The sequence below is a fragment of the Ammodytes marinus genome (genome assembly GCF_949987685.1).
Source record: "Ammodytes marinus genome assembly, chromosome: 14".
In the NCBI taxonomy this organism is placed as follows: Eukaryota; Metazoa; Chordata; class Actinopteri; order Uranoscopiformes; family Ammodytidae; genus Ammodytes; species Ammodytes marinus.
This window is the reverse complement of record NC_137218.1, coordinates 13,057,888-13,199,243: the sequence shown is the minus strand read 5'-3', so window position 1 is coordinate 13,199,243 and position 141,356 is coordinate 13,057,888. Positions and strand designations below refer to the sequence as shown.

The 141,356-nt window shown below is 40.1% G+C and overlaps 18 protein-coding genes across 20 annotated transcripts; 5 read left to right on the top strand and 13 right to left on the bottom strand.

Moving 5' to 3' along the window:
* Positions 1-21,496: 21,496 nt before the first annotated feature.
* nf2b (NF2, moesin-ezrin-radixin like (MERLIN) tumor suppressor b) lies at positions 21,497-30,143 on the bottom strand. The gene is made up of 17 exons (XM_080041406.1): positions 29,827-30,143; positions 29,414-29,529; positions 28,914-29,039; positions 28,247-28,369; positions 27,980-28,063; positions 27,653-27,721; positions 27,396-27,478; positions 27,142-27,217; positions 26,883-27,020; positions 26,624-26,698; positions 26,423-26,536; positions 26,216-26,338; positions 25,513-25,730; positions 24,731-24,833; positions 23,853-23,992; positions 23,604-23,772; positions 21,497-22,882 (listed from the first exon to the last, which is right to left on the bottom strand). The coding sequence occupies exons 2-17, from the start codon at positions 29,501-29,503 to the stop codon at positions 22,835-22,837; spliced, it is 1,779 nt and encodes a 592-aa protein (XP_079897532.1). The 5' UTR covers positions 29,504-29,529; positions 29,827-30,143; the 3' UTR covers positions 21,497-22,834.
* Positions 30,144-30,528: 385 nt separating this feature from the next.
* Positions 30,529-32,828, top strand: mettl27 (methyltransferase like 27). The gene is made up of 6 exons (XM_080040571.1): positions 30,529-30,572; positions 31,111-31,241; positions 31,383-31,511; positions 31,688-31,823; positions 32,155-32,247; positions 32,380-32,828. The coding sequence occupies exons 2-6, from the start codon at positions 31,122-31,124 to the stop codon at positions 32,586-32,588; spliced, it is 687 nt and encodes a 228-aa protein (XP_079896697.1). The 5' UTR covers positions 30,529-30,572; positions 31,111-31,121; the 3' UTR covers positions 32,589-32,828.
* Positions 32,829-36,143: 3,315 nt separating this feature from the next.
* LOC307260893 (claudin-4-like) lies at positions 36,144-38,317 on the bottom strand. Its single transcript, XM_080041258.1, has one exon. It carries the CDS (start codon positions 37,813-37,815, stop codon positions 36,838-36,840), a length of 978 nt encoding a protein of 325 aa, XP_079897384.1. The 5' UTR covers positions 37,816-38,317; the 3' UTR covers positions 36,144-36,837.
* Positions 38,318-40,862: 2,545 nt separating this feature from the next.
* On the bottom strand, positions 40,863-44,431 carry LOC307260649 (claudin-4-like; the record flags this gene model as incomplete). The annotated part of the gene is made up of 3 exons (XM_080040926.1): positions 40,863-41,327; positions 43,690-43,926; positions 44,297-44,431. 3 exons carry the CDS (start codon positions 44,429-44,431, stop codon positions 40,863-40,865), a joined length of 837 nt encoding a protein of 278 aa, XP_079897052.1.
* Positions 44,432-45,056: 625 nt separating this feature from the next.
* Positions 45,057-46,345, bottom strand: LOC307260900 (claudin-4-like). Its single transcript, XM_080041265.1, has one exon. It carries the CDS (start codon positions 46,214-46,216, stop codon positions 45,659-45,661), a length of 558 nt encoding a protein of 185 aa, XP_079897391.1. The 5' UTR covers positions 46,217-46,345; the 3' UTR covers positions 45,057-45,658.
* A 3,122-nt stretch (positions 46,346-49,467) lies between these two features.
* On the bottom strand, positions 49,468-50,103 carry LOC307260901 (claudin-like protein ZF-A89; the record flags this gene model as incomplete). Its single annotated transcript, XM_080041266.1, has 1 exon — positions 49,468-50,103. The coding sequence occupies exon 1, from the start codon at positions 50,098-50,100 to the stop codon at positions 49,468-49,470; it is 633 nt and encodes a 210-aa protein (XP_079897392.1). The 5' UTR covers positions 50,101-50,103.
* Positions 50,104-51,397: 1,294 nt separating this feature from the next.
* Positions 51,398-52,033, top strand: LOC307260898 (claudin-4-like; the record flags this gene model as incomplete). The annotated part of the gene is made up of 1 exon (XM_080041263.1): positions 51,398-52,033. The coding sequence occupies one exon, from the start codon at positions 51,398-51,400 to the stop codon at positions 52,031-52,033; it is 636 nt and encodes a 211-aa protein (XP_079897389.1).
* Positions 52,034-54,826: 2,793 nt separating this feature from the next.
* LOC307260899 (claudin-4-like) lies at positions 54,827-55,462 on the bottom strand (the record flags this gene model as incomplete). The annotated part of the gene is made up of 1 exon (XM_080041264.1): positions 54,827-55,462. One exon carries the CDS (start codon positions 55,460-55,462, stop codon positions 54,827-54,829), a length of 636 nt encoding a protein of 211 aa, XP_079897390.1.
* Positions 55,463-56,489: 1,027 nt separating this feature from the next.
* Positions 56,490-57,690, bottom strand: LOC307260897 (claudin-4-like). Its single transcript, XM_080041262.1, has one exon. It carries the CDS (start codon positions 57,524-57,526, stop codon positions 56,882-56,884), a length of 645 nt encoding a protein of 214 aa, XP_079897388.1. The 5' UTR covers positions 57,527-57,690; the 3' UTR covers positions 56,490-56,881.
* Positions 57,691-64,525: 6,835 nt separating this feature from the next.
* LOC307260894 (claudin-4-like) lies at positions 64,526-65,197 on the top strand (the record flags this gene model as incomplete). Its single annotated transcript, XM_080041259.1, has 1 exon — positions 64,526-65,197. One exon carries the CDS (start codon positions 64,526-64,528, stop codon positions 65,195-65,197), a length of 672 nt encoding a protein of 223 aa, XP_079897385.1.
* A 5,493-nt stretch (positions 65,198-70,690) lies between these two features.
* cldn3c (claudin 3c) lies at positions 70,691-72,690 on the top strand. The gene has a single exon (XM_080041261.1). It carries the CDS (start codon positions 70,819-70,821, stop codon positions 71,467-71,469), a length of 651 nt encoding a protein of 216 aa, XP_079897387.1. The 5' UTR covers positions 70,691-70,818; the 3' UTR covers positions 71,470-72,690.
* A 16,984-nt stretch (positions 72,691-89,674) lies between these two features.
* abhd11 (abhydrolase domain containing 11) lies at positions 89,675-96,027 on the top strand. 2 transcript variants are annotated; one of them, XM_080041040.1, is made up of 6 exons: positions 89,675-89,827; positions 91,131-91,266; positions 91,550-91,723; positions 91,912-92,082; positions 92,742-92,923; positions 94,307-96,027. In XM_080041040.1, the coding sequence occupies exons 1-6, from the start codon at positions 89,805-89,807 to the stop codon at positions 94,440-94,442; spliced, it is 822 nt and encodes a 273-aa protein (XP_079897166.1). In that variant the 5' UTR covers positions 89,675-89,804; the 3' UTR covers positions 94,443-96,027. The 2 variants fall into 2 exon arrangements, with proteins under 2 accessions (XP_079897166.1, XP_079897165.1); XM_080041039.1 differs by having other exon boundaries at positions 89,675-89,850.
* Positions 96,028-96,204: 177 nt separating this feature from the next.
* On the bottom strand, positions 96,205-101,163 carry bicdl2l (bicaudal-D-related protein 2-like). The gene is made up of 6 exons (XM_080041038.1): positions 100,526-101,163; positions 99,733-99,852; positions 99,489-99,641; positions 98,792-98,871; positions 98,560-98,680; positions 96,205-97,404 (listed from the first exon to the last, which is right to left on the bottom strand). Exons 1-6 carry the CDS (start codon positions 101,057-101,059, stop codon positions 97,063-97,065), a joined length of 1,350 nt encoding a protein of 449 aa, XP_079897164.1. The 5' UTR covers positions 101,060-101,163; the 3' UTR covers positions 96,205-97,062.
* Positions 101,164-102,917: 1,754 nt separating this feature from the next.
* On the bottom strand, positions 102,918-105,983 carry sumf2 (sulfatase modifying factor 2). 2 transcript variants are annotated; one of them, XM_080040432.1, is made up of 9 exons: positions 105,792-105,983; positions 105,552-105,699; positions 105,348-105,462; positions 104,686-104,730; positions 104,432-104,582; positions 104,208-104,263; positions 103,642-103,726; positions 103,349-103,490; positions 102,918-103,250 (listed from the first exon to the last, which is right to left on the bottom strand). In XM_080040432.1, exons 1-9 carry the CDS (start codon positions 105,841-105,843, stop codon positions 103,148-103,150), a joined length of 897 nt encoding a protein of 298 aa, XP_079896558.1. In that variant the 5' UTR covers positions 105,844-105,983; the 3' UTR covers positions 102,918-103,147. The 2 variants fall into 2 exon arrangements, with proteins under 2 accessions (XP_079896558.1, XP_079896559.1); XM_080040433.1 differs by lacking the exon at positions 104,686-104,730.
* A 1,044-nt stretch (positions 105,984-107,027) lies between these two features.
* Positions 107,028-114,708, bottom strand: cct6a (chaperonin containing TCP1, subunit 6A (zeta 1)). The gene is made up of 13 exons (XM_080040482.1): positions 114,479-114,708; positions 113,527-113,590; positions 112,526-112,660; positions 112,176-112,349; positions 111,664-111,767; positions 111,277-111,547; positions 110,698-110,780; positions 109,765-109,861; positions 109,477-109,624; positions 108,839-108,972; positions 108,577-108,679; positions 107,498-107,570; positions 107,028-107,398 (listed from the first exon to the last, which is right to left on the bottom strand). Exons 1-13 carry the CDS (start codon positions 114,613-114,615, stop codon positions 107,326-107,328), a joined length of 1,596 nt encoding a protein of 531 aa, XP_079896608.1. The 5' UTR covers positions 114,616-114,708; the 3' UTR covers positions 107,028-107,325.
* Positions 114,709-115,877: 1,169 nt separating this feature from the next.
* Positions 115,878-129,765, bottom strand: LOC307260670 (protein NipSnap homolog 2-like). Its single transcript, XM_080040947.1, has 10 exons — positions 129,671-129,765; positions 128,359-128,486; positions 128,184-128,229; positions 127,975-128,069; positions 126,719-126,789; positions 125,899-126,039; positions 125,754-125,785; positions 125,072-125,166; positions 124,795-124,878; positions 115,878-116,923 (listed from the first exon to the last, which is right to left on the bottom strand). Exons 1-10 carry the CDS (start codon positions 129,760-129,762, stop codon positions 116,859-116,861), a joined length of 849 nt encoding a protein of 282 aa, XP_079897073.1. The 5' UTR covers positions 129,763-129,765; the 3' UTR covers positions 115,878-116,858.
* Positions 120,545-122,918, bottom strand: LOC307260669 (uncharacterized protein; the record flags this gene model as incomplete). The annotated part of the gene is made up of 2 exons (XM_080040946.1): positions 122,160-122,918; positions 120,545-121,614 (listed from the first exon to the last, which is right to left on the bottom strand). Exons 1-2 carry the CDS (start codon positions 122,491-122,493, stop codon positions 120,545-120,547), a joined length of 1,404 nt encoding a protein of 467 aa, XP_079897072.1. The 5' UTR covers positions 122,494-122,918.
* A 612-nt stretch (positions 129,766-130,377) lies between the features above and the next one.
* mrps17 (mitochondrial ribosomal protein S17) lies at positions 130,378-132,515 on the bottom strand. The gene is made up of 3 exons (XM_080040631.1): positions 132,426-132,515; positions 131,925-132,069; positions 130,378-130,855 (listed from the first exon to the last, which is right to left on the bottom strand). The coding sequence occupies exons 2-3, from the start codon at positions 132,045-132,047 to the stop codon at positions 130,529-130,531; spliced, it is 450 nt and encodes a 149-aa protein (XP_079896757.1). The 5' UTR covers positions 132,048-132,069; positions 132,426-132,515; the 3' UTR covers positions 130,378-130,528.
* Positions 132,516-141,356: the final 8,841 nt, after the last annotated feature.

Below are 141,356 nucleotides of genomic sequence, written 5' to 3'. Positions count from 1 at the left end.
ACCCTGTTCAGTCATTTGTCCACATAGCATACACTCTTTATAGCTGTTTGAGATACTTTGGTAGAACTATCCCATCAACATTCACCTTTTCCATTTTTTTTTCAGCTGGAAGTGGATCCTCAATTTCTCTTGATTAAATTAAGGGGAAATATAGTCCACCACTACCACCAACACCACACTTAAAAATGAAACAATTTAAAATTCTATGGTCGCATTAGTGAGAATATTTGAGCAGAGCATTGTTCCCTGTAGGAATGCGCTGCATTTGCATAATGAAAACCATGTCTGAGTTAGGAGACAGACATGCAACTGGGACACAGAGAGTGCCTTTTGAGAAAGTCAGTGAAGCTTTACCTGCTCACTGGTTGTAGGATGTCAACCAAATAACCAAAGTAAAGTATATTTGACAGCCCTTAATGACATTAGCCACGGTTACTTCAGCAGAGTTTGTTGCCCCTGCTGCCCACAGACCATAACATTAGGAATGACTGCCAATTCTGGGATAGTGACAGTCTAAGTGAGAAGCTGGTGAAACAGCTAATGAGTTAGATGTGCCCTGCCACTACATCGATGCCCTGCACGCACCTGCTGCAGACATGATGGATGTAGTCTCAAAATGTACAGTAACACCGCAATTTGGAGATTACCGGGTGACTAATCATTTTACTTAAATAGATAGACACAGGAATATACATGCACTTAAAGCGAAAAACACATCAACCTAATGCTCCAACATGTCATCTTGCTACTTGTCAGTCAATGTTGCAAATTGTGGACTAGACTGATCCACAACAAAAAGGTCCTTTATGTTCCTGGCAGATTTCATCTCCTCGTTTAATTATCTAGTAATGATTTAGTAAATGTGTTTGATCTGGCATTCAAAAGCAGCTGCCAGACCCTGAAACAATTACACTATTAATGGGTTTCAGGGGAGGTTTTCAATTTCAAGGGGTGGTCTGCAATGCAATTTTAATTGCCTTTTCCATCTGAGAAAAAGAAGAAGAAGAAAGTATGTCATTTTTGGTATGAAAACGCTCAAATGTACAAGATATCAACTATACAACTTTCATTGCAAAGATATCACTATCGGCCTTCAAGAATCGTATATCAGCTGAAGGCTAGCACGCACGCGCACTCGCACTCACACACACACACACACACTCACACACACACACACACACACACACACACACACACACACACACACACACACACACACACACACACACACACACACACACACACACACACACACAGCATGAATAAATCTTACACATTGGTAGATTTAAGCTGTTCTAGTCTGTTTTGCCTTCTAGAGCTGCCAGTCCATCATCCCCCCCAGACGCTTCTCTTCTTTTTCTTTTGTTTGCTATGTATCCTGTCTGGTTCCAAATGGTTTGAGTCCCAATCAGCCTGAATTTATATCCTGAGGGCACACACGCAGTACGTGGATGAACAACTTTTCAAAAACATTTCATTGGACATATTTTGTGTGTTTATTTTCTGTGTAAAGCGACATTAAAAGGCACACATCCGAGCCTGATTTCATTTAGGCGGCAGAGAGTTGAATGCAAACCCACAGCAAGAGAGGAACAGCAAAAAGAAAAAGAAAAAAATAAACTGAATCAATGAAATGAGATACAATTGAGAATGCAGCAGAGTGGCCCGTCTTCTCTACCTGAGCAGCATTTTGAGCAGGCGTGGAAGAGGGGTTCTTTTAAAAACAGACTCACTCAGACCTTAAAGCAAAAGCACAAACGCACAATAAAATCCCATCAACCACCTACACACATTAACAAGACGGCAAATGCATTATCAACACATGCTGGTGAAAGACTTGAATAAAGTTGAAATAGAACACAACCACATGATATGGTAATGTTGCTGGCATCCCAGCTGCACTCTGGGAGAGTCTGAAGGGTAGATTTAACAAGATTAGAAGCTTTTTCTGAGCCTCCAAACTTCAGGAATTATATGGTAAACAAACTGATATGAGAACAAGTGGTTCCATTCTGAACAAAACACTGCCCATCAGAATTTTAAAAAGCATCCACCCCCCCCAAAAAAAAAAAAGAAAATTAAATAATCATACAATTATAAAGTAAAATCCCATGTTCCTATAATATTGGTTACAAAAATGCCTTTTATATCAAGCATTTTAGCAACTCAACAATGCTGCACAAATGCTTTGCACTCAATTGTTCAGGAAAATATTAGGACTTAATTAAGCATAAGAATGGACATAGTAAACAAATGTCCAAAGATACAAAGTGCTGCCATGGTACGCCCTATATTATCTGTGTTTTTCATCTCACTGTGTAAAGTACAAACACAACTGTCCAAATATCTGGAAACACCTCTTAAACTTAAGCTTTTCATCTTTCAATAATGGGTATTTTAAAAAGGATAAAAATGCATTATCAACAATGAAAGACCCTAAAAGAAGAACAATGAAGAAAAAATAATACATCCATTTAGTCGATGTCCCCACATACAGGGGAGAATATTGCTGTAACCATTGTTCTCCCAAAGCCATTCCGTGTTTATATTGAACAGATTTAGGTCAGTCCATTTTTCAGCTGTTTTTCAATGATCAATTTCCGATGGTTCTAACCCCATAGTAACCTTCTATTGAGAGTGATTCCAAACTTTTAAACAGTACTGCATACAGCTATGTGATATATACAACTGTATGGTTTTTTACTTTTTGATATCTTTCGACAGCAATATTCTAATATGACAGGAGCTATTCTGAAAAAGCTTTGTACCCAAGGCATCTGACTTCAGCAGAAACACATCCCTGATAACACTGCGGAGACAAATTATCTCAGACTTTCGGATCTGTCCTCTGTAGCTCCCAACAGGTCCTTTGGGGTTGAATTTAAATAGGCAATATACTTTTGTCTTCATTTCCATCGTCTATTGTTATTGCAAGCTCAAGACCATTCCCTGCAGATTATAATTCCTTTGTCAATAATGCATGAAGTCATATGAATCACACAATATGTCTGTTTATCTGGCCTCTCCAAGGTCATCTCTCTACCTTTTCCTCCATTCTCTCATCTATGTCTCACTCTGCAGCCCTCTTCTCTCCCTCCATGGCTATCTGAACAATGCACCTCATCATCCTTTCAGTCTGGCTCTTCTAACTCATACTGAGCCGTGTAAATAAATGCTGACCGTCTCGGCATGATTGTAAGTTAGTTTGTGTTGTCAGAGACAATACAAACCCAGGCTGCAAAAAACAAACAATTCTGCTCCTCCGAAGGGCACATCTGTGCATGCGTGCACACATCAGACTCTTGAGCGTGATCGTACACACAAAACACATTGGGCAGCGCAGCTACACCCATCTGAATCCCTGCTGAGCCATCACAAGTCACGGCTCTCCAAATTAAATAAGATCCAATTAGATTAAAGCAAATGAAACATCGCTGAGTGGAGCACAGGGACGAGAGGATGGAAGGGGTGTGCAGGGACATCTAGAAGTGTGAGGAGAGCGGGCAGAGGTAGCAGTGAAGAGTGTATGGAGATTAAAGGTGAAAGAGAGGTTGTGGAGGGCTAGAGGTGAGGTAGAAGACAGGCAAGAGTACAACCAGAGAGAGGTTACAGGAAACAAACACTTGATGAGGAACGAGAAGGAGTGAGTGAGTGAGTGAGTGAGTGAGTGAGTGAGTGAGTGAGTGAGTGAGTGAGTGAGTGAGTGAGTGAGTGAGTGAGTGAGTGAGTGAGTGAGTGAGTGAGTGAGTGAGTGAGTGAGTGAGTGAGTGAGTGAGTGAGTGAGTGAGTGAGTGAGTGAGTGTTGTTTCATGTGTGGCCAGCTCGTCAGACTCAAGCGACAGGAATATTCAACTGAGCTGCCATGGGAATTGCCATAGCAACATATTAGCTTTCTGAGTCATACTGTACGTTCACTGGAGCAAACTCGAAGCTGAGGCCGACGCTTATTTCCATGACAACATTATCAGACGTTTTACAGTGAATGTACCAGTCAGACGACCGTATAGTATAGTGAGTAAGAACAAAAGGGCTGTTTTGTTCCATTCAAGTTCTGGATGAAGGGCCACAACAGTGCTGTGGAGTGTCACTAGTGCAAAGTGGAGAATATTTGGCAAATATATGGCACCATATGGGTTTATTTTTTGAGTAATGCTGTACCGCTGTGGAAATGAAGTGCACTATAAAGTCCCTGCGGTGGCATGTGAATAGAAGTGTGGTGTTTCCTCAGGTATTAATATGGCCCCCGGGGAAGTATAGCACCAAACCAGAGATGGAGGCAGCCGACAGAAATGGAGAGAAGATCTTCATTCGGTGTTGGGCATTAAATCTGCCAAAGGCATGTAAGGAGGCAGAAACCAGAGAGAGTGATGGAGCTCCATCTGCCCACCAAAGCGCACACAATCACCTAAAGCCAACTCCTATCCGCTTTTACCTGTTCCTTTCACCCAGAAAGGTTGACCTTTCCCCCCACTCAATTTACCCCCTTTTCCTTTCACTCCTCCCCTGTCTTTTCTCTTTAACACAGTCTCCACACTCGTCATCCTCATCTTCGTTACAGTGGCCATTTACCTTAGATTTCTTTCAGCTTCACCTTTCCTTCCACTGACCCAATTTTCTCAGTTAATCGTCAACAGTTGCTTTTTCCCGTCATCTACGTCTCCTGCGACTCCTCTCTTCTCACCTACCGCTGGCACGTTCCCCAGAGGAATGGAAAAGGAGGTCAGCTTTGTCACAATGTGCGTTCACATTTCATTGCCACAGCGTGTGAGGCTGCCAGGAAGCAGGATTGATGGTTTGGGGTTTTTTCTGCTGGCAAGGAGAGTAGGTGAGCAGAGCAGAGCTGACATCATGTACCGAGAAATGTGTTCACAAAGAAAGCCAAAGATAGGCAGGTAAAAACTTAAAGAAGGAGAAACCTACTGGCTCCATTTTTTGTTTTGTTTTAAAGGTAAATACCGAATTCTGGTAGTACTTAGGTCTCTGGGGATTTCTCACTCAAAATGCAGTTTATAAAATGAATTAAGTCCTTAGTTAATCTATAATAAGTGTCTTTCGATTTATACAATCTTGAAATAGAATTTAAAGATTTTTTTTTGCCAATTTGAGGCCAGCTGAAAAAGCTGTAAACACATTAGCATTAATTCGAGACTGAGAAAACTGCAATTAGGTGATCATTCTCTGTCACTGTGAGCAACACCTTTTATATTGCACATATTCACACTATCCATTTTTGTTTTGTATTAGTGCAGCTTTAAGATATAAAAAGTTTTATTTTTTATTTGCCCACTCCACCTAACAGCCTACTAATTCAAAAACTGACTTAATGTAACCAAGTCCTTTTTTGGTTGAACCTATAGGCTGTTTTCCCCTGTTTTTTTTTGTTGTTGCAGTACTTACTTGTTATTCGGTATACAGTATGTTAAGTGTTGATGTGTTTCCCGCTGCCTGTTTTGTTTCATGTTCACCGACTAATAATGTCTCTTTTTACTCAGCTGAATGGAAAGACAGAGATAATGAAAATGATGTAGAAAGGGTGCAATTCATTAATACTAATGAGTGAAGCATGGAGCAGCAGCATCAAACAGGTGTGAGTTCACACTCACAAACGCACACGTTCACACGCACACTTGCACACAATCAGAGGGGAAAAACAGGGCAAAGGCCAGGGACTAAAGAACCCACTGTAGAATGATGATTTTGCCCCTGTTTGAACTAGAGCAGTGGCCAAAGGTCTCCATCTGTTGCCAGTTTACCACCCAATAATAAACTCGCCACTCTTATCAGTCAATAATGACTCCATAACAACACTTTCATTGGTGTCCTACTACACAAGACACTGCTCAACTCCACGCAAGTGTCTGCCCCTTAGCTATAACAATGTCTGAGCAGCATGTCTGAATGCAATAAATGTTTGTTCTCATTGTAAAATCAAGTAAACATGTAAATTAATTTAAAAAATAAAGTAAATAATCTTCTGAGCATGTATGGCTTGATATTGAACTGGGCCACATACTGCACGTCACCATCTGTCAACAGCTTGCGAGGAATAAACAACCATACTTGCACCATCCTGTCTGCACATACCAGATGCTCATAAACACACAGACTCCTTCCTACTTCTTTTGCATGTAATCAAATACAGACGAAGCATAAAATATTAACCCCTTTCTTAGTTCACCCATTTGGAAAACCATTTTGTGTCCCTCATTGGCAATAGACAATATAAAAATCAAAAAGGAATCTATTATACATAGTTGGCCAGTCTACATGATCTTGTTAGCCGGGTGACATATCCAGCAGCGCATGCCAGTTAACAGGCGACATGAACAGGGTGGGATAAGGCGGTCGGGGACACACTCACCTTGATGTGGGGCAGCCAATCAGGGACCAGGGTGTCTGTCCAGCTCATGTGCATGAAACAGGTCCATAAAAGGACTTCCTCAAACTGACCTAGAGGAAGAACAGCAAGCTAAGAGTGATAGGAGAGATACCACCTCTGTGTCAAACCATCAATGTACTACACACACACACACACACACACAAAGGCGTGCACAAATGCTGACGTCCATCTGTTAAGGGCCTTGAATAAATTACCTGCAACTCAAAGAGTACATTGTTTTAACTTATATTGAGTCTTTAAAAAAAAAGTCAAATATGGTAAGATTGAATGTCCCTATGTCCTGCAAATATCAGCATGTTTGTGTATGTGTGTGTGCCCTTGTTTGTGACTGAGGATGTGCCCACGAGCATGTAAATACGCATCCAGGTGTGTCCTCGCGCAATATTGATTTTACAACGAGAGGCTCAAAGACACACAGGAAGAAGGATTTGTAGTGATCAATCAAAGCCAAGTTAGTGTCACTCAGTATGTTTACGTGGTGAATCCCCCCTCTTGTTGAATGTCACATATTTTACAGAATATTAACCAGCTCCTTTTTATGTGAGGCAGGTAGTAAGAAGAACATGAATGACTGCTTGGAAGAATGGAATGAGGAAGTGGAAGTGGAAGAGAGAGAGAGAGACATCAATCACTTGTCCTTTTCAGAGGGTTTTAACAGAACATGTGAGAAAGAAGCAATGTTTTTTTCTGCAATTACAATGTCACTGGTGCTGTGAATGGAAATAATGAGGGTTGTGTCTATACTATTCTTTTTAATTTCCTGTGTCTTTGTATCCATATTAGCTCCGCCATAAAAGGGAGAGTGTGTGTCAGCGACACAATGGGGTAAGCATTGGAAAAATTATGAAAAAGTGGATACTCTTAAGTTTGAGTGAATGAGGTCTTTGGACTTTGGAAAATAGAAAACAAGGATAGGTAAGTGTGTCTCTGTGAGTGTGTGTGTTTTGTGTATGTTTGAGTATATTTAATGCGATTCAGAACCGCATCAGTAGTAGGACAGTGGGCGATCAAGGGCGTGCTTAGCATGGAGAGGTGCTCCCCATTAATATGACAGCTACCTGCAGAGTAACAACAACAAGAGGAACCTCTCCCATTAAATCTCACAATGCTGTGAGAGTAGCACTCTAGTGAGCAAACTTTATTTGTTTAAATAATGAACTGGTTTTAACCAGAAAGACTCCCAGCTGGGATTATTTACATCCTTCTGTTCCTTCAAACAGCTGCCAGTGCAACCCCGGTGCTGCTGTTTACTGTTAAAGCTGAGGTCAAAGGCATTCTATAATGTAGCTATAGATGAGGAGACATCTGTCACTTTTCCTGAAGATTTGAAAAAATCGGCTCGAAAACAGGATATCGGAGGAGGCACTTAAATTTCAACAGAGACACAGAAACTATTTGCAGGAGAGTTGTTTGTTTACACCGTGTTTATAATTCTCTCATCACATTAATACTGCCCCAAGTGTATAATTATTTCCTTAAATTAAGAGACGGCACAGCTCAAATTCGCCATAGTTTCTCTCATTAGCTATTGTTTGCTACTTGTTGCAATGCATTTGATGTTTACCCAGTGGTGAACTGGTGAGCACTGGGGCCACAGTACATCTCAGTATGATATGACTTCTTTGAGTGATGGCAACAACTGTTTTCTTAACAACTCCATGGAATGCAACAGCTCGAGTGCAGAGGCAACATATGTACAGGATTTATGTTTAGGTAAGTAATAAGTGAACAGTAACAAGAGATATACTGATTCTTTATGTCTAGCTTGTAGATGTGCTGCATTGTTATGAAGAACATTACTTCAGTACTTGTATACTATATAACTACATGTCCCAGTAATGTTTGTGGTTGCACAGGTATTTTTTAAATACAATCAATCATGCAACATGTCTAAGTGGTGAGCTAGTTTTTCTAATAAAAAATAATTCTGCTATCAAATTTGACATCTTTACTTTACATTTCATTTTTCCCTTGAAGAGAAAAAATATATGGTTATTGAGCTGCATGCTGCAATCTCTTCTCCACCAGATTCTTCATCCTGCACCTTCCCGTGGTCTGATTCAGAGAGGAGAGGATTAGGCAGCGGGATGATTTGATGGCATGTAGCAGAGAGAGAGTAGGATGGCAGCTGCTGTTGGGCCTGTCTCCAGGGAGAGCTGGTGAGCAGGACGGAGAAGCTGGTCTGGAGCCAGTCTCCTTCAAACACACCTCCTATGGCAGGTGAAGCCCTTCTATTAATCTAATGATACTGACGTTTGAAAGTCACCATGTGTAAATGTAAGAGAGGAAATCAATACAAGCAGGATCCACAACTGGACGGCACATTGAAAAATGCATTAAAATGACAAGGGTTGTCCTGTATCCAAAGTGGTGTCGCCCTTTGTCAATGAGGTATATATGCAGAATGAGGTGGTTTGGAAAAAAACAGTTATGGAAAATTCAGGTCATGGGGATGCTCAAGGTTACACGTTCCCGCGTGGTACATCCCGTCAGATATCTGTAGTTGACAGATGACTTGGAAGGCCTTTTGAAGGGGGAATGTTCCATTTCCCACTGAGGAGACTGAAGGCCAAAGGGGGTCATTCTGTGATTCAAAAGTCACCCCTTTCGATTCGGGCACGCAGTCGCTAATTTCCTTCGAAGTCAAGAGGCCTGCCAAAGTGCACTTTAAGCAAGAATGAAATTGGATGAGATGGCAAAATGCCATAAAAGCAAAGGACAGAGGTGCATCTATATTGGGGACGTGAAGTATGTAACAAGCAAATAAGAAACAGCTGGAGTTTTGGACTGAAAGCGGATAACAGCTCTACTTGAAATAGTCAAACAGAAATATGAAAGCACAGTATCCTCTCACACACACACCAGAGGTGGTGTTCACTAATTACTGACATACGGATTCTCAAGGGGGCGAAGAAAACAGGTGCCCCTCGGCATCATGGGACCTGTAGTGCCCTGTGGCATCCGTGGATCTGCGGTTCTCCCATTTAATCACCATCGCTTTTCACATGATGAGGGAGGAAGTAGGCCATAACGTAGGAGCAGAGGAGACTGGTACTGCATGAGAGAGTTTTGCGTATGTGTTTCTGTATGAGTGTTTTTTGTGTGTGTGCGTAGGTGTGTGCATAATAGACAGAGAGACAGAGATGAAAACACAAGCACACACACACACACACACACATTTAAATATCTAAATATACTTACACAAACAGAGAAGCTGCCAAATCACGGATGATAAGATGAACAGCCTGAAGATTTAGGAGGCTGTGCCAAAAGGCATGCGCACACACACACACACACACACACACACATGCTAACTCTTGCTATCGCTCTCTACTTGAATCCATTGAAATCTGAGATAAGATAAAAACTACAACATAGAATTTATGTATTCTATATTTTTGATTTGATTTGCATTTGTTTTTAAAGATGGGGTAAGTAGATAAGCATATTCAAAACTTTAGTTTTTAGTTTTCCTCTGCTGAGTCATCTCCTTCTTTGTTGTCTTTGTTTATGCCAAATCATGTTTGCAAATTTAAGCAAAGTCTGACACTCGGGTGGCAGGGTTCAAGCTAATGGCTCAGATTTGATCCTCCAGACGATACCCTTAATGTAGCTGCTAAATGCTCCGCACTGTATTCACCAACTACTTATTCAGTCTGTCTGTTGTTTGGCGCTGAACAGGAGGTGTGCAGTGGAGTTTTTGGAGATTTTTAACGGAAAACAAATGTCTGCTGCGTCTGTTATCGATGGTATGAGAGCAGTGAGAATAAAGCAAAAACAGTAAAGTTGCAGCCTAACAGTGAAATGAAACTCACTATAAAGATCCAGAAACGTCAATGGGATTTGCAGATACGGTGATAATTCCCTGCATATTCCTTCCATATTTTCATCTAGTTTTGCTATTGTAAAAATAACTTATTATAGTTGCTTTACAACCAAGAGGATCAAATTGATCAAGCACAATCTATTGAGTTGAATAAATGAGTATTGCTCATAGATAGTAAATAATATTTATTGTATTATTATTGGTATTGCTGTGAAAGCTCAGTAAATAATTATGTCTGAATGGATGTGAACATTATGTTGCAGACATTGCACAAGAGACCAAAGAAAGCAGAAACATCTGGAATTGTCAGTTGAGAAAAAAAAATCTTAAAAATTGGACAAAGAGTAATACATTGTAAAGTGATGATGAAGCACTATACTATGATTAAATGAAAGGTTATTTAGTGATAGGAAAATGAAAAGTGTCCTCAATCTACCAGAGCAATTGAGAAGAAAAAACCTTTATCGAAAAGGAATTCAATCCTCTCAAGCTGCTAATTAAAATAAACTGAACTTTTGAAAGCAAATTGCAGTAAGAATTGTTTGGCACTAAAACAAGGATACCTCACCCTCGTACAAAATCACAGTGTAGGCCTATAGAGAAAACAAAATGCATTTGAAATGGTACCAGTTGAGTATGCACATGATGCTGTGAGTGTTAGAGATGCCTCATTATCTCCTGGGTTGACAGTATGCCGTCCTATTGACCCATCTCCATATCAACAGTGTCACATCATGTTGGCAAGTTGCACAACACAACACAACACAACACAACACAACACAACACAACACAGGAGGAGTCAACCTTAAGGGTCGGCCTACACAAATGAGAATCGATCCACTGATATTTGTTGAATGCATGACACACACACAAGAAAGGAGAAGACACCAAGTATTCAGCAACCCGCCAGCTAATTGCAAATGAGGAGAAGCACCAGGAATTTGCTATAAAAGAATGACCTGCAGTTAACAGATGCTATAAGGTGTTAGATAAATCAATATAGGGAAACTGGAAAAACAAGAGTATGGCCACTAATAAAGTCACACACACACACTTCAGATCGATATTTAATCTGACACCGCCATCACCTTCGCCATCTGCAAAGCAAAGCACATAGTGACCTCTGATTCCAATCACTGAGCAGTAACAGGGACCATATGGCTCCAAGACCAACACTCTGCCCATCCATAGCTTGGGGACTGTAGAATTACTTATTGTGAGAGAAGGGAAGAGTACTAGAAAATTGTACTCAAGTAATTAACTAAAAGCTACAAAATAAATTTCATGTAATGTTAATCCAACAATAGATCCCTTGTGTCCACACAAATTAAATTTCAGCACTTTGCAATAGGGCCTGACCGATTTATCAGCCGGACGATTTGATCGGACGATTATAGCATCTCAGAATAATCGTCATCTGCAAAATTTCGACAATTTTTTTAGCTATTATTATTTATTTTTAATTCAAGCATTCATGTTGAGTGAAATGTATTGCTGTCCTTGAGGGAGCTTTAATGAATAGCATTAAGGCTATAGCCTATTTGCAGCAGGTGTGTTGGAATACATTGGATTAATTTACACTTGACAGTTCCCACTGCAACCAATAGCAGAGGCATTTGTCATCGCCTGACTGTTAATCATAATAATAATTGATAGAATTTGTATAGCGCTTTTTTTGGAGGTCACTCAAAGACACATCATACATAAAGAAAATCATAGGGGAGAACGGGGGCATCTGAGACATCGGGTAATGTGAGCCACCCCCTGTATCTCGGCAACGGAAAACATTTGTGGTCATGTGAGATATGTTTTCAAGCCCCTCTCATTTCCCAATGGCTCTGAAAGAGAGGACCTCATGGTGCTGTGGTAAGCATGTTTTTTTCACCAAAATAGGTATTTTGCATGTAAAAGTAAATTTTCTTGCTGTCAACTTAATCAACTGTTGTGCCAAAGCAAATGTATTCACGTAGAAAAACTTTTATAATATGTATTGATGAACTACCAACAAATATGCATTACGCCGGGGGCAACATTTTGCCTGTTGCCCCCGGCTTTGCTTCATTGGCCGAGCACATCCGGACCAGCGGGTCGGTCGGGCCGCTGTGGCCGCTGTGTTTCGCTTAATGTTCTTTTGTTTACTCATTGGTTTTGTCTGTCCTCTTCCAGCTTTCTCTGGTTGAGGCGAGACGGCGAGGATCTGGTCCCCCCTCAGCATCGGAAGTCCTCATGCATCCACACTATTTTTATTATATATTATGTTATACTGTTTGACTGTGTTCTATTGTATGCAATGTGAAACCCACTGAGGCAAATGCAAATTTGTGATTCTGGGCTATACAAATAAAATGTATTTGATTTGATTTGAAATAAAAACCATGTGATGATATTAGCTAAAGATTAGCCTGAAATGCTAAGAGAGGTAGTTTTTTCTCAAATTGTGGTGGTGGGGGAAAGTGAGCCAAATGCTGTGCACCATGAGGCACAAGTTAAGTTTAGTCTTAAACATATTTTAACGTAATATTACATAACATATGTTTTATTTTAATGTCATGCACATTATAGAAAAGCTATCATGCAAAGGAAATACACCAGGAAGACGACTTGGGGGGCAACCACACGGAAAGAGCACCTTCTCATCTTTCCCTGTAACCTTCAGGGCTGGAATGTAGAGTAGGCCTAGTTGTAGAGTATGACAGGCTGATGTTATAATCCAGTTGGGTCTTCTCCTGTGTTCTGAGTCCCAGGCTGTTCTCGCTGGTTCTGATTTTCGTATGCTTTGACCCCCAGACACAAACTGGCTCTAAGGGTCCTGTGTTCTGACCCCCAGACTGTGTTCTAATCTAACTGGTTCTATCTTTCATTTGAATCTTATTAAAACCTTTTGAATTATAATATGTTGTATTTGATTTTGTTCAGAGTTACTTTCAAGTGTTTAGAAAATTTGCTTTGCTTAATTGACCAAACCCCATCATTCTTTTACTAGTCCGACATTAGTTCTGGAATGTGTGGCTAGCTTTCAGGATTCTAACTGTTACAATATGTGTTGTTATGGTAGTTTCAGAGTGGAAAAAGTAAGTGGATCAGTTTACCCTCAGCTGGTTCACTTTACCCCCTTGATTTTTCTGGTCTGTCTCAGTTTACCCCAAAAAACTGAGATAAAGTGAGCCACATGACAACTTTTTTTTAAAACAATCATATTTTCGCTGCCATTTGTCTTGAAAAAATTCTGCTAATGCCCATTTCTAGGAAACATCCTGAATTAATGGGAAATGTGTACATTTGAGTGATAAATCATTTTAGCTCGCTTAGAGGGGAACAAATGTAAAAAGTGGCTCAGATTACCCCTGTTCTCCCCTACATATAGAAAAAGAAAACAAAATACAGAAACATTTAAAATAAGGTTTGGAGTGGAGTCAGGTGTCATTATGTTTTCTTAAAGAGGTGAGTTTTGAGTTAACTTTTGAATGGGTTTATTGAGTCTGAGATGCTGATTTTGGGGGGGGGGGGGGGGGGAGTTTCAGAGTACTTAATTTCATTTGACTACTGAAGGGAAAATGAAATTTGGGCGTAAGTAGGTAGGCGGGCGGAGCCAGGCTAGTTTCAGAGGGTTGGGTGCGATAAAATGCTTATTGCTGAGTTAAGACATATTTGTAACACTTTATCATTTTTAGACGATGCATATTTCTATAAAGAAAAAGTTCCTGTACAAATTTTTGACAGTAAAAGTATATATATATATATATATATATATATATATATATATATATATATATATATACCTTTACTGTATATGTATATATTTAAGGATTCAAAAAAGTAAAACATTTTCATATATATTTTGAGGGAAAACATTTAATTTGATCTGTCAATTTAATCGTTATCGTAATTTTTCTCTGAAAATAATCACATCGGCACTCAAAAATCCATATCAGTCGGGCCTTACTTTGCAGCCTTTGTGTAGAAGTGATAATAAGCGTCATAAATATACAGCCTAGTATAGCCTTACAAAACATCAACCAGACGGGGCAAGAACTCAGACAATTAAATAGAAATGACCAACAATAAATAAAAAAGAGCTAGGGTTCAACAAGCATCATTAAGCTTTACAGTACATAAACAAGTGAAATTCTACAGGCGGCTGCAGCAACAAACACATATTATAGCAAAAAGAGAGAGTGCACCGTTTTCACACACAGCACAGACACCACTTGGAAGGCAACCCAGTGGTTGCGTGGACCGCAAAGTTCCCAAGAATCAGCTTGTTCTTTCTCAGTAAATACACATGACCAGTTGACACAACCTCTCTCTGCCACATCACGTTACATTGTTTTTATGTCAATGAACTGAACTCGGAATTTGATACAGTGAGTGAGGTTGAGTGATACAGACAGGAACAGGACTTTTGTTGCTGTGTTAGTTGATTTTAGTGCTGCATTGGATCTAATAGGCCATGAGATGGTCATTATGAAACTTGCTGGTTTTGAATTCAATACTTCAACCCTTAACTGGATAACGAGAGAACACAAATGGTTTACCTTAAAGGCCTACTTCACCGGTTTGAATATGAAGGTGTATTGAATTCTGAGATCCTATGTAGTATAAATGTGCAAAAAAAAAAAAAAATCGGTTCATCCTAGCCTGAGAAAAGGCAGAAAGAGTGTTTTTTTTAACCCTATATTTCTCTTTCTCGTGACATCACAGAAAGAGAAATATAGGGTTAAAAAAAAACGTACTTTGTAAATATTACTGTGATGTCACAGTAAAAGACATCACAGTAATATTTACAAAGTAAGTTTTTTTTTAACCCTATATTTCACTTTCTGTGATGTCACGAGAAAGAGAAATATAGGGTTAAAAAAAACACTCTTTCTGCCTTTTCTCAGGCTAGGATGAACCGATTTTAATTTTTTTTGCACATTTATACTACATAGGATCTCAGAATTCAATACACCTTCATATTCAAACCGGTGAAGTAGGCCTTTAATGGCAGTCTTTGTAGCATGAGGACAGTGATGTGTGTTTATTTTACCTATGATATTCACTTGTTTTGAGTAAAGCCAATTTAGCTTTGTTTGCTGATTGTTACAGTTAAAGAGGACCTATTATACTACTTTTCTGGTCTTAATTTCTTGTTTTACACTGCTATAGAGCAACCTGACACGAATCACATCACAAAAAACTATGTAGATTTTCGGGAAGCTCTTTCTCTTATTTTGGCGATCCAGCACGTCCTGTCAACACTTGAGTGTGTGTGCTTCGGCAATCTCCGCTCCCTCCGCCTGTGCATCGGCCATCTCCGCTACCCTCCCCCCCCCTCCTGCAAACCCCACTCCGTTGTGATTGGTTACCTTCCTTCCGGAACACTTTCAGTGGCGGGAAGCGCGAGCATGGACCTATAAGGGCGCGAGGCAGACGCGAGGCAGACGCGAACAGGGAAGTGACAGCATTACCATACATGGAAACATCCGCGTGGTGACTTCACAAAGTTACATGCGACGTCACAAAGTTACAAAGGGTAGACCGCTTTGAAGACGTGACTTCTCGACTGGCTAGAATAGTGTTTAGTGCTCTGCACAGACACCCCAGACGGTCAGCAGGGAATACGTCGAAATGCATGTAAGTCATTATTTGATAATTTAGTATGGTTAAGCATGACTATGAATCATCATAACAACGTTTATAGGTCATAAAAGTCAAAAAGCATCATAGGTCCTCTTTAAAGCTAAATATCATCAACCAGTGTGGAATAGCTTTAGCCTGGCTCCGCCCGCCCGCCTACTTCCGGCCAAATTTTATTTTCCCTTCAGTAGTCAGTCTGGGTGTACAGCCCATTTCCCAGTTTTGCCGGAGATTCGACAGCCGGTCCAATCAGCGAACAGAGCGAGTGGCTGAGAACGATGACGTCGAAGTCGCGCTCCAGTTTCAGTTGCCAGAAGCCGGCTCATGACACACGTGACGACCAAACGTTATGCGATTGGTTGGCTAATCCAGAGTGGCACTGGGCAGATCCAATAGTTTTAAACTTTAACAGACACCCGCCTCCATGAGTGAACGTTTGCCAATTACAGCACTGCCAGACCTTCTGTACAAATGAAATTAAGTACGATGGTCTGGTAGCACCAGGCTAGAATAGCTTAGTATATCATTTAAACATTTAAATTAAATTATTTTTGGCCTGAATAACAACAACAAAAAATCTAGTTCTAAATGTATCAAAGACTGAGGTGAGAGAATCTGTCAAGAATCTTTATCAACAGCAGCTGTATTGAGCAAGGCACTGAGGCTACACTTCTAGGGGTCATCCTTGATGTGCAGTTAGCGTGGCAGAATCACATAAACAAAGTATTAGGAAAATGGGGAAAGGAATTTCTATTATATAAGAAGATGTTCCACTTTCACTACACCAAGTACAACCTATACAAGCCTTTGTATTAATTCATCTTGACTGCTGCCATCAATCTGGCTCTTTCTTTTAGGTGTTTTAACCTTTTTATTGACCACATGTGTTAAATGTCACTATGGTGGCCTAATCTGACACAGGGACCAATTCATAAAAGGATTATGTGGTCTGATTTTGCTAAAAGTAGCCGAGGAAGGTTTTCACACTCGCTGATATTTATTTTTTTATTTATATTATGTATTGTACTTCTATCATTTTAGAAATGCAATAAAAATCATTTATGGAGAAAATAAAAACTTCTATGATTATGACTCACTAAAATGTTCCTCTTCAGTTTAACATATTCCCAAATAACCTTCACTTTTGAATAGTCAACACACCATATTATTTAAGAAATTCAGGTGAAATGGATGCATCACATTTTAGAAAAACAATTATTCTGTTATTGTATAAAGCCCCAGATTGAATACCTGTATTGTAGAATGATTGGATTTTGTGAGGATGATTGGCTTGATTTGATTTGTGCAAAGGATAGCCCAGAAGGCTCTCTGTGCTGCAGCTGACACTGTGTGTGGATTAGGCTGATCAAGAACAAAGCTATTTTTCTTTGCGTGCGTGCGTGCGTGCGTGAGTGTGTATGTGTGTCTGTGTGTGTGTGTGCTGCATAGATTTGCATGTCATTTGACAAACTTGAACAGCTAAGGAAGCCCCTCTCGCTGTGAGTCAGCAACAGCAAGCCTCTGTACCGGCCCGTTTCAACAATAATAAAAGCAAACCTTTTTTCCCGTCATTCTCACTGTGTCAAGTCAAATGGAAAGGAAAAATAAAAAAGATGAAGTTCAGATTCTGCTGCCTGGCTAGTCCCCTCTGACGCTGCATAGAGGTTGTTAAAACAAAATAAATACCCATATATGGGGTTGTCCCCATAAAGACAGAAGAATACGGATATAAGATACACATACATCACAGTGAAACAAGCCTTGTAATATCAAACAGTCAGTCTGCATCAGTTTTTTCTCCGTTGCAGTCAACTGCCAGGTTTGACAGATTAGAGAAATCCCATCTGCCTAGATGACTGATGTGAGACATCGACCTTGCCAGGTACACCCCACTGGTGCACACATAAACACACCCCCAGCCCCCTCCTCTTTATGAAGTATGGAAACTTGTCCCTGACAATATGCTGCCAAATGCCTACAAAAGCTCAAAGAAAGCTAAGTATTTCCCTCAACTAACCAAATGTAAACAAAGGCCCTCTCTTCTTCTTATGTGTAACTGAAAGCAGGGGAAAATGGCCAGCCTAGCACTGACCAAAGTTTAAACAAATACACGACCTAGACCTCACTTGACACAACATGTTTGACTTCACCTTTTCCATCTGTACACAAACAGTATAGTATGTATTGGATAAGAGCAGCCGGGCGCAGTCACTTACTAGAGCCTTGTTGTCACCTTATGGGTTGCTGGGCAACCAATGCTCTACCCAGACACTGCACAGAATTGGTGGGCGGATATTTTCAAGTTTTGATATTGTGCAGTGACTTGTGCATTTATGATCTGTGTGCGGCTCTCAAGGATGGTCTTGCTATGTATCCAGCTGTCTGGCAACATTGCTGCTCAATTGTCATATTGAAGATCTTGATATATAGGTGCAGTATACATTTATTATATTTCCTAACTTCACACCCTGATCCTATGTGTTTTTCAGTACATAGGCCTACTGAAGTGGTGCAACATCTATCTATCTTTCTATCTATAGATAGATACCTATCATATACACTCACCGGCCACTTTATTAGGTACACCTGTTCAATGGCTTATAAAAACAAAAAGCTAATCAGCCAATCACATGGCAGCAATTTAATGCATTTAGGCATTTAGACGTGGTCAAGACAATGTACTGAAGTCAAACCGAGCATCAGAATGGGGAAGAAAGGGGGATTAGGTGACTTTGAACATGGCATGGTTGATGGTGCACGGCAGGATGGATCCATACTTTCATGTTGTTTACGCCAAATTCTGAACCTGCCATCTCAATGTCGCAACTGAAATCGAGACTCATCAGACCAGGCATGATTTTTCAATCTTCTATTGTCCAATATTGGGGATCCTGTGAGAATTGTAGCCTCATTTTCCTGTTTTTAGCTGACAGGAGTGGCACCCGGTGGGGTCTTCTGTTGCTGTAGCCCATCTGCTTCAAGGTTGGTCGTGTTTTGCGTTCAGAGATGGTATTCTGCATACCCTGGTTGTAACGAGTGGTTATTTGAGTTACTGGTGCCCTTCTATAATCTCGAACCAGTATGCCCATCCTCCACTGACCTCTGACTTCAACAAGGCATTTTACGTCCACACAAATGCCGCTCACTGGATATTTTTTCTTTTTCAGACCATTCTCTGTAAACCCTAGAGATGGTTTGGAGTGAAAATCCCAGTAAATCAGCAGTTTCTGAAATATTCATTCCAGCCCTCCTGGCACCCTCAACGTTGCCATGTTCAAAGTCACTTAAAACCCCTTTCTTACCCATTCTGATGCTCGGTTTCATCCTCTGTAAGTTGTCCGGTCCAGGTCTACATGCCTAAATGCATTGAGTTGCTGACATGTGATTGGCTGATTATTTATATGTGTTAACAAGAAAATTAACCGCTGTACCTAATAAAGTGGCCGGTGAGTGTATATATATAAGCTATAAATAGATTAACTGTGACACGTTTGAATGAAATATTGGTGAAATAACCTTTACTCAGCTATAGTGAATTACCATAAACTGAATGAGGACGCATGAGGATAAGCCTGCCCAGTCCTTGTTCTATTGTTATTTAATCCATAGCCTCCCAGGAGTAGGAGTAAGAGTAGGGATTACATTCTACTGCTCTGACTCCATTTCTTCCTCAGAAAATTCATTCATTCCTCAAAAATAGATTCATCAAGATGAAACCAAGCAGGGAAGCAGCACCACTACATCTTTCATCTGTAGTGGTTCAGAGTAACCATGAGAGGATCAATATCTCAGAAGAAAGCAATACGTTGTGTAGACGCCCTGGTACCTGTGTGTAACAGGACGTCTACCCAAGATGCAATACCACAGAAAAGAATGCCCTAACGTTGTTACTTTAAATGTTAGGTGTTACGCGAAAGACAATATATTAACCCCCTCCGTTGTGAATTTACTAGAAGACAAACCCTGTCACCCGACTTTACCTCCTCCACATGCCTTATCCTCATGGAAAGAAAGAATAGGGTTTGCATTCTTGCTTCTGCTGAGACGAGGCCTCCAGCATCCAATTATTTCACTCCTTTATATGCCTTCACAGCAAAATCCCTTCAAAGGCGTATTCTTTGTGTAGGACGTGAATTCACTCCTTTATTTCTTTGCAGTGTGCCTCTCCAGTCATTGCTGTCTAGAATCAATTCACAGTCTCCAAATGTAGTCCTGCCCCTTCTGTACCATTACTCTAAACTGTGTGCCAAATGCCATGGGACAGACCGCAGTAGAAACGCATGGAATAAGCACTATCAGGCCTTCTGTAGTTGAAGAGTTAGACCCAATCTCCAGGCAAAACCAACTGTGTAAATTATCCTCATTCTCCGCTCATGCTGTGATCAGTCCCTGTGAGGGAAACTCCTCCCCTCCACTTATCGACACTTTTCCACTTTTCTTAAGTTGTCAGAAAGTCCTTTTTTGTACGTTATCATAATCTCAACCAAACGGATCCATCAGCGTCATTGAGGCAGTTTATGCAGCAAAAAGTCCTTAACGGTTGGCATGGTTAGGGTATGGCAGATGAAAAGCCAAACTACCCGGACCGAACCGCTCTACTCGGTGGAAATGAGGCATTGGAGTCTTGTTCCCAAAATAAGTTATTTGGGCTTGGCTGAAAAAGAGAAGAAGTTTGATTTTTGTTTATGAATGGTTAAAATGTAATGTCTAAAACAGTTTGAATACCACAATGAGCTCTGTTCATAAGTGAAGCTAAATTATCCTATCCATACCTTTTTTTTCATCACAGAAACTTAGACAAAATTATCAAAATAATAGTGAATCCACAGTAAAAGTAACCAATCTGTACCTGAACTCTCTCTGCAGCAGCTCCATATGATGCTTGGTGAACATCAGCTCACTTTTCAGTTCATTCGCCTGGCTCTCACTCTCCTTCACTCTGGCCTCCATGTTCCTCAGCTCCACCTTGAGCTCCACCACCATGTCTCTCAGGTCCCTCACCTGCCCACATACGTCACATTGGGTTTGCTTTGTGGTCTGCTCGGTCCATTCCTCAACGGAGTCTCCCAGAGATGTCTTCTGAAACTCACCCATCTCACCCAACCCAAGCCCCCAACCCACATGCACCGAGCAGCAGCAACAGCAAACCAAGAACAGCCCTCATTGTCCGACATTTTTTTGATAGTTGTGTCTTCTAGACCTTATATTATGATTTTTTTTTAAATATCTTATAAGTAATTTGCTAAATCGAGAAAGATAATATGTTCTTTAGAGCCATCTGGTGGTTACCAGAATACTTAAACTCAGCCCGGACAGTACACAGGTCCTTAAGACTGCTGAACTATATCAGGGGTAAGAAAACGTAGTATTTGAGTGATGCTCATGTTATATGTTCCACAAGTCCGGTCTGAGCTGGGAAAGACATACCGGTAATTTAGCTTTAGTGCCCCTTACTCCAGCAACAAATTAAACTTAATACCTTCACACCCTTTAACACATTTAGAAATGTTATCTTAAATCCACCTGCAACTGTTTTAAATTTGCATTGTACAATGTGTTTGTGTTTTTTCAGTTTTTGTTTGTTTTGTTTGACCCGACGTCAATGGAAATGAGATCACTCAATGATCTCTTGAGTAGAAATAAAGGTTTAATGAATGAATGCATGAAAAGCAAAATATTGTTTTTAAAGTTACAAATGTAATCATATCATATATATTAGGATTGTCTGGCCTTGGTAGCAGTGTTTGCTCTTTAGTTAAGATGACTTGCCGACACACTCTTTTAATGTTGACACAAACGTCAGGCGAAACAGGAAAATGATAATCACAGTTGTAATGAAATGGAACACACAACATAACTTGAGGTCACAAATAGTTGACAAAACCTTACTGTGCACACAAATGTGTCACCAAAATATATCATCATTATAGAAAACATTAAAAAAAAACATTAAGTTACAATAAAAAAACCCACAGTGATAAGAGTTGAAGAAAATGTTTATGGCCATGTTATTGAAGGACTTAGAGCACAAATAAATTATGATGGAGAAAACTGAATGTTGTTGATGAAAGAAAATAATAACATTTTCATCTCTACTTGCCTCTCCTCTTTTAAGCAATAAGGAAGGCGTGTAGTAGAATAAAAGTTCACTCAGGTTACCCACCTCTATAATAGTGAAATGCAGGGCTCCCACTGCTGGAAAAATAAAATCTTCACCATTTGAGTTACTGATGGACTTAAATAAAAATAGCAAATTCAAACATATAAACATTGAATGGATACCATATGGTGTAAATCTCAGGGAGAAAAAAACAAAATGCGATTCTACCTGTAGTAATTGTCACCAACACTAACCCTGAGAAGTACATGAGCGGAGGGAAACAAAATAGGAAAAGCATGAGCCTGCTAGACAGACTCATGGCTTTCACAGTGATACCAAAAACAAAACCTTAGTAACTTAAATCATTATAGTAAAACATAAAGTTCAAGGCACATCAACAGTCTATAGTACAAAATATAAAAACTTGAAATGGCAGAGCACAAAGCTTGTTAATTTATACTGCATCACTATTTACTATTATGATATGATGAGGGACTTGTCATTAAGGCATGATTTTATATAGGACCGACTATGTTACAGCTAAGTATCCCTTTAAAAAAAGAAAACTTCATTAAAACTCATTCAGACATCCATCTTCAGCACCAGATCCTGAATCAGGGCTACACACGTTAATGTGTTCATTACATATAACAACACGTGCTGAAGGTGCTGTAGTATAGCAGGTGGTACTGCGTGTGCAGGAAGCCAAGCTAGTGGCTGGTTGTTGTCGAGGACTGAAGTATTTTCCAAAAGCACACAGTCGTGACATGATGTATGTATGTGCCTGTCTGTGAGTGTCGGCCAGGTACAAAATTTACCCAAAATGTTTCGTTAAAAGCACTGAGTCACAACATCTAGTGCCCTCTTTCCTCATCTTGCAGGAACACGATCACACTTCTTCAAAGTAGGCCATTTGAGACATGTACGCAGAGTTTCGCTGCAAAACAACAATGAGCAGTTTCAGAGAGAAGCACAGGTGGCTGAACATTTTTTAATCTTCCATAAGTGCTGAGTTTCATATGCTCCATATCTTGAGATATTTATTCTACCAGAAGAATATTTAAAACCAGAAGCCTTTAAACTGTTTTGTTAAAAAAAATTCTTTACTTAAAAAGGTGGAGTCAGCGATTCTCGAGAACGAACGCTTGTTGACAAAAGTCACTGTCCAAATCTGTGAATATTTCCTCACAATGCGCTACTTGTCCGTACTATGTGTGTGTCGAGATATTGAGGAGAGATTCACTGATTTTGACAAAAAGTGTTTTGACAACTAACACTCTCCAGAATCGCACCTTCAAAAGGCCTTTCACAACTTTTGTTAGCTAGGTGGATCTTGCAGGCTGAACATTGTTTTTTTCATGTTAAGTTGGGCTACGCAGAAAAATTTGAGTCGTTCTTTACAATGTCCTAGGAGTTACGATTGCAATTGAACATTGCTTAGGTTTGAAAGACTGTGTTTTAGGTTTTAGAACACTACACAAATATCCGTTTATCAAAATATAGGGGAGAATATTTGTGCTCCAGGTATTCAAGAACCATTCTAGATGTAGGATATTCAACATCTTAATAACGTCAAAAATATACTGGAAGCGTAAAATGAGAATAAACAAAACATTTTTTTTTTTCAGGTGTGAATAAAATGAAGTGATCATACGTACGTTGCTGTGAGGTATGTAGCCAGGCTCTTGAACGTATCCCCTGGCCTCACTACGCAGGTTGTAGAGGCCGGCCTGTTGCTGCTGCTCCTCCAGCTTCAGAGACTCGATCTCTGTCTTGAGCTCCTTCAGCTGGTCCTGCAGGTGTTTACTCTTCTCCATGTACTCCAGCCTGTATACATAAAGGACCAGATATCACAAAAAAAAAGCAGGGCCCAAACTGTCAAAACAAACTATTAATGTTTAGCCCACCTCTCTCTCTCGATCTCCATAGACAGTCTTTTCATGTCAGAGTCCTTGAAGTCGAGGCGTGTAGATGTCGATTCATAGGCAAAGTCGGCTGCTTCGGGAGGAGCAAGGGGAGCGGGGGGTGTAGAGTAGGCTGCTATGAGCTGGAAGACACACAAATGGAGGTTAACCCATGAAGGTACACACAATGCTAATGCTGGCAGCAACATGAACCTTAACTTAATGCACAGTTTGTATTTAAAACGCAATAACACAAAATGCAAGCAAACCATTTCTATCCCATCTATTCCACTCTAAAACACAGCAAATTAAAGTTACGGTTTTCTGTGGGAACTTGGTTGCTACAAAAAGTTTGTCTATAACAAAAAAGTGATGTTATTTATTTTAACAAATATATACCATTCCAGACCACTCAAAACTATTAGTGTCTCTGCTTTTAATTTTTTAAGGTATGTCTTCGTTTTATTTTGTATACACTACTGACGATATTTCTACAATAATTCCAAATAAAAATATTGTCCTTATGAACATTTTTGTTCATTAATATAGAGATGCCAATTAAAGAAAAAATTGGAGTGGTCTCTTTTTCCAGAGCAGAACAACAAAAAGCCTCCTGAAATTCACTGATCTTCACAGATTGATTTGCACCGTAGAAGTATGTAATATAAATTACTTTTGAAGCACAGAAGGTAATCAATTGCCTTAGTTAATGAAATGACAGCACTTTAATAACTTTATGATTTATTTTCATAGATTTTTAAATAACAGCCTTCCAAGCAAAATAGAAGAAGAAGCTTATATTATCGACAACAAAAACTAACAAAGGCATCCAAAGGAACAAAGAAGCAGCAGTATCTTAATCATCATGGTCACCACCGTACAGGGTAGGTTGTTTTGGTGATCTCCAGCAGCTTCTGTTTAGCTCTCCGCTCGGCGTCCTTTGCCTCGGTCAGGTCTTGCTTCAGGTGATCGGCCTCCTTCAACCTGGAACAAGAGCTTTGGTTAGTTCAAGGCTGATGGCCAACAGTAATACTCTCCTTGATATTCGGATAACACTGTGGCAGTTATAACATAATTGTAACTCATGCTGCATTTTTTACTGAACTGCTTGGCTTGTATTTAACACTACAGCCATTCTAGGAAGATTATGAGGTGGAGCTGAAACAGAGTGTCCCACAGGTGTTCGTGGACCAATAAAGCAGAGGAGGGATGTTGCACTCTGAAACATTTTAATCAAATGAACACTGAGTAATGTCAACGAAGCTTTGTGTGACTAACGGCGCACACTTGGCACAGTTGATCCGTGACGTGCTTAAAACGTGATTGTCCCCACTCTCTTCTCCCCTGCTAGCCAGGCCCGGCATGTACTCACACTGCTTCTTAAGATCTGAGCCTATGCACAATAGTTTTTTGCAGTACGTCACCTCATCTTAATACGCGTTTATTTGTATCCGATTGTTTGAATATTTTCATCCGGACAAATTAGCAGCAAACATTCCCCTTCCATATAAGACCAACCAGTCCTTTCAGCAAACTTTTTTTTTTTATATGTGTTTTAGCGCGCATAGACATATTGGGTCGTGGGGAACAGTCTCATATGAATTGGTCCATTAAGCTGCAAGTCATTTAAACAAATGCGACACTAGTCAGGATGGTTATAGACCTTCTCTCAGACTGCTCCACCAGTTTGACAGCGAGCTGCTCTGCCTCCCTCATCTTCTGCTCCATCAGCCTTTTCTCCTCCTTGGTCTTCATGGCGTTGACCTCAAACCTCTGCCTGTCTTGCTCAGCTTCTGCAGCCTTGTGGGCCAACAGCTTGGCCTCCTCCTCAGCAATCTGGGCCTTCTCTGCCAGCAGGTCTGCTGTCTCCTCTGATCGCAGCTGGAGAAAACACATTTTGACATATAAAATCTTTGTTCCCCCTCCCAAACTAGAATAAGACACATTGTGGATGAGTTTAAGGGCTAAGTATGCAGGGAGGAATACAGCGTTATTATGTCATGCAATTAACAATGGGAATGTTAATATATATAAATAATAATAATATAGAAAATAATAAACTTCACACACACACACACACACACACACACACACACACACACACACACACACACACACACACACACACACACACACACACACACACACACACACACACACACACACACACACACACACACACACACACACACACACACACACGGATAGCAAACTGCAAGTGTTTAGTCCAAAAGTCCTAACTGTTAGAGGGCTTGTGCATTTATTGCAAATGATTCTGTATGAGAGACTCAGTATGAGAGTTCAGCAGTTTAACAGAGCCTGGTACAGTTGATAGCTTCGAGCAGTTTCAAGGATGGAACTCTCACCAATGCCTCGTTGGACAGTCTTGCCTCGTCCTGCAGCTGGAAAAGTCTTCGTTCCATCTCTTCTTTTGCCCTTTCCGCTTCCTCCCTCATCTGCTTTTCTCGTGCCAGGATTTGCCGCTCCATCTGGATGGAGGCCCAAAGACCCAAATTAAGACAATCAACCAATGATAGTGATTGTAGTTTTCAGTCTAATCTAAGAGCTCTGACCTTCTTGCGGGCCTTCTCCTCTTTAGCCTGAGCCTTCATCTGCTGCACTTCAATGGAGTCCACCTTCCTCCTCCTCATGAACAGATCATGGTTACCGATGCACAACTGTAAGATCTAAAGACATGGGCGATAATTTACTTCAAATAACTTGGCATCATTTTTGGAAGTTAAAGATTTACCTGGACTAAGAAGTAAACCCACCAGTTTGTTGACACGCAGTTGTGATGAGTAGAACTTGAAGACATCTTTCTTTTTGTCCAGGGGTTTGATTGTGAACTGCAAACATGGATTAAGTAAAAAAAAGTTAATTGTAAAAACTATTTTTGAGCATTTTCTCAACCGCACCCATTTGGGGCCTTAAATTAGTAATGCTAATTGTAGTGAAAATTCTACTTCACAATAAAACTATAATGGACTGGGAATTTTGAGCCAGCTAAACAAGCATGCCGTTTGCATATACCTCCTTTTCGCTGTAAGAGATGTTGCGGATGCCGCTCCAAGGAAAAGACTTGTTAGGGTTGAGTTTGCTGTTGGGGCTGTAGATGTGAAGACCCTGAGCATCCACTCCAAGTAACAGGTCTGTGTCCCTCTTATTTTGCTGTCCATGTGATGAATAAAACAGAAATGTAAAACCAACACGATAGTAATGTTTAAGGTATTTGCATCATTTATAATACCACGCAGGATTGACTTAAACAGGCACCAGAATTTACACTCACAGTAATGGCAAAGTAGCTGACACCGTACATCTCGAGGTCCTGAGCAATTTTTAGGTATTCCATCTCAGCCTCATCCCTGTATCGACAGCATCGAAAGGAGAAGGCATATCAAAGCATGATACATTTATAATACTCTATAATATAATACTTCGGACAACAGAATGTAGAAATACATATTTTGTAATTGTGTATACGTATAAATGTCTCTCTTCACATTCTGGATTTCAGAAGCCCCCCTAGATCATCAGTCCTACCTGGCGATGCCTCTGTGCTCCGCATACCAAGCTGTGATCTTTTCCTCCCACATGTCAGCTGTCATTTGGTATTGCTTCAAAACCTGGAATACAGACACAGGATAATAGGAGAAAACATTAGACACACACACGGGCACACAAGCATTGTGTAACTGCTGTAACGATAAAGGTCCCCAAAACTACAAGAAAAAAAATGTCCTGCTTTTTTCTATTAGTGCACATACAGTATAGGAAAAGAAGTTTAATTGTTTACTTACTCTTTTGGGCAAAAGCTCATCTTGTGCCAAGAAACCCGGCTTGTGAAAGTTTGGGTCATAGTCCCCATACTGTAATTGGGATTGAAGGGGTGACATGGGAAAAGGGGATAAAGAATGAAAGTGTGTTTTTTGCACCAACATATACACGTTCTCTGTAAATAAATTGACCTGGAGCTTTCTTTTGAGAGCAAGAATTCACCCAAAAAAGACTTTTAATTTTTTATTTGTTTGTCAATGGACAAAATGTTTTGAGATACAGGTAGGACAAGCGCACTGCAGGTGCAGCAAACAACAGAGACGTCGATTAACCTTGCAATGCTTTCTTACCTTGGCTTGGACAGCATATGATGCCAGCAGAACAGACGCTTCAGGGGAACAGAATATCTCTTCATCTAATATCTGTTTTTTCACCTATAAAGGAGATACAAGATAAGGACTGCATAATGTAAAATGCATTGAACCAAGTCAAAGTCTTCTATCAGTTTTTCTTAATCATGGAGATAAAAATCAAAAACCCAGCAGCAAAATCTCCAAAAGTATTTGTCCACAAAACGATCAGTTCAAAAAGTTATTCCACAAGAAATAATAAATTACCTGTAAAAAGAAGAGGTGCTGAGTTATTTCTTGGACTAGCTCTTCTTCTACTTTTTCTGGGAAGAATTTAGCCAGGAAATGAAATGTTATGGGAGAATCCTTGGGAACCTCCTGGTCTAACACCTTAGTGAACGAATAAACAGTAAAAATAATAATTAAACCACACTCAAATTACCTGAAACGTCATCACATGATTAGTGTCTGTGGAATAAGTTACTAGCAACACAATAAATCATTAGGCAATGGAATGCTTAATTGGTTTCATCAACAATTTAGATAATCAATTAATTATTGAAGTAATTTATCAAGTTAAAAAAAAGACAAACAAAAGCTAAATCAGGCAGCTCAGATGTGAGGAGTTACTTTTTTATATCATTATAAACCTAATAGATTTGGGTTTTAGACTGTTAGATAAAAAAGCAATCTGAAAGTATCACCTAAGCCTTTTGGCATGCTATAGACTAAGTGATGGATATTTAGTTTAGTTAAAAAATAATAAAGAAATTAACTTATTGTGAAAAAGTTAGCGTTACTTGCATCCCTATAATTCAGATTTGCCTTTCTTTTCAAATTTTGGGTAACTCATTCAATTCATCTGCAATGTGCAAGTCACGTGTTGTTTTTGAATCCCCATTAGCAAGTTTGATCTTAACAGGTATGCACTCACCTTTTTCTCTTGTTTCAGCCAGGCATAGGTGTCCTTTACCGTGTACCTGAGTCCGAAGAACCAGGTTTCCCTCAAACCAACGGTGCGGCACACCAAGTCAAACAAGTCTTTACCTTTCCACTTGACCTGAGTTGAACAGTAAGAGATAAAGAGAGCAGTGAGTCCAGATGTTGACAGCAAATTAACTTCCCTACCCATTTCCAGTAAATGTTGAAAGCAACACAAATTTGAATTATTTACCAATGCTTTCTTTTGAAACAAAATAAATTACTTTAAATGTTATGGTAAAATCTTGATGTGACTGGTTTACTGAAAGGTTTCTTTTACAGTAGGTGGGCGGCCTCCTCACCTGAAGTAATGACCACCATCATAGAATATTTATAAACTTTTATGATATTCATTGATATTAATTATACCTTAGACATGGAAGTGAAACATTAATCCATAGAGATAGATAAAGCATCATTTCAGATTCAGAGGTGGCCTACATGAATCCATACCTCACAGCTAAACTCCATTTCAGCATCCATGGTGATAACTTTGACTTTGAAAGTCTTAGGCTGTTTCTTCTTTAGTCCTAGGATTGACATTATGAGGGTGTTGCTGTCAGAGAAACCTGTGGAACACAAGGTGAGTATTTCAGGATAAATCACAGGGATGCACCATGGACATATAAAGAAATGCACCCGACTAAAATGCCACATATTAATGCAATTTATAGTTTTAAACTTTTGGAGAAAATAAAGCCACCGTCCATGCAGAGAAGTCAAGATGTATTGTAGGTGGGAATTAGCTACCATGCGTTTCAAATGTAGCATTTAGAATTCCACGTTTTGAGCGGTTTAACAGGAACATATCCCGTAACTTATTTGTTTAATAAAACATGCAGCTTAAATGTAAAGGATGCGCATACCAGCGAGAAAGGTTACAAACTTCTGCCGTCCAACAAGGCTCGGAAAAGAGGCTGGGTTTGTGTTGTTGTTGGGGAGACCAATGCTAAGCTAACTTATATTACCAGACAGCATTAGCTTTCCAGCTTTGCCACGAAAACGGACCAAAACAAGTTGTAGAAAGAGTGGAACTTCTGAGAGACCTCCATAATTGAAATGTATCGACCGAAAACTTATTTGCTGTCAAAGTTATGTCAGATATAACGTGGAAGCAACTTTGCTAAAGTTGTCGGTAGCTGCGTGCTTTAGCTGGCTAGCTTGCTGTTAAATATCAGGAGGACTTTCCAGAAGATTTTTTTTGTTTTGACTCCCACACTCTACAGGTGGGAACACGAATAGCAGCCAGCCATCATACCACTGCGCATGTGCTCGAATGTGGAAGCACGGAATGCCTCCTTCATGGGCTGTCGGAACTTTTTGCGTTTTCAGATCTTGAACGAATTAGCAAGGACTTCGAGTCGGCCCTCTGTGGTATAAAGATCTGCAGACGGGCTCTAAAAAAAACACAGAAAGCTTATACAAAGTTCAGGTAAGAGGGCAAAGGCTGTTTCTTTTTTGTGTGTCAGAAAGCAGAACTGTGCCACGGATTCGGATGGTCACTTTTTTCCTGACAGCCTTTACTGAGGGAAACATTGGATCGTGAATCCACACTATTTGCACTTTCTTCCTGCCTGGTGTATTTTGCTGCTCGTTCTGCATTGTGTCTACAGTAAGTATTCAATCTTGGTTTGGGAAACAGCTGGGGAATCTGTTATCCGATTGTGAACTTGTAAAGAAGAAAATGCTTGAAAAATATATCCACTTTTGGTAGCTCTGTTGCTACTACATCATGATCTCCTCCTCCTGTTATACCATAGTTGTTGCAGCATTCTGTTTATTGCATAGGAGAAGTCGTACAAACCTAGGCTCCCAAACAGTGCAATCCAATGTTAGAAATAAATTAGCATATAATATAGCCTACTAGAGATATTTGCCAATAGTACAAGTAGGCTACTTTGTTTCCAGTAGTTCATGGGTTATCAATACTTTGGAAATTACTTCTGACTTCCCAGAAGTGATTCGGAGATGTTCAGTTTGGTATGGCTACAAAGCGACATCAAAAAACAAATCAATTGACAAATCAACCCTATAAATTATGTTATCACCCTGTCAGAGGATTAAAGGAACTGAGCTGTAAGTTTTTAATTCAAACTTTAAACATAGTCTACAACTTGAACTGATATTTTTCATTATTGTCTCTGGTTCAGATTTGTCTAAAATGTCCGCTGTCCCCAACACGTTTGAAAACGTGAAAGCGTTTATCTCATCAGCTCATAAAAGCTCTACAGCAAGGGAAAAGGTCAACTTCTACAACTCCTGGGCAGAAAACTATGATGAGGTGAGATTACTGAAATAACCGACAGTACAATGATATCAGATACATATGTTGTGTAATGCATCAATATGTTCAGATACCTCTTCATTTATGCCCTCTCTGTTCTAAATGGCAACTGTTCTTCCTTGAAACTCATTTGAATAGCATATGGTTGCTGTGGACTTCCGTGCACCAAGCCTGGCAGCAAACAGCATCTCCTCCCATTTCAGCGGCAATCGTGAAGCAGTCGTTGTGTTGGATTTGGCCTGTGGTACAGGAATGATGGCCAAACAGGTGAACTCACAAGATAAAGAAAAAACTCCTGCGCTGATGTGATTCTTGCCAAAGGAAACCATGTCTTATTTGGATCAAAACTTTTAATTTAAGACCTTTCTTTTCTTGAGCCTTTTAAAAACAGTACGGGCCATCAGTATGACGGATTAACAACCAATTGTGTCTCTGTTGGACAGATGAAGAGGCATGGTTTTGGACATTTTGTTGGTATTGATGGAAGCGAGGCTATGTTGGAATTAGCCAGACAGAGCGGGTTGTACCAGGACCTGAAGCAGTCCATGCTGGGAGAGGGGCCACTACCTGTCCAGTACGGTAACTGAATGGTCCATTATTCCACAAGGGTCATTGATCACTGATTAAATAGGGGACCCTCAAACACTATTGTGCATCAAGTATTTGTGTTCAGATTGATGATTATTTTATCATCTGTTTACTCTATCACTTCTTGATGCTGTTGCTCAATTATTTATTATATGTTAGGGTTGAATTTACATTTCGATGTTGAAGAAAAAACTCCAGAAATTATAGCAATTAGTGTATTAATATAAAGTATCATTATCAGTAGGTGTTGGCATAGCATTTGAAACTGTGTAAGTCTTCGGCTATCTTAAGTTTCTTATCCTTTCTTCACTTCTTCTTGCAGGTTTGTTTGATGTGGTCTTGATCGTTGGAGCCCTGAGTGTCGGACAGGTCTCAGACGATGTGGTCAGAGAGATGTGCAAGTCCGCAAAACCAGGTGAGCATGTTTGTCTTTTTTCGTTTTGGTGCCAGTCTCAGCTGCAGTTCTGATCTTTGGTTGTAAATCGTTATCCGTATCACTGTAGGTGAGTTTTAATAACACCATTGCTCCGCCGCCTGTTTCCACTAGGTGGCTACATTTGCATGACAACCAGGGGAAACCGTGACAATGTGGAATACAAAGCCGCCTTAGAACTTGAGCTGAAGCAGATGGAGGAAGAAGGGCTCTGGAGTTGTGTAGATGTCACTGAGGTGGAAGACTGGGAGAGAGCGGTTTCAGAGCATGAAGACGGCTACATATCTGGGGCTGTGTACCTCTATAAGAAACTACAACAATAGCACAGTGCACAAATCAGCCTCAGAGGAAGATGTGAAGCTGCATTCAGGGATGTAAATGAAAGGGCTCGTTAAATGTTCATCTATGAATGTTTCAGGTACATGTTAAACAATATCCATGCTACATGCATGGACTGGAAAATGCTTTTTGTGAGACTCATAAATTAGTTCTGATTTCTGCAGATGAACAGATATGGATATGCAGTGAAGTCTTCTTTATAGAAATTGATTGCATAAACATGGGAAGCCTCTAATAAATGAAACTGTGACTCATGTGTCTGTTTATAATGTGTCTCCTGTGCATTAATCAAACAAACAGGCTAGTTATAGTAGTTAATGAGTATTAATTAGAAACATGTACTTTGTAACTCCCTACAAAGTTTCGGAAAACTGGTGGTAGCAACTATTAAAACAATGTTAATATAATAATTTATTTAAGTTTGTAGTGTTATATAATATGTAAAACACTAAATATTACAACATGACATTTATAAATTGAATTGAATACAATATAAATACAAAAAGGTTCATTTAGTCTAACTTGATAGATTAACTTAAATGTTCATGTAAACAGACTAGTATGCATTTGTTTGCACCTTGACATGTTTCGACTGCTTCCTGCAGTCTTCTGGCTATATGAATAAAGCTTGATTTGTTTTGTTTTGATACATTGTTGAACACAAGCTCAGGTTGATGGGAACTGGGCTTGTAGGTATTTGGTCATAAACGCCAAAGTTTTGGCTAAAATGTTGTCTTGATGTTGGTGTAAGATGGAAGTGAAGAGATCACCAATGCAATTATAATTCATCCTAAAGGGACGTGAATATGCACATAGGCACCTGAGATAAAAAATAGATCATGCAGTAGGATTCATCCACTGGAAATCAGGTTTTTGGAATATTATAGCCAGGAACAAAGTGGTGGACCTAACAGCAAAGCAACATCCTTCCTTAGCGGCGCTAGCATGGCAAAAAAAATTGCACGTGAATTGCAACCAGTAGCCCGACACATGGAGTAGGGAAAGCAGACTTGATGTGGCTACGAGGAACTTTCAGTCTGTGTTAATTCTAGCGCCCCCTTTGAACAAAAGCGGTAGTGTTTTTACAACGCCAGCTGTTGTTCCTGGGTGAGTGTTTTGGAAACTCTGTTTCCAGACAAAGGCATTAAGAAAAAACTATATAAAATGCGTTGTTTGCTGTTACATGTAATTAATGATCATCAGAGGAAGAATAAGACTGTTCTATCCTATCTAATCTATCTATTGGTACACAATTTGTTTGCTCATTGGATGGCTGCTTTGTTCTGTAATTTCTCTGCATTCAATCCAGACTTGCAGACCAGACTGAGTAGCAGTGAGAGAGAACTTCTCAATAGCAAGTCCAGGATTGACCAGCTGGAGAGACTAAATAAAGGTGATGATTGCAGCATTAAGAACCGCAAACACATTTCAGTTACCTAAACCTAAAAAAATACTAACAGGTGCCATGCCAGATAAGATAGTACATTTCTGAATGGTTTTTGACATTTGTATTGGTTGTATTGTCACTGTTTTGTGTTGTGCATATTTCCCGAAATTGCATTAACTTCAGACTGACAGACCAGACAGAGTAGCACACACATACACTACTTATTAAGTCCAGGTTGAGTTTAATGACATAAATCCACTTCTTATGTGTTACCAGACACTAACCAAAGGTGGCCTTTTACACAGCTCTGAATGACGGATATGTTGGACCATTTGACATTGAGATCACACTGAAATACACCAAGGTCTTCACCAACATTGGCAATGATTACAATCCAGATACAGATAACTTGTTGCAGGTCAAATCAGTATGCTTGAGTAGTCATGTAAATCCACATTTATCAGTTACAGTTACCGTTTTTCCTTTTTCTTTTCTTAATCTGTAGGTTTCTTCACAGCACCAGTCAGTCATAAGATGAGACAGTAATAATAACAGATGGAAACATGTACTTACACTCTTCATAATATAGGAACAGTGTGAGTAAAACATTTTTTAGCACAATCGCCAGAGAAGAGTCTTGCTGTGCCAAGAAAGTGAGAACATAAATTGACCCATGATTTATAATATGTGTGGAAGCAATTGAGAAAAACTGGATTATATTGTTCAATATTTTTTTGCCAATGACCACAGGATGGCAGTGTTTTAACAAGACTATGAAATGAACATGAACATAAATAATTTGCTCACAATAGTCTACCTGGGTCAGAAATGCTGTTCAATCCCAAATCTCCATACCAACAATACCAAACTCTGCAGAATTTTGGGAGAACGTATATGCATGATTCACAGGACATCAAGACTTTTTTTCAGTTGATGGAATTGTGAAGCCAAAATTGTACTCAACACACAAAGCCTATGGTTGTGGAATAAGATTTTTTTAACATTGATGTTAGTTGAGGCAGCATCCTTTCAATAAGGTTTTTCTGAAAACAAATTACATCAGCATGAAGTGTAGTAATGAAGTCTAACAAACTACAGAAAAGATACACTTTTTAAAATGTTTATAGTTTTGTCTGACTTCATCGCTGTTTCTTCCTCACTTATCTATACATATAATTGAAGCACGCTAATTTATTTTTACAGGTTTAAGTTTTTTATTTATTCTATTTGTATTTATCTAACTTCATTTAACCAGGCAGGTCATTAAGAACACATTCTAATTTACAATGATGTCAAAAGTAAGGCCACTTGAGGTCAGGGGGCTGAAGGAAGATCAAATTAAATGTTAAGAGGACAAAGAGGGCCTACCCAGGGCCTATCATCCTAACACAGTCAGACACAGGGGCACATGCCCGAAAACAGTTGAAAGACAGCAGCACACAACATTTCTAACACCCATCTACTTGTGAACAGTCACAGCATCAATCAAAAATTAAAAGGACACAGTGTTACACACAGTGTTACAAACATACCAATCAGAGGTAGAGAGACAGCAACACACAGTGATCACATTTCCTTCACACCTTCTACTTTCATCCACTCACAACGGCAGGCACAACATTTAGAACAAGAACAGAGAAACAAGAGCAGTATACACAATGCAATAAAAATAACATTCAAACAGCAAGATGGCAACAGGAAGAGGGCAACGTGTTTGGAACAAACAGTAGTGTACTGTATCTGTCAATCAAATAAAGTCTTCTCTAAAATGTGTGCATTTGCATTTTGTAAAAGTGGCTGTATTAGGCTGATTTCGACTGAGATCATGGTGCAGCTTCACATTTGAATAATAAGGAAATCCGAAAGGGCACATGACCCACAAACATCATTCACTGAAACTAAATTTGAATCCTCAGTCTATTCAAACACATTGTGCCTCCCTCCTCCAACACTGCACACCTTTGCTGTGACCACACTCTCTGTCAAACCGGTTTGTCCTGTGGATTTTAGCAGCTAGGCTGAAAGACCGAGTGAAAGACCAGGGGGATGCTTTAAACTCTATTTTCAGCTCATGTCTGTCATGTTAGCATGTTACATACATTTAGATTTGTGAAAAAAGCTATGACTCGCTTGATCAATTTATAGTCTTTATTGCAAAAGTGACGTACAAGTATCATCAATAATATCTGTCAAATAGAAATAGAAATACAATCACATTTCAGTTGTGACATAAAAACGATTTTTCTACAGAAACCCCTATACATTGCAAACATCTAGCAGCCTAAAGTGTGCAGCTGAAAAAAGAATTCACAGAGCAGCAGGTATCATGTTACTTACAACGTTGTAATGTTATCAAATTAAAATAACTTTAGTAAAAAGAAGAAAAAAAATTGCTGGTTCATTACTCAGGTTGCATTCAAGTTGCTGTATGTCCATCTGAAATACACATGGTAAGAAAAAAGTCTGAGATAAAACTAAAAGCTTACAGATGTATCCTCCTTCAATGCATTCAAAGAGGGAGAAAAAATTTACAGGCTACCAGTGTCACATTAACATGTCATAAATAATGCAAACAATTGATTTATTTTTTTAAGAAAATAGCAATAGCATTCTTCACTTGTACCTGGGTAAAGTTGGTTTATGTTTGGTTCAGTTTTAGTGCACACAACATATAAAAGTACATAAAAAACACAACTATACTTGAATATAATGCCGACCTTGTGAGCTATACTTTTAAAATGTAAACAATCAAGAAGTACGCATATATGTGTTGACCTGTGTGTGTGTGTGTGTGTGTGTGTGTGTGTGTGTGTGTGTGTGTGTGTGTGTGTGTGTGTTTGCTCATATTATAGGTAAGTCTTTGCTGGATTTGAGGTAGCATCCTCATTTTCGCTCTTGACTGATGTATTATCTTCCGTTTCTGCTCGTTTCAACTGAGACTTTGTAGACAGAGCCTCACTGTGTTCAGATGTGGTCGATTCCAGCCTTTTCATCTGAGACTTTGTGGACGGTGCCCATGATCTCTCTGACTCCTGCAATGAGGCCGGCTCAGGCCTGTCCTCCCAGGGAGGCCTTGTGTACAGCTGGGACTTTGTTGATGTTCCCTCAGAGCTTTGAGACCTGGGAAACACCGCTCCGACCGGCTGAGACCTCGCTGCTGGTACTCTGCTGCGTTGAGAACCTGTCTGGTTGGAGCCGTTAGAGGAGCGGACCACCAGGTAGCGGACAGAGGGGCTCTTGTCTGTTTCGATGGCTTTGAGTGGGCACGTTGAGCTAATGAACAAACCTCCTCCCAGAATAAGCAGGATGGATGCTCCCCAGCCGATGTAGAGACTGGCTCCGATCTCCCTCCGCTGAGCGTCTATGGAGGCGCTGTAGAACTTCCGTACGATGGCCCCGGCCACCCACGACGAGGGGATCAAACACAGCAGCCCAGTGAGAATCAACACCGCCCCTGCCGCTACAGCCACTTTGCTCTTAACCCTGCCTCCTTCTTCATCCAAAAAGCGAGTGCACTTGCCTCCGATGAAGGCCAGAATGAGGCCTGCGCTGCCCGTAGTGATGGCGAGTACGGTGAGAGCCCTGGCGGCCTGCAGGTCTGAGCTGAGAGCGAGGAGGGAGTCGTAGGGTTTACATGACATCTGTCCGGTGCTCTGGACCACACAGGTCATCCAGATGCCCTCCCAGATGGTCTGGGAGGTGACGATGGTGCTGCCCACGAAGGCCGTGACCCGCCACATGGGCAGTATGCAGCTGAAGATGACCCCTGCCCAACCCAGGAGGCACAGGGCGCTGGCCAGCATCTGCATCCCCAAAGAGGCCATGATGTCCAGGTGGAGGGGGTCTCTGAAGCTGCTCTAGAAGTCGTCACCAAGCTTTTGAATGAGTTTAATTTTATTTGTTTCGACAAGCTCTCTCTCTGTGCTTTCACTCCCGGTTTCTCTGGTCACTCATCTCTTTTCTTCTGTGAGTTTTTCTTTTGTCAGTCTTTCTCAACGCATGATGTTGCCGCTTTCACACGCCTCCATTATTGAGCGTCTCTTCATGTTGCCACAGTTGCAATGTTGTAGAATGCTATCTATCCCAGGAGTATGTAGCCCTTTCTGGCTATTTTAGATGTCCATCCACCCTCCAGCACCTCTTACTTGACTCCAGGTGGGTCTTTGTTCTTCCTCATTTGTTTACAGCCTACTTTTCCTCTGTCTCCCCCCTCCTCTTGTATATCTAACTGCTGTCCTTTCCTCACCCAAATTTCTCTCTCTCCTTCTCTCTATCTCTCTACCTCTTGGTCTTTTATCAAGCTGAAAGTGTTCTACTCTTTTCTGTCACCTGAGCAGCTGCCTGTGTGCTACTGCTCAGGGGTAGATGCACCACACCTACTCTGTTGGGAAAAGAAAGGGGAGGAGGTTGACAGAGAAAAACAAAGAGCAAGAGAGAGCGAGAGGTAGCTGTGAAACTGTGACATCTGATCCCTCCCTCCTTATCTTCTTCTGGTGTTTTTATTTTGGAAGGGTTAGGGTTAGGATTATAGGCTTTGAATGAAGCTGAAGGAACGATAGGCCTCTGGCAACGAAATTTGTCTATAAGATGCACACTCATGAGTCATTGTAGTCTTTATTCTGTCACATTTGGTTTGATTCAAAAGTGAATGTGTATGCATTGCTCACAGTGCGTGTGTGGGGGAGTATGCATCCTCTGGCAATGTAAATATTCATGTAAATCATGAATCCGATTGTATTTGAGTAACAAAGAAGAATGATGTGAAACACAATCTCCTGTGGGAGGAAAACAGTAACATTTTTACAGCGGCTCCTGCGCAGAAAAACATGTTTGAAACATACACAAAATCCTCCCAAATATCACTCCCTCTCTCTCTCTCTGTTTTATTATTTTTGGTAATTGATTGATCTTTAAAATATATATATATTTACTTCTCTAATGCAAAGGTTTCAAACCTGATCAGTCAAAAGAGGGAATACTACAGGTTAGAACTAAAAAAAAAGACACAAACACGTTTATCCCTCTTTGTTTATTTTACAATGCCTGGAAGGCTGGAACACAACCTGTCTGGTAGGATTCATTCATGTGCATTCGATAAACCAGTTCCACTGTTCGGCAAGATTTTTGGCATCATTGGATTTAAACTGCACCTGCGCCCATGATGAAATGGAAAAAGACGCACCTACAAATATGAGTCTTACAAATAATCTCCATTTTAACATTAAACAATAAAACAGAAACACACCCAACCAACAGAATTGAAGAATATTACATTTAACCCTTACATTTTATCATCAATATTCAATTAGTTTTATACACAACAGGTTTTTAACACAGATGTTATGGATCTCACGCATCATAGAAGAGTTGTTTGTGATTATGTGGGACTTATACAACAAAATACAACATTATGGTATAAAAACTATATGTTCACATAGAGAATCGAAAAACGGCACCTCTATTAACATAATTTAGCCTTGTGGATGCTTTAAGACTCAAAACACATTCATACTGCAAGAGCTTTTCGTTAAAAGATATAATATCGTTATAGATATAATTATTCTAAACGGTGAAACTTGCCTCATCTTTAATGGGACAAAAGGAAGAAGATCATATCTCTTCCCAACAATCCACTCCAGTTCTGCTTCGCCCGCTAAAGATTCAAACATGGGCCCTGCTGCGCTTCCTATAGCCAGCATTGGTGTATTAATAACCTCATGACTGTTCTCATCTATTGGGGGGCAGGTGCTGCAAAGGAGTAAAGTTAAGCAGAGGTTCAAAGATGCACTAGCATGCCGTTAGGAAAAACTTATTTCAGAGGCCTTAGGGTCAGGCTTCTGGGTGTCAGTTAACGTATTTGTTTTCACTTCAAATGATATGAAACAGTTTCAAATGTGCAAGACCTGTTGTGATTCAAAATGGAATTACCTCTAAAATCCCCAAGTAAAAAAAGATCCTCTTAAGAGATCAAAAACTTTACAGTTTATCTCACGCATTTGTATAAGTACTCTTCGGTTTGGCAAAGATCAATAGCTTTGAAATGGTTCCCAGGCAGAATCATTCAACCAAGTGAAGCACTCAGCGTCTAACAATGTAAAGTTGTCTGAGTGTATACACGACTGCATATCTGCAGGGTGTCCTTCATATCAGCTACACAGCAACACCCACAGTATGTGACATTGTCAGTGTTTCAACAGTGTTGCATCAGACATGTTGCTGAACTGGTATCTGTCCTGCAAAAGTGTCCTTGAACACACATCTGAAACACGAGTGCTTTGCAAAAGTTGTAGTTGCCTTTAATTCACATGATTTGCTGATGAATTAACAGTCAGAAGGAACAAGAGGAATATATTATATCCTACCAGAGAAAATGAGATACATTTCAATATGCCTGTTTCTTATATTGAAACTTATTGATACAGATAAAAGAAAATGTTATTGATTATATGTGTGTTTGAAAGAACAGTGCAACTCTTCACATTTATTGAATACACAGATTTCTCATTTTCAGTTCCTCATTAGCGGCTTTAAAGCTGTTGAAATAATCTTCCATCTCTGCTTTGAAGTTTATGATGGCTGTGATGAAGCAGATCGCCGCTTGTACATTCAGATATCAAGAGTAATGATAACAATGATATCAAACTATATTCTATAACTGTCCAAATAAAGTATACAGATTGCATTATGCTGTGAACAGAAAGTGACCAGTGGACCCACAGTGAAAATGTAATTGACTTCTGAGTTCAGGCACTTTAATGACATTCACTCAGCACTAAAGTGGCCCTGCTGGGGGTTGGCACAATCCATATTTGGCTGCATTCCAAAGAATAAACCTTTCCCCGTGTTCGTTGTATCTGATCTGTTTGATGGATTACGGCCATAATGTCTCTGGCTCAGATCCTGGTCTTGTCCCCTGATCATACCTGTATTCGGGGGGGTTGTAGTGGTGCACTTGGGCTACGTGCTCAATCATCCTACTTGGCGATTGACGATCAAACATCCTCAAGCTGTTTGATCTCATGATATTGGATCTCGGCGTGGCTGAGCGGGAAGAAGCGCTGCTATATTGAGTGTAGGTGCTGTATGGCATGTAGGAGTGGTAGGAAGGTGGGGACCTCTCCTTCTCCCCGCAGACAAAGCAGATAAGAGCACCGCCAAGCAGGAGCAGCACAGACGAGGCCCAGCCTATGTAGAGCGAGGAGCCGACCTCTCTCTTTAGGGCAGCAACCACCAAGGGGTCATTGTAGAATAAGATGGTTAATGCGGCTGACCAGCTGACTGCAACCAGGCACAGGATGCCGGACAGGACACACAGAGCTCCACCCAACAGATTTACCTGGAGCAAAGAAGGATAGGAAAGCAGTGAAAACTTGTCAACCTCTGTCGGCAAAGTTCAAAACCCACACAAAAAGGTTTTGGCCATTTTCTTCAGAAGATTATGGGTTCATCAACATAATAATTTCCCTATGCCAATCTGTGTGGTATTACAACAGATAGGCACCGGGAAGTTGCTATTTTATAGATAAGAGTGCTATCAACAACAGTCAGCCCCTACTTAATCCATCAAAAGCAGAGAAATGGGTTTGATGTGTGTTTTTGAACTTCTACACCCGTAGTGAAACCTCTCCCAACATTTGAAATAACTTATTTAAAGGGCACCTATTGTGCAAAATTCACCTTTCATGTTTTTTCAACATTAATTGTAGGATGATCATGTGGCAAACTCTACCAACCTTAAATATAATATGATATTATTCAAATTGTTGTGCCTGTTCTAAAATAAATGACCAAAAACTAAACAACATACAGAATCAATAGCCACAGTTCATTCCTGTTCAAAGTATATGTTATTACAGTGCTTCCTTGCAGAACCCAAAACACCCTTACCATACCCACACCATACTAACACAACTTCAGCACCTTCTTTCTAGAGGAAGAGGTAGTTGGAGGCTCTAAGGCAGGGGTGGCCAACCCGAGGCTCGCGAGCCGCATGCGGCTCTTTGCCCAGCTTCGTGCGGCTCTTCAGTTCATATCAAATTATGTGATTATAATTTTTTTTTATTTTTTTATTTTTATACTTTTTTTTTGTGTTGGTCTATGTGTGTGCATGTTCGCAAACGTTTCATGCGGCTCTTACGTTCGTTTTACATGTTGTCTATTATTTCCTTTTTTATTTCATTAATGTGTAGGCCCTATGTGTATGCCTGTTCGCAAATGTTTAATTGAGGACGCAACATAACGTTCGCAAACGTTTGGTGCGGACGCAACATAAAACTGCCCGCTCAGCTTGGAGGGAGGTTTTCCGTGAGTAAACTATTTGTGTCAAGTTCGTTCCGAAACAGAGTGGGAGAGTTCATATTTTTTGTTGAACGTTATGCCAAGCCATTCTGCCTTATATGCCAGGTGTCATTTGCGCATTTCAAGGCTTCAAATCTTCGGCGCCACTTCACCTCTCTCCATGCTAAAAGTAAGTCCCACAAAGCAACATGCATAGTAAGAGAAAAACGCTATTTTAAATTGTTATATTTTTGTTTGTGGACTTGGTTGAACTGAGAGTTTGTGTGTGAGGCAGTGCACACAATGTTCATTGTTGAAAATGACTGCCCTGTCGTCTTTAGTACTGTAGGAGTCCAGTCCTGTCATTATCACAGGGGCGGCCTTAACGATCTGGGGGCCCGTTTCAAGTCCTAGTGTGGGGCCCCCTGTTTTTTTTTTTTTTTGATAAATAATGCTTGTGCATGCATGTGCAAGCTCCCCGCGAAAATAAAACGCCCCCCCCCCCCCCTGAAATCTTACTGGCCACCCCAGTGCCCCCCCCCCCCCAGTTCAAATGTTATTTTTTATTTTCATTTTATTTTTTTAATTAAATTTTTTTCCTGATATGTATCCTAGTTCAGAGATGATATGTATTTTTTTTTCTTTCTTAACTTTTTTTGATAGGTAGTTGCCAAGTTCATCACACAAACACTCCAATCCACTGATATGAGATCAGTTTTCAATTTTCAATTACTAAATTAATGGTAGGCACTAGAACTGGTCTCTGGTCAGCAAAGGTCTTGAAAACAGCATAAGTGTGCTTGTGACATGCGTGCCACCCATGCATGTGTATAGGCACGTGTCCCAGCAGATTTTTGAAATCTGAATAAAAAAATTAAAGTTTGTAGTTAGCGAGTGTAACATGTTCTTAGCAAGGGCAGACTTTCATAAATAAAGGTTTATTTTTTTAGCAAGATATTTGGTCAAAAGCTAGTGGTCATCCGTCCCTCTGTGCAGTTGTTAGGCATCTGGCTGCTAGCAAGTTATGTTGTCTTGCTAATTTTACTATTCATCTGAGCTGGAATAAATATTGACTTTTTCCTTTATTATCTTCGCCAGAATGCACCAGAATGCTTAGATTACATGTTAAAAACACAAAAAAAATCTTCTGGGGGGGGATGCCCCCAGACCCCCCTTCAGGGGTTTAGTTTTCTGACAAACATTACAATGGATACTAACATGATGTGGGCATTTGGGATTATAAATCATCTTTGAATTGGTTGTACAGCATATCACATGCTATTCATTCAGGGGTGCGATGGCCACCCCACTCTAACTCTGTGGCCCACCTTGGCCACCCCCAGTCAAAATTTCCTGGAATCGCCACTGTGTGTACCCGTGTGTACGATGTGGCTCTTTGCAGTAACAGTTAAAAATGTGGCTCTTTGTCTCTGACTGGTTGGCCACCCCTGCTCTAAGGGTTGGGGCGGGGTGCCACTACAGTTGCCTCCCCCGAGGAGGGCGACCATGAAGCCCAGCAGGCCGGTGAGGATGGAGAGCAATGTGAGGACACGTCCAGCCTGGATGTCCTGGGTCATAGTGTTGGACATGGTGTGTCTCTTGCACTGCATCTGACCTGTGGCCTGAATGATACAGTGTAACCACAGACCATCCCACACCTTGTACGGAGACAATGTGAATTATGCAATGACGCAGAAAAGTATGCTTCGATGTATAGGTGATTAGCTCAATGAGAAGCACACATACTCAATAAGGCTTTGTGTGTAGACGCAGAAGATAAATTCAATTTAAGGTCTTTTTCATTAAAGTCCTTTTTGTAAGTCAAAGTGAAAGCAACATACTGCTGTGACAAACATAAATGTACATGATTATCACTTTTGTGTAATGTAATGTACTCTTCCCTCTTTTACATTGAATCTCCATGTTTTGCTCCAACTCATTTTCATGCAAGTTTTAGAAAGTATATGGGGCATTTTTGCTAGCAGTTGATCAAATTTAGAATGTGTGTGCGTGTGTAAGTTGACTTACCAGCTGTGCAGTCACAACATTTGCTCCCACAAAAGACGTCTCACGCCACATTGGCAGTCCACATGTCACACACACTCCTAAAACACCAATCAGAGCCAGTGCCAGGCCTCCGATCTGCCTGCCCTGCCCCCCCATTTCAAAAAAGATATGCAGTTATGCAGTAGTACACTGAAAGCTGCGCTACAGCAAGCAAGTTAATTCAACCCCTGCAAAAAGAAAATCCACTGTGATTCCAGAGAAAGCTGAAATGTACAGAACTTCTTGGCAGGTTTTCAGAGAAAAAAATTATTTCTACCGTCTCTTGTATTTTCTGACGAAATAGATGCTGCTCTCCTTAGCTCTTTTGTTCTGCTGTTATGTTAAGTAGTCAGATGACACATAGATCAACAGTGGTGTGCAAACTTGGTCGAGAGGCAGTGAGCTGTCGGTAAATATACAGTGTTTAAACACCTGTGAAGTAGAACCAATTCAAGTTTTTCTGGCTTGTATAGCACTGACAAAGTTGATGTATAAGTTGTGTAAGTTGAGGATCTATGTAACATAAAAGTGTCTCACTTTGTTTAGTTGTTTTGGACATCATATCTCTGGGGAGAATTCCTTTTTCTTTTTTTTTTCTAATTGTTTTCATCCAAGCAACTTTTGTCACTCCCAATTGTTTAAAAAAAACACATGTACGACAAACCAAAAAGTTCAGAACTTTTGTACAAATATACAAGGAGAATTTATTATTATATTTTACATACAAAAAATCATGCTTTACTTCACTTGACCTGGCAGAGCCTGCCCAACAATTTACCATGTAAGCAAAGATTTAGTTTGATAACTCAATAAGAAAAATATGGAAACTGTCTTGTTGAAAGAAAATGTATTTCATCACCACACTGGTAAAATACACTGGTACAAAATGATGATTAAACATATCACCAATGGTCTTCAAATGTCTTAAAAACTGAATATTCTTGAAGCATGTGAGAAAAAAAAATCACTTCATCTAAAATGTCTGCATAACAACATCATTTTCTTAGATAACATTTTGTAATTTCACATTCTGCAACTATAAGTATAACCAGGCTTAATTTCTTCATTCTTCACTTTATAAACAACCACACAAATTGCACGTCTTGGTTCTGCAATCTATTTAAATTCTCTTCAATAGGCCATTTAATATTTTACACCGATTTGAAACTGATGTGTTGTACTCTATAATGCCCTTATATTGCAATTAATTCACATTGAAAAGGCAGGTTTGATCAAAGACTGAAACAAAGTACCAGTTAAGTCCAGTAAACACATCACTGTACAGTTTGTAATTGATGGATGGCATCGCATACTCGCTTCCTCTCTTCCTCTCTTATGTTGTCCTCAGCATCTGAAGGTGCTACACAAAACCCCTCCTCCTATGACGAGCAGGGCTCCGGACGCCCAGCCCACATATATGGAGGCCCCGAGCTCTCCCCGCCTCTCTGCCGTGGCCAGGGGGTTGTAGAAACCTGTGATGATGCTGTGAGCTGACAGGCTGACTGGAATGATACACAGGAGCCCTGCTAAAATAAACACCACACCTCCTGCAATGCCGAGGTTTGATTTGGTGAGCCGGTCATGACTATAGAAGTTTGTACAGCTGCCCCCCACCACAGTTAGCCCTATAGCGACCACGCTGACAGCGATGGAGACACAAATCAGAGCCCTGGAGGCCTGCAGGTCCTGTGGTAAAGCCAGAACAGAGTCGTAGGCCTTACACTGCGAGTGACCCGTGCTCTGGATCACACAGTTCATCCATAAACCTTCCCAGAAGACCTGAGCAGTGATGATGTTTGACGCCACAAACGCAGACACCTTCCACATGGGCAGTCCGCAGATAAGAATAGTGCCAAGGAAGCCGATGATTGCCAAACACGTACCAACGATCTGAGTCTTCATTTTGCAAAACAAAAACAAACAAAAAAAGATCCAGGGGAGGTATCAAAAGTTCTAACCAAGTCAAAGACAGCAACAATATCCACTTTAAATTTCAGCTGGGGATCATTTTATCCACAACGCTTCACTCTTGTAAACACTGCCGGTTGTGTTTTGCTTCATGTTTTTTCAGCAGGTGGGAGCAACAGGGAGGAGACTCTGCTAGCTTGCGGATCGGGTTTCCTGCTTGTCCTGATTCCTGCTCACAATGAATAAGTGTGTGTGTGTGTGTGTGTGTGTGTGTGTGTGTGTGTGTGTGTGTGTGTGTGTGTGTGTGTGTGTGTGTGTGTGTGTGTGTGTGTGTGTGTGTGTGATAGGGGGGCGGGCTGTTTACAAAAGCGGCCTTTTATGAAGGAGTGTTTTGTGACCCAATTTCAATTACCCTTATTTGAAAACCTTCACAAAGTTTCAAGTCAGAGTATAACCTAGACAAAGACATACATGAATGTGGCATATTTAAAATAAAAACATTTGAGACCCTAAAACAAATGGTGTTAAATATCAGCACCTGTGTAATAATGCTCACCAGTGTGATTCAATTTAAAACAACTCACTCAGTGATTATCATACTCATACATATATTTCAGTTTCATTGAAGAATGTAGCCTACTGCCGACAGCAACATGGCACCGTCTAAAAACCAACTCCACCTCAGAAGGCCTACATTGTTGTACAAGACATGTTCTTGAATACACCTGGTTCTTGTTTTTGTATACAGATTGAACAAAACAAGGTATAATTAAGCTCAAAGGTGCCGATAGAAATATATTATATTTGAACAGAAACCGTTTAGCCGTTTCCCCCTCTCCAGTCTCTATGCTAAACTAGGCAAACTAGCAGTAGCTGCCTGATAGTGTTATTGAACTGGTTTTACTTTGGCACAGAGCCAATTCATTTGAGGTAGAATTGGATCCAAAGTCAAACCAGCTGTTCAGATAGGTGTGTTTCTGTTGGTGAACATGCAAATTGAGTAAGCATGCTTTGTTTGGTGATTTAACAAAGCAACATTTCCTGATGTTCTTCTATAATGTATTTATTTGTATAGTTTAAACTGCTTCAACACAGGTGTAAATAATCAAATGTCTGATAGCTGAATTCAATTTTGTTTGCTCCAGTTCCAGGGGGTTGGTAAATGTATTTATTGTTAGTGTGGACATACTTGTAATTCCTCTAAACATTTTAGCATACCATGACTTTAATTCCCATCTTCATCCTTACCCCTATATGTTTGCAACAAGTTAGTCATATTTGCCAAACCTTAATCAAGCTGCCCTACAAAGCAGTGTTAATTTTGGCAGCAAATTCTGATTTAGTCTTAGTCTTTTGAATATCACACCATTTAGTCTTAGTCCTATTTTAGTCATCTAAAATATTTTAGTCTTAGTCTAGTCTAGTCTACTAAATATAAGAAGATTTTAGTTTGACTAAATCTACAGCGGACTTCGCCGACTAAGTGTTTTTCTTCATTGAATGGTATTAAGGTTTGAATATGCAAATACAGACACAGATTTAATGGTTGTAATACAAAACATGTATTCTATTTCATTAGTAATAATCTCACATAAAATCAGTGTACCTGACTGGATAGGGGGGAGGGGGGGCTTTAAGAGCCTGTGCCCGGGGGTCCATTATCTCATGATCTGTCTATGAACCAACTGGATTCCACAATCTTTTTTCTTTTTGCGGGGAGCATGCACAAGCATTATTTATATAAAAAAAGAAAATAAAGAAAGTATTTTTAAAAAGTGGGGGGCCCCACACTAGGTCTTGAAACGGGCCCCGAGATCGTTAAGGCCGCCCCTGGGCAGCAGCAGCAGCAGCACGCAGTTGAGGTGCTCATACATTTGAGCAACTGCGCCTTCCTTTAAGCAACACTGCTGCCGCTGTGTGTGTTCGGACTTCTTTTGCATCAAAGCCTTTTAGATAATACAATTAGAGGTTTTAATTGAACGCTGTCCATGCGTCGGAGTTGATTGTAACTTAAAAACAGAAACTAACGGACGGAGGCGGCAGTTTCACATGGCTCTGTGTATTCAAACTCGAGACAGAGCCTACTACAAACAGATCGCGGAACTTAGCCGTTCCCCTAGACATCGTTAACGGGCAGGATATCCCTGACTATCATTTTTGTCCATCATACCGCAGAGTTTTTCAGCACAGCGGCTCACTCCACCCGCTCACACCTGCGCGGTCTCCCGTACCGACACAGGGTTGCATTCGCTGCTTCGCACTGATTGGATTTCTTCCCAACTTGTCCCACAAAAAGAGTAGTTCTGATTGGATCTCTTCTCCATTCGTCCCGCCCTAACAGTTTCGTCTAGTTCCTATTCGAAGACTATAGTGTCAGTTAAATTAGTCTCAGTCTTCGTCATCACATCTGCCTTTTTATTTAGTTTTTATTTAGTTTACGTCCGTGAAAAAGGTTCGTAGACGAATATTTTTCGTCATAGTCTTAGTCTACGAAATTAACACTGCTACAAAGCCACCTCAACCATGCGGCAGCTTTTGAGACAAAGTGCATCAAGTGTGCAATATTGCAAAGGAAAGCAGTTGCAAATGTAAAGTCTGAATGCAATTTAGCTGGTTCAGTTTCAATGGATGCATCTAATCACACCATTCATTATACTGCATTTAGCCTCTGGCGAGTTAAAGTCTGAAGAGAAATAGGTTACGTTAATGTAATAGTTAAGCTTCCTAAATCTACATTTTCAAAAAAGCAAACCAAGGGATTTCACAAAGGGGCTTCTGCTGCCAGGCTAGTTCACTGATGGCAAGAGACTTAACACCTACACTTTTTCGCCACATCTTAATTGCTCTACTGCATCAGGTGCAAGCCCTGAATGTGCACTTTTCAGCATGTATACATTGCCAAAACACTGAAGGGGCTTCAATTTAGTCCCTACCGTTAGAGGTTTGTGTTGGTCCAAGTATTAACAGATACAACTTGGGACACCATAAGCCAATCTAAAAACTGGATAAGATACATGTATACCAAGTAGTGAATTCAGCCAGCTGAGGCTTTGAAAAGACCAAACGTGAAAATCTGATGGAAAAAACAGCATGAACCCAAACAAGTAAAACTAGTGATCGTATAATTTATTGAAATTCAGTAAAAATGCTTTAAAAAAAGTGCATTAAGAATATAAAAACATGAAAAGAGTACAGTGCTCTTTCCTGGACAAGGTACGGAGACGTTCAGACCAATTGCAGCCTTTTCAAACATAGGCTCCTCCACTGGCTGTTGAGCGCGGGGCAGAATATTTGGCGGAGTATCTGGTGTCCTTACGCTGGGGACACTGACAACAGAGCAGGGCCCCTCCGATGAAGAGGAGTCCAGCTGATCCCCAGCCGATGAACAGCGCGGCTCCGAGCTCCCTCCTCTGTGCGTCGATCATAACGGGGTTGTAGAAGTCCCTGATGACTGTGTTGGCTGACCAGGAGACGGGGATCATGCACAGGATACCACCAACGATGAAGAACGCCCCAGCAACAATAGCTACCTTGCTCTTGGCCGCCTCGTCTTCAATGCAGTTGGTGCACTTTCCCCCTGCCACGGCAAGCAGCACCCCCATTGAGACAACAAGGATGGAGATGACAATCAGGGCCCGGGCCGCCTGCAAGTCCCGAGGTAGAGCCAGCATGGAGTCATATACCTTACACTGCATCTGCCCGGTGCTTTGCTTCACGCAGTTCATCCACAGGCCCTCCCAGAAGATCTGCGCCGTCACAATGTTGCTCCCGATGAAAGCAGATACTTTCCACATGGGCAAAGCGCAGATAATGATGTCACCCAAAAAGCCGATGGTTGCCAGGAAGATGCCCAAGATCTGGAGCCCCGCAGATGCCATAGTCGTCTCAAATTGTGCAGGTACAGACAGTGTAAAGAATCAGCTTGAACAAGCAGTGATATATGCAGAATAGTTTCTCATCTGCAGCTTTTATACCCACATGGTGGGCTGTGGTATCTCCTGATTGGCTGTTTTAATTGTTCAAATTGAAAACACCTGTGGTCGTTAAGTTACTCCAATAGCATCACTGAACACTGGTAGAAGCTAAATTGAAGTTGGACTTGCATTGTTTTGAGGGAGTTTTGCTTTGAATGAAAGTCATTAATAAATGACCATAGTCTTTTAAAATGAGTAATGTTTGAATTAATAAAAAATTCCAACAATTCACATTCTTGTTTTATCTATTAAATCTGAAATGTTACCTTTTTTTCGAATCCCCGCAGACTTGTTTTTCCCCTTTTTTTAAACTATTCATATGTTATTTTTTCCCCCATTGATTTGTGAAATATGAAAATAAAGTATTTTGAAATAGCAAGGGATATCTCAGGTGCATTTAAGTGCATGTGGTAAATGTACTCTGAATTGGTTCACATGTAAATCTGAATTTCGTCGGATGGAAACACAAAAAGGAATTGATGGGATTGGTACAGTATTTAAAATATATCACAAGGGTAGAATATTTTTTCTTTTTACATTTTGAAGTGTATAAAGACCATGAGATATTATTGGTGGCTGTCTGCTCACCACCTTATCTCGGGTTCTGTAACCAGTGCAGCAATCAAGCTGATTGATTCCACCTGTGCCAGAAAGCGTCTTACATCATCGTACTACTACCACTCTGTGGCACAAAAGCTGTATGTTTCAGTTCTTCAAAGTACCCCCTGGTACAGAATCACTGCTCTATACCATTGAAAAAAGGTTTTATTTACCCAATATTGTTTGACATGTAAGGTTTTCAAACTTAAAAAGGCCCTATGTATTTCAAATAAAGTTAATGTTCTAGAGATTATTATCCCTTTCCATAAAGTTACATTTTTACGTTTCAACTTTTCATACCTTCAAAACATCAGACTTTTACTGTAAGAGGCATTTGACTGAACCACACTGTTTAGGATTTTTTTCTTTCCCATGGTTCTGCTGGGGAAGCAGAGGGCCTCTTTGTTTGAGTGAAACACCTCTGAACCCAAAGTGATGGATGTTTATATCTGGGCAAAGAAGCCAAAGCCCACCCAGTGGAGGGGGGCTATGTGGGGGTATCTGCGGGTCATATAAAACTTCCCCACAGTGGGAGAGCTTTTAGTTGGCAGCCCAGTGAAGAACCTAGACGGAGCAAAGAAACAAGAAGGAGTGAACAGCGATGGCATCTCTAGGGCTGCAGATACTGGGCGTCGGGCTGGCGGTGCTCGGTTGGATTGGAAACATACTGATCTGCATGCTGCCCCTGTGGAAGGTGTCTGCGTTCATTGGGAACAACATCGTGGTGGCTCAGACCATCTGGGAAGGACTGTGGATGACCTGTGTGGTGCAGAGCACGGGCCAGATGCAGTGCAAGATCTACGACTCCCTGCTGGCCCTGCCTACGGACCTCCAGGCAGCTCGGGCTATGGTGGTCATCGCCATCCTGTTCTCTCTGTTCGGCCTGTTGCTTTCCGTGGTGGGAGGGAAGTGCACCACCTGCGTTGGGGACAAGGTAGCGAAAGCCCGAGTGGCCATCACTGCAGGTGTTTTCTTCATACTGAGTGGGGCTCTGTGCCTGGTGACCGTGTCCCTGCCCGCTAACACTATCATCAAGGACTTCTACAACCCCTTGGTTCCTGACTCCCAGAGGAGGGAGCTGGGTGCCTGTTTGTACATTGGCTGGGGAGCATCGGGACTGCTGCTGATCGGTGGTGCTCTCCTCTGCTGTCAGTGCCCGTCGTCGGGAAGAGACCGCTATAATGGAGCAAAATACTCCCCGCCTAAATCCACAACACCCGGGAAAGAATTTGTCTGAGTAGCTTCCTGACATAAGAGGCAGCACCCCTTGAAAAGCACCTGACTTTTTACATACAGTACAAACCGGTTGCTTATCAAGTTGTGATTTGCATTTTTGCTATCTTTTTTTGACTAACCCACTGTGTCCCTTTTGTTTTTGCAACATAAAAAATACACATTACTACAATGTGTGAGTGAGTCAGGCATACAGCTTAATTCATTGCTTTTATATGGTTTTGTGTTATAGTATAATTTTAATATTAATTCAGTCCGGCTCAGACTCTCCTGATGTTTTCATTGTGCCTTTTTGCAAAATAAGTACTTCGGGAAGACTTGTGTATTTGTCATGTGACATTTTGTTTTACCATTCAAACAATAAAGAGTATTTTTTTGTCAACATTGTTTTTTTAATGTGCCTGATCTGGTGGCACATTTACGTAAGTAACATACTGTGATTTGATATGATGATTTTGTGATTCCTTTGAACTCTATTATTCTATGCTACATTTAAAAGGAAAATATTATTATTTTTACTTGACAGCTATAGTACTTTTAGTCACTTTAAAACTTAAGATTTTTCTCTGAAAACATTGAATCTAGTTCTAAAAAAAAGTATGCATATATTAAACTCCCTAACAGTAATGCCTAAGGATAGATGAAGCCGTATCAAATGCATTCATTGAAAAGCCACTTTGTTTGTGATACTGAGCTACAGTAATAATAAAACTGACTTGACAATATAAAATTGTTTAAAATTTGCTCTACAAAACTATTTTTCTTACTCATTCACAAATCAGTATAATCCAGTATTATAATATACAGTGAATCACCAACACTCTGCATAATGAGTACTTTTACTATTTAAAACGTTCAATACATCTTGTTGATAATGCTGCTGTACGTAACAACAAGTGAGTTATATTTCTTGATGCCAGATTTGACTCGTAATGAACTATTTTTACGTTGTGAAACCGCTACTTTTACCTAAATAAAGGAGTAGGCTACCTCTTCTACCAATGACCTAATCTCATCTGAGTGGCCAAAATGGACACAAAAGAGAAAGATGTCTCCCGTATTGTTTCACTTGTCAGACTGTTTTCAATTGAACATGTCTGTAAACAAAAAAGAAAACCGTTAAAGAGGTCGAGGATATATCAACCTGACAAGACTTGGCAGATGTGCTCTTACTGGGCAAAGTGTACATATCCATTCTGTGGAGATATAAAACAGTTCCTTAGCAACGTGAATCCATGCATACACAGAACAGTGTTGTCTCTGGCGCTGACGTCCATTTTACTCAGGACAGAAACTGTAAATTACTGTCTCAATACAAGGGCAGTCGATTACAGCACGGCAAACAAATCAAGAAAGATACTGTAAATTCCCAGGAGTCCACTCCCCCTGAATTCCTGAATGTCTTATCAAGGGCGGTTATTGAGAAGTTCAGTTTCAGTATTAATACCAGAGCCGGCCCGAGGCATGAGCGAACTAAACAGTTGATTAGGGCCCCCGACCGCCAGGCCCCCCCAAAAAATAAATAAATTCTTTTTTTGAGTTTGTGTGTTTGATATTAACATCATATTATGCAAATGTAAGTTATCGTACAAAAAAAGGAATACAATGTTTTGGTCTAGATAATTAATAGCCTAATAATTGAATCAGTTCATCTGGGAGGTAATCCAAGGTTAACTGATCACGTCACGTTCACGTCCATGCACAGTGTGTATTGAGTTTATTTAAAAACATTTGGAAATCGTTCCTCTTACTGCATTTAAATGCATTCATTATAATACAGAGAAATATGTCCCGTAAAAGAAAAAGAGCTCCAAGCCCAACCCAGAGGACCCTCCATAATATTTTATTTCAAATTTATATTTTTATGGAAAATCCATGTGTTCTTCAATAGCTTCTTCTAATTCATCCGACCCAGTGTCTCCAAATTATTTGTTCACACAAAATTCCTCAGATTTAGCCTCTTAAATTTCCTCTCAACGTGCACCACATTCATGTATTTCACTTTAAAAAGGAAACAAAAATCTCCCGGGGGAGCACACCTCCGGACTCCCCTACAAGGGTTGGGATCTCAACTGGCCACAATTTTCACCCAGCTGTACATTGCAGGAACTAGCGGAAAACACTGATTGTGTGAATGACATTCAACAAAAGTCAATAATTTCGGTAGCACTGTCATTGGAGAGGGGGCCCCTAATCAAATTCCGCTTTGGGCCCCATGAAGGCTTGGGCCGGCTCTGATTAATACAGTGCGTAAATAGGTGCAGACTGGACGAAGAAGGAAGAAGTCAGAACAGTATGAACAAAGAAACTTTATTTCTGATGAAAAGACAATTGCACGTACAGCTGGGATTTTGTGTCATTACAAAGTTGAATGTAAAAAAGAATTATGTAAAACAAACATTGCAACTGATTTCAGTTATTTGATTTCTTAACTAACTAACAACTTATCTGGGCAGCAATCAATACAATAATTGATATTTATTAGAGTTGTTTAATAAAAAAAATTGTACTTCATAACTCCTTTTAGTCTCAGTCTTTGTGATTAACATAACTCATAATAGTAGTTAGTTTGTTCATAATAAAAAATATATTTTCAGAGAAATGTCAGGTTTTCAGTCCCAAGATTCAGAGTAAGGAAACTGTAAAATTGTGAAAAAGACAGAAGGTAAAGGCCTCCTTCACGGTGATCTCATTGCTGAATGTAATGCTCCAAACTGAGCAGCTTTTTGGTAAGTACCGAAAAAAATGTATTGAAAATATCGAGACATGTTTATGGTGCTGTTACCAGCCCAAACACTCACACATAGTTCACATTTGAAGATCCGGTTCTTGAAGGGGCAAACTTGGCTGCTATGTAGGGTCGGCCATCTTTTGGGGGGCAGTTGTTGCAGAGCAGGCCTCCCCCCAGCAGCAGCAGCCCAGCGGAGCCCCAGCCGATATAAAGTGCAGCCCCGAGCTCCCTCCTCTGAGCTGCCACCAGTAGGGGGTTATAAAAGTCCCTGATCACCGCGTGGGCTGACCAAGACACTGGGATCATGATTAGCATGGCGGCTATTATGAAGATCACTCCGGACACGATGCAGGCTTTGGCTTTGGCCACCTCGTTCTCCATGCAGTTGGTGCACTTCCCACCAACCACGGCCATGAGGACTCCGAACACCCCAACGATCACAGCGATGACCACCATGGCCCTGGCTGCCTGCAGGTCCTGAGGCAGAGCCAGCATGGAGTCGTACACCTTACACTGCATCTGGCCTGTGCTCTGGACCACGCAGTTCATCCAAAGGCCCTCCCAGATCACCTGCGCAGTGACGATGTTCGCCCCCACGAAAGCAGTCACTCTCCACATGGGCATAGCGCAGGTGATGATGGTGCCCAGCCAGCCAATGAAGGCCATCAGCACACCCATGATCTGGAGGCCCTGTGAAGCCATGGTTTACGCCACTGTAGCAAGGACTCTTCAACTTTAACAGAAATGTTCACCCCTCGAAAGATTATTAGATCTTGAGTGCCAAAAACGATAGTGTTTATAATTGCTCTGGCGTACTCGACTCTCACAGCAGCTCGACAAAGTGTTTGCTGTGCTCTGATGCTCCGAGGTCCCCGCTGTGAGAAGCAAACTACTCCCTAATGTGGTTTAAACTTTGAGGGTGGAGTTTCTGTTCACCCAGACAAAAGGAGAAAGCTGAGACCTAATATCCAGGACCCTTGTTCTATCTGGCTGTTCATTGTTCCCACACATACAAGCTTTGTTACTTCAAGCAAGGCTTCTAGACCTGGGAGAATGGCTTGACATTCCACCTGTGCTCATACTAACACAAACACACACAGACACACACACACACAGACACACTCACACAGGTCAAGCCCTGAGCAAACACAAACTTTTTTCTTTACTTTTGATCTTTCCTAAGGAAAAAGAAAATTAAAAACGGTTCCTCAGTCCAACCTTTTTTTAAATAACAGAGAATGACCCTTCAAAGAGCTTTTTTTTTTGACAAATAAAACTTATTCTCTTGATTATTAAAAAAATACAGTATTGTATGGACTTAATTAATATAGCTAAAGGTCAAAGCAAAGGGATATGAATATATCCTGGTTCTTAAGACATGAAAAATTGGTCAGTATGTGAGTCAGTATGGAGTACAAGTACCTTCGCCTCTAGAATTAGAGTTTGAACAAAGACCTGTGTTTTAGGCCACACCTAAACCAGATCTACAAGAAAACCAGACAATAGATGCTTCTCAAAGGCTGGGGGTGTTGTTTTTTTCAAAAAGGGAACTGTGTTTCAAATTGAAGGCAGTAGTGAATAAACATATACTGTAGGAATCACTAAATGTGTAAAAAGATTAATTAATATTTATAATAACAGTAAACACAATATAAAAAAACTTATTTCAGTTATTTGTTGATTTGTTCCATTGAATTACTGTATGAATAAAAAGCAAGCACAAGTGATCTCTGATTTGTAACCAAAATATTTATTTACAGTATGCATCAATTCATTAGTATAGCATAACATCATTCATCTCATACACATACTTCATAAAAACAACCCACATACATAATGATCAAAATAGGACTGGGGTTATATTATGTTTATACTGGTAAGAAAACATACAAAATAACTGTGTTAACATATAAAATGTGTTTTCTTGTTTTTACTTTCTTTGGGTCTTCTTTCTGTCTGGTTTTACCTTTCCTCGCAAGGCTCTCATTAGGGGTGTAACTCAGCAGTCCTTTTTTCTCTCACGTAACATCATGAAATACCAACACACAAAATCAAGTAGCACCAGTTCATCTGTCCCAGTAAACATTGTTTTGTACAGGCTGATTTCTAGATCTCTAGATCTCAGACAAAGTCTTTCCCGGACGCTGGTGCTGAGGCATCGGACCTGGCAGCGCTGTACTTTGCAGAGTAGGGTGTATCCTCCTTAGGGGGGCAGTTACAGCAGAGAATTCCCCCTCCGATCAGCATCAGAGCGGCAGCCCCCCAACCGATGTAGAGCGCCGCGCCCAGCTCTCTCTTCTGAGCACTGACCATCAGCGGGTTATAGAAGTTTTGGACAATTGTGTTGGCCGTCCAGCAGACGGGGATGAGGCAGAGGATCCCAGCTATGATGAACATCACTCCGGCTGCGATGCCCACCTTGGTCTTGGACGAAGGATCCTCCACACAGTTGGTGCATTTCCCCCCGGCCACAGACAGCAGGATAGCCATGACGCCCACCACGATGGAGATGATGGTCAAGGCCCGAGCAGCCTGGAGGTCAGAGCTGAGAGCCAGCATGGAGTCGTAGACCTTGCACTGCATCTGGCCGGTGCTCTGGTGCACGCAACTCATCCAAATACCTTCCCACGAAGTCTGCGAGGTGACGATGTTGCTACCGATAAAAGCGGTGACCTTCCACATTGGTATAGCACACACGATTATGGTGCCAATCCAGCCCAGGATTCCCAGGGCCGCACCCAGCATTTGCAACCCAGCAGACACCATCGTTGACAGCGGATTTTTGTTCTTCACAAGGTAAACTTCTTTGAGTCGGGACTTGAAAGGTAGTTCTATATGCTCTGATTCCTCTCTTGCAGTGACGTAAGCTTGTGGTTTGTTTGTGTCCTTCTGTGATTAAGTCAGGTGAATTTGTGAAATGGTAGAGCATTCAGAGGAGAGCAGGTACATATGATCTCCTCCCTGTAAGAGGAGGAGCCATGGAGGAGACATGCTCACCGTCATCAGTCCCTGCTCTTTATGTTCAACCCCCAACTCCACAGACCCAAAAACTTGTTTACAGTCACCAACCATCTATTAAACAACATGTGGAACTGCTTCGTGTGTAGCACCACCTGAATGAAAAAGCAAACAATTTTAACGTTGATAGTAATAGAAAATAATTTGTTCATCTTTCTCTCCTCATTTTCCCTCCCCCACATTCAGTTTCCCCTGAAGCTGCAGGAAGGTGGAGTGATGCCAAGAGTGAGAGGTGACTCAGTCTGTTTAGAGTGAAACTACCTCTGACAAACATCAATGAGACACCAAATATGGTCTTGTGCTCAGTGACAACTCTGTGTTACACCTTCTTAAACTATGGATGACATGCTGCTGGAGTCAAAATATATACCCGGAATGCCCCCTCTCAACTGTGTGTACTACATTATCTCAAATATACTGCTAGTCAAAAGGTTATATTTTCAGTATTTGGCCATTTCCCATAAGAAAGCCTTGTTTATATAAACTTGTTCAAAGAAATGCTAAAAATCCACACAAAAAAATCATGTTTATTGAAATATGTTTTCTCTTTATGTTGAATAAAGAAATAGGCTAGTCTGGATTAAATTACATTTCCCTAAAAAGTATTTGTTGTTGCAAATTAATTAAAAAATTGTCTCACCCCTGGCAGTTTGACACTCCCTGATCTATCGCTACATTTCACTAGGATACACACACACACACACACACATACATACACACACAAACACAAAATGTAATCTTTATCTTACTTTGCTGATCTTTGGATCAGTTTGTTGAGTTTTGGTGAGTCTAAATGTTGGCAGAATGCCAAACTAAAACTGTGTGGAAAACTGGAAAAAGATCAAAATGTTGCTTCAGATAACAGCACATTCTGTATATGCATGCTCATATTGCGATTCATTAGTTCCCAGTCGATCTCTTTGTGTCATTCACCAAAAACGTTTTCATCTATCATTTTTAATTTTCACATCAAATCAAAATGTTGATCAGTGTTTTTAAATTCTTGTTTAAAAGTACACTGTGTGTTTATGTGCTTCACTTTGGCTGTCTTCTACAATACTTACTGTTGTCAAGCTGGTGTGTACACTGAGGGTGAAAAACCTCACTGACACTTTGTCAAATACTTAAAATGTTTTACTGTAAATAGGAGACACACAACACACAGAGCTTGTGGTACAGATCAAGCCTCCCACCAAATACACCAACGTGATTTAAAGCCACTACGAGTAACATGGCACGTTGGCGGCCCCTTTGGACAAAAGTGGTAGTATTTTTACGACGCCAGCTGTCGTGAAGCTGTTTTCTAGCACGTGCCGGGCGTGTGAGATTCAAATGATCAGGAAGCAATATAGTGCATTTCCGTGTGTTGAAAGTGTGAGGGCACCAGACTCTTTTCGGCTCTGTGAGAGTGGTTAGTGACACAGCATCAACTAATGCCAGTCAGTGCTACGCACACCTGATTGCAATGAGTTGATGCAGTACGTGTCACCTCTCACGGAGCTGAAAGAGTCCGTGTCCTCACACAAAGCGAATGAACGAGAGACGGCAGTTAGTATGGATCACGATGAGGTAATGTGTTTATGTTGTTGTAAATAATGACAATTTCAGATGAATAATGGTCGACTCATCTGATGATGGTGAGGCAAAGTAAACTTTGTTTTAGTAGGCTTTCGCTCATTCATTTAGGAGTAAACACTGCAGTTCGCTCCCGTGAAATTGTGTATACGTTGCTTGGCAGCGCCCTCCTGCTCGTCTAGCAAGATTGCTGGAACCCAATTGAGTAACCTCAATGACCTGTATAAGGTTAGGTCATTGAGGAAGGCCCGCTCGTAAATAATGACTATTTCAGATAAATAATGGTCATCTGATGATGCTGGTGAGGCAAAGTAAACTTTGTTTTAGTAGGCTACCGCTCACTCATTTAGGAGTAAACACTGAAGTCCGCGCTCCCGTGAAATTAACGCCCTCCCGCCCGCCTATCACTCTCCCTTTTAGCTTTTCTTCATTGCATTTTATTTTTTTTCTTTGATGGTTCAGCCCCGTTATCAGTCATTATGACGACAAATCACTGTCTGAAACAAGGCTCCCGCTCCCCTTCCCTCACCTGGAGGGATAGGCTTCTCAAATCGCGTTGCAGCGCCACACTGAAATCTGTGACCAATACGGATATGTGACCATAGAGCCTGAACGAGCGAACCGAAAATCGGACTGGATGTACGACCAGACCAAAAGCAGTAATAAAAACTATATAAAAATGTCTTTCACTGATGGTCTCGTTTGCTGTTAAAGGTAATTTATGATTATGAGAGGAAACATGAGGCTGTTTAAAAGATATTTAAATGTTACTCGGAGCTGCTTTAATGGTGGTACACTCTCTAAGGTTAGGAAATTGGATTAGAACAAACAGGATGTATTGGGAACAGAATAATTAAGAGAAAGATGAAGAGGCCATGTGAAAAAAAGGCTGATGTCAACTTTGAACTCTGTTAAGTTCACACTGTGTGTGTTCTGTGAATCAGACTGAACGCCGATTGTGTGTGTGTGAACATATGAGTTTTTTTGTTCAGAGAAAGATCACAGGGAAAAGAGCTCATGCAGGATATATGTATGAATTTGATGTGGGCCGAGAGGGACAGGGCAACAAAGAGGGGTTCAGTGTAAGTGCAAGTGCTATGATATACGATGTATGGGTGCAGATTTTGCAACTTTTAAGTGTTGTAAGTCTGACATGAAAGAAAAATGACAAGCTCTCTGAAGTTTAGCTTTTTCTGTCTGCTGTTCTCAGCTTTGCCCAAAGGGAGGCAGCAGCTTCTACTTCTAAAAAAACTTCATTGTGTGTGTGTGTGTGTGTGTGTGTGTGTGTGTGTGTGTGTGTGTGTGTGTGTGTGTGTGTGTGTGTGTGTGTGTGTGTGTGTGTGTGTGTGTGTGTGTGTGTGTAAATACTTGTGCCATAAACTGCCATCACAAAGATTCATCTAACTTGTACATTAAATTGATATGTCTCATGATGCAGCAATAAAACAAAACTTTTTGTTAGTATTTTTGTTTGATTAATTGTGATTCTTCTCTACACACAAATAGGAGGTAGGATGTTCTGGGTGGTTATCAAAGTGTGGCATCATCACCCAAAGTTCAAAGAACTTTTAACAGTGTCTCTTTAAATTTGTTCATGAATCTCTAAGCAGCCGTTAACTCCAAGGCTCCCAACCTTTTGAAGAGCTCATTACTTAGTAACTGAGAGTCCACTTATGTAAAGGCAAACCACCGAACAATGCCCTAAAGCTGTCTTTATTTGAAATGGACTTTTTTTTAAATCAATGGCTGGTGTTTGGTTCAGAGATACTTCAAAAATAAATACTGGTTTGAATGTGATTTTGACAAAAAGTATTTGTTATGACTTGGTCTATGTGGTATGGACACAACATTAAAGTTGTTGTTGACTTGAAGCTTGATCTTTTTCATGTTTTTGGTAAATCACGGACTGAATCATGGCGTGGCTTTTAGAAAGGATTTAAAAGGCTTGTATCCTCTAAAATACTTCAAAACAACACCATTTTGAATTTATAAAGTGAATAATGCACCAAATACTCACCACAACTTTTGTCCTCTACCAATGTTTTGATAGAGAATTTTTTTAATACTATACTAGATATTGATAAATAAATTAAAATAAAAGTTGAAGGTTAAAAGGTTAGTAGGGTAGTTTGTTCAATGAGTTGGCAGTATAGTTGCAGACCAATGCATGTACACTATCTGACTTTCTCTTGGCAGTTAACCAAATAGATAAACCTGGTACAGTTTCCCTCTAAAATACCATTTCCAGTCAACAATTTGGATTTGGATGTTTTTTTTCCTCCAGAGCAGTAACGGAGGAAGAGTCACACCTATAACAAATCCAGGGTGCACACAAGGAAACAACAGAGAAATAGATAATCCCTCTGCTTAGCGAAACTCAATTATCAACCCATGTGAGATATTGAGCCGTTCAGTGAAACTCACTTCACTGCACATATCTGCTTTTGTGGAAAATATCTGTGGAGTTGAAGTGTTAATAAGCAAAACACTGATTCAGTAGCATGGAAATGAGCCTACTGTTCAGAAATTAATCCAAGCTCCAAATTTAAAAACAAAGAGCAACATTAATATCTAGCCTGTTTGCTCACTGAATCATGCCCTCATCTCCAAATGTATCAGCAGTTCAAATTGGTTTTGGCAAAATGTCTTCAGTCTGACTGAAGTGTTTTTTCACTTTTTAGCAGTAGCTAACAGCAGACAGGAAAAGTTAGCAACTAGCTAGTAAATGCAAAGGAGGATTAAGCACATATAGAGACACATATTTGGGAGGAATCCAAAAAGGATCATGAGGCAGAGTGAATAGAATAATTTTTGCTGTGTACAAAAAAAAAGTCTACAATGACAACTTTATAAGACGATAGACATGTCATTGTGCATGACATGTCTATCGGCTTGGAGGGCACACTGTAGCAGTGCTGTCGAGCAGTGGCTCCATCAACAAAAATGTCTTGTGTTAGCATGCAAACAAAGAATTTGATAGTATTGACACTATGATTTCAATAGTTGGGCGATTGTTTCTTTCCTTCCTTACCAAGATAACCTACAATGAATTGCCTTTTATCTTGCTTTATCTTATCGCGGTTAATTGGTGAGCCATTCTTCAGCGGATGTGTTTGTCTAATATTGAAGTGTGATATTGTGTACGTATACAAGTGTGCCAGAATGTGATAGTTGCCCTGTAGTGAACACAAATCTATGCAGACACACTGCACATGGATCTACACTTACTACAGCGAGAAACCAGAATCCACCAGTAAGTCAACATTATCTCATTTTCAAGTACCAGCAAAAACTTAAAGGGGAAATATGTAAAGATTTTGCATTCAAATTTCACAAAAAGACATAACCAATGTTATATATATTTTCACGTTGTGTAGGCTACACATCACATTTTTCCATAAATATTTTCAAAATCTGAGAAATTATTAATTTTAATAAAGTAACACAACGTTTCACTCAGCCGCCTGTCAATGACGGGGGTCTGTCTACTTCCTGAAAACCTTGGCGAAACCACTAGTAAAATACAGGGAGTAGCGTATAATACAGGGAAAGAAGTCAATCCACAACTGCGCAAAAAATAAAAGGAGAAGTAGCTTCATAAAATTGGATTGTTGTTTTTTGTAGTATAGCTTTGTTTGCACCATTGTAATGGACCCTGTTTATGCCTTGCCCTCACTCCTGGGTTTTATGTTCATCATATTTCTGTATACTGTCTTGAGAAGGACATAAAAAAACAAGTCTGAAAATATTAGAAATACATTTTTGGATCATTGATCTCATAACAAAGTATTCTCTTTGTGTATACAAAGCCTAATATGGATTATTCCTCAGTGCCAGAGACTTCTATTGTAATCCAAAAGGACCTCACATACACCGTTGAGCTTATGTCAATAGTGTGGGAAATGTGTATGAATACGCAACTGACAAGAGTCCCCAACAGTATATATTTGTACAACAACTGTGCCCAGTTATTTTAGAATATTACAGAGACCTTTAGTAAATAAACTAAACACCTGCAACTCTTTCTTACCAATGGGCACAAACAGAGAGGGGACCATTTAGACGTTGTTGGACATGGGTCTTTTATGAAATTCAGGTTTCAGTTAAGCATACGCCTTCATCATACTGTTGTTGCATAAACTTTCATGTCATAAAATGTCCCAAACAGGAAAACAAAGAACTTGTATGACCCATATTTTCTTTTCAAAACTGATACAGATGGTTCACAGAGGCCATGTAGCTAACACATGTCTATAAAATATATTTTGAGCATTTTCTAGTTTGTCATTAACTCATTTGTCATTACATTTTACTGTTTAATTACCCAGAGACTGTGTGACCCAGTGTAGTAGTAGTTCCTGCTATAGAAACTATGAAATCATATTTCAGTCGAGGCTATAAAAACATCACAAAAAAACAGGAATAAAATATAAAACGGAAAACAAACCGATTGAGAGAGCCTGCTAAAAGTAAAATATGTGTAAGTTTTTTTTTCTTCATTTATCTCTTACACAAAATCGCACTCTTTGGAAATACGAGCTTAGAATACATGTTTATATATCTGTTACAGTCTGATGTGGTCACTTATCAACCACATAACAAGCGTTGCCTTGGTCACTTATTACCTCCTGACAGCAATAAAGCAAACACACTCAGAGCTACCATGGGCAAAAGGTTAAACCATAAAAATACTTTTCATCTGAAAAAGCACACAAACAAGAACCAACACACCCAGGTGGTAAATGAGGCCAATGCCCAGGACTTGTCTTCTGATTGGCTTGGTTTAGCAAGTGATGTCACCTGTTAGGAGGGCCTCACTGCGAAGTAATAAAACAATAAACAGATAAGGGTCGTCAACTCCTTAACAGCAGCAGGACAGAAGAAAGCTACATCAGAGCGGGCACGTACACCAAGCAGAGAGTTTGTACAGGAAGCACACTGTGACAAATCAACACTTCTGGATTTAGCAGCAGATGCAGTAGCTACAGCTTGAGGACGAGGCGTACCAGGAGGAAATAAAGCTCCACAACTTCAGATATTGAGTGGGTGAAAAGGGAAGCAAGGACAACCGTAAGAAAGAGAAGGTTCAATCAAGAGTAACCAAGAGAAGACTCAAAGAAGGACAAATACAAGAGCTTTTGATCCAAGGAGGGGCACTTCTCTTGGTGCACGATGGTGTCTTATGGACTTGAACTGGTCGGCGTCATTCTGTCAGCGCTCGGCTGGGTGCTGTGTGTGATCAGCTGTGCCTTGCCAATGTGGAGGGTATCCGCCTTCATTGGCGCCAACATAGTGACAGCTCAGGTGTACTGGGAGGGCCTCTGGATGAACTGCGTGTTTCAGAGCACGGGGCAAATGCAGTGTAAAATGTACGACTCCATGCTGGCTCTGCCTCAGGACCTGCAGGCTGCCAGGGCTCTGACCGTGGTCTCTATCGTGGTGGGGCTGGTGGCTCTCCTCATCTCTATGGTGGGAGCAAAGTGCACCAACTGCATCGAGGACGACGGGGCTAAAGCCAGGGTGATGGCTGCCTCAGGCGGGGCGTTCATCACAGCAGCTCTGACGCAGATAGTGCCTGTTTCCTGGTCTGCACACACCATTGTGGTTGAGTTCTACAGTCCCCTCGTCCTGGCGGGTCAGAAGATGGAGATCGGGGCGGCGCTGTACCTGGGCTGGGCTTCCGGAGCCCTGCTGCTAGTTGGCGGGTCCATCCTCTGCTGCAGTTGCCCTCCAAGGGAAGAGAAACCCATGAGGTACAACATAAACCCCCAGAGTCGTATGGCATACTCCGCCGCACCGAGGTCAATCGCTCAAAACTCCTACAACAGGAGGGACTATGTGTAAGGGAGGAGGACAGGACAAAGGGGGGCATTACGAAGGATTGTGACTTATTTCATTCCATTTTAACATGTCCTTCTTATTTGTATATTTTCAGTACAGAAATGTAGCTAAATACACATCATTACACTGGCTTAACTGCAACCAATTTGTAAAATAGAGATTGACAACAGAGCCAAACCAAGGGTTTTACGGTTTTTGAGGATGCTTTTTGATACTTTAAAGAAATTGGTTTGGAAGCTCTAAGATGTTTGGTGGCGCTGTATATGATTTCCAAGGCTCACAGTAAAGCAAACAGGGGAGACGATAAACTTTAAGAGGATAGAGAAATAGAAAATATGCTCCATGTGGTTAGTTCAGTGAGGAGACTTTATCCCATGTATATTTATTATTAACGTTCATAATATTTACATTGTGCTGATCAGTGTGTATATATCATAGTGGAAACTAGGCAAATAGACACTTTTGTGACAGTTTGACATGAGTTATACATTTCTTTCTTTTTTTCTGGGGGGATGATATTTTTCTTGCTATTATGACAAGATATAGACAGATATTGCATCAGTTTGGGCTCCAAAGCAAGGTCAACATAGTGGACTGTAAAACAAATAACTTTTGTAAAATGGTTTGCCAAACAGTTTTTTGGATAAAGTGACCCAGTGTGTAAGTGATTAAGCTTTTTCATTTTTATCAACGTTAACTGCGCATTATGTTGCTAAGATGCTTTTGTATAATTTGTCTTTTGTTGTTTTAACATGAATGTGTTTGCCAAAAATTTGAAAATGTCTTGAGTTTTATTCAAATGTATGAGGAATATGTTTTAAGATAACCACTAAAATTATCAAAATCTCTTAAATGATGAAGTAATAAAGACTTTTTATAGTAAAACATTATGCCATCTTATTTTATCCTAGTTAGACTTAACAATGATTATGATGATAATTGAATGTTTATAATACTGATAGTAGAGGATTATATGACAAACAAAAGTGGAAATTCTAATTAACAAAAACTTACATTAAATCAGATGATGAAACATATGTTTAACAGATTATAAGCAGAAAATCCTCAAAATGTTGTATTTTCATATTACCTTCCTTGGTTTTTTAAACTTTGGTAACAACAACAACAACACAATAAAGGTGTCAGTGATGTTTTAGAGAGTTAAAAACAACTTCCTCGCGTCAGAGTTTCATGTGACAAATTGATTTCATTCAGATTATGAACAGGGAAGTCCCTTTTGTTTAGTGGGTGACTCAGTGTCTGAGCCACAGATAGCAACTCGTTCCTGTTTTGAATAGTCAAATCATCCCTCAGTGTACCAGCAGGTGTGCTCAGGTCCAGCAGAGCAGTCAGGGAGATTAGAATTGGCCCTCTGAACAACACTGAAAACACCTTTCAACATCCGGGCAACAAAAAACATTTTATTTTAGAATTTTTTTAATCCTCTGTGGACATACCGAACCCCACCAGACAACATGTTGTGAAGGAAGGAATGAACAAACACAAAGTAGAAAGATGTTGATACAAGTAAAAATCATGTATTCAAATTTGGACTTGATTAAGAATACAAAGAATAAAGAAATATAGGCCTAATACGAAGGCCTAGTATTAAAATGTAAAGTATGTTGTTGTGCAGGATGGTTCATTTTCGAATAATGTTTACTGTATTATTATTGCATTATAAAAATGAATGCATGAGGTTGCAATTGGTAAAAGCAGGAAATGAAGTAGAAGTGTTGAATTGAAGAATACATAGTTCTTAGGAAAATGGATTTAGTTACTTTCTACCACTGGTGACAGTATAGTATAAGTCCATACAGTTGTGTCTTAGTTTAACATGCATTGGCTCCATGAGTCTGCTTGTTTAGGTCAACACAGGTGTGCTGGTACATGTAGCCTAAAGGTTACTATTATCTCAGTAGTGATGCACCAACAGATATTGTTACATAAACATTCATGAAGATGCTCACACGGCCACACAAACAGGCTCCCCTGTTCTTCTTCCCCTTGGGGTTTGTTTTGTGATAATTATTATGGGCTCCACACTCACCATGTGAGGACATTTGTCATTTGTGAGGACATTCTTCTTTAAACAAGTGTTTTTGTGTATGACAAAAACATTGGATTGGCCTTGTATTCAAACCCTCCATGTGGTGATCATCCATAGCCCCTTGAAACACAGTATATCAGTCTTTGAGAGTTATCTGAATGATGTTTCCACAATAGTTCACAAAGGTAGAAGTTACCCTGTTATATTTTCCAATTGATAATGCCAACACAAATGACATATATTAATTCCTACAAAAAGTAATTATGAGCATACTTTCTTAAATCCATTTTAACACCTTTCATGTCAATTACAAGTATGACTCCCCTCAAGTCTAGCCGCAATTACATTTTTTTTCAATTGCTAAACCACAGTGGGCACAACTGGAGCGACAAGTGCAAAACTCTAACAACACTATGCAGAGCAGCGGTTCATTCGGACCAAACTGTAGCTCATTTTTCATTGCTTAAACACAATTTTCAAAACCAGCACTTTTTATCAATAGTATCCAGCTGCAGCCCCGGAGACAAGCACCCTGGCGTGACAACGACACCCAGGCGTGACGGAAGTAACTGGTGTGACGGACGTTACCTGTAGATTTTATTTATACAGTTACTTCCGTCAAGCCTGGGTGTTGTTGTCACGCCAGGGTAACTTGTCTCCGGGGCTGCAGCTGGACCAAACCTTTTTATCAAACACTAACACACTACTGCCACAACTGTAAACCACACATTCAAAACAGAATGAGTGTATTTCAAATACTGCAGATTGCAATTTCAACTGAAACACTAAGATGTCTTGTTTTAGACTTGTTAGTGAACATATACAGTATAAAGGGAAAGCTCAAAAATATATATATTTTTGGAAATGGACCAATGAAGACTAATGTAATGAGGAAATTCAATACAATAGTGTGTTCATAGCATGAACAATGACTGACTTTAGACTGTAAATTCTTATTCTAATATGTAAAATGAAATTAATTAGTGAAAACATGGCATCAAACCATCAATATTTTATTTTAATAAATAGTAGCCTATGTAACAATAAGGAGTTAATGCCAGGTAACCTTTCATCACTCAGCACTGAGACAAAACTTTTTTTCTGTCTTGTTCCTTACCCCTTTTGTTTACAGTTTTTTTCGATTGCTAAACCACAGTGGGCACAACAACAGTATGCAGAGCAGCGGTTCATTCGGGCCAAACTCTAGCTCGTTTTTCATTGATTAAACACAATTTTCAAAACTCTACACACCTATCTCATGGCTTAACCACAACCTGCACAACACTGTGGATTTCCAGCACTTTTTTTCAAACGCTAACACACTACTGCCACAACTGTAAACCACACATTCAAAACAGAATGAATGCCTAATGCATTTCAAACACTGCAGATTGCAATTTCAACTGAAACACTAAGAAGGTGTCTTGTTTTAGACTTGTTAGTGAACATATACAGTATAAAGGGAAAGCTCAAAAATATATATTTTTTTGTAAATGGACCAATGAAGACAGGTTGTTGGAGGGAGAAGAGTGGCAGTGAGAGTGTGGATGTGTGGAGGAAGACAGAGCTGTAATGTCTGATGAAATACAGTAAGGCTACACTGTGAATCATGGTCTCTCATTGAAAGAGGCAGGGTTGAGAGTGCAACCCAATCTGCAAAAAAGTTGCATCTGTAATACAGAGTTTCCAGCAAACAAACAGCCTAGAGTTGCCTTTCCTTACAGTAAATGACAACATTACAGGATAGATTTCTGTATTACAATTATAGAATATTTACACAGATAAATACTACATTTGGAAATGTTTTCAATAAAATATACAAAATGTGTATCTATTGAAGCAAACTTCAGATTTTAATTTATTTTTGTTTTCCTTAAAAAAACTAGTATTTTATAAAATAAACAATTTCATGTGAAAGAATTTCACCCTTTCATCAAAGAAAATATTACGTAATTTGTGTGAAATAACTCAAATTATTCAAACTGTAAAGATTAAAAGTTTGTAATTTGTGTATTGGGGTTTGATGCTAGTGTTTGTACTCTGAGCATGTTCTGAGTGACAGTGTGTGTTATCTCAATGAATCTGGTTCACAGTGTCTGCTGCACTGAGCCTATTTTGCAGGTGAAGTGAACTGTTCAGCTCCAGTGACTGTAGGTAGTGCAGACTGTAGTTAGAGTTTTGCACATTGAGCTACAGTTGTGCCCACTGTGGTTTAGCGATCGAAAAAAAACTGTAACTTGTTCCTTTTGCTTAAACAGATGTACTGTACCTCATTTTCTGAATGTATACATTTACATTTTACTGGCTCATCTTGAGAAGGGTTTTTCCCTGAGCCAGAGTAAACTCAAACGTATATTTGTCCAGAAATTGTTTGGTCAGAGTAAAGAGTTTAACCGATACTGGGAAGATCACACTGTCTGTATGCTAAAGGTGTCTGGAAACCGACCTATTATGTTTTCTCTCTGCTCATATTTGCTTTTGGTGCAGTTATTCCGGTTTCCAGCCTTTGTTTTCCTAACACTGAATCCTGAATGTTTGAGAAAACCACACGGCTTAAACAAGGAAGTAGGGACAGAGGGACAGGAGTCTACTTAGGGCCCGAGTGTGTGTTCATGTTTCTATGCTTACTCCCAGGTCTTATAAGTAGCCAGAGGCTGACGCTACCTCTCTTTTTGCTCCACTGTAGGTAACTGCTGCAAGTCTGTAAGCCAGCATTTATGTTTAGGGAACTTCATTCTTCTTGTTTTGTGACTTTGCATTTAAAACAGAACTTCATGATAAGATCAGAATAAGTATTTTCTCACGTACAAGGAATCTGCTGTGCACACAATTGACATAAACCTAGAGAATATACGTAAAAGCCATCTTAAAAAAAATCAAAAGAATATTTACAATACAATTATCTGAGAGAGAAATATGTCCAATTGTCCATTTTTTAAAATGGGTTCAATCACAATTGTGCAGAGTTGACAAGATCAAAAGTGTGCGGTGAAATACAGATTGAGACATACATATATATGGATCTTTGTTAATGTAAAACATTGTTGAGGTAGCAGGTAGTGATTCGATCATTTATCTACTTCATACTGCACCTTGGCTTCACCCATTCCAATGAAATCATCACCACATAATTTGAGGAGATGATGATTCCTGTGAGAAAACAGGTTTGTAGTGTTGATTTTCCTTGGAAGTCAAGAAGCTGCCATCCTACCAGTGACCAACCCCCACCAGCCAAACACACAGACACACAGACCCTCCAACATCACATCCCTACCCGCCCTGCATCCAGCTCCCCTCCTCCACTGTATGTACACAGGTGGTGTGTTTCTGTGTGTGTTGTGAAGACGGCCTCCTGCTGACATCATCACCATGGGGACTCCTCCTCGCTCCCATGAGGTATAAAGGATCTCTTGTTTCCGTGGCAGCATCTCAAAGCCACATCACATCCCTACTACAGGTGCTCACACTCTTCCGAGGACGGCTGAACAACAGAGTAGGAGACTGTTTTTACTGCGATCTGAAGGGTTTTGTTTGTTTAAAATCCCGGGGACTCGCAGCAGACAAAAGAGCCACCATGTCGATGGGCATGGAGATCGTGGGCATCGCCCTTGGGGTCATTGGATTTATCATTGCCATCGTGACATGTGCCCTGCCAATGTGGAGGGTGACGGCCTTCGTTGGTGCCAACATCATCACCGCTCAGACCATCTGGGAGGGTTTGTGGATGAACTGCGTGACCCAGAGCACGGGCCAGATGCAGTGCAAGATCTATGACTCGCTGCTTGCCTTGCCCCGGGAGCTGCAGGCCTCCAGAGCCATGATGATAATCTCCATCATACTTGGGGTGCTGGGGGTCTTGATCTCCATCGTCGGCGCCAAGTGCACCAACTGCATCGAAGACGAGCCGTCCAAGTCCAAAGTCATGATCATCGCCGGAATCTTCTTCCTCCTCGGCGGCCTTCTGGTCCTCATCCCAGTTTCCTGGACGGCCAGCGTGGTCATTCGGGACTTCTACAACCCTATCCTGACCAGCGCGCAGCGGAGGGAGCTGGGGGCAGCACTCTACATCGGCTGGGGAGCGGCCGCCCTGCTCCTGATTGGCGGGGCCATGCTGTGCACCAGCTGCCCGCCAAAAGAGAAGCAGTACAAGCCGCCCCGCATGGCCTACTCAGCCCCGCGCACCGCCAGCGCAGGTGCAGGGTACGACAAGAAAGACTACGTTTAAGTTGCCAGACTGATTCAGGTTGGGCAGTATAGAGTCAAATGAAAATATTTGTTGTTTGTGATGTTTTTTGTGTGTGTTATTTTTTGCTGTGTGAAACCACAGGGGCAACACCCCGAAAAGACTCCGAGATGAAGATGCGTGTTCAAATCATAGGTGCAAATATTGCTCTTTCTGCTTTGCTTTTGGCTTTGCTCTGCTATAATCCAGCAGGTGTGACTGGTTCAAGAGGCTCACATGTTCAGTTTGTGAAGACAAGAGCACCTTTCAAGGAAAGATTAGATTTATTCTTTTGAAATGCTTTACTTTAGTTCATGTTGTATTTTTACTGAAACTTTTGTGGCATTATGTCAATCTGAAAACAACTTCTTATTTTGTGTGTGTGTGTGTGTGTGTGTGTGTGTGTGTGTGTGTGTGTGTGTGTGTGTGTGTGTGTGTGTGTGTGTGTGTGTGTGTGTGTGTGTGTGTGTGTGTGTGTGTCGCTCTATCATTAGCTGTTGGCCAGCTGGTGTCGCGTTTCACAGAAACTTTCTGTTAAAACTCTGTGTCACTCCACTGACAATGACAAGGAACAGCCAGCTCTCGGTTTACATGGATTTGGTTGTGTGATTGTTCAGTGTGTGCGTGTGTCTGTTTTGCATGTGCTTGCTTAGCAGGGTTTCTGCTGAGACTGAAACTAAAGATGGATCCATGATATTGCCCCAGGTAACAATGTTATCTTCTTTCACACTGTTTCACTGTTTTGAGGACATGGAAGAGTTAATGTGTCCATATGTGTGAGTTAATATAATATTTCTGTATTGTGCTTGTAATGCAATTAAACACTGTCTGTTTTATAAAGTTTATTATTTTTGTTCCTTTTATACGGTCCTCTGTAAGTCAAACAAAGAGTCAAACTACACTGAAACCTCTTGAGTGTTTGTGTTTGTGTGTGTGTGTGTGTGTGTGTGTGTGTGTGTGTGTGTGTGTGTGTGTGTGTGTGTGTGTGTGTGTGTGTGTGTGTGTGTGTGTGACACCCTGAGGGAACACGAGTACAGCTGGTGTAGGATGTTTGTTTCTAGATTAAAATTGTGTGCTTTGTGTGTAGAAATGAAATATTTCTGTAATTCCTCTCCCTCTATTTAAATTAAGAATTTATGTTGTTTAAAATGTTTTTTAACTTTCATGTAGCTCAAACGTTTTTACAACATTGGATTTGTATATAAAAATACTTAATGTGTAAACTATTTCAATTAAATTCATATTAAGAATGATGTGTGATTTGTTTTTCTTTGTTTCTCTCTCTCTCTCTCTCTCTCTCTCTCTCTCTCTCTCTCTCTCTCTCTTTAGTTTTAAAAGAGACTTTTCTGAGCAATAACAAAATACAGATGGCACATCACAAAGCATGTGTGAAGAAAAAAAAGGATCAGCCCAAATCAAATAGATAATAGTATTTGAATGCTGGGTTGGGCTTTGGGAGTTGTGTTACTCTGTTTACCCAGCAATACATCTGAGTTAAATTCATACATCAGTTAAGCCAGCACAAAATAAGGCTTAGGTGTGGTGGCTTCAATATGGCTTTAGGCTGCCACATGCAGTATCTGTCAAAGAGGGGAAAAAATGTGGCTGTTCTTTTGGCTAAGGAAAGGAAATTAAACTAAATAAAATATTGAACAGGCACACACATAAAATCACCACTACAGCTGCAGTGTTGTAGTATAGTGATAGTGTTACAGTTTTTTTCGATTGCTAACCCACAGTGGGCACAACTGTAGCTCAATGTGCAAAACTCTAACTACAGTCTGCACTACCAACAGTCACTGGAGCTGAACAGTTCACTTCACCTGCAAAATAGGCTCAGTGCAGCAAACACTATGAACCAGCCTCACTGAGATAACACACACTGTCACTCAGAATATGCTCAGAGTGCAAACACTAGCATCAAACCCCAATACATAAATTACAAACTTTTAATCTTTACAGTTTGAATAATTTGAGTTATTTCTCACAAATTACGTAATATTTTCTTTGATGAAAGGGTGAAATTCTTTCAAATGAAATAGTTTATTTTATAACATACCAGTTTTTTTTAGGAAAATGAAAATCAGAAGTTTGCTTCAATAGATACACATTTTGTATATTTTATTGAAAACATTTCCAAATGTAGTATTTATCTGTGTAAATATTCTATAATTGTAATACAGAAATCTATCCTGTAATGTTGTCATTTACTGTAAGGATGCAACTCTAAGCTGTTTGTTTGCTGGAAAATTCGTATTACAGATGCAACTTTTTTGCAGATTGGGTTGCACTCTCAACCCTGCCTCTCTCAATGAGAGACCATGATTCACAACAGGGTCTATCAGTGTAGCCTTACTGTATTTCATCAGACATTACAGCTCTGTCTTCCTCCACACATCCACACTCTCACTGCCACTCTTCTCCCTCCAACAACCTGTCTTCATTGGTCCATTTACAAAAAAATATATATTTTTGTGCTTTCCCTTTATACTGTATATAAGTCTAAAACAAGACACCTTCTTAGTGTTTCAGTTGAAATTGCAATCTGCAGTGTTTGAAATGCACTAGGCATTCATTCTGTTTTGAATGTGTGGTTTACAGATGTGGCAGTAGTGTGTTAGCGTTTGAAAAAAAGTGCTGGAAATCCACAGTGTTGTGCAGGTTGTGGTTAAGCCATGAGATAGGTGTGTAGAGTTTTGAAAATTATGTTTAATCAATGAAAAACGAGCTAGAGTTTGGCCCGAATGAACCGCTGCTCTGCATACTGTTGTTGTGCCCACTGTGGTTTAGCAATCAAAAAATACTGTAAACAAAAGGGGTAAGGAACAAGACAGAAAAAAAGTTTTGTCTCAGTGCTGAGTGATGAAAGGTTACCTGGCATTAACTCCTTATTGTTACATAGGCTACTATTTATTGAATTTAAATATTGATGGTTTGATGCCATGTTTTCACTAATTAATTTCATTTTACATATTAGAATAAGAATTTACAGTCTAAAGTCAGTCATTGTTCATGCTATGAACACACTATTGTATTGAATTTCCTCATTACTTGCCCTGTAAATAAAGGTCTGCCCATTTCAGTTTTTATGTTAAGTAACACGTAAAGATTATTTATCTTCATTCCTTGAATTGACTTCCCAGGAATAACAAATGTTAATATGATGCGTTGTGATGACCAATAGCTGTAGAAACATTGAGAGTTCAAAGAAAAAGACGTGCCAATGTAATAAAATTGGAAATTTCCAATATTCAGAACTAAACTGATGAGACTGTGTGAGGAAACGGAAGGTTCTCCGTGAGAATGGTGACTGATTCCCTCACTGCAATCTGGTGTGTGGCACTGATTGGCTGATTGGACCCAGGTGTGAGGAGATGATATATGCCCTGAGATCCCAGTGCTCTGTGCTGCTCATTATCTCACCTTCAGAGGTAGTGAGAGGTTGTTTCAAAGTGCTCTCTGTGTTAAGTTTTTCTAGTCTTCTGTTTCACTTGTGTGTTTCCGTTCAGCTGCTTGGCAGCGGTGGTTTAGTTTGTGCTTTAGTTTTTCTATATTAAAAGGTAGCCTGTGTGGCCCTTTCTAGCCTTGTGCTTTTTGTTTTCTCCCCCTCCCCTTCTTCGCGTTAGCGATTTAGTGGTTATCCCTCCGGGGATAACTTTAAGACACCCTTTGGTCCGCACCTGTGTCCCAAACCCTCCCCCCAGTCCTCACAGAATGAGCAGCCCAATGCAGGGCACAGCGGACCCCACTAGTGCTGACAGTTTTGAGGTCCATAGGCAGGCAATTTCTGCTCAAGGAGCCATGTTGGGCTCACACGACCTAACCCTACGTGCCATTGTAGAGCAACAGGCCTCGCAGGACTGCATGCTTCGGGAGATACTGGCCCGTTTACAGCCACCTGGGCCAACCCCTACCCAAGCACAAGCACCTCCAGTTCCACCCCATGACCCTTTTGTAGGCCAGGAGACCAAGCTGGCAACCCCAGCCCGCTATGACGGGCATCCAGGGAGGTGTAAGGGATTTATAACCCAATGCTGTTTAGTTTTTGAGTTACGACCCTCTATGTTTAGCACCGACCGAGCCCGGGTCGCATATATAATATCCCTTCTTTCGGAAAAGGCCCTTTCATGGGCTACAGCCTTGTGGGATAGGCAGACTCCAGTCTGCGCTGACGCGCCCCTCTTCATGGCGGAGATGAGGCGCGTGTTCGACCACGATGTTAGTGGCCACGAAGCAGCCAAACGCCTCCTTAGGTTACGTCAGGGCTCTGCAAGCGTTGCAGAATTTTCAATTAAATTCCGGACCTTAGCTACGCAGTCAGGTTGGAACAGGGAGGCTCTAGTGACCACTTTTAGTCATGCCTTGTCTGAGAGAGTTCAGGATGAGCTCGCTTCCCGTGAGGTTCCAGATTCACTTGAGGATTTAATCTCATTGGCTATTAGAATTGACAACAGAATTCGTGAGCGCAATAGAGAGAGAAAACAAGCGTACACCCACCAGATGTCTGAGGAGTTTAGCATCCCTTGTGAAAGACCTACCCTGCCTGAAGGGTCCCTTAACAATGATGATCAGGAACCCATGCAAATAGGACACGCACGGCTTACTCCCGTGGAAAGACGGAGGCGTATGAGCAGTGGCGTGTGTCTATACTGTGGGAGTGTGGGTCACTTCATTCGCCAGTGCCCCTCAACGCAGAAACACAATAAGCAGGGAATCAGGGTAGGCGTGTCAGACCTTGGGGAGGTCTTGCAGAGTCGTAATAATTCCCCTCCCGTGGTCAGTAGTTGCACCCCTTTGCCCTTTGAGTTATTATGGGATGGACACTGGCGCACCTTCTCTGCATTTGTTGATTCAGGAGCAGCAGGTAGTTTTATGGACTCAACCCTGGCCCGAAAGCTCAATTTACCCATTTATGATCTTCCTTGTCCACTCGCAATTAATGCAGTGGATGGGCAACCATTGGGTAGGGGTAGGGTTGAGAGGGTCACCTGCCCGATTTTCATTCGCATTGGCAATCACACGGAAGAGATTAAGTTTTTTCTTATTGATACACCTCAGTTACCCCTCATTCTGGGAAACCCATGGCTCAAGGAACACAACCCTCACATCAATTGGAGGACTGGGAGGGTGATGAGCTGGGGTCCAAACTGTGCATCTCACATGATGGAATCAGACTCGGTTCAACTCCAACCTGTTGGATGTGAGCCCCCTCCTGCCACAAGTGCCTCTGTCTCAAAATCTCACAGTTCAGTAGGCCTTCCCTGTGCTTCCCCCAGCGACCGCCTGACTCTCGGGGTTATTGAGACCTTGACTCCCTCTGATTCTTCGCCCTCTGTGTCTCTTCTTGCAAATGGGGTTCCTGCAGAGTGCGCTGAACTTAGTGAAGTCATTAGTAAACATAAGGGCCGTCCACGTTCAAAAAATCAGAGGCTAAATGCCTTATCTCTACGATTCCAGTGTTCTGATAGTGACAGTTCTCCAGAGCCCATTGTGCCCCTTACCCACATCTGTGCCCCACTGACTGGGGAGATTGACACAGTGGTTCAGGGGGCTCAACAGCAGGAGCCGGACCCAGGAGGGGGGCCCCAAGGCTGTCGGTATGTTCCGGCACGAGTGCGATCACAAGTGCTTGAGTGGGGCCACTCCACACACCTCACAAATCACCCCGGTGTTCGTCGCACTATTGGTTTTCTCAAACGGAGATTCTGGTGGCCCCGGATGGGTAGAGATGTGAGCGAGTTTGTGGCAGCTTGCAAAATTTGCACCCGAAACAAGACGTCACAACAACATTGCCGCCCAGCCCCAAACTATCGGGTGGGTCAGAGGGTGTGGCTCTCCACAAGGGATCTCCCACTGCGGGTAGAGTCTCGCCAATTGCCGCCACGTTTCGTTGGTCCCTTCAGGATCATTCGAAGGATAAACCCCGTCAATGTTCGCCTCTTGCTTCCTCGGTCCATGAGGATTCACCCCGTGTTTCATGTTTCCCGCCTCCAGCCAGTCTGTTCCGATCCACTAGCCCCTCCAGGGAGGCCTCCACCCGGGGTGGGTGGGGGGTCCTGTTGGAACGTCAGGTGCCGTTCCTTAGAGGGGTGGTCCTGTGAGGAAACGGAAGGTTCTCCGTGAGAATGGTGACTGATTCCCTCACTGCAATCTGGTGTGTGGCACTGATTGGCTGATTGGACCCAGGTGTGAGGAGATGATATATGCCCTGAGATCCCAGTGCTCTGTGCTGCTCATTATCTCACCTTCAGAGGTAGTGAGAGGTTGTTTCAAAGTGCTCTCTGTGTTAAGTTTTTCTAGTCTTCTGTTTCACTTGTGTGTTTCCGTTCAGCTGCTTGGCAGCGGTGGTTTAGTTTGTGCTTTAGTTTTTCTATATTAAAAGGTAGCCTGTGTGGCCCTTTCTAGCCTTGTGCTTTTTGTTTTCTCCCCCTCCCCTTCTTCGCGTTAGCGATTTAGTGGTTATCCCTCCGGGGATAACTTTAAGACACCCTTTGGTCCGCACCTGTGTCCCAAACCCTCCCCCCAGTCCTCACAGACTGAGCTAACTAATCAAGATCATGTAAATGCAGAGTCAGGAAATGTCACGAGTCAAGTGAGAGTTTTGTATGGAATGAATTCAGTCTCGATATTAATGAATGCACAGAGAAGGATTCACACTTGTATTTTGTGATTTATATATAAATGACTCTCTTCTCACAAATACATTTCAATGCACACACAAATGAAAACCGTCATATATAAATGTAAAATAAATCCATCTATAAGAAAAACGTTTCACAAACACATTTCCGATCCACACACAAATTTGTATTGTTTTAAATAAATGTTATATAAATCCATAAATATATTAATTTAAAAAAGATTTGCAATTTTCATCAAAAATGTGTTTGGATGTTATTACATTTATATACAAACTGTTACATTTGAATTTACAAAATGCTTTTAATTTGTGAACTTCCTTGCATTCATGTGTGAATTGGTCTGTATTTGTGTGTGGAATTTTGAGACTGCCCTGAGGTCGCTGGTTTCACAAATGTGTTTTTTTCAACCAGGAACTACCTATAGCCAATCGGATGTCTTCCTCGTTTTCAGCCAATCACATGAGCGCAGTCTCACAAGGGTCCGTTTACGCCCAGAGACAGAGGACGGTACGGTACGGCACGACTGAATGAGCTCAACCTCAATGCATTATTTTTAAAACTGCCATGGAGTTGTTTTGCTGCAGTGGACCACGTTTTTGGTGAATCATAAACGAGTCACCAAAAATTCCAGCATTTGCAGCGTCCATTTCTCCAAAGAAGAGTTTAGTAACTTTGGCTAGAAGGCTGCTGGCTTTGCAGAGCGGCTATGTCTAGCTGATGCCTGCTGGAGCTGCCTTTCTTTCCTTCAGACTTCACCGACCCCGTGCTGATTGCCGATCATGTAAGTCACTTATCAGCTTAGCTGTACATTACATTTTACTGTCTCATTAGCTTTAGTTATGCTACTACAGTGTATTTCACTCGTGTGTGTTGCTAACATTTAGCCCTAGGCCCAGTGTTTGAAGCTAACGTAGCTAACGTTGTTATCATAGTAGCCTACTACCAAATGTTTATTTTTAGCATGTCATGCTAGCCACCTTGATGACAATCACACAAAATATAACCACTGAATTAAGAATTATATTATACCCTAACAGAATATCTCTGTATTACAGCATTACAGTCAGCCTGTGCCAGAGTGAATGCCAGTGTGTTGAGGGCTAATGCGACATTGAGCCTGAACCTCTCATCTCAACCCGGGACCCTGGAAGACAGACGATGTGACCTACACCTGCAGTACCATGGAGAAGAAAAGGAACAGTGGTATGATGAAGAATCTACTCATGCTAATGTAGTTAAAGATATCATAAACTGCATATAACTCTCTGTATATTCTATTTGATTATTTCACTTAATAAGCTTATTGGGTGAACAAGCACACTGCATTTATTCTTCTCATAAGGACTGTTTTCTTCAGTGTCATCATTGTAAATATATTCAATTTCTTCTTAAAAGCAGAAACAAGGTTTTACTCAAAGACATCTTGAAGCTCAGCCCACTGTACCAGACCTCCAACTTGGAAATCTTCAAGGTGTTGTCCAGGAGTGTCCTCTGGTTGTCTCATTTTCATACTTTGGATGCAGATCAGGTACTTATGAATACATATGCTAATCTTATAGTGTATGTATAATAAATGCCCAATAAACAATTAACAAACAACATATTGTACTTGCAGGTGTTCCCGTGGAGAGTGCCAGACGACGACAGTAACTATTAGAAATTGTATATCGCAGTTTGTAACATAGGTGTGCAGTAAATAATAAATGTATTATACCTCTGAAATCTCTATCTATATTCTGTGATGGCTTACCTTGGCTGAAGGAGCATAAACTAAATTACTTTTACTATGAAAAACATTGTTGCTGTACCAGTGCATGTCCCTTTACAATAATACTTTCTCCAGGTCAGGAACGAGGTGCTTCTGGAGCATCCAAGGTGCAGGACGCTTCTTCAAGGCCTTGAACCAAATGTTTCTCAACCCTTATGCCTTAGAAGCTGCTCTACGTATATATAGGGAACATTATGGAACCCTGCCTTTGAGAGGGAAAGCAGCTTACTAGATAACTCAATATCCATCATTCTTCAATAATACTGTATCTACTATTTGAAAATGCGTCATCATTTATTACACTTCAATTATATTATAATTAAAATAATTATTTTAAAATGCATAAATACACATGCACACAGTGTTGAATGAAATATGTGAGGCTTTATTTAAAGAGTTTGAAGTCAGTAGGTCTTTGAGCAGGACACTTCCACAAAAACACTTTGTCCTTTCTCGTCCAGTTCTTGATAACTGCAACACAAAAGCACAGTGACAGAAAATAGGTAAAGGTTTGCTTATGGTTAACACACACAGACCTGGCTAACTGTTGTCAAATGATCTACAGTGGGTTGCAAAAGTATTCAGACCACTTGAACTTATTTTACAAGCCACACTTTTCAGTTTTTTTAATTTATTTAAATATAAAAAATTTAAAACTATGTATCATCACATCACAATTATAAGCAATGCTGTGTTGGTTTATTACATGAAATCCCAATAAAATAAATGTACGTGTGATTTATCCATGTGGAAAGGTATAAGGGGTATGAATACTTTTGTGAGATTGTGAAGATGCACTTCGAGATGTCTTTGAGTAAAACCTTGTTTCTGCTTTTAAGAAGAAATTGAATATATTTACAATGATGACACTGAAGAAAACAGTCCTTATGAGAAGAATAAATGCAGTGTGCTTGTTCACCCAATAAGCTTATTAAGTGAAATAATCAAATAGAATATACAGAGAGTTATATGCAGTTTATGATATCTTTAACTACATTAGCATGAGTAGATTCTTCATCATACCTCTGTTCCTTTTCTTCTCCATGGTACTGCAGGTGTAGGTCACATCGTCTGTCTTCCAGGGTCCCGGGTTGAGATGAGAGGTTCAGGCTCAATGTCGCATTAGCCCTCAACACACTGGCATTCACTCTGGCACAGGCTGACTGTAATGCTGTAATACAGAGATATTCTGTTAGGGTATAATATAATTCTTAATTCAGTGGTTATATTTTGTGTGATTGTCATCAAGGTAGCTAGCATGACATGCTAAAAATAAACATTTGGTAGTAGGCTACTATGATAACAACGTTAGCTACGTTAGCTTCAAACACTGGGCCTAGGGCTAAATGTTAGCAACACACACAAGTGAAATACACTGTAGTAGCATAACTAAAGCTAATGAGACAGTAAAATGTAATGTACAGCTAAGCTGATAAGTGACTTACATGATCGGCAATCAGCATGGGGTCGGTGAAGTCTGAAGGAAAGAAAGGCAGCTCCAGCAGGCATCAGCTAGACATAGCCGCTCTGCAAAGCCAGCAGCCTTCTAGCCAAAGTTACTAAACTCTTCTTTGGAGAAATGGACGCTGCAAATGCTGGAATTTTTGGTGTTTGGTGACTCGTTTATGATTCACCAAAAACGTGGTCCACTGCAGCAAAACAACTCCATGGCAGTTTTAAAAATAATGCATTGAGGTTGAGCTCATTCAGTCGTGCCGTACCGTACCGTCCTCTGTCTCTGGGCGTAAACGGACCCTTGTGAGACTGCGCTCATGTGATTGGCTGAAAACGAGGAAGACATCCGATTGGCTATAGGTAGTTCCTGGTTGAAAAAAACACATTTGTGAAACCAGCGACCTCAGGGCAGTCTCAAAAGTCCACACACAAATACAGACCAATTCACACATGAATGCAAGGAAGTTCACAAATTAAAAGCATTTTGTAAATTCAAATGTAACAGTTTGTATATAAATGTAATAACATCCAAACACATTTTTGATGAAAATTGCAAATCTTTTTTAAATTAATATATTTATGGATTTATATAACATTTATTTAAAACAATACACATTTGTGTGTGGATCGGAAATGTGTTTGTGAAACGTTTTTCTTATAGATGGATTTATTTTACATTTATATATGACGGTTTTCATTTGTGTGTGCATTGAAATGTATTTGTGAGAAGAGAGTCATTTATATATAAATCACAAAATACAAGTGTGAATCCTTCTCTGTGCATTCATTAATATTGAGACTGAATTCATTCCATAGTTTTGAACCACAGAATTATTTCACACAAAGCCTTATCTGTAGAAAAATGGAACCAAATGTACTTTACCAGCCTTGAAAGACCCCTGCACTCATTTAGCAACGCACTGCGACCAGGTTTTTACCAATCAGTCATCCACACAGGCACACATTTCCATATCCTTGCGATCTCAGAGGACTATGATCAAGGTGGATCAGTGAGTGGACAGTTCCAAATTCAGATGAAAAAATGTCTGGAGTGGAGTTCAATTTATTTTCATCTGAGCATAGACGGAAAGAGTAAAATTATCGTATTTTTCTATATAAAACCATGCTGGAAACTGTTATTCTGCAAATAATCCACTTTAGTGGCGCAGTGGGTAGAGCGCATACCATATTGGCTCAGTCCATGTCGCAATGGACCTTTACTGCATGTCATCCCCCTCTTTCTCTCCCCATTTCCACTCTATCTCTGAATCTTCAACTATCAATAAAAGGTTAAAACACCTTAAAAAATATATTTAAAAAAATAAAAAAGTATTACATACAACACTGGCATACTTTCAGTTAGGTTGTCTTTGAGTGGCACATTTGTTCCTTTTTTGCATAGACAACTTTTGAATGCACTGTATCTGTGTCAGTTCCTCAGAAACACAAGAACTTCCCTCCAGACTCAAAACAATCACACAGTGAGAAATGCATTATAGAGACAACAAAGATGCCAATTCATCGTAGTGTTTGTTTAGGTAAAAAGAAGGCCACAAATCGTGATTTGCATGTAGGGTGCTGAAACAATCAGGTGATTGACAGAAAATCATCTGACAACTGTTTTAATAACTGGTACATAGATGAAGGCATTGATTAAACAATAATGCCAAATAATGCCATGTCCAGTTTGCTATATCACAGGCATTGCTGCTCTTCTCTTTTTATTATATTGGAAATTAATACTTTGTGGTTATGCACTACCTGTTCAGAAAAAAAAGCTGTCGGCTTTCTTTAAAAATGTATTAAACAACAGAATAAAACTATCAAATCGATAATTCAATTGACATTAGATGCAGCATTTTTTGTATGGCAGCACAGAGATCAGTTCTCCAATGTTCAAAACAACCTAAAGCTAAAAAAAAAGAGGGCCCACTTTTGAAAACATTGCTCACAGCTGACAGCTCCATAAAAAAACTTTAATTTTAATGTACATTTACAAATAAAAAAATTTGAAATATAAAGAAAAAATAAACCCTTAAATCACAGTTAATCAGTGCCCAGCTGATATTGGTCATGGTCACTATGAAGTGGAAAAAAGTGGAACTAGAGTTGCATGACAGGGAAAAAGAAAAGAAAAGGTCAAAACTTTGTAACCACAAGGCGCACAAAGACCATTGTTCTGTCAGAGTCCTCAAATGTCATTCACAGAACATCTGAATGTCAACTTCTCTTTCCTGCAGGAACACGTGCGTTGGACAGGTAGCCGGTTTCTAACAAACAAGAGGATGGCAGAACAGCAAAGTCCAACAGGTTCCTGATAGTGACCCTAGAAAGTATAAACTCAGGTTATCACTGCTTTTTTAACCCTGTTCAGTTGACGATGAGGGACTGTAAAGTTGTTGTGTTATGATTGGGCAGTACGATAAGAAACACAAATTTAGTTTTTTATTCTTCTTTCTTCCTATTTCAACAGAGACCCTAATCTATGTATGCACCGCAGAATTCTGTAACATTTTGTGCTGTTTTCTTGATAGAACATACTTATAACCTGTATTTTTGTCTCATGCTGTCGTCTATCAGAGTGAAAGACGTGATCTTAGCCTCCACAGTTAACAAATGTTTTACAAAGTAAAACCTTCAGGATGGGGTTGTTGTGCACTGACTTCAGTTTTCTTGCGTGTTTCTTCAACATTCCTGTCCTCTCTCAGAGTGTCCTGATTATTCTGCAGCTCTTATCATGGAGCTTTGAGCTGTGTTTAATGACTTAATGAGTCTTCAAAATGTATTTATCTGTGAATATAGATAAACCGGAGCAGTTGTGAAAGACTAACTGTTTATGTCATAAGATGGATAAACGATAAACACTGTCTAACCTTATCGTATTGTCAGGATACTGACGGCAAATCACGCCTGTCAAGTTGTGAGCGTGCATGACAAAAACATTGGTTGTATTTTTTATTTATAAACCTTTCTCTAAATGAATTATCCTGAGCAAGGCTTTTCCTGAATCCCACTCAATTGAGACAAGAGAGGCAAGGCAAAGGTTTATAATGATTACCAGAAAACAATGGAAGAGAACCAATTAACTAAAAACTTAAAATATTTAATTAGTTTGAATATTCACACTGTTGTTCTTCAAATCTTTATATTTAATTGTTTAGGTTGAAAACTGCTTCTGCATACTTTTCAAATACATCTTTTTACAATGACAATGAATAGGAGCTCAATTTAAATCCTTTTACTCCACCTTGAAGTACAACTGCTTCAGTACTTTCAGCTGCATACGTCACACAATTGTAACTATTAAACTTGTCCTTCAACAAGGACTGAGCACTTAATGCCCATAGACAGTAACTCACAACTGACACTGATTAGACCTCCACCTGTTTGAGACCCATTATAATGTATATGTTGCATTTTCAGCAATGTTTTGCATTCCATTTCAGCTCTCAACATTAACATTCACACAAAAAAAATTGTCTGAAATCAACCTTTTGTAGTTTTAAATTTGGTATTATAATTGACTTTATTAATAAAATGGGTTGTGTCATCATTCCAGATGTAACTTTTATAGTGTAAAGACTAGAAGAAAAACTCCATGAGTGAAGTATGTAAGTAAAGTCAAGACACTACGGTCTGTGCAGCATGAAGAGGCTGGACTCTCAGCTTAAGTACACATTGAAGAGGTTAAACCACAGGAATTAGGGATGCAAGCTCAGCAAGTCTGTCCACTCTCAACTGAAGAACAAGTTAAACTTTGAAACGGTCACTGTTACTGCCAACCCATATCTATGTAGATAATAATTTAGTTCCATTTACATTGAAGCAAATCTTGTCTGTTATGTCTAATTTGTCCCAGTTTGTTTACAGTTTTTTTCGATCGCTAAACCACAGTGGGCACAACTGTAGCTCAATGTGCAAAACTCTAACTACAGTCTGCACTACCAACAGTCATTGGAGCTGAACAGTTCACTTCACCTGCAAAACAGGTTCAGTGCAGCAAACACTATTAGGCCTATCACACCAAAAAGAACCATGAGCCAGTTCCGGGCTGGTGCTGGGGCCAGTTCAAAACTGGTTACAGCCTTATCCCAGTTATGAACCGGTTGGTTTCACAACGACCAGAGCCAGCCATGGAGCCGGCAAGAGAGCAACGTCATGACGTCACTGTAAACGTGTGTGTACGTCGCCCGACACCGCTGCTCTTGTGGCTAATGCTAAAGCTACCGCTAGCTTTAAGCACAACAACAGCGGCGAATACGTCTTATTTTTACACGTTTAGGCTCTCACTTTGTGTGTGTGTATGTGTGTCTCCGTTTGTCGCGCTGCTCGGCTCAGTGGGCTCTGTGTTTATATGTCCATGCTGTGAAGGTGCTGCCTGCTTCTGCGTTTACTTTCATGTTACTTCAAAATAAAAGCCAACTCAAGTTTGTCCAATGAAATGCTAATGTGAAGCCAGTGAAATGCTTTTAATGTGAAACCTCAGCCTTAATACTCTATTTGTTTAACAGTAGCTAACTTAACTGCTGCGCGCTGATCTAAAGATAGTGTTTTTTCATATAGAAAGCTGTGTCTCTGGCATTACCGGTGGTGACACAAGTTTATTTTGCTAAAAAAAACGGCACATTGTCCCGCACAAACGTAGTCTTTGTCCCACATCTGGTGAATTGGGATCTGGTCACCCTACTTTGCAAACAGGACCCATACAGCGTATTTTCGCCGGTCAATTTGATCGCTACGTTCGGTAATTATGTTAAGTTTACGTCTCGTAGTAGCGGTGTTTTTAAATATGGCGGGCATGAGGTTTGAGTTGGTCTGGTTGGTCAGGATAATCCCTCCCCCGGCCGCTGGCGCAAGCAGTTCTTACCTCAAACCCTGCTCAATCCTGGGGTTTGAGTTGAACCGGTTTTTACAGGCCGGAGCCGGTTCTCTGGCGTTGTGAAACCAAAACACTGGTTCTAGCTCCGAACCAGCCCGGAACCGGCTCCGATTTTGCTGCGGTGTGAAAGGCCTATATGAACCAGCCTCATTGAGATAACACACACTGTCACTCAGAACCTGCTCAGAGTACAAACACTATAGCATCAAACCCCAATACACAAATTACAAACTTTTAATCTTTACAGTTTGAATAATTTGAGTTATTTGAGTCACACAAATAATATTTTCTTTGATGAAAGGGTGAAATTATTTCACATGAAATTGTTTATTTTATAACATAGCTACCAGTTTTTTTAGGAAAACTAAAATAAATGAAAATCAGAAGTTTGCTTCAATAGATACACATTTTGTATATTTTATTGAAAACATTTCCAAATGTAGTATTTATCTGTGTAAATATTCTATAATTGTAATACAATTCCTGTAAGGTTGTCATTTACTGTAAGGATGCAACTCTGCTGTTTGTTTGCTGGAAAATTCGTATTACAGATGCAACTTTAGATTTTTGCAGATTGGGTTGCACTCTCAACCCTGCCTCTCTCAATGCGAGACCATGATTCTCAACAGGGTCTATCAGTGTTGCCCTTACTGTATTTCATCAGACATTACACATCCTCCACACATCCACACTCTCACTGCCACTCTTCTACCTCCAACAACCTGTCTTCCTTGGTCCATTTCCAAAAAAATATATATTTTTGAGCTTTCCCTTTATATATGTTCACTAACAAGTCTAAAACAAGACATCTTAGTGTTTCAGTTGAAATTGCAATCCGCAGTGTTTGAAAGGCATTCATTCTCTTTTTTGAATGTGTGGTTTACAGTTGTGGCAGCAGTGTGTTAGCATTTGAAAAAAGTGCTGGAAATCCACATTGTTGTGCAGGCTGTGGTTAAGCCATGAGATAAGTGTGTAGAGTTTTGAAAATTGCGTTTAAGCAATGAAAAACGAGCTACAGTTTGGTCCGAATGAACTGCTGCTCTGCACTGTTGTTAGAGTTTTGCACTTGTCGTTCCAGTTGTGCCCACTGTGGTTTAGCAATCGTAAAAAACTGTAATATGTGGTTTTAAGAATCACTGGAGTTGTGACACGTAATCAACAGAATAACAAATATACTCATCCTCCATTCCCTTTTCTTTTCTCAGTTGGGTTAGAACCATGTCCTCCCCCGGGCCTCTGTCTCATGCCATCACTATGGTGACAGCTCAGCGTGCTTTATCTCAGCAGACACGTCTCCCCTAGCAATGAATGCTTGGAGACACACAGCAACTGAGGCGCAGGTTTTCTGAGTCTGTATATACTTATGCTTAGTTTTTATGTTTCTTTACATGACAGGAGCCACAAGCATGAGGGCAAATACCAACTGCATTTATCACAAACCAAACCAGAGTGATAGTGAGCAAGAAACAGGTGCAGTGCAGGATGAAGAGCACCTGTAAATACATTTCCTTTTAGCCTTAAATATATTATAAATATTCAATTATATATGTACAGTAACAGTGGGGTAAACAAGTCTGACCATTAAAAAGTTTCAATATTTTCACATTAGCTGTTGTTTGGTCTGGCCATGCAAGGCTAAAACTAACTTAACTCCTTACATTAAAACACTTCTCAAGCATAGGCCTATAGGCTATCTAATTTTTTTCTTTTTTCAATTTCAGTGGGTATTGACCTGCAGCTCTAATTGGCGGATTGATGTTCAACTAAATACAAAAGCCCTGTAACCCAGGTGTTCTCAAACTTTTTCTGATCAGGGACCCCTTACATGCAGGGAAATTCCTCCAAGGACCCCTTGCTATCGTCACCGCGAATAAGCCTCCTTATAACAACATATTGTTATGAGTAGTCTACATTCAGAATATTTATACATCAAAACCTACATCATCACACCAGTATTCCTTCACCCCTCCCTTTATTATCCCTTCTTCTTCTTCTTCTTCTTCTTCTTCTTCTGTCCCCCTCTCTTCCAGAAGATGTCTCAGCTTATTTCAATGTTTAAACTTAAAACAAATATACAATATTTAATAATATATAGCAGACTTTAGTTTGAATCATGCTAATATCACACACACTATATGCTTTTAGGCAGAGTCTACTTTTTATTAAAATCATATAAGTGCTTCAACTTAACTTTGAGTGCAACTCAAATGCAATAATTCTATAACCTGCCATTAGGCCTGGAGGCTGAGAGGTTTCGTAGAAAATTAAATATGAAACACATATACACTGTGCTGTTGTACAGTGGACAATAGAATATAATGCAACAGTAGTGCCCAACATAGCGAAGGATCGTTAGCTTTTTCTGAGAGGACAGAGCAGCCTGGTGAGGGAGACAGATTTGTTTTTCTTCTACAAATGGCTCTACAAGACAATGAAAGGCCTGATATTTTGCGGCAGGCTGCCCTTACAGGAAGCAGCTCTATGCTCGCAATGCAGAAAATAAATCATTTTGCTGGGAGTGAGAAGGTGTAGCCTACATTGTGAGACTATGGCGCCATCTAGAAGTTCAACGAAGCGATGTATTTATTTTGACCTCTGGTAGTTTCTTCAGTATTGACCAAATGCATTAATTTAAGACACACATAGTGTGTCATCATAAGCTACGATTATGTTGAACACTACAGCAGTGCTTAATAGAAAAAAAGCTCAATTCAAATATCCATGCCAACTCAAGATAAGTAAATTGAGTAATTGAAAGCTTAATCTTAAAATACATAAACATTCAATATGTTCCATAAATAAAGTTTTTCCGCTCTGAATAAACCAGATATGACTAAATAAATGAATAAATGTCTTGAATCTATTTTCACATTTTGTTCACCTGCATTTATTCATTTCATTATTTATGTGTCTATATTTAAATATTTATTTATTAATATACTTTTAAATCACCAAATTTTAAATATTTATTAATGTATTTTTTCCAGCTTTTTTTCTTGTTTGTTTATTTTGGTAGGTCAATATCTACATATATCTGTATTTATTTCTGCACTAATTTATTTATTCTTTTTTGTAGGCCTATGTATTTAAAGCATTTACTTATTTCTGTATTTATTTCCTACAACATTCATTATTTATTTGTTCTTTTTGTGTTGTTGTTTATTTTATGTCCGTATTGATGTATTTATTATTGTGTTTATTTACAAAAAAATACATGTATTAATTTATTTACTAATAATTATAAAGTGTTTGCCCTATATACCTATTTAGCACTATCTGGATATTTACTCTCTTTTTTACGGAGCCTGGGAGCCTGACAGATCAAACGCAGGGAAGGAAAACCCCAACACGTATGTGCGTCCTACGCCATTACGTAGAATCAGCTGCGAATCAGACGACTGAAGCTCCCTTCAATCTCGACCTCCGGGACGCTGTGCATGCACACTCACCGGCTCTCTGCTGTCATTGTTTCCATTTTTATTTTTTAACGCACATGCTGTTTGTCGACTGCCCGGTTACGGAGCATATGCTGCCATGAGTGCTTTGTGTCGCCTGATTCAGAGGGGTATGTGTCGTTCATTACCCGGACAGCAGGATGCGTGCGGGATGGCTTCCATGGTGCGGACAGCCAGCTCATCCAGGTATAGCTAGCTCCCCGGCTAACCGATGCCCTCTGCCTCTGCCTGAGCTGCAGATAGTGGCGGGGATGATGAGAGGACACGAGAGCTCAGTGTTTATATTTTTTCCAAGCAGTCAGTAATTATTCGCCCAATTCGTACCTTTGCATCCTTATTAAACCGTTTTACTTCACACTGTTTTTCATAAATGACATTCAGCCGTTTGGTTAGCACGAGGGTGAACCTGCTGCTCAGCTATTACCCTTTACTAAACTCATCGAAGATGTGCTTTATCATTTGCTGCATATTTTGTTGATCAAATCTAAATAAAACGATCATTACCGATCGTGTCCATTTGGTGTATGGAATGCTATGATACATGTCCGCTAAATTACCAGTTTATTTCTAGCCGAAATTCGGTCTTAACACAGCTCCGTTGTAATAAATCCTACCTTCGTGAATGTAACATTGTTCAGCTGTGTTTAACCCGGTTTACAGAGGATTTGTTTCATCATAATAGCTGTACAAATGCCTTTTAGCCAGGGTAAACAAAATATCAGAGACACCTCTCAGTATGAAGATGTATTGCTGGGCTATGAAACTATAGCCTGCGTTAGTTTGAGCTAGGTTTACCCAATAAACAGGGCAACGAGTTTACATTATAAGATAAGGACCATATAGGGCCCATGGGAATTACTATATAATTCAGTTCTGAAACAATAAGTCCATTAATCAATTAGTTGATTGGCAGAAAAATACATCATGACAGAATATTAATAATTTCTGTGCCAAATATTTGCTGGTTCCTGCTTTTGCAAATGAAGTTTTTGTTCAGTCGACAACTTCTGACATCGCCTCAACAAAAGTTGAATATAAAAGCCTCACCAAGGCAGCATTATGTTTTTGTACTGGTGTAAATGTGATTGTGTCTCTACCTTTTGTACAGTTGCATCTGCTGCGGTACAAGCTCACATATTTAAAATAAAAATTAAAGATTTTTTTCTTCTTTGTTTATCGATTCATGGCAAGTAAAATGTTGCAGTTTTTTAAAATAAAAAGTAGCTTCACGTTTTAATTTTGTAAGTGTACCTTATGTTACCTCATTTGTTAACAGTAGGTGGAAGCAAAACGCTTACAAAATATTCAGCCACTGTTGTCCTTGAATAATATCCCCTGATATCCTGTTTGAATGGGACATGGTTCAAATAGATCATGCATTGCAAATAGTTTTTGCTTGGACTTATCTTTGGTCACGTCTAAATTGTGATTGGCCTTACCACAGACTTCTTTTTCTATCCCTGCAGCCCAGTCAACTTGACCTATGATGTCTTCGATGGGAAGGGAGAGAGCACTCCCCTCGTCTTTCTCCATGGCCTCTTTGGCAGTAAATCAAACTTCCACTCAATCGCCAAGTCCTTGGTGCAGCGCACAGGCCGGAAGGTAATGCAGTGATGAAGACATCACACCCGTCTGTTCTTACATGAAAAACAATTCATCTTTATGTGTCAGAGTTTGTTCTCAGCGGTATATACAATAAACCAGTGTGCTGCCAGTCATTTGATACAACTAATCACTTAGTGTACAATACAGCCTTTGTTTGTGCTGTCATTGAACTAGGGCCAAAAAAACAAACCGCTGAAGTGAAATGTTTTTCTTTACACTTTCCACTCTGTTGCCTCTTTCCCCCCATTCCAAGTGTCCTAACTGTCCTTTGTCTAGTTAGGTGCTGACAGTAGATGCCCGTAACCATGGCACCAGCCCTCACAGCCCAGAGCTGAGCTACGAAGCGATGGCAGAAGATTTGAAACACCTCCTGGCCCAGCTGCACATCGAGAAGTGTGTCCTCATCGGCCACAGCATGGGAGGGAAAACGGCCATGACGACCGCCCTGACGCAGGTTAGAGGTCCAGAAATGTCCAAATGAGGTTATAGTGACGCTACAGTCCCCCCTCACCTTAGCTTTCTCACTGTACATCCTGTCCTTCATAAAACTTAATGGTCCAGTTTTCATTCGTCAGTGGTTTTTCTTCCAATTATATCTTTTTTCCTACCCATTTACCCCGACCCATCTGTCTCTGTTTGCAGTCTGGTTTAGTGGAGAAGCTGGTAGTGGTTGACATCAGTCCAGCCCAGACCACCACACGCACAAACTTCCGCTCGTACATCAAGGCCATGCAGGAGGTGAAGATCTCCAGTGACATCCCACGCTCCACCGCCAGGCGGATGGCTGAGGATCAGCTGCGCAGTTTGGTCAAGGTCAGCACTCCTTTTTTGATTCTATTCACTGGATGTTAGTTTCTTTTTAGGAGTGCACTTTTTCTTTCTTGCCAAGTAGTTCCTCTCATCTGATATTTAAACCTGCCATAAAATATTTCTGTGGGGCAACAGAAACACTGACACATTTACCCTACACTTAATAAGGTTGATATGGCAAACTTGTGGGCAAACAGTTGCCTATCTTGCAGATACGGACCGACAATAAGTTTTATGTGGAGTCGTGTTTCTGTCCTTCTGATGAATGTAGGACCAATTCTCAGCTGACTCCTGGGGGAATTGTCTGTCTCTTCAGCTGCCAAATACTCAATTGTGTTGACCAGGTAGTCGCTCACTGTGTCGGTCTGCTGTTTGGGACTGAGCCGGTAGTGTACAGTGGGATTTTGAAGCTTTTTTTCTTAAAACGTACACCTGCTGTGGTCAAAACAGACACTGTGAGAGTGAAGCAACACCAGACAGCTAAACGAGGAGCTGAACTATTATTTGTGGGTTTATCACTTCAAGCAACTCCTTTAAATAATACGTAGTCACGTGGTTCATTGCTATTACAAAAAAATATTGATCATAGCTTTTTGAAAGAATCTTAATCCTCGGAACCTAAAAATTTTGTTTGTTTTTTAAACGGTCCTTCCCTCCCTCAGGAGCGCTCGGTGCGTCAGTTCCTGCTGACTAACCTGGTGGAGCAAAACGGCCACTACGCCTGGAGGGTCAACTTGGAGGCTATTGCAGCGCACCTTGATAACATCATGAGCTTCCCCGCCGTTGAAACCGTCTATGAGGGACCTACACTGTTTTTGGGTGGAGCCAGTTCTGCATATATAAGGTATAAAACATCAAAGACACAGGCAGGTCATTATTATAGGGACAGATGCATGAGCTGGACATACTTACGGGAAATGCTTTGTATTTTAGCATTAATAGCCTAAGCTTATTCGCAATGATTAAAGGGGCCTTTGCATGTAAAAAATCAAATAAAAATAAATAAATGGTTAGGCCTTACATGTTCCTGTATTGCACAGTTACTTCTCGAGGAGATGTGTGAACGTACTTGCATATGTAAGAAATAAAATAAACTATAACAATCTTTAAAGTAGTTATTATAAACAAACTTTGCAAGATTGGCCAACTCCTAGTCTCTTACCCTGTGTTCCGAATCGCATATATTTTCATTTTACTATACTACATACAGCTGAAAAAGTATGCAGTTTGCATGCAGTATGCAAACAATTGGGACATACTATTTCATCATAACATTGCACCTCTTGCTTATAAATCCATTACAGTCCATGCCGCTGGTTGTTCTCTTTCAGTAGCTCTGTAGATTAGTTGTAACTTCCACTACACAGAGGATTGTGGGTCAGAACAGCGGAAAAAAAGCATGCTGCTTTACATATTGCAAAATCAAATCTAGACGTTTGGCATGTATTGGATATCCAAAATATTTTTTAGGCATCCTAAATGGCATGGAAGTATGGGAATGGGAATATGCCCCTAGTTTTAGTATTCCAATTAGAACATTTTAGTTATCCGTTTTGACTGACATTTAGTATAATAGGGGAGACCGGGGTAAGTAGGCACACTTTTTACTCTAGTGAGAATTGCTCATCACCTAAACATCTTTCAATAGTCATTCCTACATTAAATTGAAGCTTAAGGTGTTGGCTTGAAATGTGAACCCCTCACTTTTTTTTAACTTATTGTAATAAAGAAGAAATTTATCATCAAAGACACTCTAACACATTGTGACAACCAACCCCATCAAGGGGTCGGTTATCACACACTATGGGGTTGTTTGTCACAATGCTATCTTAATGGGAAAAATCTTTAAAAAAGGCAAGAAAGCAGAACTAAATTTGAAAGTTTAATTTCATTGTCAAGTTGAAAAATAGGCCTACATAACTGTATGCATCTTAACACAAAATGAGCAAGGAATAAACAAAAAGGAAATCCATATTAAGAACATAAAGAACAAAACAAATAGGTCTAACAATAATAGCCTACTCAACTAGGATACACACATTCACTATCTGAGTTACAGTGATGGCAAATGTAGGGTCTGCTCACTAACTAAGAACATTTACATTTATACAGTAGCAACTCTATAAATGTGTGAACACACCAGCTGTGTTTCAAATGGAACTAACTTTTTTTCTGTTCATCCCCCTTCACCCCACCACCCCCTTCCTTGTTTTCACTCCTGATCCAGCTCGGATGATTACCCAGAAATCCAGAGGTTGTTCCCTTGTGCGGACATCCAGTATATCCCAGACGCGAGCCACTGGATCCACGCAGACAAACCATTAGATTTCATAAGCTCCATCATCCGCTTCCTCCAGTCTTAGCTGCCTCCCAGCCATACGCCTCAGAACTTTTTATATGCTCAGCACCTCTGGGCGTCCCCGCACTGAAATTGAAGGTTAAAATTCAGCAGCTTCAGCGAGAGCAAGTGGCAGTCATCAATTATGTGAATTGTTGCCGACACTGGACCAAACTCACCCTTTTACTGCAGGAAGTTCCCACCTTCACACAAACGTATAGTAATGTAGGTGAACTTTTCTTTTGTTTAGTCTTTTTGCCAGACAGGTAGTGTTATTAGATTGGCTGGTTTATAGGTGTGTTTTCATTGATTTTTGGTCATTAGGTAGAAAATAGAAATTAAAATATCTCCAGTTTAACGCAACAGGGCTGTTTTTGGAGGTGAAATACTAATCCAAAGAAACTCTCATTTGCACAGTGCTTTCTTCATGTTGAAACATTTATGCCAGTATATTAGAAAAGAGGCTTTAGGCCAAGTACAATCTGGAATGGCTGAAGCATACCAGCAGTGTGGTTAGATTTGAACGATTTGACAGCACTGGAATAAAGCAAATATTGTTTATCTGAGAAGCTCCTCTTGGAGAGAAGTTAAGAATGTGCTGAGCGAAAATAGTCTCTTTGCATAAGGGAGTTTGGTATCATGTGTCAGGAGGTCCAAGCTCTTCAAATAGGCTGTAATGCACACTTCATATGTACAGACGCTTTGATGTAGAAACTTACTTTGATGTTGATTAATAATAATGTATTCAGTATTTTATTTATTTATCACCTCCTCTCCTGTGTATCTGCTGTATGTCAAAGATGAGGATTTACAGGTCACAACTCGAGGTCATCGAGAGCGCTGGTTTTAATTTGTAATGCCGACATAAGCATCTACCAAGCATAATCACTCCGATGCAGTATTGTCCCAATCTGTTTCCTGAATATCTCAGGCTACAACTTGGAAACGCTAGTTATTATTCACTTAAACTACTCCCGTCTGTCTGGCGATATGCTGTGGTAATGTTGTTGTGTCTTTGTATTTCGTCAGTCCAATTAGTGTTTTGATGAAAAATGTTTACCGAGTTATTATCCGTATCTCACTTATCTTTACAACTAAGGCGCAAAGCTATATCTCAGAAATATATGCTGCAACAATGTACGTATCTTATCGTGATGGTATGAATATCATTTCCGTGATGGGTTTGAAAGGTGCAGTCCATTGGTGAAACTACGATCTGTAAGAATAAGCAGGGTGTTGTAAATTTGTATGTGCCTCTTTTTGTCGAGAGCTCCTTTTCCATTTCTGAAAACTTGATTATATATAATATACATATATATATAAATATATTAAAAAATACTTTTATTCTACAATAATAACTAGGAGACTTTAGATTGGCAGCTGGGTTGCCAGTTCTGTGTGAATTTTCTCACAAGGAGGCTTAACACATGAGGGTGTATCCCTTCATGGCGCTGGATGTTTACTACAGTCGTTGTTTTATGTTCATTTAATGTGAAGTCTGAAAGGCGTTGAATGACTAGGATTAATGGATACATTTGAATTACTTGTGTGAAATGCTCCTTGTTTATTTGTTTTTTTTAATCTCCAGTTTGTGAAGAATTACCCGCTCATCTGTCTTGTTGCACAATATGAATAGATTGTCGAGGGGGTTGGGTATTTGAGCACAGGCCCTGCTTCAGCTTATGTAGAATTGCAGTCGGACAAGAATATTACAACATTACAGAAAAGTGAATTTATTAAAGTTTGAAGACTGTAATCATCTGTTCAGGATTACTATGAGCATGCCTTTTCTCTTGTCATCAGGTGTAAATTTGCTGTGCTGTATACGTCTGTTTGTTAAACATTGCCACAATGGTGGCACCCAGTCTAGTTAATGCCATATGTAACATTTTAAATGTGTGAAAGATGCATATAGGAGTGGATTATATATTATTGAAAATGTACAACTAATATTATAAAAAATAAAATGGCAAATATTTGCAACAAAAGTTTTATTCTTTGTCCTTTAAATCTTACCTCTTAGTAAACATAAGTAAGAGAAATAATCTAGGGACGTATTGTCTCACAAAATAAACTGCAGTCACACTGCATCAGATTTGAAGGAGCTTTCAAATAAGAAATTGTATTTATTTACAACCAGACGACAAACAATATACATCCAAATTCTGTGTAAATTGTTTGTATTTAATTACATGGCTCATTCATAATCACATATAGTTTTCATATATAAGTTAAAACGTATCAAAGATACAAAGAATGTTTTCCCAAGAATACATTAAAGGTCCCCTCCATTCATATTTAAGACAATTGAGTTAACTCGTTTATAGATTGTATTTTTACATCTAGCTCCTCATTGACATATCCAGAGTATATAAATATGTAAATATTGATCCTCTCGGGGGTGCGCACTAAAGTTGTAACTCTGTCTCTCAAAATGATTGTTTTCCAAACTTGGAAGTAACAAAAACTCTTATGTACACCTGTTGAACAAGGAAACTTTTAGCAGGCAAATGTGGTAAAACAGCCGTCCAGTATCAAACTCTGCACATATATATATATAATTTGCGTGTGAAGCTCAAACGTCCAAGTGACAATAAGCAAATTATTTGATTTGATGGGGACGAGAGTACAACGTCATTACTGCTTTAATCCAATGAAATGACCTGGAAGTTGTCATCAGTCTTTTCTGACTCCGGATCCTGCTCTGGTTGACGGCTGGTCATGCGACTCCTCAGCTTGTCCCTCCAGTTGCGTTGGGGAGAAGGAGAGGTGCTGGGCGTCGGAGTGGCAGATACTGCTGATTTGGAGACAAAGATTTGGTTGGTGTTGGTGGTGGGAGGGGCCGGTGTCTGCGAAGGGAGGTTTGGCAGCCTCTGGACGGTGGGTCTGTTTCTCTTCAGGATGCCCAGGCGCGAGGGCTTCTTCTGGGCCTGCTCTGCCTGCTGCTGCTGCTGCAGCTGGTGCTGGAGGATCAGCTGGACATCGTCCTGAGGTGAGGTGGAAAAACCAGGTCGGTGAGAGGAGAAGAAATAATGACTTTAAAAAGTGCAACTTCAAGATCTATAAACGGTGATCAGTGACAGACAATGTGGGAACAGAGACTAGATATAAATGTGGTGGTAATCCAGCTTTTGAACCTCTGCCAGCAGTCACCCTTTCTTCATTTTAGTCTTTATCATAATAAAAGTATTTTCAAAAGAAAGGCTATAACTTCTAAATTCAAAAGTAGCATTTATAATTTTTTCATCTTAAAATAGATATTGGCTAGAATATAACATCATTTGATGTTATATTTGGAAAAAAATTGCGTTTTGGTGAATATTATTATTCCAGTAATTATTAAAGTTTTGTACCAGATTACGTCACAAGTTCTTTATATTTTACTTCTAGAAAGTAAAGGTGAAACAAGTTGTAACTTTTTTTTTCTCGGAATGGTCCAAAGAAAATTATTTTACGAGATTCGAATCCTCTTCCCAGCCCAATAACTTCATCAAGGCTCCTAACTTATCCAATCAGATCATCTAAATTCCATAAAGCAATCAGTATTCATCTACAAAGAAATTGTGTAGCTGTATGACAAAAGAACACCCACTAAAAACAAAGAAAAAACGAGCAAATTAAGGTTTTCAGATGGTAAAAGACTTTCTGCAAATAATTTTTTTTTTAAGATACTGCACATCTTAAAATCTGCATTTCGAATAGACACTGCAATGTGTAAAGAAAATTATGCCTAATTACTTTTAACATAGCTAAGGAGAAATCCGTTTGGTCTTGGTGTGTATGACTGAAGCAGACGCTGCTGCTCTCACCAGTAAACAGTACAGTTTAACTCTGCCAGGCGTTCACCAGATAAATACTTGGGCCTGAGGCCAAAACACATTTTAGTTGTGGTTTGTTTTGGGTGTGCATTCTGACCGACAGAAATCTGAAAGCACATATGTGTTCATAACAATGATTACGTACATGTGGGTGTATATACTTTTTAGTCATACATAAATGGTCCCAATGTCTCTATTGTGCTCAATATGACTCCACATCTTCATTTATGGTTCAGTCATGAATTGTTCACCAATTACTCATCTCCCCTTTGACTTCATCGCCCTTTTTCCTCTGTTGAACATTAAGCTGTCCCCAGACGTTACCTTCCAGGCCTCCAGCTCCAGTGACAGCTCCAGACGTTTCTGCACGGCCTCCAGCAGCTGGTTGTTCAGATTCATCATCTCCATCTTGCTCCGCAGCAGCTCGGCCTCCATGGCCTTCTTCCTACACAAAGAATGACACATTCCTCAGAACAGATGCAGTCCTTCAGCTTCCCTTTCTTTCCCCTTAAATCTGGATGGACTGTGACAGTGTACATCCTGTGTGAGTACTCACTTCTCCACTGCGTCGTCCCTGTCGTGCAGCGCCTGCTGCAGAATAGCACTGTCATCTGCATTTGCTCCAGATTTGCCCTTCTGAATGAACAAGCCGGAGGAGAGAGAAATTAGGTCAGATAGTGCCATACCAGTGACACACCTTAGTGACTTTCTCTAGCATACGGTAAATACCAGGACTGCGAATCACTGATACCGTCACTTGTAAACATGTCAGGCCACATAGCTGAGCTTTAACAGTAGAGGATTTTTTTAGGGCGACAAAGAGGGAGTGGGGCCTCTCACGTCAGCATTAATATGTCTGTACAGGCCCCAGGGTTTATTTTAACGATTGTTGACAGTATACATTCCTTGCTGTATTGCTAAAAATAAATTAATGATTTCTGATGAGTAGTTGTGAAAGGTGAAAGCATCTTTAAATAAGCCGCAGTGTGCGGGAGTTTTTTTCCTATAGTTTTACTGCACCTTCCTCTGACACACCTGTCATCCACTCAGGTGTGCAGAGATATTTTTTTAACTATTTAAGAATAGTCAGATAGAAATAAAAAAATCCGAATACATGTAGAAATGTGTTCACCTCTATCCACCAAAGCAAAGTTGTTCTGTGCCCAGCCCACTAAGGTCAACTCAAACCAAGATGGCAGGGATGTGATGAAGGTAAGGAACTTAATTATTATTGTGCGAATGTTGCCTTTTACCTGTGTAGTATGGCTGATTGCCAGAGTGCGGGCCACGTTCTGCAGCTGGGCCAGGGCAGTGTCCAGGTTTCTATCCCCATGGGTGGACTCAGGTGGGCTGTAGGCTGTCAGCGGTTGCAGCAGCCCCAGAATGGACAGAACCTCCTCCGTGACCTGGGACAAAAAATGAACCCAGAGAAATGGTTATAATCCTGCAAAGCCCTGCACATAAACGCAACGCCCCAATGCTGTGTGAAAGCTTTACCTTCTCTCTGTGTTGACTCCATCCTGGTCCTTCTCTGGTCTCCTGTAGTTTGTCCACCTGGGCCTTGATCTTAATACTTCGCCTCCGAGACAGCTCCACTTCTCTGCGCACTTCTTTAAGCTGAAAACACAAGAACATTTCAAATCATTATTTACATGTCGCCACTTTTTTTTGCTGTGTAGATAATTCCCATTCCGCACCCAGAAACACCCTCAAGACATGTATACACCATGTAAATAGAAACTGCTAATCTAGATTCCTGGGTGAAACTATCGACAGGAAATCCAGTTGTACTGGCTGACTGGTGTTTTACAAACTCTGCAAATATGCACAAATGAATGAATTCATGGAAGCACACTCAATTCACAAAAGGTAACTGAGTGGTGAAAGCTATTAACAGAGAAAGTATGAGGCAAAAAACATTTCCCACCAACAGTTTCTTTTTTACACTCGTGACCACAAATCATGCTCTGTCATCATCAGGCAATAAAGTGTCCTTGTGTTAAAGTCAAGTTTTAATGTGCTCTGACGTCAAACATCGAGTTGTTAAGGGACACAATTTATTTATTTATTTTTGTGAATGTTTGGTGCACTCCTGAGCAGCAGCTGGGGCGATCTCCTCCCCGTGAAACAGGTTTTCTGGTTTGGCAGGCCTGTTTGTAGCAGTACACACTCAAATTCATGCCCTGTGAAAATGATTCTTCTGTCTCCTTAAAGATTTTCTTCACTACACCAACAATCTCTCATTCATTTCAAACACACATCTTGTAACCTAGATAGATTGTCCTCCTACCGTGGCTGAGACATGTCCCACTGTCCTGCGTCTGCCCAGGGGTCTGCCGCTCCTGATCAGGTCTGGTAAGGACCCATCGATGTAGTTCCCCTGGATGGAGCTCTCACCTTCACCCGTGGAGGCCAGCGTCTCAGCTGAGGTCAGCTCACCTGGAATGTCTTTCTCCTCGGACGGTGAGATGCAGCTGCTGTCATCGTCGACCGGCTCTTCCCCCATGTCCTTTAAATTCAATTCACTGAGCAGGCACATGTTGTTAAAGGGAAGCAGATCACAGATGTTCCCTTCGTCCTCCAGCTTCAAATCCTCTTCAGGTTTCTCTGAATCCTCTTCTGGTTCTGTCACGGTCACAGAGACCTTTGGTTGTGGTTGTGTGGGCAGAACCGTCGCCATCGGTCGCCAAGACGGAGGTTTGCTCCTGAGCGAGCCCAGCTGCTTGTCATCCAGTCGGTTCAGAGAGGAGTAGAGCTTCTCGGTGGTGTTGAATCTGGGTCTCAGCCTCTCGTTGAGGGCTGAGAAAGATTGAGAGCCGTTCATGATTGGCTTGGTAGTCCCAGGCAGATGTTGGATCGATCAGACCATCTGAAGCTACTGCGAGGCTTGGAATAAACAACATGAAGGGAGCAGGAGGAAAAGCAAGGAGGAGTAGGAGAAGGAGGGAGCGTGACAAACAGAATGCCTCCAAACTGGTTTTTCCTGAACTGTGCACTTCTTCACAGGCACACAACATGACATGATGTGATGTCATTGGAGGCTGTGGCTTCGCATGCTTCACACGGCCTGTCTGGGTTGTCTTCCTCCTTTCCAGTGGCTACACAAACATGTGACGTGCAAACATACCAGAGCCGCAGGGGGAGGAGGGCTTTTGATCCTTTGATAAGAGTCACATTGTTCAGGCTCGACTTGTGATACCTGATTTAAATTGCTCTATCAGCAGGCAACTGAAATATACAGGGCAGTAGGTTTGGAGAAGGTGAATGGAGAAAACGACACATAATAGCTTACATATAAAGCTCATGCAAGTATAATCCAAATCATGTTTCTTTTCAAATATTGTTTGATAGAAACAACTCCTACAAAGTCACAGACAAAGTCATTGATCTATTTTTGCTTCAGGGGAAAACACCAGCTTTAGTCATTTTTTGAAATTCATTCAAGAGGGTACTTTTTGGTGACCAATCTCCAACATACAGCAGCAGAAGTGAGTCAGTGACACATCCTGTCTTAAAGCTGAATACCCTTGTGCAGTAATAAGATCTAAGTTACTATTTCCAGGCAGGTGAGAGTTGGTCCATCTAAAGGTTGCAGCCAAAGTAGCTTACAACAACAACAAAAGTACACCTAATTTCCGCATTTCAGAAGGGTGTGATGTCGAACATGATGTTCTGCCAGCTTCTTAATTGTACTGTCACGTTTTAATGTCTCTCCTTTTCACTTAGCTGTGGGCATAATGTATGTGCAATGTGCTCTGATTCAACTTGAACTATAGACTACGTTTTTGTCCTGGTGCAGCAGGAGGAAGTGGTTCGTGGCTGTGTTGTGTGGATTTATGGTCTTAAGTGTTTTCCTTATCGATGTCCCCATTGAAGCCGCATAGCAAATGTTTTGTGCTCCACAGTTTGCAGGAAATAGGTCAAGGTGGACCCAGTATCTGGAGTCAAACTGTGAATTTTTTAATTAAGAAAAAGACAAGTACAGAATTCTAATTTTAATGTTGAAAAAACTAATTTATTTAAGAAAATCTTCCAATACTTATATTTAAAAAAATGTCAAACACTGTCCACGCACTGTATTATACGAGAATAAAACTGCCAGCTCTGATTGTGCCTTGTGTCAATGTTTGGCAATGAAAGAATATAAGCCCATTTCACTCCACTAATACATAACTTGTCTGAATTGTCAGGTCAGTTGTACTCAATCATTTCTTAAAAGACAGAAAGAAGGATTGGTTTTATTCTGTTACTTCATACTCAAACAGAACTGGCGTTTTGATAAATCTTCTTATCTGTGGTGTTTAACAGAATCAGTCCAATCAACCAACCGCTCGGCCGGCCCCTCGCGATGAGAAAGTAAACAAAAAGACAAAAGCAGGATTAGAGGAGACTGAAACCAAACCGGCGGACCAATTTACACTCTAGTCACAGAGCAACACTCAACAAAAGACAGATACCACAGTGTGGAATGAAGACTACCAATGCTGACGGTCAAAGAGTGTCCTATTTCTGTCATTCAGTGAAGTCAGACAATGAGACATTCCAACATGTCTCATTAGTCACGCACACATGTCAAATAATTGCACTGAGACTTGTATTGTTTCAGGGTGTGCACTGCTGCGTTATGGAAAAATCATCAGAGGGAAGACTTATTTTTTTCGAAAATTATTTTATTCCTTGTATGTTTGGTGTTAGTAGTATTGGGTTCATTCTTTATCAAAGTCTTAAGTAAAAAATTCTCCATGGGAGAAATGCAGTTTGTTTCTACACTTACATCTTCCTGTCACCATCATCACCATACTATTGGTACCTTGCTTTTTTCATTGTTCTGTCGACTTGAAAGACATCAGATCCATTCATAACAATCAAATAACCATTATTTTACTTTATATATTCAACTTCCTGTTTGTAGCTACAGCTCGGTTTTGTCCGTTTTTTTCCCTTGTTTCTGTCCGTCGCTGGCAGCACATCTGAATCCCAGGTTATCGGAGGCCGAGTCGGGAGTGTTGCCCATCCTGCAAAACAGAATCATAACCAGTCAGGAATGTAGTCACTGTGTGGGCTAAGAGTCAGAAAAAATACAGTGTTTGTTCCTTTTTTTTAAATCACTCACTTAGTTGTGATTCGTGCCTTATGGTTGGCTGAACCGTCCATCGTGTCGATCCAGGAGCCACCTCGCAACACAAACATCGGTTGTGCCGCTGGAAAGGGTGAGGATGTCCATTCCCATGTGTTTCCCATCATGTCATAAAGTCCTGCAGGAACAATTTATATCTTATAATATTAGGAAGCAGACCCATCAACCTTTCAAGTATGAGAGGATACAAACTAGGAGCAGAGTACCTCAGGCTCTTTGGTTTTGATATTTCTGTCTGTCGGTTTTGACTTGAATTAAAGGACAGTTACCGTAACTGTTCTGAGGAGGAAATGCTGTGACAGGAGAGACGCCATGGTATCCGTCCTCTGCAGTGTCTCCATCTGGAAACAATCCCTAAAACAGAAAGTGAAAGAAAAAGTAAATAAGTTATTAGAAGGCATGTATTTTGATATTTCTTGTAAACATTGTTCTTCCTTCAACAGCATGACTATACATATACATACACATTATGTGGTAGTAGTCATTTGAAGAGAGTAATCCAAACATTATTCTTACTGAAATGTTTTTCTAGAAGTATCTCAGTAGATACAACTGTCAAATTATCCATACAGGCCAAATGACAACAAATAAGTATTATAAAGCACAATAAGTTTGAACCCAAATTTGTGTATTAAGCAGAGGAAAATAATAATTATCTGCAGAAATGAGTGGAAAACGATCACGTGTCAATGTTAAACAACAACAACAACAACAACAACAACAACAACAACAACAACAACAACAACATATCAGTGAATAGCTAGGTCGAAGCAGGTGATGAGGACTATAGATTTTGCTACTGCTAATCCAATATGCATTATTGTAGTAGGCTGACCTGCCACAGGTTGGTTCTGTTGGCCTGGAACTTGTTTCCCCAAGGATAGGTCCGACCTGGAGCGCAAGAGACAGGAAAGAAATAAAAATAACTCAAACAATAAAATGATATGTCATTATTGAGGGACATGGTATAATAATGAGAAGGGTTAGTCAACATCTAGCATAATGGCAGCACATATTGCATATACAGTATTTTATGCTTTCTGTGTATAGACTGTGTACCTGGAAGTCCCCCACGTGCAGCCCACTCCCACTCCTCCTCAGTGGGCAGCCTCTTGCTCTTCCACTGGCAGAAGGCCAGAGCGTCGTTCCAGCTTACCTGAACCACAGGGAACTCCAGGCGCTCCCGAATGCCTGAACCGGGTCCTGCAGGCTGAGCGGTGGAGGATCAAAGGGGTGAAAGGCACACATTAAGCATTGTTAAGAGACATACACAAAAACAATCGAAACATTTTGAAGTATAGTCACCAGCTCACCTGTCTCCAAAACACCCGTTCTACAGGCAACCACCAAGGAGCTGACTGGATGTGAAATATGATAAAGTGAGTCGAAAGTGATACGAAAAGCCTTTCCTATTGTAACTGCTATGCGGTCTGCCAATTTTATGGCAATAGCCTATAAAATGTATCAATAATAAAATAATCACGACAACAGTGAAGTCATTTTTACCATACTATTATTATAGGGGGGTTTTATACGAGCAAGACCTCCAACGATTCAATTACAGTAAGGTTAAACTAGCGGTGGAAGAAGTACAGTATTTAGCTACATTATACTTATGAAACAGAAGCCTAGCTACCACAGTGTACACATACTCTAGGTAACAGGTAAACATAATTCATTCAAAATTTAAATACAAAAGTCTTGGAATCAAAACATACTCAAAGTACCAAAAGAAAATGTACTCATTATGCAGAAAGGTCCAATTTCAGACATGATGTACATCATATTATTTGATAATAATCATTGAAAGGATTAAGTTCATGTCAATGAAATGTTGCAGCTAGTAAAGTTGGGGTAGAGACATTTTCTAATCCTTCATTGTTTTCCCCATGATAAATTATTAATTAAGGGTCGACTGGTGTCAGACTAAGATAGTATAATCAATTGTTATGATCAATTTAAAAAATCTTATTACCTCAATTCTCTGCGTGACTTTGCTTTTCAGCTCCTCAGGCACAAAGTCCTGAAATACAAAACTCCACCCAAACGTCTCTGCTTCAGTCTTGTACTTCTGAGCCCTCACAAAGTCCCTGTGGTTTATGAAATAACAGTCAGTGGCTTTATTAAAACTAATTGTGACTAATTATCAAGGTAATATAATTTTGTCTCGTTTTATTACCTGAAATCGGCATTTGTGACGGGGTATTTGTCTATTTTAAAAGGCTGCAGTTTAACCTCCCTGGTGGGGGACTCTCCATCTCTCCCATCAGCTGCACTGGTTCCCATTAACATCTTCCCTCCGGGTATATTCAGCATCTCATCCGCTGCTGTGAGTCGGAACGAAACTTGTCATGTTGATTAATGTCAATACAAAATGTTATGGCGTGTTGAAATTAAAAGATAGCCAATGATTTCTTACCCGCCACAGCCAGAAAAATCATAGCAAGTATCCACGAGATTTTAACAGTCATTTTGGACGCTAGTTTTAGTTACCATGGAATTAACATTAGAGAAGTGCTTCAAGTATATACAGTTAAAAGCCTTAGAGTTAACTATCGGCAAAACTTCCCAAACGTCTAAGTAATGGTGACATTTTTATAATTTCTCCGTCGGACCCATTTCAGCGTTGCAACGAAAAAAAGGTGTTCAACGATAAACAGGTCCCGTGTAAAATAAAACGTTCCGCTTAATTTAAAACTTAAATCATAGTTTATTTCTGTTGATGTATGCATGGACATATAAAGATGATGAAGATGTATGAAGTCTAACTATATGTATGACACGATGCTATGCTATATTTAAGTCAATACCAAAATCTTTAAATTATATTATATCAATGATAATGTTGAAGAAAATAAAAAGATAACAGCAACTTTCCTCTTATGAAAAAATAAAAAGGTGTGTAAAGTGTTTGAGATGAAGAATGTAATGTGCAAAGATAATCTGCCACAAAAAGAGCCAATATACACTTTAGAAACATATTAGTAAACAAAACCCTGAGGAAAGTTTTGATGCTTTACTGACAACATGCGACCTAATTCAAGGAGTATCTTATTTATAAATGATATTTTTTTTATTTAAATGTACATAATTGAAAATCAAGCTATTTTATTTTGATAACGTGCAGATGTCTACAGATCTTCCAATTTGAGTTTATAAATAAAACACTGTTTAAACAGTTGGCTTGAGTTTGTGTATTTAATGTAAAGTGCAATTGTAGAAGAATTTTCTTATCTTGTACTCAGGGAGAAAATAGGTATCATTGATAGTGTTTCATCCATGCTTGGCAAACATTGTATTGTATTTGGTTGCAATAGTTTAACCTTATAATGTATATTGCTGGGCACTTTATTCTATAAGCTTTTGTTTTCCAAGTCTAACACCTATAAGGTCACCAAATATTGTAATATGGCAGATACTGTATACATTTTGTTTAACAGTATAAGAAGTATCAGAAATTAAAATTGCTTAAGTACCAAATTAATGTCACTTATGTAAATGCATTTCATTTCACCATTGATTGTGTGTGACTGAATACTGTCCAAATATGGTTCATAACATTCATGCACTCCAAATATTAAAAGGATATGCTTCTCTTGAATAAATTGTATTTTATAGATTTAATTACTTCTCAGAAAAAAATCACAACCAAATATTTCAAGAGCCGAGAAAACCTTTAATGGGCAGAAACATAACTGAGTGGTAGAGGTCAGTGCTTATAACAAAATCTCATAAATAAACCAATCAGAGGGGGCATTGACAATCCATGAAAAAAACATGACTAACATAACAATGGTTTCTGACAGACGCTTTGATGGATGCCGTGGCGTCTACAGCGGGCTGTACGCCAGACTGGGCTGCTTCAGAGTTCCATGAGCGGGAACACGTCAGGTAAACGACTATCCCTGTGATTATGACAGTATGACAGCAGCTGCAGTTTCTTTAGTTGTCCTTTAACCTTTGAGAGAAGACATTCCAGCTCGCATGATTTCATCCACCAACAAGATGTTGCTGGCGATCACCGTGCTGTAAAGGATCACAACATTAAATAATGATGAAGACCATGCATGATGGTGGTTTCAAAAATAGGATTGGTCTTGAGAAGGTTGGTAATGCGTTTCTCACCATGAATGGAGAAGCTGTTTCTTTACGCTGTAATTATCCCATACTCCTGCTTCTCCTGCCACCATGGGTTCCCCTGAGAAACAATAGGATTTCAGTTTAACACAAGCTTATGATAGAAGTCCATTATGAGCCAACTGGGTATTAGCGGCTAATAGAGGATTTAGCAGAAAGTGGATTGGAACAACTAATGGAAGCATTAATCTCACAAAGTGATACTTATGCTGGGTTTACACTACACAACTTTTCACGCGATTTAACAGTCGCAGACTGTTCCAATGTCGGACTGAAATCACGGGAGTCGTGCTGGAGTTGTGGCGTGCGCACGTAATCTCAGTCGTTTGGTGTATGGTGGTCTTCTGGCCCGATTTCCGCCTGTCTTCTTCCCGTCTTGACGTTCCCACATTATCAAACAGGTTTGATATTATCGCTAGTCTTAGGGGGTTGGCTCAAGCGAAATGACGTAAACACTGTCACACTCTCGCATGCACCAAGCACGACACAGGAGGAGCGGCATTAGTCGCGACCTGTGTCCGCCTAGTGAGGCACTTATTTCGGATACTTTTTCATAGAAACCTCGGTGGAGAACCAGGCTGACAGCCGCGCAACCTGAACACTCTACCGTCAAATACAGGGTTAGGAGTTAAAGTTATTGGAGGACGAAATCAGCAAATAAAGCTGGTCAAATAACTAAAGTCCCCCGCTCAGAATATTGATTTAACTTGTTTTTAATTAAATAATCACAATCGCGTTTGCGGAAATTATATTAATCTCAAAAGGAATCTAGTTGTAGTCAAGCAATATGAGACCCCTGTCTTTTCAAAATCTCACTCTGTGACTGAACACTAATGACTAGTTGTCTTCAGGTGTGAGTTGATTGTTTTTAGACGTAAGAGGGTTTCAGTCTTCAGTCTTTTCAAAGTCTTTTAAAAGTCCTCTAGTGTAAACCCAGCATAAGATGAAGGTGAATGCTTTTTAACAAACATTCCAATCCTGGAATGGTCAGTATTTTGCCAGTTTATAGCAGTTTGACAGGTATGTAACAGAACAATTTTCTATAAATGGTGAGCTATGGTTCTGACCTGTGCTAAGGTCCACTCCAACGAGCTGACCAGACTCCTTGTACTCTGTCTGCAGCTTCAGCAGGGTCTCCTGTGGGTCATAGCCAGAGTTCTGGGCCAGCACCTAAAAAAGGAAAATGTGCAATTAAAAATCAAAAGGTTCATACAGTTTGAATGCTAACAGATGACATATCAGTGTTACCATTCTTCCTGTCTCGGACCAGAGATATCATCAGTCATACCAATACTGAAGGAAAAGCCTCAATAACATAAAGTCCCTCACCTTGGGGATGACTAGAAGAGCATCTGCAAATGCTTGCACTCCCAGCTGGGCTCTGCCCTTCACGTTGGGCTTGTGCTTTACCAAAGCATCGGCCACAGCCACCTCGAACGCACCAGCGCCGGACACCACACTACCTGAAGAGACAAAGATGAAAGAAGATACTTTAGGTATATTTGTTTCACATGAAAAAAAAATATTTAAAAACTAAATAAATAACCAGTAAAAACTAAAAACTCTGGGGAGTTTGTTCCAATCGGCTGAATACATGTAGGATAGACTAAACACTTGTAAAGCAGAGGAAAAGACCAGATTCACTGTAGCACAGACACGAGAGAACAGGAAGAACCACGTTAGCATCCTTGGGTGTTCGCTTCGCAAATGAGGCCAACCACATTTTACAAGAGAAGAACTAGCAGATACGCTGACCAGCTTCAATCTTTAGTTTTATGATACAACCAGAATCACGATAAGTAAAATAAAGAGAAATGACTGGAGCCCAAAGGAAATTAAGTAAAAAGAGGATCAACCGGGGAAAAGAAAAAAATCTCAATAATTGTATGACAATTACCAGAAGTGAGTTAGATTTAAATTAAGAACGTTGCAATTGTATTGATTATCATAAATGTCAGGTTTCTTACCATCTTCAATAGCGTTCTTGACTGCCCGCAAACCATCCCTTACAGCATCTTTGATCTGTGTGAGGGTGTGTTTGTTGGGTCCCTTCACCAGCAGGGTAACTGAGCGAGGATTTCCACACTTCTCGATGAATGTGTACTTCTCCTCTCCCTGCAAACAGGATCAGTGGGAACTTAACAATCAGCATAATTAAAAGTAAACAGTCTGCACGCTCTTGAAAAGAAAAAGTCTTGCGATTAACTTTTTACATTGAAAAAAATATTTTGTTAAGCATTCAGAGAAATGCTCACCAGTGTGTGTTCATAAACCAACCCAGCGTATCCCAAGCAATCGGGTGTGAGGTCTTCAATTGAATTCATGGCAATGCCACCGCAAGCTAGGGAGAGCCTGTGGAGGAAACAACACACTGTATAAGTATAATTAATTTCTGCTACTCGATTTACTGGAAAAACAGCTTCAACTCAATTAGGTGAGAACAATGCTTTTCAAACAAAATAAAATCACAGGTTTAAAATACTATCAGGGATTTGGTTTTGATCAGCTGAATGCATGCAGTAAAGAAAAAAAACTCTTGTAAAAGACTAGCACAGACATGAGAGTAAATAAAAAAAAACTGACAGCTTCAGTTGTTAGTTTTATGGTACAATCAGTATTAATATAACTAGAATAAAGAGAAAGGGCTGAATCTAGTGTGTATAAAGAGATGCTTCGTGGAACTTGGTTTTTGTTGAGTGGATACGAATGATCTTTTACATTTGGTTTATTCATACAACATTCAACCCAGGAGGCAGCGTTAGCTGCACCGCCTCGGTCTGGTTGAAGGGCATTCTCTTGTGGAAGCAAATTGAAACCGTTTATGAGCAGGAATGCTGCGATTACTTCATTGTGCCCTCTTAAGAAAAGGTCATTCTCAATGGCAGAAATAAATTGCAGATAGTGTTTATACTATCAGTATGAAGACAAACCAGGAAACTTAATGGGCCTTCTGGTTTATATAGATGGTTTTGGTTGATCTTTTTTTTATATATATATATACACAAGTCTAGATAATTGATATACATTTCATAATTTCTTACATTATAAATTTAGAAACAGTACATATTTTTTCTTTTTCCTCTTCTGGTACAAAATGCATTCAATTCTGCTTTTACAAGGGTGGAAGTCCATTTCCATTGCACAAAAAAGGCAGCTTATATTTGTCAGAAAATGTGTCACTATCTTACCTCTCCATGTTCCTCCTCTTTGCCCTGCGCAGGGCTACAATGCCTGCCTTGGCAAGGGCATCCAGGGAGAATGGGTCTACACCCTACACAATAGAGAGAAAAATAAAGCATCCATTTATCAGTAATTCAAGAAATAATTCAATGTATACTTATTCCAGTGATGTGTAGTTTATTTTGATCCGTTGAATACATTAGGGAGAGGTACGATCAGATTAGCTGTAACACAGCCAAGGGGAGCTACATTAGCACCCTGGGGTGTTCACTGTGCAGCTTGTAGGATTGACAAGGCTTTTGCTTTTATTTACTAATGTTGAGAATCATAAAGTGCTTAATGATCTTGAAGAAAGGTCTTAAACTTTATGTGATTTGACTTCTGACTTGAAAACATTTTAGACAACTAATACAAATGGAATAGTACAAGTTATTAAGTCAAGCAAAGTTTGAAGGAGACTTATTAAGAGAAGGACTATAGTATCTAATACTTTTTAAAGCAGCTTTTCTGACGTAGAGACAAGGATTTATAATTTAAGTGAACCACAGTTAAAATATCAATACTGCATGAATCCCCTTCAAGCATACCTTCTGGTTAATGACGACAAAACCCTTCTCCCCGTTGGGACAGACTTTGTCCTTCAGAGCGATGATCTTCGTGACACGATCCTCAATGAACTTCCTTTCTGCAGCCACAAGCTTCTCCCTCTCCCCAGCACTCTTGTAGAAAAAGCCAGAGTTGACCTCAGTCTTTTCGTACTCCAGAGAGACGTTGCAGGTCAGTATGTAGGCGTCCTCCACCCTCTTCTTCATGTCTGGGTGCCGGGCGCCGTGGTCCAACACCAAACCTCTGATCAGTCTAAAAAAGCAGAAAAACAGCAACATTAGATGTCTGGGACCTTTTTACACCCCTGCACCACCATCAGTAAACTGATGAAATGCCTCTTGTTCCAGGTCATTTTTGAGAAGACTCACTGTGTATCGCAGTCGGTCTTATGCTTCATCTCCATGATTTCCACCATGTACAGGTCGATGGGCTCGTCAGGTTGAGCGATGGCCAGGACAGCATCTACTACAGCCTGCAGACAAATACATCACACAAACCATTCACAAAATGATAGGAAAAAAGCTCACTGCCACAGGATGGTATAATAATTGAAAGATTTTACTTCTGCACTCCCTATCTGCACAAACTGTCAGCTAATATTATTGGCCAGATGTACTAGTGCTAAATGTAAAAAGTTCCTTGATAGAAAAAAAGGCGATGTGGAAAATGTATAGTGACCATTTATCAGGTAGTTATGAAACTGGTAACATCTAAGGCAGAGCTTGTGCAGGGTCATCCGACTGACTAAGAAATAAATCCTTCTACGCTATGGTAGCTTATAAAGGACATTAATTCTTTACACATTACAGCCAAAGGAAAAAAGGAGTCTTAAGTAAATATAGCCAAAAAGACAATTGTTTCCATTCAATCTATGTCTCACCTCAGTGAGCAGATCTGCCAGCTCCTTGTGGACCTTGGTCCTGAGGGAGGTGCGTGCTACATTGATGAGGGTCTCTCTGTCCATTTCCCGAGTCACCTTCAACTCCTCCAGAGTAGCCAGGGCTTTCTCTTTCGCCGCCTCAAAGCCCTCGGCAATGATTCTTGGATGAAGACCCTGCAGCAGGAAATAGAGGGGAGTTATAGAAGGAAAATACATCTAGTTCCAGAAACTAGAACATAAGGAATCCATTATATAAATAATATGACATCTTCAGAATAATACTGCTGTGCATCCTGGGTGGATAACCAGCCAGGTGTGCCAATTTAGAAAAATACAAGCCTCTCTTTTACCTCCGACACGTAGAGGTCCGCCTGCTTCAACAGTTCACCGATGATGAGGACATTGGAGGTGGTTCCATCTCCCGTGATGTCATCCTGCGCTGTGGCAACCTTTGCAATGAGTGACGCTGTCGGGTGTTGAATTTGCTAAAAAGGACCAAGAGAAGAGAGAAGAAATTACTTTACCTTACATTTTATTTAGCGGACGCTTTTATCCAAAGCGACTTCCATTAAGTGCATTCAACAACGAAGGTACAAACTCAGAACAAGAATCACGTAGGTATTATAGCTTCAAATAAAAAGGCGAGTCATCATGGTGATTGATCGCACTAGCCGGGCAAAACTCCTTGCAGTATAAAAGACAGGGCTGCAAGTGATGATTAGTATTTCCATAATATGTTGAACTGCAGATTATATTTTTGAAAAACCTATATCTATATTTAACAAAAACTTTTAAATGTTTTTTTGTCGGACCCACAGGTCATATTTTAAGTTTACAAACATATGTGACAAAGGTATCATTTCAGACCTGGGAGTGTGAGTGTCTGCAAATTCTCCACTATTTTTGCAGAAAAAAAACATTTCTTGTTGATTTAATCTGTAATAAATTAGTGGTTTTAAAACCATTGCTTTCATAGCTTGCCTTGCCAAATAAAACGTGGTCTAAGAAAAGTATTTCATTTAACAAAGCAGCCAAATCGTTTAAATAACATGTAATCTAAACACAAGCAACAAACATGAACTTTGCTTGATCTATATACAGTCCAAGAAAGGCAAATTAAGATTTTAATGTGCCATCAGATCAACATAATTTAAATCCGCAGCAAATCTGTCCATGTATTCATTGCCAGCTAAACTAGTTTTATTATGAAATGGGACACATTTACAAAGCCTTAAATGGCCTTCACATACATGAGGGGTGTGGTCAATGTTTAACAATGTAGGATGCACTTTAATAAAAAGGATGAGCAATGGATAGAAAAGTGCCATTTCACAGCTCAGCACTTCCTTACCATCTCGTGTAACAAGACATTGCCATCTTTGGTCAGCTTAATGTCTCCTGCGCCAGACACTAGCCTGCAGACAAATGGGCAGGGAAGGGTTAATGTTGACTGAGCAGAGAAAAAAAAAAGCTGGTTCACTACAACCTACTGCTTATGTACTGATAATAAACAGTTATTTAAGAGAATAAAAGTCTACAGTAAACAGTTAAGGATGTCCAGAGTTTACTCACTTATGGAGGATGAAAACTAACTTAAACATCAATAAATAAATGAGTTAATAAATAAATGCTGCAATAAATCCAAAATAAAGAAAATAAACGCAGTAAAATATTTACATGAATGATATATTAGCTAATAAAGCAATATTTAATTTCATAATTAACCATTATTTAAGAAATGTTTATTTATTAACGAGGTATTTCTATACTCAGCAACAGCTTACACAGTGATCTTCTGCTTTCTACCCACACTTCCTGCTGCAATTATCCTCCTGGCGCGGAGCGATAACTTAAGGAGACTCGGCAGCAAGTCGTTCATTCACTCATAAGTAATACTAGTTCACGAAAAGGCCGTCTAATCATAAACTGAGTGTTTTAACTGTTATTGTTTCAGTCGACCTGAGCGTTAGCCTAAGCTGTTAGCTGACGGATGCTGAAATGCTAGCGTTAGCTTGGTGGTAGTCAAAGCGGCTCGTGACGATGACTGGGCAGGGCAACGTGCGCAGGAAAAATCCGTTATCAGTTTAGTCAGTGGAGACCTGAATTGTTCTCAATAATTTTAAGGGGATGGTGACAATACATATGGGAGGTTTTCCCATTATCAGAGTAAACGCAGAATCATGTGGCGGCGGAATGACTGTCATGCGGCATGTGCAAACGGTCTTCTGGGGGAATTGAGCTAATGTTAGCAATTTAGCATAGCATTAGCACGCGTGCTGCACAAAGGCTCTGGTGGCACTCACATTTTCATGGTCCCCTTTGGTCCCAGGTTACTCTTCAGCACATCCTGAAGCCCCCGAGCGGCACTGATATTCACTGCCAGAGCGGCCTGGGCCCTGGCCACCTCCGCTTTCGGGTTCAGAGCTTTCACAGCAGACATGGTGAAGCAGCACAACCAGCGAAATCAAAGCAAAAAGTACCGGGGAGTCCGTGCTGGCTGGGCTCAGATGCTCTCGGAAGGAGCGTCGCTTTCTAGAAGGCTCCAACACGTGTTCTCGTGCTGCCTTTACGTAACCAATCTAGGCTCGGACATTCAAAACTCAGACAACAAAAATACTTTATTTACCCTCCTCGGGGCTTTGTAACAGTTCCTCCAATTAAGAATAAAAACACACGTGGAGAGAAACAATTGTACAAATATGTGCTTAAGGCCACACAAGGTTTAACCAACAATACACAGCTCAAAATATAAAAGCTAACAATATAAGAAGTAAATAAGTAGGCTTAAGTGTAAGTCATTTGTTGATCTAAATATTAGTACAGAAGTGTTTTTTATACAAGTCAGAAGAACATGTGCATGGTTCAATATTCCCCAATTTTTTTTAGATACCTGTAGGGAGAATATATTTAGCATGTTACAGTTCATGATAAACACCAACAAATGAACCACATGTGTTTTTGATTTGTCCATACTACAAGTATTAGTTCAATGTAAGGACCACCACCTTGTTTAAGCAGTACATATTTAGTTAGGCTACATAAAATCACACACTTCATCCATGTATTCATTTACATTATCTGTCACTTGGATGTTATTATTGGTCATTGTTGCTTCATTTTATTTACATTTTTATGCTACATGCTTATTTCTAGCTGAGTCAAATGTTTTGTATGCATAGACAAATTTGCCGGTCAAGCTTAAATCTCCGACATACAGTGAAGGCAACATAAGTCACACCCTAAACGACGCGCCGGCTGGACTAGTTACGTCACTTTGTCGTGCATCTCTTGCTCTTGCCTTGATATGGAAATAAAGCACTTCAGATGTACATACGTGTCTTTTTTAATAAACTAAATGCTGTTTAATTTCAGGATTGGTTTTCCAGCATAAAAAGTGTCTACTTTCTCTGTATGTTTACTGTTTTGTGATATTTCTCTCTATTGATTCTGAAGCATGGAAGTGTGCTGCAGGTTCATACTCCTAGGTATAAACCATAAACACACATTCCTATTGGGTGCTTCACAAGAAATGTTCTTGTTCTTTGTCTTGTCATAGATTGATACATTGATTAGCGCAACCAGCTTGGACAACCTGAAAGCTTGAATTGGCTTAATTTCAAACAGCTCATTATAAAAATAAAAGGGTCCACACATTTTCCTGTTTTCTTCAGAAGTTTAATTCAATATGTACAACTAGCCTTATTAAAGCACTGCAATTCACATTTACCACGTTGTGATATTCATCCTCTCGTGGCATTGTTTATTAACATGCATTTAGGATAACACTTCTTTCACAGAAACAGGACCCGACCATATCTCTTGCTTGGTCAACAAGTCCACTATTTATATCTACAATCTGACCATTAAAAAAACAACACTTATGTCAGACAGCGCACACAACACCCGGTTGGCATCAATTGCTTGATACAGGGATTGGCCAAACCACTCAGCGTACAGCAGTTTGTTGATAACGATTAGTGGTACTGTAAAATTACTTGTAATCATTTGAATCATCTTGTCCCCCTCCGCTCAGCTGGAGAGCCAAATGTATCATAAATTAAATCATAAAATGGAGATGTGGTCAGTTTAACAGAGAAGACACAAAGAAGGCTAGCAGCGATTCAAACAGCATGCTCTTCTTTGTTAAAATGACCGTCACATATAACATTTTAAGAAGCTTGTATTGATGGTGAACTGTGAGCTCCGGATGCTGTGTTTTTGTTGTGAGATATTGGAGGCAGTTATTTTTGTTTGATTTGTTAACAGTGCTAGAGCAGAAGGGCTTTTTTTTAAACACATTCCCAGCCACTTTCACCAGCAATATAACTGCTAGATTGACACTCCTTGTTGTATCATAAAAATACAATAAGCTATCTAAAGTCGGGCCCCACTTTTTAAATGAGACACAGCAAAGAGGAGGAGCATTTTAAATCATATTTTGTCCATACACATCCCATTAATGGATCAGTAACAAAGTGACTGCTGTAAAAGATAGTTTGGTGATAAGACCTCATCATCTGAAATGAGGCATTCTAGACCCACACAGAAAACGGAAGTAGTGAAACAAAAAAGAAAAGGAAACTAAAACTGAAACATGAGGTTACACAGATATCCCTAGCAGTGTAACATTCTCCACAGGTCAGTGTGATGGTTTCTGCGGAGAGGTTCCTCCACTGTTTGTTGTTACTTCAAGGGCGAATTCTTCATGGGAATCATTATTCTGGATTCCATGTGCTGAATAAGAGGGACTGTGGGAAGGGGGACAAACAACAGTCTGAGCAACAGATTTCTGTGTCATGCGGTTCATAAAAAAACAGCGTACTGGGAGAAATCCGGCTACGCAGAAAATTGGACAATGTGTTGATATACACTGTAGTAACCTGGACAAATCAACAATCAATCTATGTGGGTTATCATTATCTCCCTTAAAAGCGTATATCATTTGATTAAAATTGGGCTTATCATTGTTGTTTGTTTGGTATTGGAATCATATAAGACCTATTCACCTTATGTAGCCCCGCCCCTTTTTACACTTCCGGTTCGAGTGAGATTGTTAAGGTTCTTCCGGTTCAACCACAGCGGAAAACAAGAAGTACAAACAGCGAAAAACAAAGACGCAAATTTGAAGTTTAGGGAATAACAAATCGTTTAAAAGATTGATCTACACTCAAAATAGTTAAATATTGTTTACCTAGCTGACATGGCTAGCCCAGTTACAGCGTGGGAGCATACTAGTTATACGCTAGTGCGATCAGACGGAGTTAAAATATTGCACCCTTCGAGGATCGGCAACGGCTGGGAGGATGATTTGCGAAAGTGGCCAGAGATCAGTTATGGGGATATTTTTAATTATTTTGTGCTGTCCCTTGGAGTTGATGGAAGTATCATGAAAAATTACAAGAGCACTGAAGCCTACCAATACCTCCACAGTGGTAAAGTGGGCCGTATTTTACTACACCAAGTCAACGAGGATCTGGTATTTCTGAAGGCTGATGTTCAGCCCAGTCAGTCCAGCAGTCCAGTGCACTTTCCCTGGGTACTGGTGACAAGCCTGGGAGCAGTGGAGACAGCAGGGTGCTCCTGCATCGCTGGCCTGGGGAAATCATGCAGCCACGCAGCTTCAATTTTGTGGAAGGTAATAAAGTATAATGTTGTATTTATTGTACATGCAATTATTGTCTAGCATATACGGGAATAGTGCTCTGTTTGAAACTGTAAACTCAAGTCACATTAGCTGATTATCTTTGTATAGCCTATGTGGTTAATAAAGTAAAAGAAAAATAGTAGCTGTATTTTACGTTGCGTTCAAACTATCTATGTTTCAAACAAGCCCTTTTTAACAATTGACCTGACAACTACATGTATTAGAGTCTAGCTGTATCACTCCACACTTAGATCATCAAGAAAATAACTATATGTGTTAACACAACCTCAATCTTGTCGAAAAATAGAAACATTACAGGAAGACTATTGACTAGAATAAAATGTATTTAATGTATTTATTGTTTATCTTTATCTTATTCTACTTTATTTTATTATTATCGTTCCTATTGCACCATGGGTCGATCCTTATGCCTGCATATTTTAAGAATTGATAATAAAGCTGACTTGACTCTTGATGTAGCCTTGTATATGAAATGTTTGCAGCTAATCCAGTTAAAAAGCATTCAACAGTTCATATTCAAACAATAGAATAAGATGTGACTGTAATGTGGGTAATGCTAACATGTTTTTTGTGTATCACAGATCTGCTAGAGTGACAATCATGGAGAATATGTAAGTATCTAGTCAAATCTCATATTGGCAGAGGAGGAAGAAGGTAAGTACAATGTATGGAGTCAAGGTACGTAAGTAATATCAAATCATATTTACATAAAAACTTGCTATATCCTTGAGTTGTTTCTGTTTATTTGATAGTAGCCAAATCAGTTGCACATATTGGTGTTAACATTTCAGCTATTAAGAAAAAATGGCTGGAGATGTCACAGTAAGTACAAGTCTAATTATATCTCATGGATCGAAAGTAAGTTTATAATCTGAATATTTAGATGTCTGGGTTTTTTTTATCTGAAAGATTTAGAATTGCTGTATATCGGTCCAATCACTAGAATGCTGCTTGAAAAATGTCTTTGTTTTATTCTAACTGTTACTGCCTCTGTCTCAGGTCCAGAATGCTGTGTCCCAGAGGCTCACGGGTATATCATGCACAGATGAGCAACGTAACTGGAATGCTGGAACGCAGAGGAATCTTGCCCCCAAGCGGCTGGCAGAAATACATTTTTTACACCACATGGCCACTGACCAACTTCAGCACCCAGATGTAAGGGCACAATGTCCACCTCTGCCGCCCACCCCTGCATTTCCTTCCCATGAGAAGTTGAGGGAAGGCCAGAGCCACCTGAAGTTCCCTGTAGGATCACTATTGCACACATGTTTCAATGCTCAGCTTAGCTCAGAGCTATCCCAGCCAGATTCTCTTCAACATGGGGAGCATGCTGTACCAACCACCTGTCTAAAGTGTCTGTCTTTTTACACTACTTTCATTGCACTTGACCTGAGCAAATGTTCAACACTCGATAGCATAACCAGAGATCAAAGTGCCTCCCACCTGTGGCATGATGCTCGTAAAATACGCATCACCGCTAGCTCTGCAAAGAGGGTTCCACTCAGAGCCAGTCCGGAGAAGTTCCTGCAAGAGCACCTGTATCCGAGGTTCCATGGGAATGCAGCTACACGTTATGGGAAGGAGAGTGAGCTGGTTGCTTCCACGTGGCTCGAAGGCTGTGGCTACTCTGTTAGTCACAGAGGCACAGTGGTCAGTGCTGAAGAGCCATGGCTGTCAGCAAGCCCTGACGGAGTGTTGAACACAGAGGAACTGTTGGAGATTAAGTGTCCAGTCTTGGGGAAATCCTTCGAATCTCTGGAAAATCTCTTCAGCAGCAAGACCTCTGATGTGAAGATGGTTGACGGGGCTTATAAACTCCGACCACATGGGCCACGAGGCTACTACATGCAGATGCAGCTTGGAATGTTCTGCACAGGGCTGACGGCATCGAAGCTGCTCATCTGGACCCCATCCCAGCAAGTCCTTCTGAGTGTAGAATATGATGGAGATTTCTGTGCAGAAGTTGTGCAACGGCTTAAGGCTTTCTATTTCAGATACATGCTGCCATATATTGTAGAGGAATTTCAAGCGGACAGATTGTTGCTAAGCGATAGGTACAAGCAGCTTTGTCAGTAACTCAACATCTAACTGTTTGCTTTAAGTGGTAAACATTTATATCTAGCTGTATATTCATCTATAGTAGTAAATAAGCCAACATTCATCTATAGTAGTAAATAAGCCAACATTCATCTTTATTGGTAATAAGCCAACATTTATATCAAACTGTACATTAATCTGTTGTAGTAATAAGTAAACATATTCTATATCTAACTGTACATTAATCTGTTGTAGTAATAAGTAAACATATTCTATATCTAACTGTACATTAATCTGTTGTAGTAATAAGTAAACATATTCTATAACTGTACATTAATCTGGTGAACTAATAAGTAAACATATTCTATATCTAACTGTAGTAATAAGTAAACATTCTATATCTAACTGTAGTAATAAGTAAACATATTCTATATCTAACTGTACATTAATCTGTTGTAGTAATAAGTAAACATATTCTATATCTAACTGTACATTAATCTGTTGTAGTAATAAGTAAACATATTCTATATCTAACTGTACATTAATCTGTTGTAGTAATAAGTAAACATATTCTATATCTAACTGTACATTAATCTGGTGAACTAATAAGTAAACATTCTATATCTAACTGTACATTTTTTACATCTCACTTTCATCTCTTTTAATCTTACTCAGCATCATCGTGAATCATGTCACCCCGCAAGTTGCAAAGAGCAGCACAAATTCTCAGTACTTTGTCCATTTTAGGTGCAAATGTAATTGGCACAACCTGTGAGAGGATCCTGAAGTGCTTCAATCGGCAAATTATCCTCTCAACGTGGACTCTAACATTGGCAATTCTTCTTGTGCTGGTGGTGTCTTCATCCGATAATTGTGCCCCTCTTCTTGTGAATGCCGGTATGGTTAGCTTCACCTTCCTTTCCCCGAGCAGATCTTGGATGGTGAAGCCTCTGTCGGCCATGACTTCGTCTCCTGGGCGAAGGTACTCCAGGAACCCTGAGTTGTTTGTAATAAACTTGTCGCTACACCGACCTCCATACGCTGGCGAGATAAACATTATAAGGCCACAGGGTGCAATTGCCACCATGAACTTCACAGTATTCTGTGCATAGTAGTGGCTGTATGACTCTCCCCTGGAATCAAGATTCCTTGCCTTCTGGAGGGGGATCTCTGAGCAGTCTATTATGCACGTGGTGGCTGGATAGTGCTCTTTGAAGCTTTGCGGCATTGTAGCGCGAATGGTTTCCCTTGGAAGCCATGGGATGTAGTCTCTTAGATGTTCCTCCATCAGATCAATCCAGTAGCTGACCACTCTACTGACTACACTCTGAGAGGCTCCAAATCTTTCAGCCAAGTCACCCTGGAGCAAATTAAGCCTCAACTTCATCAGAGTCATGAGGAGCTGGTCTGTTTGGTTGATCTGGAAGCAGCCTTTGTAGAAGGTTTGAAGGTGTTTTGCTACAGAATGAAAACCACCCAGGGACAAGCCTGTGTAGAGCAGGGCAAGCGCTTCAGTCCTCAGCAGAGATGAGTAGATGGGTTCAGCAGCACATTGTGTTCCCTTGTCAGCAGTGGTGGGCAAAGGAATCAGGGGCAGAGTTGCGCTATAGATATGGTCACCAAGTGACCGGTCCTCCCACTGGGTCATCACATCTTTCCTGGGGTTCGGCTCATCATGGTCCATGGCTTCATGCTCCGTGGCTTCATGCTCAGTACTACTAGGTACTTCATTTTCATCTAGTGAAATGGAAAAAAAGTATTTCAATAATATGTAACCTGAAAACAAATAAAAGAATGTTTCCACTGGATACTTTTGTGAATGAGAATTTTTCAATAACATGTCCACAATTAACTGACAAGAGTATGTGGTCATTATAGGTATACGCCTATATACAGGCCTATATAAATCCTTTCTTAATAATGTTTAAGCTGGCTATTCTGTCTGTACATGCTTTGTTTGATGATGATGTTCTGACTGTGACTATATGTCATCTGTTGTTTTTAAATGATTGTCTGTAACTAGCTGTGCTGCTGCCTGTTTTGGCCAGGACTCTCTTGTAAAAGACATTTTTAATCTCAATGAGACTTCAACTGGTTAAATAAAGGTTAAACAAAAAATAGAATACCGACAGGCATAGCATATATTTCTTCTTAATAAAATGTTAAATGATAGCACTTTATCACAGTTTTTTTATTTTTATATTATTGTTACAAAATGTTACTTTTATCCAACCAGTAGGCTATAACAGAAGATCGTATTTGATATGTTGACAATGACATACCTGATTGTCTGAGTAGCACCCGGCGTGGTGTCCTCAATGGAACTTCATAGCCAAGCCACTTCTCCGGGTAGGGATGCTCTCCACTTGGCTTCTTATCCACAAAGTGGAAGGAGCACACAAAAGGGCGCTTTGGGGGTTTCTTTAGGTTTAACGCCTTCAGCCAGAGTCTCAGTGCTTCATCTCCCTTCGGCGGTGGGTGAAGATCGTATGGGGATCCGCAGGTACACTCGGACCGAAGCTGAGACCGATGTATAACACATTCCTGCTGTAGAAACTCCCGTCTTTTCTTCCAATTATTATGGCAGCCTTTGACTGAACATATGATGCTCGACATGACAAGACAGCAAACAAAATAATAGCTAGCTAAACTAATAAACAGTAGAGTAGACTAGACTCTTCAAACACTTCCTACATAAAAACTCACATCAAACTGCTACTAAATACTTTCTTCAAACTGCTTCAAAATTATACTAAATCACTTTTTCAACATACCGCTTCTAGATCACTTTCAAAATTACGCTACTTTCACTCCCAATACACTGCTACAAAGCACCAACCGCTACTTTGCGCGACAACCGGAAGCCCGTACACATTTGGAACGGCTCCGCTATCCTCCATGGTTACGTTCCAGAATAAGGTGAATATCTGGTGAGGCCTGAAAACTCCGGGCTGCCAAACCCCTTTGTTGTATATTAGTTATATAATCGTGCAAATAATGACCCTAATTAAATCTTTTGTTTACAGCAAGAGTTCTGATTTGTCACATCTTCTTTAAAATATTTTATTTTAATTTAGAAAAAGATCATCCATCCTTGATTGCTACACATAATTAATACATTGTTGGACAGTATTCAGATGTTCTGTGATCAAACATCACCATCACTGATGTTTCCACATAAAAACATCTTAGATTTCTAAAACCTTATTGTTTATTAAAAATACGATACGTTGCTTTCTGACTGTGTGTGTGTGTGTGTGTGTGTGTGTGTGTGTGTGTGTGTGTGTGTGTATGCGCGTGCGTGCAAATCTCTGCAGAAATAGGTTGGGTAGAAAGTGAATTTAAGAAGCAGTTTAAGGCAATAATATTTATGATTACAATAAACACTCACCGCCGGCCACTTTATTAGGTACACCAGTTAAACTTCTTGTTAACACATATAACTAAACACATATAACTAATCAGCCAATCTAATGGCAGCAACTCAAGGTATTTAGGCATGTAGACCTGGACAGGACAACTTCTTGAAGTTCAAACCGAGCAACAGAAAAGAAAGGGCGCACTCACACTAGGCAAAGTTGCCCTGTTCCGTGCTCAAGTAAGATTGCCCAAAAAAAGCACAGCTGACGAACGTGAGTAAAAACCCTTTTGCTTTGCTTTATGCTGCTCTCACCTTTTTATCTCTCTCCCTCTTTTATTAGCTCACACCTAGGCCTACACACACGTTCATTCTCACACATTTTATGTTCAAGTCCAAGTGATGGGCAATTCTGGTGCCGACTAGTAAGGCAGCTGACGTTTAAACGTTTAACCGACTATGCATCCCTAATAATTCACGTCAGGAATGTCGTCTGTGCGCTTGCTTGTGCGCTTGCTTGTGCATGTTTCATCTCATTAGCATCTGTACTGTGCCTGAGCACACCTCTCCCAAGCGTGCCGTGGCCAAGGAAGTGTACCGTGCTGGAGTACGGATGGCGTGTTCACACTAGCCATAAACGATCTAGACTTTAGGGGGCAACGTGACATGGTTGATGGTGCCAGAAGGGCTGGTCTGAGTATTTCAGAAACTGCTGATCTACTGGGATTTTCACGCACAACCACCTCTAGGGTTTACAGAGAATGGTCCGAAAAAGGAAAAATATCCAGTGAGCGGCAGTTAAGTGGACGAAAATGCCTTGATGATGTCAGAGGTCAGAGGAGAATGGGCAGACTGGTTCGAGATGATAGAAAGGCAACATTAACTCAAATAACCCCTCGTTACAATCAAGGTATGCAGAATACCATCTCTGACGCACAACACGACCAACCTTGAAGCAGATGGGCTACATCAACAGAAGACCCCACCGGGTGCCACTCCTGTCAGCTGAGAACAGGAAACTGAGGCTACAATTTGCAAAGGCTTACCAAAATTGGACAATAGAAGATTGGAAAAATCTTGCCTGGTCTGATGAGTCTCGATTTCAGTTGCGAAGTTCAGATGGTAGGGTCAGAATTTGGCGTAAACAACATGAAAGCATGGCTCCATCCTGCCGTGCACCATCAACCATGCCTTGTTCAAAGTCACTTAAACCCCATTTCTTTCCCATTCTGATGCCTGATTTGAACTTCACCACGTTGTCTTGACGTCTACATGCCTAAATGCATTGAGTTGCTGCCATGTGATTGGCTGATTAGTTATTTGTTTTTACAAGCAATTGAACAGGTGTACCTTAAAAAAGTGGCCAGTGAGTGTATATCAATACATGGAAAATATAGGCAACTTCTTGTTTTATAGAATGAGCAGAAAAAATATTTTGGACAACAGAATTTTGTAAAATAATACCATGTTAAGATCATCTCAGATGATGTTTGATAATATTATCCAGCACGATTAGAAAGGTAAAGAGAGGAGAGATAAAAGAGCAATCAGAGACTTACCTGTGTAATAGACAACCTTGTCCCAGCCATCACGGTTCCACGCTGCATTTCTGGTGTTTTCTCTGGACTGTAGGTCTTTATAAGCTGAAAGAAAAAGTATATATTTTCTTGGTTGAAAAAGCAGCTTTAACTCAAGATCACTGAGAATAAAATCCCATCCTATAGTCTCCATTCTTAGAAAAGCATTGAAAAGGTATAGATATCATAGAACATATTTCCTAAATAGTAAAAGTATCATTGTACTGGACAGTTCATTAAACCTGAATACATTGCTCACCCCATAAGTGGTGAACCGCGTAGAGATTTCCAATCTGTGAGAAAAAGCCGCCCACCGCCTCATGGTTCTGCTGGCGGATCTCAATAGCACGCGCCCTGCAGAGCGCCAACGAGTTATGTTACACAAAAACAAGTAAACATCTTCTTATTCAAGGACTGTACCGATTAAACCACCAGGATGAATTGTAGGTTTTGAAGTTCAAATGAAACCGACATCCACTCATATCCCAATAATTTATTTTCAAATCAAAACATCAAATTTTGATGTAGCAAACTTGAAATTGTTTTAACCCTCTCAGCATGTTTGGTTTTAGTACATGAACAGGCAAATTCCCCAGTCATTATCAATTTAATCAAATATGTACATTTATCAAACACATGGTAAATAGGTAAATTATGTGTGATATATCTAATCATGCTTAGTCATGCATAGATTGTGTTGCCAAAAGGTACCGTTGACTCAGATTCATCTCCTACAATCTGTGAAAAACCAATGAAATAGTAGTGAGGAAATATATATATTTTTTTAAAGTGTACATAATGGTAGCTCTACAATGACAACAACATTGAGAGAACGCTTATGAGCTTCCCAGATTATCTATCAAAACGATCCAATTTGATGACTTGCTGATACTGCATGTAAAAAAGTAAAGAAAAGGAAAAAGATAAGAAAGTTATGTTACCAGTAATTTCCCCACTCGATCATCGTCCCCGGCTGAAACAAAGGATGTTAAGAGGGGAGAGATGCAGAAAATGAGTTGTCTGAGACAAACATAATCATGTTTAATGAGAGGAAGCTGGCCAGTTTACTATGTAATAGACAGTTACCCTGAGCTGGTATGATCGGAGCTCGTAGATGTTGGGCCCTGAGCGAGGAACGGGTTCATTCCAGAAACTGAACTCCAGCAGCAACTGGTTCCTACGAGACATCAGCATCTTGCCCCTCTCGTTCCTGTATTCCATAAATTTCTATAGCAACGACAAACAGCAGCAGGAACACATTACTCAGTAAATCTGGCTTAGGGATTTATTTTATTGGGAGTACATGTAGTTAATTATTCCATAAAGATGTTGGTTCAGGTCCATTACGTGTGTATTCCTTCAAATGTAAGTGTAAATGTGCAATGTAATTTTTTTTATAAAAGAAGATGTAATTGCAAATGAGGGTCACCCATCAATAATCTCTCGAATACATTAAAAGTTATCATTATAACAATAATACATTCTAAAAGGAAGTAAGATTCCTGTGTGTGTGCTGTATTCTGAATAGTTGGGTCACATTTTAACGGAAATAGTTTAGTTTACAAACACACAATAGTATGTTCTTATACTCTATAAGATAACTAATACTTAACTACTGAAACAACAAATCCCCAGCTTCAACAAACACAGATTAAACAGGAATACACAATATGGATAAGGCAAGATTGACTCAATTAACTTATTTACAGTAAACTATTGTATTTCTGTAAATAGACTTTAAAGTACAACCACACCAAACAGCTGGAAAATCATAGATAAAGATGGTGAAACACAGTGAAAACTGTGGTCTGTGGATCTAAATTGAGGAGTGCGCTGCCAGAAACAGTGGCCTACACAGTGAGGTCACCAACTGCTGGTGAGCTGAACTAATCCAAGCACCTGTTACCTTATTCTGCCTGAGTTTGTTCATGACTTCGGTGAGAGCCGGGTATCCTCCACGGTATCTCCACAGGTGAACTAGAATAAAAAGAGCAGAGGAGCCAACTATAATGCAGCTCTCAAATATATCTTGCTGTAACTGCAAGATATTATTTTAAATAAACATCTGTATTTTAAATAATGTTTTATCGTATAATTAATCTCTTAGGCCACCTGTGATCTACGAAGGCATGATGAGTTCCAGTATATTTAACATGAATCGCTGGTCAAATCAAATAACTTCATCGCTCATAGATTCTGACCGTAAAATGCTGCAAAAAAAGGCTGCTAAAATATTCACATTAAGTAATGTAGTCAAATGAACATGGGGGAATGCAAAATTGTTCCAATAATGTAGGAAAAATTATCTCTAAACCACCAAAAAAAACACAACAATGCAGGTGATCCAGTGATCGAGATGGAAATGAACAAATGACTAGGAAAACACAATGAAAATGTTCATGAAAAAAGTGACATGTTTCCTACAGTACTGCATTTTATTTCCCAATGCATTGTAAACATGTTTTATTTGTGCAGCCTTTTAGGTTCCCTTTACTGAGCTGTAACATTAGAGGCAGATTATAACTGAGGAAATGTCAAATGTCAGCACAAGGACAAAATGGACATCAGCCAGGAAAAGTGCAATACAGCCATGGCTATAATTAACTAAAATGTGAAAGCTGTGAAAGTGCCTTGTGTCACTGGGGAGGAGAGAAATATACTTAGAAAAAGTCTGTCTTTCAACACTTCCCTCTATTCCACATTAGCAACAGCAATCTGAAAGGTCTATATGAGATAATAAGATATATTTTCAGAGTGACTCCAGCGCTTCTCACACTGCCATGCAGTATCCGTCCTGAAACCAGCCTCCCTGGCGGTTTAGTCAAGCTAAGTTAGTCCTCATCATAACTTCAAAGCCCAGAAATAATTACTTTACAACAGAATGGAAGTAAACCAAGAAATCTTCATATTTGAGAAGCTGGAAGCTCTTTTTTAACATAATAACTCATTTAATGACTCACATTCATGACATGTCACTGTTGTCTATCCATTATCTGTTGATTGATTAGTCTACTGATGGACCACTCTTTAATGATTTTTTCTCTCTTAAAAAAAGAATGCATGTGCTTCATTAAGACTACCAAACAATTAGCCAATAAAGCAGATGGATCTCTTTCACATGTACATTATCCATCCCAAGTGGGGATCAATGTGTGATCTTACCTGCCTGATCCTGCTCTCCGTACCATGTGTTCCAGGTGCCTACAAGTTCACAAGGATATTCAGGGTCAGCATGGATAGAAGGCAAGATGTCCTCACTAAGGAAACAGACAACACACACACAGATGTGTGTGAATAAAACAAACAAAATATCTGCACTGTTTACAAAACCAGTGTCTTGCCATCTGAATAATGGAACAGGGACTTCTTACCAAAGGTCATTGTATGCCTCAAGGCACTCAGGCTTGACATTGTGAACTGCAAGGAAACAACAATTTGTGAGTGGATAATACATTATCTGAGAAACTTTTTTTTAAAAACATAGTCGAAGTAATCTTCTTCAATGTACCACCATAACACTCACAGAGAGTCACAAAAAACACATACACTGTATTTTGTACAGATTGCTGGCTTCCTTCTTGGCGAGCAGATGAGCATGAGCATCTTTTCGGGGGTCAACCTTTCTAACAAACAGAGACTTGAACCAGCTGTCATCACTGAATGCTGAGAGACTCCTGTGGTGAAACAAAAAAAGGATGCTTATAGACCAGCACTTTCTCGAAAATGATGGAATAATAATCTTTATAACAAGAAGTTCCATTTTATGTTTTCCAGAGATTTGTTTGGTGTAATTTAGAAATAGTGTCTGTATTTCATAGTTTTTTTATAGAAAAGTTTATTTTTCAGCCGACAGATGTCCCGCTTAGTGCATATGTCGGTAACAGTGTTTTAGATCAAATTTAAGGGATCATTATCAAAAGCATTTATATGTTAAAAATCCGTTTTTTAGACCTCTCTAATGGTCATTATAAGGTTTAATCAATGGTATGACTTAGTCTTAAATAATGCACACAACGTTTGTTGTGATGAAAAAGCTTTTTAAATAAATCTACCTTGCCTTGTGCCCTAATAAGACACTGTACACCACAAGGTGGCATTGTATTAGTTAATTCATGAGGATTGCAGCAAATAAAGTTAAATGTTGTACAACTCTAACTCATTCATTGCAGAGAAGCTGCAGCTCAGAGACCAACGACAGAAGCCTATAAGCTGTATACTGCACATAATCAGAGGATTAATCAACATGGACTCCAAAGCAGCCTTAGCGTATACGAATTTCGTTTGCTAGGAATATAATTATTTCAAAAGTACCAATAAGGAACTCCATGCAATGGTCACACGTGTTGTTTATCAGGAAAGTCCTGTTGACACTTCGCCAGCTTTTGCATGAAACAACTTTTAACTTTACACAGTGCAGTTACAGCTGTCAGTTTGGCTAAATCCTACAAAGGCCGCAGCCTTTTAGTTAAAACATTTTTAGTTTGGACACAGGCCATCCGCAAAAAACATGTCATTAACTGATCAAAACAAGAACAAATTGACCTTGAATACAGTTTGAAACTCACAGAAACAAAGTTGAGATGTTTTATCATATTGTCTGAACATGGAAACAATGACCCTTCGCAAAACACTATGCACTGCGCAAGGATAAGTGTCAAAACAAGTTTCTCCCCACTTTTTATTTACCAGCGGTAATAATTAGCATCCGCAGGAAGTTTAGAGCTAGGGGGCTTGTCGTTAGCTTAGCTATTTAGCACAACGGACTTTGTCATTGGTGCATACTCTTCAGAAGCTAAACAACATTTAAAAGTAGCGTCTCTACATCTGCGCCGAAATATTCAGTTAAATAAACTCCAACCTTGCGACAACCGTGACCTGTCCGTTATCACGAAGTCCGTATTTCGTCTGTTTAAGGCCTTTGCCAACTCTCTGAAGGACTCGGGTAGACATCTTTCCCTTCGAGCTGTAGCCTACTGTTGTGAAGTCCTGCTAGGCTGCTGCTCCCGGTTCAGCTAAAGGTTACTTGTTAAAGTAATACATCACCACACCCCCGTGTCAACGTTATGTCATTGCTGTGTGGTTAATTTGACACTGACTCCGGGGACCCACTGATAATTAACATCGAAAGGTTAAAATATTATATCAAAGCCACAACTTTTGATTTATCCAGCTGATCTTGGTTCACGTGTAGAGTTGTCGGCCCTCTGTTTGCTGTTTTGATTTCTCTCGTGGGTCTTTCAAACTACAAACTACTCATCTAAATAAAACAAAAAGCACTGATGTTAACCTTTATTTTCTTCCGACTTCTATTAAAGGCCTTAAACTAAGAATTGACCCAATTCAATTGTGGTTACACAGTTCAATGAATAAATAACTTATCTGACCGTTCTAGTTTATTACAAAGATTGACCAGGGATTTAGTGTTAGTTACTGATGATTACATATTTATATTGGCAATATGATAACTGTTTCGCATTTGTACCGTAAATGTATTAGAAGTTGCAATATTTTCTTTTCTTCTTTGGTCTGATGGTAAAACAATGAGAACCACGCATATGCATTGTTATGGTAATTTTATTGTAAAATCTGCAGAAATGTGTCTCAGCTATCTCACAATAATACCTTTATATTTACATAGACATGTGAAACAGAAACCTAATTGCACAGTGACATTTGAGCAAACATTGTTGCATGAAAGAGTTGAAGCAGTTATCTATCATGAAGTGGAAGTTGTTGCTGTTGTGGATTCTGCTCCAGTGGATGTGGCGGCAGAGATGTTGAGCTCCTGCAATTTTTCTGTTAACGTTTTATCGTCTTCTAGGCTAGGTTGAGGGTCAGTCGGGGGCTCCAAAAACTCGGTTCCTGCTACGCTCTTTCCTGTGAGCGGGTCAACCACCCGACCGACTTTATACACAATCTCAGCCAGTTCATGCTTAACGTGTTTGGATCGGGCCTCTGGCAGAGCCTTTAGGAGGACGATGTCTCCCTCAGTGCACTGTCGCAAGGCGTCATGGGCAAAGTAGGTCTTCCTCTTGTTGTAGTACTAGGAGGAAGAAAATACAACATTGGACTTAAAAAAAATCAGGCTTTTCCTTTCCTGCAGGCCTCATCAAGTTAAATTAAAATGTGTGAATGCAATGTAAGACCTATTTCACATCCAAACGGGCAGAAAAAATAATCTGTGAGGATATGAAAGAAAATCAGTCATTGAATTACTTGTAAAGAAAAGGATGTATTCACATTCAACATGAATTCAGTTGTTTGTTTTGAAGTTGTGTTACAGTTCCTCTGACGAACCTGTCATCCACTCAGGTGTGCAGATATCTTTTTTGAACCCAAAACACATTTAAAAGCAAGACTGAATTTAAAGCAACTTTATGTAAGTCGCATTGAATACATTTGACGTTCGTCAATTAAAATAATTAGATTTTAGCCTTTCAAGACTTTATAAAAGGATCTGTGGAAACCCTGAAAATGCAGTCAATTATTGATCTGAAAATGATTAAAATGTCTTTGTCCACAATACGGTTGAATAGGCATACATGAGTTAATTATTTGTGTTCAACTTAAATGAATATTTAAAAAAAATAGTACAATTGTTCTTGGCTTCCTAGAATATTTTAGCAAGATGTGATTTGAACAACTTAAAAGGTGGAATCAGCGATTCTAGACAATGTTTGTTGTCAAAACCAGTGAATATCTCCACAGTGTATATCTCCTCAGTCGGGGTCCCGTTCACCTCGTCGGTCTTTATTTCTAGAGTGACCTGGTCGCTATACATTATCCCTTACACGATCCGGACCGCTACCTGTCCAAACTGTACTGTTTGTGCGCAGCCTAGGCTCTGTAAATGGACATGTGGCTAGCCCCTTTGTTTACATACCTGCAGTGTTTACAGAGCCAAGGCTGTGTATTAACACCAGATTTTTCTTTTTCAGCGCATACAGTACTGACAGGTAGCAGATGGTGATGTGATATTAACGAATTTTGATAAAAAATGGTTTTGACAACAAGCAGAATCACTGACTCCACCTTGCGTGACAAAATATTATTCATGAGGATATGGCAAATGCAAATCACAAGTTGTTGCAGAACAACAACTAAAGGTTCACCTTGAGCAGGTATGGGTCCAGCACCAGCCTTGTGACTCTCACTTTGGCAGTTTTGTTCATCTTGGTCCCTATAACTCTGCCGATGATCCACTTTGCATGGACTGACGCATGTTTCACCGACATTATGGAAAAGCTCTATTCAACCCTGCAGCGAACACAAGAAAAGTCATCTTGTTATGTCATCATAATAACTGGAGCTCTTTCACACTTTATTTGTAGGCGTTTTATTTATGGAGATTGCGTTGATAACCAAAAAAAAACCTTAACATGGCTAGTCTTTGAGCTTACTAGCCAATTCCATAGTGACAACATCAATGCACAACGGAGACTTTGCATGAGTAATTGCATTAAACTGTTATAATATGTCAAACACGTAGCCTTGCTGCGGCTAACGTTAGCTTTAACATCACAACCCCATTGATTCAAAGTCAGAAACTATGACCTACAGCAACTTTATTTGACATGGTAAAACACTTAACGCGGGCTGTATAGATAACTCACCGACACTACTTGAAAGGAATGATAAATAATCATAGAAGGTCAAAATCAGTGAGAGGGCTCCTCCATGCTGCTCAGGTCGGCTGGTTTAGATGACGTAAACTACGGATAGCAACGAGTGACAAGCTGAGCTGATCGCTGTTTGCGTTTTGTTTGTGATACAATTGGTTAACTGTAGTTTTGAGGTGAAATAGAATAGGAAAATATGTATTATAAACTGTGCTATTTACAAGAAACAGATCGTTAAAGCTACACTGGATTTTTTTCAAATATAATATAGGCTATGTTAGGCATATAGCCTATTGTTCAAATATGTTGATGGTATATGTAAAATACATAAACTCCAAATATAATAATATTGACTGATTTATTGTATTTTCCTAAAGGCGTTTTTTATGTGCTCTCATTTTACTCGTTCTAGTTTTTTGTATTTTCATTGCTTGTTATTTGAATGTAGGGTAAGGGTTGCTTGGTGTCTAACGGTATTGAATATAGGCCTAGGCTATATAATGTACTTTATATATATTTTTTATGGTTCAAGAACAAACACAAAAAATACTAACGCCTCAATTATCCAGGTGTTAACCTTGACGTTATGATTCCATTCAGGTTACAGTTCATTTCTGAAGTTTGTGTTTTCCTTTCCTCCCAAGAAAGTTACATTTTTATTTTGGCCACAAGATGGTAGCAGAGAAACCTCATAGCAATGAAAGAATAGAGGGGACTTTAATGTTCCTATTTAAGGAAATGGGTTGCACAAAAAAAACTGTAATGAAACCCTAAAGACGAAATAATATCAACATTTATTTATTTATTTTTACGGAAAAAGACAGACGTGATGGATTCTTGAATCAATCAAGAATGTGAGAAAACGTTTTTAATTTCTATCCCGTGAGTTCATGAGTTAACGTTCTCACTTCTCGTTATCTTGAGATAACAAAGTTGTTTTCTCAAGATAACGGATATTATGTTGAGATAACTTGACATACATGTTAAAAATGTATAATATTTATCTATCTATCTATCTATCTATCTATCTATCTATCTATCTATCTATCTATCTATCTATCTATCTATCTATCTATCTATCTATCTATCTATCTATCTATCTATCTATCTATCTATCTATCTATCTATCTATCTATCTATCTATCTATCTATCTATCTATCTATCTATCTATCTATCTATCTATCTGTCTGTCTGTTGGTCTGACTGTCTGTCTCCTTGAAGGAGGAAGACTGATTTGAATGAAACAATTAAATTATTTATATCTTGAGATAACAATATTAGTAACAAGATAACTTTGTTTTCTTTACCAATTATCATGAAAATGATGGTCATCAGAAGACGGCATATAAAGAAAATGCATCATTTATCAATCCTCCATTAATTCTCATCTCTTCTTTGACACTGATTTCTTCAAGCCAAATTTCTAAAAAAGGACCACAACATTACCAATTCCCTATCCAGCCATTTGGCAATGATAGGAGCTCTCATAGGTCTCCACTTAAGCAGATGCAAGTAGCAGAAAGGGGGAGAGAGAGAGATGAACAATGATGCATTCAGTGGTTAACGATTGTGTCCCTTTGTGGGAACTGGCTGTGGCTCAGAACCAACTGCAGGCAGACCAATCTGGTCTTAATCAGAGAGCCATGTTGTAGTACAGAACACGTCTGGGTTTCTCTGTTTCCCATTTAAGGCAGTGCAGCATAGGTTTACCTCTGCCAGAATTACAGCATTCACCGTCTTACAAGAACACTGACACAATTCACATGGTACCAACTGTTTTCATATGGTATGCTCTTAAACCTGTGATGTTCAAGTTGCACAATACACTGAATGCCACTTCATCAAGTATCATATAACATATAGTTATTAGGACTGTAGAATGGAAAGAACATCTATTTTACACTCTTGTGAAAACATGCACTGGAACATCTCCTCTATAAGGTCTAATCAAATCCGTGGGTAAACCTAAAAATGCAGATCACATGGTAACAATGGCCGTATTACAATATTTACCCAAAGATAATCACATTCACATACATACCTAATTGCAAATGCAGCCAATGTTTTTATATATGAGAGACCCGGCATGTTCAGTTATCAGCTGTGAATCATGAGAAAGCACGGCTGCCGAGACATAAGGCAGAGGCCCGATAGCACATAGACTGTGTGAATACACCGTATATTTTCTATGATAACACAGTGACCTTTTAATCAGCAAGTTTTATATTTTCAGATTAACATGGTTGGAAAATGTAGGCCTACATCTTCTTGTGTAAATTATTAGGTTCCAGATACATTTCCAACAGATTAGATTATTTGGTCAGGGTGTTTGTGGATGACTTTAACCGGGACCTGTGTACGGGGTCGTTTTAAAGCTGGGAAAAGTTGATTGTATTGTGGAAGTTCTGGGAAGATTTGGTGAGTGTTTTCAGAATGTAAAAAAAAGGTCACAAAAACCAAGCAAACCAAACGTGGGATATGCGACCTTTTCTTTAATGAGTCTTCTAAACCACACTACTACCCAGACTGAGACCTACTCCCACCAAACTCTACAAATGGAATTCATTATAGATAGTCATGCATAAAGTAAGGGGCATGGTTGGGATTAAGTGAGCTTGAAAAGGGCTATGTCATATGAAGTGTGCTTAGACCATGTCTGAAGGGATGAAAAGCCTGCCATCATAGCCTCCTCCTGACATCCTCCCAGATCGCTCTCCAAGAACCCTGAGTCTTTGGCATGTTTATATTGTCTCAAGATCAAAATGTCCAACAAATTATTTCTGTTAAAACAAAGATGTGATGGAAGTAGTCATTTGAGAAATATAAAACCTGTCAAACAACCTGTCAAATTTTATCGCATGCAGCCCTAGCTCTTCTGCTGGCAGATAGGAGGTTTAAAAAGCTGTGGACAAGCATTTTAATGTAAGCATACTGAGAATTAAGACCCGGTTGTAGATCAGGATCAGGATCGCCTGTGACATTCATATTTAGTTAATACTACCGTATAATAAATAAGGGGGCATCTACAGTCTGGCTATCTCGTTGCCTCAACTTTCAACAAAGAGGATGATCAAAGGGCTTATGTCCCTCATCATGCTGCATTGGTGAAGGATATAGGCCTTGTCATCCTAAAGAATTTGCATAAAAACATGTTTGATAGACAAAATACATACTTTTTTTCATTTGGCTGATAGGCCGATTCATTAAAGCCTCTTGTGTGCAGTGTCTGAGAAAAGCAAGCTCAGTCAGTCTTCATTATTCTTCCAGCACTGGAGGTTAAGAGTTGAAGGCGAGATAGCCAACGGTTCAGATAGCACACTGGTGGCAGCAAGAAGCGAGGAAGGGCGAGGCGTGGCGGACAGGAAAAAGCGTGCCAGCGCTAAGATTTGTGGTCAATTTGAAAGGGCAGTGAGTCATGGAATGGCAGGCTAATGTGTTTGTTTTTCACGGTGGATTGACTGAAGGGTTGATGCAAGTTTTCCCCTTTTTGGGCTGCAGCCAAGACTTAAACAGAGCTGGTGATGATTAGACAGAGATGGTTATCCTCGAGGTCTGGCCCCTCTCCGACTATCTGCGCTATTTCTCGCATCTTTTGTTCTCCTCATCGCTGTTACAGTTCAAATGTTGGTTTAACCTCAGTAACTGGCGATTTGTCTTTGACAACAAGCGGTGGCACGTGGCAGATTAGACATGTTGTCTATACAGCGAGTTCATAAAGCCACAGCCAAAGCAACCTGTTTGCAGAGCTTGTGGTGTGGGTTTGATTACACTGTTCCGTACCCCTTAGGCTTTCTCCAGCATGCAGCACAAAGACTGTATTCAGTTTTATGGGCCCGGCTTTGAGGCTGGACCAGCAAGTATATTGTTTGGTACAATCCTGTTTCCAGCCGCTGAGGAACATTACTAAACTCAGGCCAATTGTGTGTCTGGCCGAGATGAAGATGATAACGTATGTGTTTATTTCCTCCAGTCTTGACTACTGCAATTCACTCTCCACCAAGACATCCCGTTTGCACGTAGTCCTGCCAAGCTTCTGTCCGGGTCTTTCAAAAGGTCTAACATAACACCAACTTTGATTTAAATACACCAACTTTGATTTATTTGCATTAGTTTACATTCTGAATCCAGTTAAAGGTTCCTGTGATCAAGCTTAGGACCTTGCATGCACAGTTTCATATTTTCCCCCTGTGTGTACTTGGATGGTTTGCATGGCTTAATCTTTTTGACAAGCACGTGCTAGAGGCAGGATCAATTGGCTATACATCTGCCTATATCACCAGTAGGGATCTGAGGTCCTTATCAGGGTCTGCTGGTTAATCCTCGCTCTAGGCTTAACACAAAAGGAAATTTAGCTTTTGATTTGGTAGCGGTCTCCCTTTGGACTTCAAATCTCCTGTGTTGATGTCTTGCTGCCTTTCATTTTCCCTATTGTCTTTTATTGTGGAGCCCTCTGTGATGTGTGCTGCTCATAAAAGGTGCTGTATAAATTAATTACTTACATATACATGTTTGGCAGCCTCTTGGTTCACATGTATTATGACTCCTGCCTGAGTTCCTATTTGATCAAGTCAAATAATGCCACTAAGGTCCACTCCTTGACAGTGTGACACTGTCACAACACATGACATTGCGTCTTTTCCTTGGCCTTCACACCACACATCCATCATACAGAGCATTTACAAAGTGCGGTTGTGGTGTGTTCTCACTCTCCTGACTCTCACAACATTTGTTGTCATGGCTAATGATAATAACGTAACGCCACTATTTATTCCATATTTTGTATGAGAGAATGTGAGCTGGATTTGTCATCGTGCTCTGTTTATGCTGGTGCGCACAGGCCTCAGTCTGTGCCCCTGACAGACATGAAGCTATTACATCAACATGGACTTCTGCGTCCTCAGGGAGAGGGGCATTAATCATTTTGTATTTGCAAAAATAATATCCAGCTCTTCTGGATCACATGCTGAGAAAAGAGCACTGCTCTCTGTCGTTCTACCTCCCTCTGCAAGTCTCTGCGATGACGGAAGAGGTGCTGATAGAGCAAGTTTGTTTCATTTTTAGAAACACCGTGACATGCATACTTTCATCTCTCTGCAGAGTATACTGAGCCCTGCATTAGTTGCCCATTTTGTATCATACTGTAATGTTTGCTTTTGAACCGTGTAGAGGTTTATTATGCTCATTAACTGCTTGTTGTATACCAGATGTGGGCCAACATTCTAGATGCAGGCGTCAGTGTATCGGACCGTGCAGAAGCATTCAGATCCTATACTTGAACTTGAGTAGCAGCACGCATAGAAGATGTAATCACAAAATGACTGGTATTACTAATGCATAAATGGCACTAGTATGACAATGTGCAAATATGCAGGAGACGTTAACTGTAACCACTCTATATTGGTGGGTATACCTTTATATTTAACAAAACATTGCGATTTATTGTGTTGTATAAGTTAATCATCATTCATGTGTTTAAAGTCTCAATCTGCAAAGTAACAGGTAACTACTGCTGTCACTCAAATACAATAGAATATTTTAGTGTTGTAGCAATGTATCCAATTAAATGTGAAAGAGAGGAAGAATATTAGCATAACATAGAAAATACTTCAGTAAAGTAAGTGGGGTTTTCTTTGGCCTTGTGATTAACATGTGTCAAATTGAATTTCAACCTTCCTGGTCCTTATAAAAAAGTAAAAGTACCTCAATATTATTGTATTAAGAGTAATTATATTCAGATAAGTTCCACCACTGGGTTGCCCTGTGTTAGATCATCAAATGTAATGGACTTTTACAAATAGAAGGGTGTTACAAGTTGTTGTTATTTAGAATGCTGACCCTTTCATCGCACTTTTTTTTCTTTCTTTTTCGGCCCATATGTTTGTCACTGTGTATCTGCGTGGTCTACAATATCTGAGTCAACACCGCCTGCAGCAAATAACATGTATTTGGCTAACAACATGAAAAGAGTCAATGTGCAAACAGCATGTTTCATGTTCGCTGCATTGTCAATGCTAACAAATTGAGGTTGAGTGGAAGGTGTGACACCGAGGCAGCTGAGTTGTGTCACCCTGCATGTAGCTGCACCAGAGTCACGTTCAGCGGCGCCATATGTTCTACCAGAATAAGCACATTAAAACATTAAAGTAGGGTCATAGGTAACAATATGGTATCACTTTGGTTAATGTGCTGTAAATTAAACATCCAAGTTGGGAGGGATTGGGAGATATTCCCCGGGCAGTGACATCATCTCTCGCTGTCTCTGCTGCCAGCCGCCCCCTGACCTTACGCAGTAAGTGTTGTAAGTAAATATTCCCTCTAAACGGAGCGTCAAACAGTCAGCCCTCCCCAGGTTTGTGTGGGTCTGTGGTTTGACCTAGGTGATATCCTTGTCAATACCTGTGTCTGAAACGCAGGAGCTATTCCTCTTTCAGCTGTGTGTCATAGTTCTGAGGAGGGCAGAGCGTGTGATCCATCCATGTTATTGAAATCCCTAAAATGTCGTGCTGGCAATATGGTTCATTCTAACAATACATAACTTGAACAATTTGATTGGGTTTACAAATTATTTCCTCGGGGATCGCTTGGCCACGTCTTTGTGTAACACAAACAGTGGGATCTCACAAACATTGACAGACAAAATATAAGTAGGCGCTGGATAAACACACACGCACATGTGCACACACACACACACACACACACACACACACCTTCAATCAACTTCTTCCTGATGCGGTGATGACAAAACATTTAACAATGTAAACCTCACAGAGTGCGAGTTGTACCTCATCAACCACACGTCTGAACTTTTTATAAGAAACATTGTATCATATGTCTTCTTACCAGAAATTTTATTAAATATTTTAAGATTCTGAAGATTTTATAAAAAGAAAAAAAACAAAACATTCAACATAAAAGGTATTGAGGAGAATATAGGCTCAACTTCAAAATGGTTTTGCCACCTCAGGAACAACGTAGATTTGTTCCGCATTTAGTATGGAAATCTAATCACAGCTTTCTCCTCCATGTCATAGCAACAATTCAGAGCCACCCTTTCTACTGAGATTGGGTGTTTGATATTTAAAGGATTCAGGGAAGTGTTCCTTTAAGAGTCCCTGGGAATCCCGGCCACGTGAATCACTATCATTACACAGATAGAGAAAAAGCATGATTGAATTAAACAGCGGTGGAGGTACAACACCGCAGAGATTTCCCACAGTGCAGTGAGGTCATGCTTTTGGCCCGAATGTGCTGGGACCTTTTGCAGATAGTGGAGCTCTATCTCTGAAGACACGATGAAAGGACTACTTCAAGTCTCCACCAGCTTGTCTGTTTTATAGCTTTCGAAGAAGCAATGATTGCAACAGAAAAGTAATAACATTTTAATCAAGCGAAAGCTTGGGCGTCTCAGGCTGTGTGGATATTTATTTTCTGTGTGGTTAAAACGTATCAAATCTAGCAATCCACTGTGCAGGTTGAACTGACCTTTTGAGTAGATAACCAATGATAATATGTTGTAAAGAGCACACATCACGTCAGTGACATGTGGGTTTAAACTGATTTGTATACAAAGCCAATAAGAAGACATTTCATCTGAGTTCTACTGCAGAGATAAATTGTTCACTATTTTCGGGGATTTGAATATGCATCCTGTAATTAAAAGAAAGGGCAAGGAAATGCTTTAAAGAAGGTAAAGTTCATAAGAAGCTAATATGGTAGAAGGCCAATATGTATTTGACATTTTACCTAAAAAAATCTATTCAGTTAATCTGTGAGTCAGAGTTGGCATTTGTGCAAATCCCTCTACGCACTCTTCAGGTATAGCGTTAACAATATTTAAGTTTTTGAAAACCTTGAAAGTGAGTTTGTGCCAAATTTAATAAAATCCCTTTCTTGAGATAATCAGTTCATCCTGGAATTAGAGTGGACATTTGTGCAAGTTTGAAGCAAATAAAATCCCTCAAATCTTTAATGAGATATTGCGCAATTGGCTCGGACGGACATACGGATGGACAGACAGAGAAGCTGAAAACATAATGCCTTCGATTATCGCCGGCGCGGAGGCATAATCAACTGTCAACTCAGTATTTTTAAAGTATAAAAACACAGTATTATAGTTTAGTGACAAGTTTGTAGCTGGGACACAACTGAAACCCTGGTCCAGTATGTTTGCACTGACAGCTACTGTTTGTAAATTTGACTTTTTCTCAATCCAACCAAAAACTACTGAAATGTCTCCAGGAAACCAACCAAACGATAAAAGTCTCCATGGCCACTGTTACCCATCAGAATCCCCCTAAAACAACTTCCAAGAGCATACTTGTTACACCGTACATCAAACTAAAGTGTCCATCCAGCCATGGAATTCTCTCACCTTTGGTGATTAATGGCAAGCCCAACCAGACTGCTCCGATAGTCTATAAAAAGATTACAGTAACTTAATTAGTTTTATTTTCTCTCTTGTTTAAAAAAAAACACCCATCAGCGCTGCTCATAGTTTCAGCATTTAGGTCATGGTTTCAGCTGCCAGAATGTCTCAACTCAATATTTATATCCCAGCTGCCTGATTTGCCTAATTCTATGTATGGTCAGGACGCATTGCAGGTATGCGCCACAAGCAGAGCTCATTATTCCTGCTGCCAAAAGCTTGAGTGGCGGCTCAGTCCAGTCATCTCATGTCTTTCCCTTCTCTCGCCCCCCCTCTCTCTGCAAAATGATTCAAATCTCCTGTTGCATTTTGGATGTGATTCAAAGTTCAGACACTTTTACATCATAGCTGTGGCATGCGCAGCGCACATGAAACGCACACACAGCCCCACGCTGCACAGACATTCAAGTGCAGGAGACAAGTGAGTTTTATGTTTACTCTCTCAATCTCCTGTAGTCCAAGGCTCAAGACTATCAGACTGAGAAGAGATAATTGTAAT

Coding starts and splice junctions, on each gene's coding strand:
- LOC307260897 (XM_080041262.1), bottom strand. CDS start 57,526: ATGGTGTCTGCTGGGTTGCAAATGCTGGGTGCGGCCCTGGGAATCCTG.
- bicdl2l (XM_080041038.1), bottom strand. CDS start 101,059: ATGAACGGCTCTCAATCTTTCTCAGCCCTCAACGAGAGGCTGAGACCC. Junction 99,853..100,525: donor TGGGACATGTCTCAGCCACG/GTAGGAGGACAA, acceptor TTGTGTTTTCAG/CTTAAAGAAGTGCGCAGAGA. Junction 97,405..98,559: donor TGGAGCTGGAGGCCTGGAAG/GTAACGTCTGGG, acceptor ACCTCACCTCAG/GACGATGTCCAGCTGATCCT.
- cct6a (XM_080040482.1), bottom strand. CDS start 114,615: ATGTCTGCTGTGAAAGCTCTGAACCCGAAAGCGGAGGTGGCCAGGGCC. Junction 111,768..112,175: donor TGGCAGATCTGCTCACTGAG/GTGAGACATAGA, acceptor ATTTGTCTGCAG/GCTGTAGTAGATGCTGTCCT. Junction 108,680..108,838: donor CTCTTCTAGTCATCCCCAAG/GTGAGGGACTTT, acceptor TTCCTTTTTTAG/GTGCTGGCCCAGAACTCTGG.
- mettl27 (XM_080040571.1), top strand. CDS start 31,122: ATGTCCGCTGTCCCCAACACGTTTGAAAACGTGAAAGCGTTTATCTCA. Junction 31,242..31,382: donor GGGCAGAAAACTATGATGAG/GTGAGATTACTG, acceptor TCATTTGAATAG/CATATGGTTGCTGTGGACTT. Junction 31,824..32,154: donor GCCACTACCTGTCCAGTACG/GTAACTGAATGG, acceptor TTCTTCTTGCAG/GTTTGTTTGATGTGGTCTTG.
- LOC307260900 (XM_080041265.1), bottom strand. CDS start 46,216: ATGAAGACTCAGATCGTTGGTACGTGTTTGGCAATCATCGGCTTCCTT.
- sumf2 (XM_080040432.1), bottom strand. CDS start 105,843: ATGACTGTTAAAATCTCGTGGATACTTGCTATGATTTTTCTGGCTGTG. Junction 105,463..105,551: donor GTCACAAATGCCGATTTCAG/GTAATAAAACGA, acceptor CATAAACCACAG/GGACTTTGTGAGGGCTCAGA. Junction 103,491..103,641: donor TCCTCCTCAGAACAGTTACG/GTAACTGTCCTT, acceptor TTGTTCCTGCAG/GACTTTATGACATGATGGGA.
- nf2b (XM_080041406.1), bottom strand. CDS start 29,503: ATGTCAATCCTAGGACTAAAGAAGAAACAGCCTAAGACTTTCAAAGTC. Junction 26,537..26,623: donor AACTGCGTGTCAACAAACTG/GTGGGTTTACTT, acceptor CCATGTCTTTAG/ATCTTACAGTTGTGCATCGG. Junction 23,993..24,730: donor TCACCAAAACAACCTACCCT/GTACGGTGGTGA, acceptor TGTGTCTTCCAG/CTCATAGCAGCCTACTCTAC.
- cldn3c (XM_080041261.1), top strand. CDS start 70,819: ATGTCGATGGGCATGGAGATCGTGGGCATCGCCCTTGGGGTCATTGGA.
- abhd11 (XM_080041039.1), top strand. CDS start 89,744: ATGAGTGCTTTGTGTCGCCTGATTCAGAGGGGTATGTGTCGTTCATTA. Junction 89,851..91,130: donor CGGACAGCCAGCTCATCCAG/GTATAGCTAGCT, acceptor CTATCCCTGCAG/CCCAGTCAACTTGACCTATG. Junction 91,267..91,549: donor TGCAGCGCACAGGCCGGAAG/GTAATGCAGTGA, acceptor TTGTCTAGTTAG/GTGCTGACAGTAGATGCCCG.
- LOC307260893 (XM_080041258.1), bottom strand. CDS start 37,815: ATGGCCTCTTTGGGGATGCAGATGCTGGCCAGCGCCCTGTGCCTCCTG.
- LOC307260670 (XM_080040947.1), bottom strand. CDS start 129,762: ATGTCTACCCGAGTCCTTCAGAGAGTTGGCAAAGGCCTTAAACAGACG. Junction 128,487..129,670: donor CAGGTCACGGTTGTCGCAAG/GTTGGAGTTTAT, acceptor GTTTCACCACAG/GAGTCTCTCAGCATTCAGTG. Junction 125,786..125,898: donor TCCGATCATACCAGCTCAGG/GTAACTGTCTAT, acceptor CCTTTGTTTCAG/CCGGGGACGATGATCGAGTG.
- mrps17 (XM_080040631.1), bottom strand. CDS start 132,047: ATGTCGGTGAAACATGCGTCAGTCCATGCAAAGTGGATCATCGGCAGA. Junction 130,856..131,924: donor TGGACCCATACCTGCTCAAG/GTGAACCTTTAG, acceptor TCTTCCTCCTAG/TACTACAACAAGAGGAAGAC.